The 144179-nt window shown below is 38.9% G+C and overlaps 2 long non-coding RNA genes across 2 annotated transcripts; both read right to left on the reverse strand.

Moving 5' to 3' along the window:
• Positions 1–28911: 28911 nt before the first annotated feature.
• LOC308186145 lies at positions 28912–90265 on the reverse strand. Its single transcript, XR_013943926.1, has 4 exons — positions 89107–90265; positions 59454–59514; positions 56015–56088; positions 28912–29252 (listed from the first exon to the last, which is right to left on the reverse strand). It is a non-coding gene; the product is annotated as an uncharacterized lncRNA (long non-coding RNA).
• Positions 90266–117546: 27281 nt separating this feature from the next.
• Positions 117547–125027, reverse strand: LOC308186149. Its single transcript, XR_013943930.1, has 3 exons — positions 124938–125027; positions 122939–123082; positions 117547–118406 (listed from the first exon to the last, which is right to left on the reverse strand). It is a non-coding gene; the product is annotated as an uncharacterized lncRNA (long non-coding RNA).
• Between the last annotated feature and the right edge of the window lie 19152 nt (positions 125028–144179).

Consider the following 144179-nt stretch of genomic DNA (forward strand, 5'->3'; position numbering starts at 1 on the left):
AGCACTTATTCTGCCTGCAGAAGTGCTGCCTCCACTCCTTTCTGCTTCTGTCCCTATGTTGGCAACAATGGTCAGGCAGCTAGACACTTGAACCACATACAGTAAGGTCCCAGCATCCATGTGGATATCTAGCTGGGGGAGTCCTGACTGAAAGATGCAAGTGTTTACCTGAGTAATCAGCGTGCTAGTATCATGTATCACTGAGAGCAGTGGATGAAATTTCTTGAGAGTACAAATGTCTTTGCAAAGTTGTGCTAATTTGATATGAACATATTGATGTTTTGAGTATGTTTTTGAATGCACTGACTTACTGAGAACAAACTCATTCTGTGTAATCCTTCACGAAAATAAACATCAGGACTAATCTGAGACTCAGGCATAGGTCTTAGGTTTAAGGCTATCAATTTTACTCTTCATGATGGGTTGTCTGTCCTTCGGGTACTGATATTTGACTGGTTTATTTACCTGCTCATTTTGTCTTTGAAGAAGCAAGTAGTAGGGACTGCTATGTAGCTTTTAATCCCTGCTCTGTAAACCTTCATATCTTTGTTTCTCCTTCCAATTTTCTGGCTTGATGCAGTGCTTTATGGTTAGTAGTTTAGATTAATTTGAATTACTGCTTGGGATAATGTATGATTCAGCACAAGTAAGAGGTCTGCCCCTAGGCTTTCAGTTCTAGAAGGATACTAGACATTCACGCTTCTTTCTCTGACTGCTTAAGCTTTGATCTTTCAGAACAGTGTGAGCCACAATGGGAAGGCTGGGTGGACAGATTTTGTGGATAACCCTTTCCAGGTTAGACTGAATTAAAGCTTTGCATGCTCAAAATATTAAGCAATGGATGTAGTCATAAAAAATTCAAAACCAGTCATAAATCTAAAGACTTATGTGACTTTTCACTTACTACCAGGGCACTATACTGTATTTGTGATGAGGTTCCTCATTCCACCTCATTCTCATGATCAGTGTTGACTGCAGATGTCTGAGATTTTGCTGTGTTTCACAGTTCAGGATTTCACAGAGCAGCCTATAAACAAGTTTGCTTCATGGGGTGAGAGGGCGTTGTTCCATTTATGTTAATGAAACATTAGGAATAGACTTGTTGCAGTCAAAGTTAATATATTGCCTCACTTGGATATCTTTACAGACCCTAATTTTGTAATTCCATCTTCTCAAAACAGCCACAACCAACAATGGCAACAGTGCATGCTGGGCATGTGCTGGTGCTCACTAAGTTATTATGTGCCCAAGTGGGTAATAAGGTAGCAGCCACATAGGAAAGGCTCCATTTTGGATGGTTGTGCATTCAAACTCTCTTGTTCTGCATGTACATAAATGCTGCTTCTCACTTCTGCTGGTCTGTCAGTAAGAGTTGTTTTATGTACAAGTTTATTTTCAAGTTCAAATGGATTTTCAGCTCTCTTTTAGGGCTTTGGCTGTTTCCTAGATGTTTCAAATTGAGTTACTATTGAAAAGGAAAAAACCATCTTGAGCCAAAAACTATTTTCGTGATGTATTTGCTTCTCAGTATTCTGATAGTTAATTTTATTGCAAGAGAGACATATGTCTCAATAAGATGTGAATTCTGAAGCCTTTGGAACATTAAGTGACCCACAGGGGAAAGGAATAATATGCTTCCACTTGCAGCAACCAGTCACAGAAATCCCAAGCATACTGAGGCTGAAGGAGGAGATGATGCAGACACAACTCCCTCTCCTGATTGCTATCTGTGGCTTTAAGGGATATGCAGAATGTTCTGCCTGTCATGTCACATCTCAGTGTTAATATTGATTATGACTTTTTTGTTTCAAAAAGGAAAGCATTCTTAACTCAGATTTCTTCAAATTTTAACAGTCCAGGAAAAAGAAAGACTGCCCAGCACATCTGGAATTGTCTACACCTCTGCCTGAGACTAGAATTGCAAAATGATTTAATCCTTTCTAGGTTAGCATCTCTTTCTTTTCCATGGCACCTACTCTGGCACATATATGTCTCTCGGGAGTCTAAGTCTGCTTAAGGAATAATTGAGGAAAAGTGTGTCTGCCTGCCTTTATAGCTCCACAGGCACTGGAAGAGTCTGCAGTGACAGAAATGCTTCTGAATGCATAACATGAACTATACATAATGCCTTGAATTACACTATTGTGGAACTAGGATGGCACCAGATGGATGTGAGAATTCTGATTTTTCTCCTAAATCCTTTTGAACTTTTCTAGCTTTGGCTGATAGCTTACTGCTTAGTTCCTGGGGCTGCAATCTGGAGAAGGGCACATAAAATGCTACTAAATGAAATTACAGTTTTGTGTATTCTGTTTACTCATACTTTGTACGTGAATTTTACGGATGCTTGGGTAGTGGCGTAGTGGGGAATATAAGCAGAACAAAAAGTTCATCAGTGGCATCCCTAGTTGAAAGCTGCAGAGCTTTAGGACTGTTTTCTACTCATATAACATACAAGTTTGGCTTTTTGGTCTTTTGGGATCTGTTAACATTACGACAGCACTTTGGATTCAATGGATTACCCTCAGGAAGCTTCGAATTCTGATGAAAGGTAAGCTCTTTTACATGGAAGGAATCTGAAATGTATTTTTAGTTAATCACCTAATTATAGTCTGTTGGGGGGAAGGAAAATGGGCTACAGGCTTTCAGCTGCTGGCAAACATATTTTATCTAAAATGTTTTTCATAAGTTTTTGATCATTAGGGTAGGCTGAGGGACAAACTGTGAAACTGGAAAAGCTTTCAGGCTTTCAAACTCTTAATGTGTAAGAGACTTTCACAGGGATTTAGGATAATCAACCCCACTTCCTCTCTCTAACTTACGCCTTTGTGTTAGGAACAGCTTCTCAAGAAACGAGGGTGGTTGATTTACCCAAAACGTGTGTAAATTGGAGAATCGTGTTGTCTTCAGCTATAAACAACAAGAAATCATTGCAAGAGACAGAGCTTTAGTTTTCTCTCAGGATGTCCTGCTGGGGCAATTCTGAATCTGCATTTCTGTCAGAGGGCAGAACAAATCCTCCCCATAAGAAACCCAGCTGTGTCCTGGAGAGCAGCCTGGTCCCAAAGCAGTGGCTGTGCTGTGCTAAGTGTGGGTATGAACACTTGGACTCACTGGGACCGAGTTCTCATTGGCTCCTGGGGATCATTAGTGGAATTAGGCATGTCTCAGAGCTGTTTCAGTTCCTTCTTCACCTGTGTATAACGACAGTTAAATTTATTGTAACTGAACTGGGAAATAGTTGTAGAACTTTTCAAAGTTTCTTCTTTTTCTGCCAACTGTCACTTCAGTTAAAGTAGCATATTTTACATTGTCTATTGTCCAGCTGGCTTGCTTTATGGTATTTTAACACTGCAGTGGAGCCTATAGCTGAAAAAGAAATTTTAAATGAAAGTAATGAAGGTATATACTGCTCTCCATCAGGCTGATGTTTAAGTGTTAGTAAGTCTTGCATGTGCATAGAAGAAGTTTGATTATAGTGTTTTATTAGTATTATTATTATTTTGGCATACAGGAAAAAAATATATATATTAACAATGCTTGGCAGTGAAATGTAGTTGTAAGTCTCACGTGCCATGGAAAAGTGCAAATACCTACTTTTAAGGCACTGAGTATTACCTTAAGGACCGTTGATTTAACCTACTTGATAACTTTGCTGTGCTGTTCTGTAGCTAAAGTGAAATTAAAAGACAATGTCCAAGTTACTTATGAAATGTCTGAAAACTATTAGGAAATAATGGGCTTAAATTGAAGCTGGAGTTTTCTGGCAGTTGTGCTGGCATTTATTGCATGTTTTCTGAGCTAGACATGAATTTTTATTTTGCAGGTCTTTTGAAATGCTTCATAACCTGACACAGTACAAGTTGTGTAAAAATACATAAAATATCAAAACATTGATTTAAGAAAGAAGATTGAACAGTTGAAGGAAAAGCCAGTAGACATGGGATGAAATGTGTCTATGAGCAAAGAAATCTGTCCCTCTCTATTTTTAAAAATGTCCTGATCTTAAGCGAAAGGATATCTAATGGTTCATACACTGTTTAGAGAATATCAAAACTGTTCTTCAGACACTGTTTGTCAGCAGAGACTTTCTTACAGACTCCAAAATTGACCTAGTCATGATTGTCAAGGCTTGCAGAATAATAAAGCACATCTGCCTCAAAATTCAGGATCTACACTTCAATGCAGAAAAATTAGCAGTTATCATTCTTGAAGAAGCAGCATGGTTAGGACAGTCCTTGCTGTATTTAGACTGCTAATTACAATTGTAATTGATTGTGAATGCCCAATGTAACATTTGGTAAGATAAATAGTAAAATAAAATATTTTTTACTAATCACTTTTCTTTAAACACTGTTGCTTTGCAAACTTTGGGTAGAAACGCTGCTTCTTTGGCAACAAAACACTGGATTTATTTGGAGAAATGGGAACTCTTGAGAGAACTGTATCTCCTACCTGCAACTGATTATATAAACCTAGTTGTTCATTCAGTTGTGGAAGATACTGAAACAGAAGTCAAAAGACTTTGAGTTCCTTCAGACTCCTGAAATCAGGGGATCAGCTTAGGTTTTATGATTCAATAACTAGGTCATCCAGGAAAAAGTATCGATCCTTGCAAGCTGAACAGACTAATGAATAAACTTTTTCTGACTGTGGAAAGTTAAATCAAAATCTCTGCCTTGCAGATGAAGGCCTGTCTTGCAGAATTTGTAATGTGTGTTTTGTGGCTTTATGGTATTAAGTAAAGTAGAAAATCTCACCTGTGGCCCCTATAGATGTCACGTTATTTTGCTTCAGCAATGTGATTATTTTGAGGCATATTGGTATTTGGGAGCAATGCTTTTATGGAAAGATGTTGGTTAGGATGAGGAATTTCTCTTTACATTTCTCTAAAGAATAGATAGAAATATCATACTGTTTTGCAAAGTGGGACCTGTATGTTTGTAATCAAAAATGGTGATGTGCAAATGATGTGTGGGAGAATGGTGGCAAGGGGTTTAGATTACTACGGAAGATCAAGGTAATACTGCTGCTGTTTTTCCCCATAGATTATGGTAAAACACAAACATTCTGGACATGATTCAAACAAGTGGAGAAAACTCTGTTGTAAAGCAAGATGTATGTGTATGTAAATGTATGTATATGTGGGGTGGTGACTGATTAAAAAAAAAAAGTACTGAGGAAGATAAAACACAGAAATAGAAGGAATGAACTATTGTTAGTCACATCCTATGTGAAACAATACCACACAAACTTTTTGTGCCTTAATTAGATATTTCCTTTTGAAATTAATTCCCTTCTGCACCCAGGAAAAAAAAATATATTAAAAAAAAAAAATATATGTATTCATTACTAATAAGGCAGTATGAATGGGACAAGGAGGCATGATAAAATCATAGAAATGTAGAACATTTAAAGTTGGAAAAGACCCTCGTGAACATCAAATCCAGCCATCAACCTAACCTACGAAGTCCATCACTAAACCAGGGCCCTGCATCCACACATCTCTTAAACACCTTCAGGGATGAGGATTCCACCACTTCCCTGGGCAGCCTGTTCCAATATCTAACCCCCCTTTCCATGAATGAAATATTTCTGACACCCAATCTAAACCTCTCCTGATGCAACCTGAGGTTGTTTCCTCATGTCCTATCACTTGTCACCGGAGAAAAGAGACTAGCACCCATCTTGCTAAAACCTCCTTTCACAAAGTTGTAGAAAGTGATGAGTTCTCCCCTCAGTCTCCTTTTCTCCAGACTAAACAACCTCAGTTCCCTCAGCTGCTCCTCATAACTCTTGTTTTCTAGTCCCTAAAGGTAACCTAAAGGTGCGACTTAGATGCAACTAAAGGTGCAACTGGCAGCTCTGTTACTGTGGGAAAGAGAATAAAAGACTGGTATAGAATAAAAGACTGGTATAAACTCAGAACAAAGTTAATTCCCTTATCTTCTGAGGTGACAGCCTGCTGAAAAAGATGTTATGTATTCTACAAAATATTGAATAAGCCTGCTCTCCAGTAAGCTCACTGTATCTGCTATATATGAGAGGAGGGAGAAGTAAACACCCTGATGATTTGCACTTGGTCTTATTAGCTCTTGTCTGATTACTATATGGGAGATCCTTCTCCAGGGTTTCTGGAAAGTTCCAGAGGTGCACTTGGTGATGGTATTCAGATCAAAAGGGTTTTTGTCTTTTCCTTTTGAATGCTATCTCAAGTCTACCACAGAAACTTTAAAGAATAAACCGATAAAATCATGGTGTAAATGTGGTTAAGCCAATCAGTCACGCTAAATCGCTCCAGATGTGTTTTAGATATTTTGTAAACAATGTACAGTTGTTTAAGACATGTACCAGCTGACACTGTGTTTAATAGAACGTGTGATTGTCATTTACATTATTGACACTGTACCTGTCACAAGGCAAAAAAGTAACTACAATAGCCAATGATAGGACTTCAGTGTAAGAGAGTCCATTTGGCAAGAAACTACAGTGAAGGAAAGTTCTCCACATCCATTCTCCTTAGACAGGGCTAGTCAGAGAAAAAATGCCCACATTTGAGCTGGTCCAGCAGAAGCTTCTTTCAGCCAGGGCTCAGTGGGATACACAAAATGTTTTTTTTTTCCCTTCCCTCCTTCCTCTAGCCTTTCTCCCTGTAATATGAATGCACTTCATCCTCTTCTGCTGTGGCTATGCTTAACCTTACTGCCACAAAAAGAGAGTTTGAATCTTGTCTTGGTTGCCCTGGGAAGCTCTATAGGCTAGAACAGGTGAACCTAGTTCTCACTGTAGGCACCAGAAGCCAGGAAGGATTAATGTTATCATTTTAGAGCTGGAGGAAGGAGAGACAGAAACGTAGAAATATCAAGGCCAAGAATGAGTCAGAGAAGAGATAAAAAGCCTGTGGAAGTCCCTATCCTCCTTAAAGTTAGAGGAAAATTTTTCAGCATGAAGTCTTCAAAGTGCCACATTTTTTCCTTTCTTCTAGGGTGAGGTGGTGGAATTTGCTGCAAGACCTTGATGTCTGCTGGCTGGCATGAGAAGGACCTACACATCTGGGATAATGAGGTCCAGGTTCAATTGCTCTCCACTTCTTTCAAGGCAAGATCCTGAACATTCCACATTGCTGACCTTGGATTTTCTTTTTTTTTTTTTCTTTTTCATTGTATATGACATTGTACCAGAGGTATGTTTGTCTGACTTCCCACTTTCACTGTCTCACTAGCTGAACTATTGACATGAGTTCATAACCCTTGTTTAGAACAAGTGTATTTGAGCTTTGAACAGAAATTCCTCACATACCAAGAGACTTCCCAGGTAAAGGTTTATTCTGCAGTGCAGCAAATTGCTTGTGAAAATAGTTTGAAAGAACTTTTGCTTTTATATAATGAACTGAGGAGGAGTTTCCAACCATTGGAGGAGTGGAGCTCTAGAAAAGCCTTCTGAGAGGACAGGTGGACCAAAGAGTTCATCAGTTTCAGAGTTTCATCCTTACACAACAACAAAAAAAATCCAATACTATGTTTTTATAAACACACTTTTTGAACCATACTTTATTTTGCATTTTGGCTTATTTCGGAAAAAAACAAACCAAACAAACAAAAAAACCCACTGCTGTCTCTTCCTAGCCTTTCTGACCACAAAGCATAAAAAGTCATTATGTTGTTTATTATTATTTTTTTTGAAAGCAGCTGTGCTGTGTCAATCATCTATTTTCTGATATGCTTATAAGCTTATTAATATATCTGCAGGGTTAATAGTTGCTTTGCAAGAGGTTTGATGTTGAATGTATTTAAACAGCAATTTAAGATGCTTTGAAATTTTGAAAAACTTTACTTGAAAGATTTTAGGGCTCTGTTTTGCACTTGCAGAAAGCAGAACTGCGTGGCTTTAACAGCCTGTTTCTCCCAGATGTTTCTTGCTGCAGGATGTGTTGGCACGATGGCTGTATTTCAAAGTGCCTTCCAGGGACATTTGTGAACAGGAACGGTACAGTGTCCCTCCAGAATGGTACAGAACTCCAATCAAAATAAACAAACAAACAACAACAACAAAAACACAACACACAAAACCCACCACCAACAAAACAACAGCAACAACAGAAGGGGATAAATTAGTGATGCTGCACTAATATGTCAAAGTACCAGAGTAACTCCACCAAAGCACCTGCATAAGTTAGAGGAGAATTTGACAATTGTGCAGGAGATATTATGGCAGCTAGGTGCCACAGAATTACTTGGATTGCCACTTTTGGAGTGGAGTGAAGGTTTGAGTTCAGACTAATGTATATATGGATCTGCTTAAATATGCTTGCTTTTCTCTGTACTCTTCACACAAGCAAGGAACACTTTATTACTCTATTTATGTTCAGTCATCTTTGTAACAATACTGGATGACTCTGTCTAATAGCTGCAGAACCACAGGATAGCTTAAGTGGATAAGGACTGCTGTACTTTGATCCTAAATCCAGCTCAAAGCAAGTCCAGCTAAATGAGAGCTCTGCTTTCCTTTTGTGAAAACATCTGCTTTCATTTTCTATTTCTTGTGTTCATGATGTCTCCTTGTGTGTTTTTATTTTTTCTGGAAAAAAATCTTGATGTGTGGACAAGGAGGGAGTTCTGCTCTGGCCCTGTGACCATCTCCAAGCCAAATGACCAGAGATTAAAGACTACACCTGCACGACTATGGATGCAGCTATAAAGAAAGAGGAAAAACATGACCCATGTGCACATTCAGAGCATGAGAAAGGCCCAAGATGCCTTAACTTCCTAAACGATCTTAATTTCCACAAAAATGTCTCACCTTGTTCCAAAAACACCCATTTCAACATGAACCAAAAGAATTCAACTGCCCTTCTGCTGTAGATTCAATTGGCTTAGAAGATGGTGTGTCTTTTGCATGGCCATAGCTGAGATTGTGCTTCAGTTCTCTGGCTATTTTTACACTGCCTGTCCTTCAGAAAAGAAGATCTAACACAGTACAGGATATATAAAAAAGAAGGGTAACATAGGATCCTGGAGTATTAAATAAATAAATACTCTTTGTAGGAGACATCAGATTTGCTTAGTTTGGAGCTAGCCCACAAAAATATTCAAACTATAAGCATTTTGTCCCAACTCCAATACAGCAAGCTTCTCTGTAGTCCAGAGCAGCTTTACGTGTCTTCTACATCTTGTTGTCTATCACTGAGCTCCCATAGCATGGAAGGATTGTCTTTCAGCAACAGCTGTAGAGGTATACAACTGTATCTATACCTATACCTAATATAGGTAGCAAAGTTTCAGTTTACAACTATGCATCACTTCTCAGTACACTAATTTCTGTGTTGTAAGGTCCTTAGTACTGCCCTAGCTCATACCAAGGCTGAGACAGGAAGCCATATTTGTTTATTTGCCAAAGTAACCAATATTTAAACAGCAATGAAACAACAACAAAACCAAAATCATTGATCAGCTACACAGTGTTCATGGTTTTGGTATGTGTATTTACCAACACCATTTGCATTTTGAGTATTCTATATTTTTTTAAAGCCAAAGTGAGAATCACCAACATTTCTGGTATAAGTATATCCGAAGTAAAATTTTAATATTTTCATATGGAACTCAGGAAAAAAGAAGGCACAAACTTTGAAGAGAAGTCTCTGAGAAATCAGTTTCTGTTTGACAAACTCTGTTTTCATATATTAGCTTTAATCCATACTGGCTAGCCAACAGGATTTAAAATTGCCTAATTAGATGAGAAATGAATGATTGAACTTCCCAAGAGGCTAGCTTGGACCACAGGTTGCGACAGCCTCCTCCTGGTTCCTAGGATTTTTCTTTAAAATGCCCTCAGCTAAACTGGATTAAAACCAACACTCAAGCAGCTGTTAACCAAAGTTACAGTAGAAACCATTAGCCCTTCACCAAAGTATGAAATTCAGAATCTCAGGAGTCAGTGAGTTAATATTTCCCCAACCTATTAACTGACCTCAAATCAAGAAGATTTTGTGTTCAGTGCCTCAAACAGATTTCTTGAAAGGCTGATAGTATTTGCCAATAGGTCACTTTTTTTCTTTTCTTTTTTCTTTTTTTCCCCTCATATAATTTATCACTACAAAAAGAGATTATAGTAGTGTCTCCATCCCCATGCTGTTTTTCCAGTGTTTGCATTGCATCCATTCACATATGGCTGTCTGGATGCTGAAAGAGGGGTTACCTAAACACTCACACTTTCACGGAGAGGCTTTGCAGTAAACTGCTGTATTTTTATTCACACCTGCTTTAATAAACTAAAATCTCAAGTAATCCCTTAAGGTAATAAACCAGATGGATACAATAATTTACATATCTCAGGAGAGCAACACACATGCTCTTCAGAGATAGAGAGAAGAAAACACAAAACATTATGCATAAATTACTGTATTTTTGCATGCAGTAGACATGCAATCATTTAATTGAATTTAGCTACCTATTTACTGCTTTCTATTGCAAATTACGTTAAAGTAGTACAGCAATTCAAAATATTTTAGAACCAATAGAAATATACTGATGTGAAGATCCATAATGTACTGAAATATATCCAGCTGTAGTTGCTTATTATATTTGAATTGGTATAACCTATAAATTATAAAAAGCAAAATAGTACCATTAAGTTTCCAAAATACATAATTATGAAAATTGGTAGCTGGTTCAACTACTCTTCTGTCCAATGCACACAATTATTAACATGTTCTGAGTTAAAGTATTTTGTGACTTGGGAAGCATTTCTCTCAGCAGAATATATGTATGTATGACGAAAGAATCTCACAGGTATTAATAAGGAGCATTTTAGATACAGATTTCACCAAGTAAAATCTAAACTGTTTGATCATAGGTATAGAGTTTGACATCAATTTGCTGATTTCAAAATGTGAAATTTCCCTCAGGAAGGACTTTGATTTGGTTTAAATATGTTTTGGGTAAGTGAAAACAGTCTGATGGTTAATTATTGGCTTTTAGAGTTTTTTGTCTAATCCAAATCTGACCAAGACTAATGGATAAAAATGTCTTAGCTGATGATTATTGAGAAGATTGTTTTGCTTTTGTCTTTGTTGGAAGATTGTTGTTTTTGTTGTTTTTGTTGTTTGTTTGTTTTTTAGTTTATTTTTCCCCCTAACCAGTATCAACCATCACAAAAGGCAATTACCATCTTAATTCAGCTACAAAAAGGAAAGTCAGGTGCCTGCATTGGCGCTTGTTCATATGCAGGAGGCCTGAGGTCAAATGAAGGAGCTAAATAACCTATTATCTATCTAAGCCATTCTAGCCTGGTGGGAGACACCTGGCAGTAGTGTAATACACCGACGCAGAGAAGGATAGTGGTATTTACTCTGCAAGGAAATAGTTTCCCAGCAGAAATGTTCCACTGTGTTCAAATAATTGTTTATGTGAGGATATAAACATGAGTCTTGTGATGCATATGGATGCTATAATGGTGAGACTGTTTGGGGATGCTTTCTGAGGGTTAGGAGGGCATCCTTGCAGGAGCTGGAGAGGCACACTCTTCTGTGAATGCCTTTGTGAGAGAAGCCTCTTACAAAGAGGCTTCTCTTGCAGAAGAGTTTTGGTAAATCAGTAGCGTTGGGTAAGTCCTTGAAAGATTTCCAGTCAATGTTGTTGTTTCTGACACTTTGTGCTTTTTCTTTACAATGCATCATTTCCTCGCCCTTTATCTCTGAGCAGGAAACAGATATTCTGTGACAAGATGCTGGTCCATCAGTGTCTTCTTTCTAATGAAGACTACAAGGAAGTATTGACATGGGTTAATTCCACAGGTTTTTGCCTGAGAAGCCCAAATTTGCCATTTAGCAGTACAATTAAATTAGGAATATCTAAAAAGAAGAAACAACATGTAGGAGCATTTCATAATTTATCTTCATTCAAGTCTTGATGCAGGCTGTTTCAGGACAATTTGGCCATTGTCTACTGTCAGACTAGCACTGGGAGTGTTTGTAATTTCTATGGCTGTAATTTATTTTGCAGTAGCCTCTGGGAGGACCACAGAATCATAGCAGCACAAACTCTCTCTTCCCTTGTCCCTGCATCACAACACTCTGTAAAGAAGGGACTGAATGTGCAGGCAGCAAAAGACTGGGCATCCTATCTGTCTTTTCCCTTGCTTGGAGGTCTTGTCTAAGCAGTACTTTCTAAGACAAGCTGAGAGCATTTGTGATATTGTGAAAGCACCTTCCAGTATTTTACACGGAGCTAAAGGGCACAACATCGAATGACCTGGAATCACATTGACATGACTGACTCTGGTGTATATGCATACTTATCTACTATTTTTTGTAGTACTAGCTGATCTTCTATCAGCACATTAAGCAATGTGAATATCCATAGATGTACGCTGTTGATTTTCTCATCTTCTCTCCAAAAGGCTTCCATATATGTACAGTATATTGTTTTGTGAAATTAGAATTTAAATTGACTGTCTTCATTTACCACTGCAGTAAAGTTGTCTTGAGCCTGAAGTTAACCTGAAGCTTTAACACCCCATTTCATGTTAAAGCTACTGGTAAAACTTGCACACTGCAGGTCATGACCATTAGTCACTTCCCCTAGGTACAGCTGTGAGAAACCTCTCCACGCATCCACAGCTGCAGACATGAACGCCACGGGGAGCAGAATGGTACTGAAGAGAAAGAAGGCTACATCTTTGATGCAGACATTTCCCAGAAATATTCCCTACACCCAGCTCAAGTTCCTGTTTTCTAGGAACCAAAAATTTTGTTGGGATGAATGCATGTATTGGTGCCAGCCATGATCATGTAAATCTCACAACATGATTTACTATCTTGTGCCGTTCATTGGCTGTGGGAAGGTGACAAGCCCATTTTCCCAGTATCAACACCAGCACAAGAGGTGGTACTAAGAGGATTTGCTATATCAATTATAACTGAATTAGTGCTACAGTATACAACCTTGACCGTGGGAAATTCCAGATAAAGACTGAATTTATTGCAGCGTTTACCAAACTATCAGTTTCCTCCTAAGTGTATATCTGGCGGTAGAAAGGCACAAGCTCTCCCTGGGGGTATTTAAGGAAAGGTTGGACATGGTGCTTAGGGACATGGTTTAGTGGGTGATATTGGTGGTAGGGGGATGGTTGGACCAGATGATCTTGGAGGTCTTTTCCAACCATAATGATTCTTTGATTCTCTGATTGTGAATTTGGAGCTGCCTGAGTCAACCAAATTAACTTTTTTTTAGAAGCAGATTTTTATGTGGGGCTTTCCTAGATGTTCAGTGAGGACTAAGTGTTAATCTGAGATGCGTGTAGCATATCTGAGTTGAGTAAGGCTCTTAATATCATGAAAAATTCTGTTTAAATTGAACCCCGAACGGGAAAAATATGAAGAAAACATAAAGGATTCATTATTATTATTATTATTAATAATAATTACTATTATTCTTATTATTCTTATATTTTTTAACAGGAGATAGTACTTGTACTGGGTCATTGGGAATTAACCCAGGCAAAATTAACTGTAATTCGTAGCAGGTGACACTTGTTTGTTTATGGGCTATGTTGTTTACATTTCAGATGTAATTCATGATCTTCCCATCATTCCCATATCACTTTTTTTTTTTTTTAATATATATGTGTATATATTTTTTTTTTTTCTGGGAATTATCCACGGTACAAAAACAAGTTCAGATTCCAACCCAGACATCAAGACATCACACAGAAGCAAACTGCCTTGCAGTGGGCTGATCAACCATTTCATTTCTTTTTTGCTAGTCAGTAACCAATGTTGTAAGGTTAAGGGTTCTGTCATTCAAAAGAGGCAAGGTAATTATAGCACCTATGCTAAGGTGAGTGCACATATGTGAGAAAGGGACATTATATTTTCCAGGGGAAAAAAGAAAGGAATGAATGCTTATCTAGCTGAGAAGATGAACATTTCATGCAGTGGGGTGATGCAAAGAACTCTTACACAGGCAATCTCAATTGCCTCACTATGTTAGTGTTTTTGAGTGCAAACTTGGTGCCTTAGGATTTGGCCTATTTACATCAACTGGAAGATAAAACTTGCATTTTGTCTCTAAGCAGCTTATTGCCAAAAAGGATTTTGTAGCTATGTCTGCAAATATGAGCAGTTTTGGAGCTCTCCTAGCTCACCTTTCTCCTGCTGTTGTGTTAAATGTGTTATTAAGAGAAAGCTCACACACCATGGGAACACGTGGTGCACAGAATACAGTAGATCATAGCTGCTGCAACACTTTCAGTACAGTATGACATCTATTACACTGTAGCAGATACACATCACACAATGTAATAGATGTGTAATGTGGCCTCTGATGCCTTGGCCTCAGGTGCTCAGCGAATCTGCAACTAATTGAAGATTGTGTTGATTCATTTCTTTTTCAGATATCTACCTGCTTCTCCCAACCTTTTGGATATACAGATGTTCAGTGATGAAATGAAGCCTACAAAGATTAGCACAATGCAAGATGTGCCATTATTATATGTAATTATATGTAAAACTAGGAAGCTAACTGAAATGCAGTGTTAGCTCTTTCTGACTTATCTTTCACTCCTCTCCCTTCCCTTCAGCCTCTGAAAAATAGTACCTTAGGGCTAGAGAAAAAACATCCACATAATCCTCCAGTGGTGTAATAACTTTTAGGCTCTTTAGAATTATGAGTTAAACCTTTTGCCTTTTTTCCCTCCCACTGTATGTAGCTGCACATGTAGTAGTTAGGATTATAAACTCTACAGTACTGACACAATGGGATGAATGAATGTTGGAACAGGAGACTTCGTTTTAGCATTTTAGATGTGATCTTTTTTTTTTTTTTTTTTTCACTTTAGTTAGTGCCTTAAAATATTTTATATAGGATTAAAGACAAAATAGAAAAGCAGCAGTCCTGTTGGGACTGTTTCTGCTGGGAATATCTGTCAGGCTCTCTAGATGAAGGTGCTTTTAAAAGGCAAAAAGAACCGTGATGAAAATCACTGTTTCACATTAGGCACAACATAACTAAAAGAAATAATACGGTCGATACAGTAAAAAAACAACTGTATTGGAAAATTAGGCTTAATTGTTAAAATTCCTTCTTTCCTTTTCTTGCTGTTGGTATGATTAACAGCCAAATAGATTGTTTGTGTTTTGTGCACACATTTTATTCTGTTGAGAAGGGGACAGGGAGTTAAGGATATTGTTTTCCTGGTCTGTTGGGCCCACTGCTCCTGAAGAAATAATTTATTTATTGTGGTTGTGGTGAAACTGATGGTAAAACTGATTGGGTTCAGTCGGACAGGACTGTGTTCAGAGTGTCGTTGTTTATGCTTCACTTAAGGGAGATTGTTGAAAGGTTTAATCCACTTCTTTGTTTTTCATAAGCCAGTGAATTTGAAACATGAAGCATTCAGCAGAGGGAATTTAATTTATGTGAAGGTTTAGTGGTCACAAGTGAGAGCATGATAGAATAGACTACCCGTTTTTGGTCTTTCTTACAGTTTATCTCCTCCACAAATTATTTTGAGAGTCTCCTTAGATGAGAAATCAGAGGACTGATGGGATTTATGGTAACCTGCCTTTGAAACTTCATTACTTTCTCTAGAAAAGGAAATTCCAGAGTCTTTGTTTTCTCTTGGAACTGAATGAAGTGTTCAAAGAGCATTACCATTCTCTCTAGAAAAGGAAATTCCGGAGTCTTTGTTTTCTCTTGGAACTGAATGAAGTGTTCAAAGAGCATTACCATTCTCTGAGTATCTCTAATGCCAGTTGTGTTGTACTCTAATATTTGGAAAACAGCCCCAAGACCTCTGATACTAATAACAGAAAAGTTTTAATTGGCTGTCTAACTATGAGGTAGATGAGCTCTGTAATTTGTCCCATAGTTTACTTCCCATTTTGCAGCAAGGTCTTATCCTGAAACACTGTGTGTGTGTTATGTCCCTTCTGAGATTTTCTGAAACTTTACTTCAGAAGGAGCTAAGGTTTTGGGGCCTGGGAGGGACTGGCAAGAAGCATCAGCAAGTCTGTGGTTTGGGGGGCTAGTCACCATAGCACAAGGGCATAAGATGCAAGTTGGCCTGTCTGCAGTGTACTGATGACAGAAGTAAAAGATGTGCTTGTGGCAAAACTCAAGGTTTCATTGATTTTTTTGCAGGTGGTTCTAATTTTCAACTTGTGAGCTGGAAACATTGTTTAGAAATAAGGAAAAAACTCTCTTGTTTGTGGAGACAGCTCATTGTTTCTTCCTTTGGCCTGCAAGAGAGGGGCACAGACATGCAAGGAGTTGGTCTGTTCAGTGCCTTTAATGTGAGTATGAGTCCTGGTGACTCCAAACTGGAAATTTCAGGTTCCTTGCTCCAGTTCTGCAAGTGTCAGTTGTCTCAGTAATGCCATTCAGGGAGGATGCAGCCTGGAGTGGGCAATGCCTCAGGCAAAACCCAGGCCCACTGGGTTGGTGCCATAGGCTGGCTGGGCTGCCAAGGCCTGGGCAAACAGGGCACAGGAATGGATGGTTCTAGGCCTCAGCTGCAGGGAAGAGGCCTGGAGGACCTATGGCTGAGGAGTCTCATGTCCTGGAATGGCATGACATAACACAGGCTTCTCAGAACAGTGCTTATTTCTGAGAAATGGGACCTCTCACATCATGGCATTGACAGGGCTCTGCAGAGGGATGTTCCTCCGAGCTCCATGGTAGAATGAAAGTATTTTAATGCAACACTTGCCTGAATTTTGCTATCCTTGTAGGTACTTCAGTTCATCGATGCGTATCAGCTTGTTCCTTTGTGTTGTTTTTAAGTAAACTTCCCTTCCATGCGAGGCACGTGGTGTTTGGATGTGTTCGGGTCAGTCAGCAGCCTCTGACTGATTCCTAGAGTGTTCCTAAAGTACTGCATGTTTTCTGTCCTGTTAGAGAAATTAAATTCTGTTTTCAATTTTAAAGCGGACAGTAGTGTCAAATTTATTTGTGTGGTATGGCTGACAAAAAAAAAGAAAAAAAAGAAAAAGAAAAAAAAGCTGAAATATTTAATTACAGTAAGTTCTTTCTCAGATCACTAAAAATTCCATGAATATTCCATTAAGCCTTGGACTATTTAATTTTCCAGACAGCTTTTTTGTATAGATACTGTGATTGTTATACACATTGTAGAGCTGTGTGAATGAAGTACTGCAGTTGTCTAAATTCTTGATAAAAGCACATGGAGTACAAAAATTTGTCTTCAGTTCCACAAACCAAACACTTCACTGAACTCCATACACTTTAAATTACCCCCTAAAATAATTCCTTTAAAGATGTTGAAGAGGAAGGCCTTTTAAGTCCAGACTCCTGAATTCATCTTGTGTCTGTACTGGATCCAGCTGAAGAAGATCTGTACTTTGAGTATGTATATATAACTATGCAATTTTTAGAAGCTATGTAGGCATGACTCTTGGCAGTTCAGGCAGCCTCCAAATCTGGCTGTCAAATCTGAGATGAATTGGATGCTGTCAGGGCTTCAACCCTATCCTCATAGCTGGACTAAACAACAGTATTTCTGTGGAATATATAATACAATGTAAATGTTGCTTTTTAAGAAAGGTTTACCACTTACTCAGTGCTAGCACTTTTTAAAAATACTGAAGTTAAAAACAGAAATCCACTTCTGTTTTTCTGATCAGGTTTAAGAAATGTGCTGATATAGAAAGATAGAACTCGATGGTAGCTGAAGTACAAGGTAAGAGAAATAGCTTAATGACGAATAATCAATAGTTTTGTTGTTGCATTTATATAAACAGAACAGTGTTGCAAACAACTGTAGAAGATTTAGAAAAAAATGAGAGATTTATGAACTGTCTCCTCTGTAAACTAATAAGTCGTTGGAGAAAGAAAGAGTAACTCTAGTGACAATTTCTAGTTCTGCACTGAAATTCTAAGAGATAAGTATTGTATAAAAAAATAACAACATTTGCTGAAATAGTTGATATATCCAGTAGTGGCACATGCTGAGCTCCATGCTTAGATAGGGACTGTTTTGCAGGAACTACATAATAGTTTTATATTCTTTTGTATAGTTAGTCAGTGAACTTGCTTTGAACAGTGATCATACAGTTTCTTTCTATTGATGTTGTAGAGTGGAGGCTTGCAGGCTCTTCAGCACATTTATTTAATCATGGTCTAGTAAGGAAAAAGAAAGTCGTTGTGTCCCTGTTGGAAAATCATTTCAAGTAAGGAAATGGTACATGCTCATTGGGCAGAGGCTATACAATAGGGAAATGATTAAGGTAGCTCTTGAGCCTAACCCATTAGTTCAGCCTTACACTGCAATGAAAAAAAGTAATGTTGGGTTTCTTTCTCCCCCTTAGCAAGTATCCACTAAAGTTCTCACTTCTGTGGACCAGGTGGGTAGTTTCATTGGATTCTTCTGTGATGAATAATTCCATTTGCACCCCTACCTATCAGCCGTCAAACTAAGAAAAGATAGATGGAAACTCTGTTGCTTATGTTTTAGGTGTTGGGTTCTGCCTACCTTGTCTAGTTATATATTATAACCCATCTGTGGAAAACAACAGATTTGTAGAAATGGAAGTGTGATTAGTCCTGAGCCAAAAGGTCTTAGGTGCAGATACCAATAGACAACTATCTTTTCCCTAGACAGAGCTGTCTGGACTGTATGATTCTCCACACTTAAGCCTAAACCTCATGTGAGTTATCTGTTGTGAAATTTGAGAAACACTCCCATTCATATCAAAAATATCACAGGAGCTTTTTTTTTTTTTTTTCTTTGTTTTCCACCATACTTTTGATATTTCCAATTCCACTTTTAATTAGAAAAGGAAAAAATACATGAATCAAAAAGCACTTCAAAGCTATAACTACATAGCTGCAAAGAGTCAGGATCTCTAGTGGGTTGACTAGATGAGTTCAACATAATTATGTAATAATAAGCAGATGCACTGATTTCTCCTGCATCTCCTCCTTTTGGAACACCCTCTCTTTCTCAGATATCTGCAGTACATCCCAGCTCCTGTACTCTCACCTCTTTGTGTACACAGATGTGAGTGATGAATAAGGGAATGAAGAGCAACTGTGCTGATCAAATTCTGAATTCTGTCCTTAGACTTCTGTGATATAGTGACAGATTTAATAAAAAGAAGGATAAAAGATATATGTATATATATACATATATATACTATATATGTATATATGTAGTATAGTACAATAGTACATATATAGTACATAATACATACGATAATATAGTACAATACATACATAATATAGTACAATATATAGACTATAGTATAGTATCTATATAGTATAGTGTAAGTATATATACTATATACATATATATGTATATAGTATATATATAGTATAGTATAAGTATATATATATAAATATATATGTGTATAGTATATATATAGTATAGTATAAGTATATATATATAAATATATATATGTGTATAGTATATATATAGTATAGTATAAGTATATATATATATACTATATAGTATATATATATGGGTAAAAGACCCACACTCAACTTATAGATCTTTTTGGTTCTGCAAGCACTGTCTCGAGAAATATTACTACAGTTGCTCAAATAGCTTCATTTCACACAATTTAAGGCACTTCATGTGCTGTTTTTTAGTAACATGATTTTGTTATTCAGGTTACTCATCCTGTGGGCTGTTCTAAAGTTACTTCTATCTGTTTGAAGCTTCAGCAAGAACTCAACAGGACAGGGGATATTGATAAAGGTGAGAGAACACTTTGGCATTACAACAAAAAGAAGGACCTATTCTTTAAAAACAAAACAAAACAAAACAAAACAAAAAAAACAACAGCACTCTTTACTAGAGCATTTATTTTGTCCCTTTCATTTATTTCCTATCATTTTAGCAGAGAGTCAGACTCCACAGCTGCTGCATTGAATCATTTGAAAATGGAAAAATCTCTCCACTGCTCTCTGGAAGAGTACATATGTGTTTTTCATAAAAAGAAATACAGGAATTAAATTAGAGGCCTCTCCTATCCCTCAAGCTTTTTGAAATTGAAGACTGGTGCCTACATATTGCCCATTATCTGATTCTGTTATGTGATTTTATAGTGCAAGTATGATGTGTCAGGATGTGAGCTGCAGCAGCCATGCTGAAATGCCAGAATAGGAAGACTAGAGTGTACTCCCTCTGATAAACAAGACGGGAGAACTGGTGACAGCAAACATGGAGAATTCTGAGATACTTTTTTTTTTTTGCCTCAATCATCATTGGTGATCACTCTTGCCACATCTCTCTTTTCTCAAGTACTTGTTCAGCCTGGAGAAGAGGAGGCTGAGGGGGGACCTCATTGCAGTCTACAACTTCCTCGTGAGGGGGAGTGGAGGGGCAGGTGACCTATTCTCCGTAATCACCAGTGATAGGACCTGAGGGAACGGTGTTAAGCTGAGGCAGGGGAGGTTTAGGCTGGACATCAGGAAGAGGTTCTTCACTGAAAGGGTGGTCGCACACTGGAACAGGCTCCCCAGTGAAGTAGTCACTGCACCAAGCCTGTCTGAATTTAAGAAGCGATTGGACTGTGCACTTAGTCACATGGTCTAAAATTTTGGGTAGACCTGTGCAGTGCCAGGAGTTGGACTTGATGATCCTTATGGGTCCCTTCCAACTCAGGATATTCTATGATTCTATGATTCTGTGATTCTACCTGAATCTCAAGGCAGGGACTTAGGGAGCTAAGTCCCTCCCACTGTGAGTGAAGGTCAAGCTAAAGACCACCTGGTGAAGCCAAACATACATAAGTCTATGGGGCCTGATGGGATGCATCCCAGGGTCCTGAGGGACCTGGTAAATGAAGTTGCCAGACCACTTTCCATCATATTTGAAAAGTCATGACAGTTGGGTGAAGTCCCCAGTGACTGGAAAAAAGAAAACATCATAATCAGTTTTTAGGGTAAAAAGGAAGGCACCGGGAAATATAGACTTGTGAGCCTCACCTCTGTATGTAGTAAGATCATGGAGCAGATCCTCCTGGATACAGTGTTTATGGCATATGGAATGCAGAAAGGTGACAGGAAACAACCAGCATGTCTTCACCAAAGGCTTGACCAATCTAGTGGAGTTCTATGGTGAAGTGGCTACATCAGTGGACAACGGAAAAATAATCATTCTATGATTGTATTATCTACCTGGATTTCTGTGAGGTCTTTTACACAGTCCTACACAAAATCCCTGTCTCCAAAATGGAGAGATATGGATTTGAAGGGTGGACTGTTTGGTGGATATGGGATCAGCTGGATGGCATCATCCAGAGAGTTGCGGTCAATGTCTCAATGTCCACACAGAGATCAATGACAAACGGTGACCGTCAGGGGTTTATGTTGTGATCAGTATTGTTTAATATCTTTATTAATAACATTAACAGTGGGACTGAATATACCCTCAGCAGGTTTGCCAACGACACCAAGCTGTCGGTGTGGTGCGGTGTGTGTGGTGTGTGTGGTGTGTGTGGTGTGAATGACATGCTGGAGGGAAGGGATGTCATCCAGAGGGACCTGGATAAGCTTGAGAAGTGGGCCCACATGAATATCATGAAGTTCAACAAGACAAAGTGCAAGGTTCTGCACCAGGATTGGGGCAATCCCAAACATTAGTACAGATTTTGTACAGTTATTAGTACAAACAAAATGCAATATACACAAATACAAATATAAAAATACAAACACAAAAATACAAACAAACAACAAGAACAACAAACAAGTGATGCACTTCCAATCATTCACAATCAGCTGACCAATGCCCAGCCAGTCCCTGAGTGACGGGAACCCTGCAAAACTGCCCCCTGTCCTTTCATTTCATTGTTGAACATAACATTTTATAGTATGGAATATCTCTCTGGCCTGTTGAGGTTAGCTGTGTCCCTTCCCAAATTCTTGCCCACTGCCACCGTACTTGTTGGGGTGGGAAAATTGTAAGAAACAGAAAGTGTTTGATGCTGTGCAGACACTCTTCAATAATATCTAAAACACCGGTGTGTTGCCAGTACTGCTTTGGTCACAAATCCATGATCACATAGCACCATATGAACGTCTATGAAGAAAATTAACTCCATTCCAGCCAGACCCTGTACATAATTAACATATTTCATCTAATTCCATCTGTTTGCTTAACTAAAGGATTTTTGGCTATTTCAGTTGCTAATGTTAGTGATATAAAATATTTTCCATTGCTTTGTTGTTTGTAGGACATAGAACTCAATTGAATGCAGAGCTGTCTGTCCAGTTATCATGACACAGCTCAACTAGGACAGAAGATTGCATATTATAGCAAGGACATCAAATGAACTTTCTCTGCGTGGCAGCCAGTACTAAGTGACTTGTTTTCACAAGAGTGGTTAGTTTCTCCTGCTGTTTCTTTACACACTGCTTTGGGGAACTTCTTATTGAGACCTATGTACATTTTCAAAGCAGTTTCAATACCATTTTGAACAAAGAAATATGTGCCATGCTGCTTGAAAGCATTTGAGTCCCAAGCAACATCCCACTGAAACCTGTGAGATTTTGGCACTTAGGTGTCTCTGAAGATTTGGGCTTTGGAAGCTTATTAAGCAAACTTTCAAAGGCTTCTGAAATGAATAGGAGTTGTGTTACATTTCAGTGCGATTTGAACTTCCAAGTCCACAAATTACTTCAAAAGTGGAACTGTGGGGCTTTTGAAAATGCTGTCCTGGGTTCACTGAAATGTAATTGATCTGATCTAGCTGAACTGTATCACTGTTTGAGGTTTTTGTCACTGGTATTGGTATTCTAGCTAGCATTAATTAATGGATTAAAAAAAAAAAAAAAGACTATTGCAAAAATTCCTGGTTGCTTAATCAAGTAGGTCAATGCCTAGAGAACTTTCTAAAGTACTAAGGCACATAGCTTGCATTTATTCCCAAAGCTAACCATGCAGACACTATCAAAAAGTCAAATAGATAAAGAATCTGTAGGTGGTTAAATATCCTTAGGTACTCATTTATTTGACTTGATAGTGCAATGCATATGGCTTTACTTGCTCTGTTTATAAAACTGATACTAATGATAATGATGTGCATTCCTGCCACACTACAGTTTTTGGAGACATGACCACAGAGTTAAAAATTAAGAAATTGCTTTTAAATTGCATATATTGCAAATGTCATGTTCCTTTTTGTGGTTTTAATTGCATAAACAGTAATTTTGAAAAAATAATTTTCCTAAAATAATATAGATATGTATCTATGTAACTATTGCCTTTCATTTCTCTAAACAGTGTATATTTCCGATAAAATTAAAAAAAAATCAAGGAAAAATTGAGGAAAAATCAAAGGTGTGAAATAACTCACAAGGGACAGAGATGCTTGACTTGACCCAGAAAGGTAAAAAGCCATTTCCTGTGCACCAAAAGGCATGTGCTAGTACAATGTACAGGCTCCACCTGTAGGAACACAAAAGTTTTTTACCTAAAATGTTTTGTACTTTGGACACTTCCTCCTGTCCAAAGAAGAGCTATGAAGCTGGTGAAGAGTCTAGAAAACAAGCCTTATGAGGAGCAGCAGAGAGAGCTGGGGTTGTTTAACGTGGAGAAAAGAAGGTTCAGGGGAGACCCTACTGTACTTTACAACTATCTGAAAGGAGTTTGTAGCAAACTGGGGATCAGGCTTTTCTCCCAGTCGCCAAGTGATATGGCAAGTGGAAATTTCATTGCTGAAAGGGTTGTGTGGCACTGGAATGGGCTGCCCATGGAAGTGGTTGAGTCATCATCCCTGAAGGACTTCAAGAAACGTGTAGATCTAGGTGGTTCAGTGTCTGACTTTAGTACTAAGTTAATGGTTGGACTAGATGATCTTGGAGGTCTTTTCCAACCTGGATGATTCTATTGTTCTAAAAAAGAACCAATGCTTCACACTAAACCTCTCATATAGGGAAAGCCTGAGGATTTATAGGATCAATCTCTCCATCAATATGCTTGTCCTTGATTTTAGGAGGATTGAGAGGCCTGGTACACTGAGGTCTATTCAGAAGAGATGTTCCAGAACTGAGTCTGCAGTAAACCCAAGACAGGCCAAGATGAGCCTGAGTGCTCTGACAAAAAATATTATTTCTCCCTTATTTTTTAACCTAGTAGGACAATTGGCTTATCCTTTTCTTTGGAGGTCTTACTTTATCTACTCTGTGCAACAACAAAAAGAAATGCATTTAGAAATTTTTTTTTTATAATAATGTTGCATTGGCCTAATGACGTGTAGTGCCCTGACATCTCTTGCTTGTTAAAGACAGCTAAAAGATCATCCTTAAAAATCACCTTCTTCATTTCATCTATATTGAGCACAGAAGTAAAGTGTCAAAAAGACCCTGGTTCCTTACATTTCTCTGCTTTCCTATTTAACGTTTCCATGAAAGAGAGGTACACAGTTTTTTACAATTTAATAGTATTGGGACGGTTGTGTGTATATGACTGGTGCTGAATTGAATTTTCATATGTGTAACATTCTCCACAGAAAAAAAGGGGATTGCAAAATCCACATACATCTTGCAGAGAATCAAATAACAATCCAAAATGTCACAAAAGATGGCAGATTTTAGTCATGATTTTTATTGACATAAGGAAGATATGCTCCAATACTTTTTTTTTTTTTAAATTTATTTATTTGGAAAAAGAAAAAGCATACTGATCACATGATGGTAAAAGCTTATTTAGGCATACAAGAAACTCATTGAGAAAAACTCATCAATATTGTGATGTAACTACCTGTTGGCTCACAATTTACAGCAAGTATGCCTGAGAATGTGGATCATGTGGACTATGTAAATTAGTAATCCTTATATGACTAGCTGCAGTTGCCCTATTGAAAAACAAGAGGGATGTGACCATAAGCCCCATTCACAAATCCAAAATGTGAGATCATGTCTGGAGTGCTGTGTTCAATTTTTCCCCCAGAGCATGCTTCCCACTACAAGGGGAATCAAGTTATTGACAAATTGGAGTGAGTCCCATAAACGGTCACCTAGATGATTAAGAGACACGAGCATCTGATATATGATGAGAGCCAGATGGGTTAGTTCAGTCTGGAGAGGAGAAGTGTAATGGGGAAATCTCATTGCAGTCTTCAAGACTGTAAAGGAAGAATACAGAGAAGATAGGATGAGACTCTTCTTGAGGGTACACAGTGGTAAGAGGAGAGGTCACAGACACAAACTGCAACAAGGGAAATTCTGATTAAACGTTGGGGAATTTTGCCCCATGATGGTGATCAGTGCTGAAAGGGCAGCCCCAAGGATTCTCCATCCATGGAAATACCCAGAACATGACTGGACGCAGCCCACCTAACTGGACTTGATCTGAGTGGGGTGGTTGGAGCAGAGAACCTCCAGTTGTCCCTTCCAACCTATTCTGTGGTTCTGTGATTACCTTAATGGACTTTTAAAAAATTCCTATTTTCTTCCTTCTGTTCTTTTACTGATTTAGGTAGACAGTAGTTGTTTTCCCAATACCCATGTTTTTCTATCCTCATTGTCTGTTTTTGCTTTGTTTATATATGTTTAGATGCTTTTTGTCTCAGGTTCACAGGAGGAGAAGCTTGTAAATAATCTGTGAAAGACTGCTAGCTTTTTCCTGACTCTTAAAATTTCTTGTTCTCAGAAAACAATTTATCCAGTAAATGTCATAAATAACTCTTTCTGAACAAATTCTGTAATAATTTTTTTTTTCTTCAGCTCAGCAATTGTCTAGAAGCAGATCATGATTTCTTCAATTCATTTGCTGCACTTCATTCAAAAATATTTGAACTTGGTATATGCTGTTTGTGATTTGATAGTCAGCAGGGGGCTACTGAATATTCTAAACTGGAAATTCAAGACATAAATTTGTTTATAACAGAAATAAAATATTGCACTGATCTGTATAGGATGAGTGTGAACTGGGAAATACAGAATTGGAAGTGTACGGATGCCTTTTAGAAAGATAGATATTTACCGTTCCAGTTACAAAGGTGAAGATTTCTGGTCCTAATGTAGCAGCATTGTAAGTCTCCACAGTCAGACCAAAGTAATTTAAAATAGATCTTTGTCAGAAAATCAACTTGTAAGTGATAAAAATCATAATGAATGGATGTACATGTAGGGCTGCATTTGCTTTTGGCCTGTGAAAATTCTTGTGATGGAAATAAATCAGAGTAATATATATCTAAATCCATGACATTTTAAGTACAACAAAATCACTATTAGACAATCTAACCGTGTTCTGATGATGCGTGACAAGCATTTTGAATGGTCTGTCTCCCAGCTGTGCTTAAAAGTGCACTGTTTTTTGTATTAAAGGCATATTTCCCTGCTAATTGTTCATCTGAAAAACATAGCTACTTCTGTTCGGCACTTACGTGTGAGGTTAAGACCTGCAGAGTGGTCTCTTCATTTCATAGAATCATGGAATCATAGAATCAGAGAATCATAGAATAGTTTGGGTTGAAAGGGACCTTAAAGATCACCTAGTTCCAACCCCCTGCCATGGGCAGGGACACCTCCCACTAGACCAGGTTGCTCAAAGCATCATCCAGTCTGGCCTTGATCACTTGCAGGGACAGGACATCCACAGCTTCTCGGGGCAACCTGTTCCAGTGCCTCACTCCCTGTTTGAGTAAATAATTTCTTCCTTACATCTAATCTAAATCTACCCTCTTTCAGTTTAAAGCCATTACCCCTTGTCCTGTCACTGCACTTCCTGATAAAGAGTCCCTCTCCTTCTTTTCTGTAGGCCCCCTTTAGATGCTGCATGGCCACTCAAAGGTCTCCCCAGAACTTCCTCTTCTCCAGGCTGAACAACCCCAAATCCATCAGCCTATCTTCGTAGGAGAGGTGCTCCGTCCCCTTGATCAGCTTTGTGGCCTCCTCTGGATTTGTTCTAATCCTTCAGTGTCCTTCTTGTGCTGGGGGCCCCAGAGCTGAACTCAGTGCCCAGGTGGGATCTGTCCCCCTTGCAGAGCAGAAGGGGAGAATCACTTCCCTCGATCTGCTGGCCATGCTGCTTTTGTCGCAGCCCAGGATACGGTTAGCTTTCTGGGCTGCAAGCACACATTGCTGGCTCACGTCGAGCTTCTCATCAACCAACACCCCCAGGTCCTTCTCCTCAGGGCTGCTCAATCCATTCTCCACCCAGCCTGTATTTGTGCTTGGGATTGCCTTGGCCCAGATGCAGGACCTTGCACTTGGCCTTGTTGAACCTCCTGAGGTTCACACAGTCCTACCTCTCCAGACTGTCCAGGTCCCAGGATGGCATCCCTTCCCTCCAGCATGTTGACCACACCATGCAGCTCGGTGTCATCAGCAAATGTACTGAGTGTTCACTCGATCCCACTGTCCATGTCACCGACAAAGGTGTTAAACAGGACTGGTCCCAGTAGTTACCACCAAGGAATACCACAGCTCTTTCAGTGCGACCACCCAGCCAATTCCTTACCAACCGAGTGGTCCATACATCAAGTCCACATCTCTCCAGTTTAGAGACAAGGATATCATGGGGGGCAGTGATAAATGCTTTGCACAAGTCCAGGTAGATGATGTTAGTTGCTCTTCCCCTACCCACCAATGCTGCAGTCCCACTGTAGAAGGCTGTCAGATTTGTCAGGCACAATCTGCCCTTAGTGAAGCCATGTTGGCTATCACCAATCACCTCTTCATTTTCAATGTGCCTTAGCCTAGTTTCCAGGAGGATCTGCTCCATGATCTTGCCAGGCACAGAGGTGAGACTGACTGGCCTGTAGTTCCCTGGGTCTTTCTAGTTTCCCTTTTTAAAAGTGGGGATTGTTTTCCCTCTTCCAGTCAGTGGGAATTTCACCGCACTGCCATGACTTCTCAACTATGATGGACAGTGACTTAGCAACTGCATACACCAGTTCCCTCAGGACCCACAGATGCATCTCATTAGGTCCCATGGACTTGTATTCCTTTAGGTTCCTTAGCTCATCTCAGACCTGATCTTGTCCTACACTGGGTAGTTCTTCATTCTCCCAGTCCCTGTCTTTGCCTTCCTGGGCTTGGGCTATGTGGCTAGAGCTCTTGCCAGTGCAGACTGAGGCCAAAAAGTAATTGAGTACCTCAGCCTTCTCATCCTTGACCTGCAAAGGACACCAGTTTATGTCCAAAAGAAGAAGAGGAAAGGAAGATGATAGGTCAGAAGATGTCACTTCTGTGGAAAAAAAAATAAAATAAAATAAAAATCTTTGTTCCTGCTGTATTTGAGGTGACTGAGACAAAACCATGGTGAAGATTTAAGAAGGTTTACAGAACAGAATCACTGTGTACAGCCAGTGATCACCTTCCCTTGTGGGAGCAGAAAGAGCTCAAATGGTTTTGATAAAAAAATCCCATCAGTTACTTGGCTTTCACAGGGACAGATTATGAGAAGCAGATTAGCTTTCATTATGTAAGTTTTTGTATTTTTATAGAGTTTACCATGATAGGATGCTGGTCTGAGAAGAAATGGATATGGTCAGTGGATATGGTCGAAAATTATATTTTATAGTGGCCAATATACAGACTAGGCAACAACAGCTCCAGCCTCTGTTGGAAGCAACAAAGATCCTGAGAAAGATAACACCTCTATTTTTGTACTTCAGTGCAGAAGCTAGAGTGACAAATCTGATACTACTTGCTGAAAAATAAACCTATCTTGCCAAACCCAAACCAAACCAAACCAAACCAACCAACCAACCAACCAAAAAACAAACAAACAGACAAACAAAAATGACCACCAAACCATAAAGGAATAGAGATTTGTTTTCAGTTATAAAATGTTTCAGTGTATTCCTACTTTCAAAGATATAATGGAATGGATATTTTGTAAGGTAACTGCAGACATTTTGGTGAGAACTGTTACTTCATTGCTAGATGATAAACTGAAATATTTCAATGAAGTCACATCATAGTTTTCTTGGGTGGGAAGTGAAGAAAGCAGCAGCAAGGGTGAAAGAAGGCAGTAAAGTTTGATATAAAAAGTCAGTGTACAACAGCATATTTGAAGAAAAGCTTTAACTCAACAAATCTTAAATGTTTAATTGATTGTATTGAATTTATTTGTGTACATCAAACACTTTTAAGGTTACCTTTGTATAAGTCAAATGAGTGACAAATTAAATTAGATATGGTTGGAAGGATTTAATGCACAAATAACAAATCTCATTTTGCAAATCCTTCAAGCGTGAAACTCTCTTCAGGTCAGAGTATGTTGTATATGGCAAGGGTGTTGAACATATACAGTGCTTCTACCACTCTGTCGCAAGAAGCCTGATGGGAGAAAGTTCAAGTCAGGAACTATACCATAAAGCAGAAAGAAACAGAATAATAAGGTAACTGAAAAGATAGATTTCCACTTTTTTTTTTAAATTTTTTTCTGTTCCTGTCCTCCCCCTCCCCCCCCCCCAAAAAAAAGAATTACTTTGATAGAATCAATCTAACAACAATCTTTTAACAGCTGATCCAAATAAAATTATAGGTTAATTATGTGGACTTCATATGTAAATATTACAGGTTTATCACATAAAATTCACATGTAATGATAAATTCTGCATACTTTTCAACTCAATTCTGAAATAATGAGAGTAAGGCCACCACCTATGACATACATTTTGCCTAAACACAAATTTGATCTGAGAGTTTTTTGTTACTGTGACACTAAATCTAGAATGTAGACCCTATAACCAAATAATGCTTAAACCTTACATGAAAATTAAATGAACAATATAGTAAACACTCTCTTTTTGATAAATTAATGAACTATTTTTATGCTTCATAATATTCTTGTCAAGGATGAAGAGACATTAACTTCAGAAGCATAGTTATCTTACCTAAAGCATCTGTGAGTTTTTTTTTTTAAATATATAGTCTCAATTTTTATTATAGAGGTGTATTTTGAACACATTCTTACGTTTATAAACAGCCTTTGCTACAAAGGAAAAGTTCAAGCTTTTCTTAAAGCATTTCTATTACACAGTTTTAATTCTAAAGAGTTACATCCCACTAGCTTTAGAAAACGCAATGGAGTGGATGAATGAAGCAGCTCTGCCTTGCAAAAAAGTCATGTGTATGGATGGTAGAGGTAAGAGTGAAAAAGTCATTCTGACCATTGGATGGTACATGAAGCATCCATGCTGACAATATATTAAAGCTTTTGATGGAAATTAATCTATGCAGAGAAAAGAAGCTTAATGGAGCAGAAAAGAAATCTTTTAAAAATGTCCTCTTTAGGTATTGCTAGACATTTAACAACTCTCTCTAATCTTTTCTTGGAACATTGTTATTTTACCACAGGCATAGAAATCTGCTGCTGTTGCAGAAGCTTATTTTTGTTGATGTGGAAAGAAACCAAGTCCAAAGAATCTGAAACAAATTTTCATATTATCTTCAACAGTTAGCACTAGTATTAAATCCATTGAAGATCATCAGTCTTTCCTGTATCTGTTCGGTTTGGTTTAAGACTGAGAAAGGCTGGTTCTCCGTGGAGCCAGGAGTTGGACTCTATGATACTTGTGGGTCCCTCCAACTCGGGGTATTCTGTCATTTTGTGGTTCTAGGTTCAGTCCCCTCTCTGCAACTCCCTGAGGAGGGGAAGTGCAGAGGGAGGTGCTGGCCTCTGCTCCCTGGGAACCTATGTCAGCACACACAAGAGTGGCACAAAGCTGTACCAGGGGAGGTTCCAACAGTAGGAAAAATTTATTTAGCATGAGAGTGGTCAAACACTGGAACAGCCTTCCTAGATTGGTGCCCCCTGCCTGTCAGTGTTCAAGAGGCATTTGGATAATGACCTTATTAATATGCTTTAATTTTTGGTTAGCCATGAAGTGGTCAGGCAGTTAGATGTAACGGTCTCTGAAGGTCCCTTCCAAATTTCCTCCCCTGCACTCCCCTCCTCTTCTCTCCCCTCTCCTCGTCCTGCTCTGCCCTGCCCTGCCATGCCCAGGAAGACCCTCTCACATTTTGTTTTGCTTTGTTTTTACCAGTGATGTTTGAATGCTTTATTGCTTTATTTTTCCAAACAGTGCTGATAGAGCAACATCTGTAGTGTTCTTCTCTAAACAACAGTACTGAAGACTGTCCCAGGTAATAGATGATATTTTTCTTTCCAAGTCTTGACAGCCATTCTGCTTAAGGGAGCACCCTAACTCTGAGACTGAGGTTTTCATAGCCATATTTGTGTCTAATCTGAAAGGCTAATGAAACAAAAATTGGAGACTAATGACACTTGATGCTGAGTCTGTAAGTCAGGGAACATTTCTAGTATGTTGAAAATAACAACCATGTTTCTTTCAGTGGGTGATACCTTGGCTTTCTAATGCCTATTAATTTTTAACAGAGATGTGGTTTTGCTCTATTTAGGAAGGGAAAATAGAAACTTTATTAGTCTGTTTGATCTTCCAACTGCAAACAGAATGTTTTTCTTGTTTGATGCCATAGTTATAAGTGCTTCTCCTTTTGGTGCTTTTCATTTTCTGCATCCATCCCCAACTCACTTGTATATTGTGCTATACAAATTCACTACTGCTGTGATGGTACAGACTGACAGCACAAAGCATGATGCTACCCGCATGTGAATACTTGCTTAGTGTTTTGATTAGAGTCTAGCGAAGGCTGGAGATCCTAAGGCTACAACAAGCTCTTCCACTGTGTGTGTATTTGTGTGTGTGTTTGTGTGTAGAACCAAAATCTGATATTTTTCCTTTTTTGATTTTGAAGATAGGAGCTGAAAAAGTGCCTGTCTGAATGTTATTTACAATCCAAATGAATTGTATAACCATTTTATTAAATAAGGGAGGAATATTCTGGTAAGTTTTGGGGAAAAAACATAGTTCAGATGTTAGATCTGGGAAATAAAATTAAAAAGAAAACTGGAAGAGAAGCAGCATTCACTAAAGGGCTTAGATTAGCTTCTGAAGGGGAGTATTGCCCCAACACAGGCCATGACACTGGGGATGACATTTCACAGATAAGACACAAAGCAGTAACACAGCTCTTTTGCAGAGTGGATCTACACCCTGCAGTCCCTATTCAGTGACTCTTCATGTTTAACCTACAAACTATCTGAATAAATTAGTTGTTTAAAACATGATGTCTGTTATCTGACCTTTCTGCTGAACTATCTTAACCTGATTTCTGCTTTTCCTGTTCAACTGAAGCAGTTCTCACTAAGGTCACTAATGAGACCTTCTTGCAAGAATGAGGTGCCCTTTTCTGCACTCTTCCCCACAGATGTCCCTGCTTTGTCTTCTAGTTGGGTTTTCCTTTGCTTTATCTTGCCAGGAATGTTGTCCTGCTAACTGTGCTAACATCACTGACAGCAAAGTCTTTCCTTGCTTTGTCCTCCTTTATGATATTCTCCAGATCTCTCAGTTCTTTCTTTTCCTTTTCTATGATCATCCCCTGGGATTTCCGCATCTGTTCCAGAGTTTCAATTGCTACATACTTTAACATTTACAAGTAACAGAGCAGTGTCTTATATGGAAAACCGATTAATTCTATTGTTTATCTTGAGTTATATACCAATGCTGGCAGTGCCAGGGCTAATTAAAACAAAATTACCCATAATTTTTAACTCAGAAGAAAAGTTTTGTTACTCTGCCTCTACTGCCTCTAGCTACAGTTTGATTCTACTTTTTTTTTTTTTTTTTCTTTTTTCTTTTCCCTCTTTCCAGGACTAATTATGAGTTAATGACTTCTCATAAGCTCAGTATTTGCTAGAATTGCAACTGAAGCATTTTTTTAACAACTAAAACAACCATTATTTCAGAAAACTCTATTTAAAGGCTTCTCTAATATAATCTTATATATAATGCAAACCATTATTTTCGTTAATCATAAAGTCATAGAATCATAGAATGGTTTGGGTTGGAAGGGATCCTTAAGTATCATCTAGCTCCAACACCCCCTGCTATGTGCAGGGACACTGCCCACCAGACCAGGTTGCTCAAAGCCCCACCCAGCCTGGCCTTAAACAATCCCAGGGATGGGGCATCTGCAGCTTCTCTGGGCAACCTGTTCCTGTGCTTCAACCCCCAACTGAGTGAAGAAGTTCCTCCTAATACCTAATTTAAATCTTCTCTGTTTTAGAGGAGCCTTTTGCCTTTGCCTTATCACTATCTGCCAATGTAAAAAGTTGCTCTCCAAAATTAAATGCTTGTTTTATGGGAAATGGGCACTACATTTTAACCCTTAAGTTTTAAATACTTCTTCAGGCAATGTTTACATTGTTTAAAAATAGTCTGTCCAAATTTCTATTACTGGCACCAGAAACACTTTCCAGTGAATAAAGATATTCTAGTAGATAAAAATAATAATTTCAATTGTAGAAAAATGTGCAAGTTTATTTTCAGAACATGATCTGATTGATACGAAAAGCACAGTATATCATCCAATATACATCTAAAGTAATGTGGCAATAATATCTCATGCAGTTTAAGTCACTTGTTGCATTTTAAAAACAGATGGTGACTCACAGATAACCCTGTCCTTCAAAGCACCAGCAAGGAATTCATTAGTCAAAAGCCATCCTTGTAATTGCCAAGCTGCTTTAAACTTCCCAGTGTGATGCTGACCCTACTTTATTTCTCCAATTATTATTTTTCAGATAACTTTGACATTTTCCCTCCTTTACAGCTGAGTATAAAAATAAACTGATGTAAAGCAGTACTCACGCATATGAATTAAGCATCTTGACACTGGCAACTTTTTTTAGAAAGGTTAGATCTGATCCATGTAGATGATTGAAACCCTTTGTGAACCTCATTTCTAGTCTTATCCTGAGCAGCAGTAATCCCAGATGTGTAATTTCCATTTTTTTCATTTTATCCTCTTCTTCTTGTCATCATATAAATGCTAGATCTCTTCTTCACCACAGGAATCACTCAACAACTTTTACTTTAAAATTGATCATCATAAAAATAACCCAGAGGTTACGTGCAGAATTTGTCTGCCTGAGTACATTTAGCTAGTAACACAAATGATGTGAATGGCAGTGTCTCTCAAAGGAGAAATCGGATGGAGTCTCAGACAGAAATTATTTGCTGAATTATTTTTGAAATGACAGTGTAGGTGGGTCAAAAGTGTCAATATCTGAAAAGTGGACCCACGCTGCAGGCAATTGAAGAAATCAGAATGGTCAAGTTATATGCAGGTGTGGTTTCTCACTGTGAAATCAAATTATATGATAATCCATGAGTTTTGAAGCCTCATAAACTTCTTTTATTTGTTTGTTTGTTTTTAATTTGAATTTTTAAATCTTCTTATTGCCTTCCTTCAGTGAAAGGAAATCCTTTTTTTCTAGATAATGCAGTTATGAATGTCTTTTTGAGACCTCCTTCCTCTCCCCCCCCCCTTTTTTTTTTTTAATTAAATTAAGCAAATCTCTGCCTTATCTAGCATAGCTAGACCCGAGACCATAGGATCAAGTAGCTATGACAACACAAGTGTTAACTGACCACAAGTGAAAGAAGGGGTGGTCTGTAGCCTCTTTCAGTTAATACTGTTTACTTGGACTTCAGCAAAGCATTCAGCGCTGTTTCCCAAAGGCTTCTCCTCCTAGACAAACTGGCAAGATAGAGATTGTATGGGTGGTCTGTGAGATGGGTGAAAAATTGGATAACAGGCTGCACTCGGTGGTGATCAACGGTTTTTACTCAGGCTGGCAGCCTGTCACAAGTGGGGTCCCCCAGGGATGGGCCCCATGCTCTTCAATATCCTTATTAATGATCTGGATGGGATTGAAAGCACCTTCACTAAGTTTGATGATGGCACTAAACTAGGTGGTGAAGTGGACACATCAAAAGGAAGATCCATCTTGGAGACACCTAGACAGGCTGGAAGATTGGGAAAGCAAGAACTGTATGAAGTTTAACTAAGACAAATGCAAGGCCCTGCACCTGGTACAGCACAACCACAGGGCACAGTACAAATTAGAAACTGTGTAGCTGGGGAGCAGCCTTGCTCAAAGAGCCTGGAGGTCCCAGTAGACAACAAGCTGAACAAAAGTCATCAGTGTGCCACTGCATTAATGAAGGTAAATCAGATCTGGGGCTGCAACCACAGGGGCATTCTTCTACCAGAGATAGAGAAGCAATCATTGCACTCAGTACTTGCCAGGCCACATCTGCAGTACTGTGTCCAGTTCTAGTTCCTACAATTCAAAAAAAGGCATAGAGAAACTGGAGAGGCTTCAAAGAAAGGCTGTCAAGACAATCGAAGGACTGAATGACTTGCTCTGTGAGGAAAGACTAACATAATTAGATCTTTTCACCTGAGAGAAGAGAAGGCTCAGGGGGACCACATCACAGCATTCCTGTATTTAAAGAGTGGCTACAAAGAGGACAGAGACTCTCTTCACAGTGAGTCACATGGAGAAGACAAGGCACAACAGGTATAAGCTGCACCAGGAGAGATTTTGTCTTGGTATGAGAAAGACATTTTTCTTAGTGAGAGCAATGAATCACTGTAACAACCTTCCCAGGAACATGGTAGAAACCTCATCACTGGACATTTTCAACGTGTTTGGAAAGAATGTTAGATAATCTCATCTAGGTTCCCTTTTCCCATAAAAGACTGGACCAAATGATTTTTCAAGGTGTTTTCCAACCTGGGCTGTACTATGGTTCTGTGACTGATTCTCTCAAGGCTAAACTGTCAGTACTCTGCGTGGGCTTGAGAGAGACGGCTAACCTTTATAAAGTTATGTTAACTGTTGAAAGAATTGTGGATAAAATAATTTAATTTAGAGGAGAGTGCTGCATTTTATCAAAATATTTCAGCTAAATAGGGAAAGGAGATGTTATAACTGAAAAAAAAATTATAACTTCAAGTGATAAATTTCTTTGAATTTTTATGGGGTCATAGCTACAACTTATTTTGTGCTACTGAATACTTACACCTCTCCTCCCCCTGCCTCCCTCCCCCCCTCGCCCCTTCATTGTGAATAACAGGAACTGTTACTTTCCTGCAATGACAAGAATTTCCTGAGGAGAGCTTATCTTGTATAGTCCTTAGCATTTACTAAGATAGGAATATTTAGATACTTGCTGATATCTTGAAATGCTCTTAAACCTCTTTTTAAACTTATCACCAAAATATTAATCTGTATTATAACATCATTGACTCCAAACTTGAATCTCAGTGGTTACTTGGCTTGAATTTCAAGCTTAAACATAGTCTAAACTGTGTGAAACGAGCTAGTGCTCTACAGGATGCAAATTATATGCCTTAATACCATGGATGTGGAAGTAATTGGGATGTGAAAATTGCCACCTACGTTTTAATAAATGTCATTGCCAGTTTTAAGGAAAAGCAGATGGTCTAATTACATTAAAGAGACTGGTGGACCAAGACAGAGAAAATCAAGGATAGTGAGAGTAGTCAGAATAGTGGGATTCTCTGAGTGGCCTTTATGTCCAGGCCAGGTCAAGCAGTGTCCACTGTTTAGACTCATAAGATGATTAGAGCAGTCTCTGAAGTAGGCCAGGTGCTAAACAGCCATAAGGAATCTACCCTACATCAGAGGACTGCAAAAATAGAAATCATACGCAATCCCAGCTCCAGCATGTCCTCATTTTAATTGGGTGAAGGTTGTGTGAGAGAAGGAACAAGACAGTACGGCAGTTAGATGCAACCACATCACCTTCCTGATGTGCTATCAAATGAGTATTTATGAGGGTGTGAAGATGGAAGACTGAAGTAAAAGGCAGCTGTATGAATCTTGCATCCACATTATGAAGCTCCACAAGTTGCTGCTCTCTTTCCTTGCTAATAACAGAGGTCAACAGCAGACAAATCTCAGGCTACCTGTCATGTGCCTTCTTCTGCAATTTGGGACCACCATTGTGAAGTAGAATATGTGATCATGACAGCAAATTGTGATTTACCTGGCTGTAAATTATTTACAGAAATCAATATTTCTTTTAAATCTTTGCAGGTCTTGCTTTTATTTTCATGTAAGATCTTTCAACAAGTGTTTTGGACTTAGTGGGTTTATCATAGAATCATCATAGAATCATAGAATGGCTCAGGTTGGGAGAGACCTTAAAGATCACCTAGTTTCAACCACCATGCCATAGGCTGGGATGCCACCCACTAGATCAGGTTGGCCAAGGCCCCATTCAACCTGGCCTTCAACAGTTCCAGGGATGGGGCATCCACAACCTCCCTGGGCAACCTGTTCCAGTGCCTCACCCGCCGTGGAGTAAAGAATTTCCTCCTAACCTCTAATCTAAATCTCCACTCTTTTAGTTTAAAACCATTCCCCCTTGTCCTTGATCATCAGATGATGATCTGATTGAGCAAAGAGTCACTCTTCGTCTTTTTTATAATTCCCTTTTAACTACTGAAAAGCCGCAATGAGGTCACCCTGGAGCCTTTTCTTCTTAAGGCTGAACAGCCCCAGCTCTTGAACAGCCCCAGCAATTATTATCATTTGGATCAGATATTTAGAAGTCCAGGGGATGCATGGACTGATTCATGTAGTAGTTTGTTATGACTGAGACAGCTACTTTAGAATTTTTAAGTAAGAATCAGACCATGATTGGATTTTTTTTTTTCCCTGTAGTAGTCTGCTACATTTACTATGCATTCTATCAGGGTATTTAGGAGAAAAGATAAATAAAGACAAGTTCTGTGATTTCCAAACGCAAAACCAAGATTTGCTGTGCTTTCCTTGTAACGATATATGTGCATTTTTTGCTCATTATCAGTATGGCTTTAGCCACATAAACTTCAGCTAGTGTTCACAGAACTCCTGTTCTTTGTGCAGTTAGAGTGTTATCCTTTCTTTTGAAGAGATATGGTATGGTATGCCAGAACAACCAAGAAAAAGTAGAAACGACTTGAGGATCACGATATTTGGCATTTGAATGCTCAGAACATGAAGGTGAGAGTGAATAGTATTCCCTTGGGTTCGAGAAATTGCAGATTCAGATGATAGTTCAGCAGTGAGACAATTCCTACCATAAAACATGACTGTGATTTCCATGACAACAGGCTCTGGCCAGGGAGGGTGACTCAGAGACAGAGATGATCCCACAGGACTAGCATTTACTGATGACTGCTATTTTCACTCTCTTGAAGCCAGACTTTGGCATCTATGAAGAGGAGGAGGAGGACAAGCTTATGTGAAAGCTGAATCAGTAGAAGGAGAAGCCATAATGGGCTGAATTCCTTCAGGCTGGGAAAAGTCATTGCAGAATCAAAATGGTCAGCCTTTTTCAGTGAGGATCAGGAGAGAATTGCTGCGTTCCACGGTATGTTGCCCTCAGAATTAGTGGACTTTTAACCATTAAACCAAGCAAAAGCATAAAACCAAGAAATTATTGCTGTCTGTGCAACTGAAGCACTTTTGTATGATTAGATGAGGATTTAGCTCTTGTAAGGGGTATCCAGGCAGGCTACTGGATGAGATGGAGTTGGGGTCAATATGTTGATATATTTCACTGCTGTAACAATATTCAGCGACCTTTGAAAAAGTCATAGGTGGTTCATCTATGAAGGAAAAAGACTATTCTGGACTTCTCCCATATTTTTTATATGGATAAGTACATACTTGTTCCAAGAGTGAAGGTTCAGGAGGTCTTCTTGTGATTTTCAGACTGGTTCTCTGTAAAATTAACCGTTTATCTTATTACGCACCAAGATTCTGCATCTGCAATTTGAAATTGAATGTGATTATTGAACTGGATGAAGAGAATAGTTATTCATGCCATCACCAAGCTGTAGGCTCTCTACAGCTGGGAGAGCCATGCATCCTCATGTGTGGTGGTGCATGCCTGTGTGCATATGTTTACATGCCATGTGTATACAGTGCTTGGCACAGCAGTAACCTGGCTTAAGGCAAACTTCTATGTACTGTACACACAAAAACTTATGGAGTGATAACGAAAATAGAAGTTAAGGCAACTACACATGAAGCGGCAGGTTGCATTGATAATTGGTATTTTTTGTGCTCTATTACCTGACATTCATTTTCATCCTAGACCTTTCATTTAGGTGTACAGATTAATGCATGTCTTTGAGTATGTAATTTCAAGCCTGTACTTTGAGAAATAACTCCAAAATGAGAACTAAACATAAAATCTTAATATTTACTATCTATCTGTAAATGACACAAAGTTGCTGTTTAGGGAAATAAATCTTTCAGAAGCACTCAGAAAAAAATTGAATAGGCTTTGTTATCAGTCATGTCTGCATGACAAGAGGGAAAATGTGTCCTTTGTCAGTTTTAACCTTCATGTAGAACACAGAACCTACCCTATTGAAACATCCGCACTTCAATTATTGTAAGGAGTCTTCGCACTAATTATAATTTTTCCTGCTGCTGTAAAGCTACATTTTTAAGAGGGTAGACATACTTATGCCTGCTGTTTATACAGATTTATGTAATAAATTATGTGATGAGTAAATGAAGTATGTCTCAGGAAACTTTTGGGTGTGTAATGAATTTTAAGAGAGTTTGGTGTGAAATGCTATATAATTGAACAGACAAACTATATAAATGGAATATATAGATGAACATATAAAGCTATATAAAATAAACAGACAAATGTTTCTATACATAGGATTGCCTTTCCAAAAGATAATGGTCTTTTTTTTTTTTTTTTTTTTTTTTTTTGTGCAAAAACACCCCTCCAAATGTGATGATTGCACCTGGTAGGGACAGAAATCAGAGTGGCTAGTAACTCATTTACCATCTGAATACTTGTAATACCAGTGGAAACTGGCAATTTGTGTATCAGGAAAATATGGTTGCTTTCATAAGGTTTAAAGGTAGTCTCCTGAGGAGTGTTGGGGAAGAGCTTTTGGGTTCAAAAAAAAGAGGAGACTCGAGGAGAGGAGACTCGAGGAGACTCGAGGAGACTCAAGGAGACTCGAGGAGAGGAGACTCGAGGAGAGGAGACTCGAGGAGAGGAGAGGAGACTCAAGGAGAGGAGACTCGAGGAGAGGAGACTCAGGAGACTCGAGGAGAGGAGACTCAGGAGAGGAGACTCAGGAGACTCAGGAGACTCAGGAGAGGAGACTCAGGAGAGGAGAGGAGACTCAGGAGAGGAGAGGAGACTCAGGAGAGGAGACTCAGGAGAGGAGACTCAGGAGAGGAGGGGAGGGGAGGGGGGGAGGGGAGGGGAGGGGAGGGGAGGGGAGGGGAGGGGAGGGGAGGGGAGGGGAGGGGAGGGGAGGGGAGGGGAGGGGAGGGGAGGGGAGGGGAGGGGAGGGAAGGGAAGGGAAGGGAAGGGAAGGGAAGGGAAGGGAAGGGAAGGGAAGGGAAGGGAAGGGAAGGGAAGGGAAGGGAAGGGAAGGGAAGGGAAGGGAAGGGAAGGGAAGGGAAGGGAAGGGAAGGGAAGGGAAGGGAAGGGAAGGGAAGGGAAGGGAAGGGAAGGGAAGGGAAGGGAAGGGAAGGGAAGGGAAGGGAAGGGAAGGGAAGGGAAGGGAAGGGAAGGGAAGGGAAGGGAAGGGAAGGGAAGGGAAGGGAAGGGAAGGGAAGGGAAGGGAAGGGAAGGGAAGGGAAGGGAAGGAAAGGAAAGGAAAGGAAAGGAAAGGAAAGGAAAGGAAAGGAAAGGAAAGGAAAGGAAAGGAAAGGAAAGGAAAGGAAAGGAAAGGAAAGGAAAGGAAAGGAAAGGAAAGGAAAGGAAAGGAAAGGAAAGGAAAGGAAAGGAAAGGAAAGGAAAGGAAAGGAAAGGAAAGGAAAGGAAAGGAAAGGAAAGGAAAGGAAAGGAAAAGGGGTAAATTGTAAGTTATAAAAGAAATCCCAGGACATCATACATAGCGAAATGTTTCCTGGTCCTGCCAGAGATCCTCATCCTGAACAATGAACAGAAATAAATTGTTTTCTTTCAAAATGTTGTAATGGCAGGGAGTTCTTCACCAGTTTAATGAGGTACATGTGTTGTTCAGAAGTTATTTCCCTCTTTGTTTTATTTCATGAGCAGAATTAAAATACTAAGTTCCACTGGTACACAGTTGCAAAGAATATAGTTTTTTCAGAGGACAGAAAGTAAAACAAAACAAAACAAAACAAAACAAAACAAAAAACTCCATCAAGAATAAATTAATTGGAAAAATTATTTTGCCATGGTATCCCTTAGTAAATAGATACCAAGAGAACAGGTTCCCTCAGTTGTACTCGCTGTTAAAAAAAAGCACACAGTAACTTCATAAAACACTTCAATGTGTCTGTGCTGCTATTAGTATGGGACAGTAAATCTTTGGATCACGTTTTTAGTGCAAATATTGGTGACCGGATACTCACTTTCTGATAGTATTTATCACCTAGTCAGAATATTTTTGAATGAGGAAATATATGCATGAACATATTCCACTGGAGGAAAGAAGGATCCTTTAGCAGCTTTTAATTAAAATTTATTTTTCACAGTGCCTGAGTGGAAAAAGAAGTGACCAAAGGAAGTGTTGTGGCAGAAATAGTAGAAAAATACATTGTATTTGTACTAATTTGCAGAGCTACTCTTGGAGGTTCTTGCCCAAAAGTATCACTCATACAGAGGTGTCTATGCAATTTGACTCATAAATAGGCATCAGCATTTTTGTTTTCTCAAACTTTGGCATGTACACTTGTGCAGGCATTACATAGAAACTGCTGTTGCATGAAAATTTTAAATACAGAATTTCACTTCGTCAAATTGCATTCTTAAGGTTTCTTTATTTATTAGCTGGTTTCTATTGCTTATATGCAGCAGAAACACACACACATTCCTGGCTTTACTAGAAAGAATTAACTTACTGAGGACTTACTCACATGGCATGTTAAATTCAAATCAGAAGAGTCTGTTTATATCCCAGCTCCTCTTGTGTTTAAATTGCTGTAGACCTAAACCCGACCTTGGCTCTGCCTCTCCTTGTTCAGATGTGTCTCTGGACCTACCTGCATATGCATGTGAAGTAAATCAAATGGTTTAAACTCAGACTAGTCTATTTAAAGCACATCACTCCTGGGCTACCACAGTCATTTTCTGAAGCTTTTTTGAGTCTGTTGCTGCCACCCACATTTAACCTTGGACAACAGGATTTTTCAGCTGCACCAGTATTCAGCTCCCACTTCTCAAGTTGTCAAATAAAGATTCAAGCAGTCAAAACCCTGAAAATGTTAGCAGAGTTTTTGCTTTCAAGTTGTTGTCAGGTAGCTAAAAATTAGTTTTGCAAAAGATTAGAAGAAATGATGAGAATTTGTTCTTTATTGATAGAAGTAGGCAAATCCCAGTAAATTAGATGTAAGTAGTAATTAAAAAGATGTGGGGAGAGGCAGCATAACCTCCTTTTTGTCGCCTTCTCTTCTGCTTTAGTGACTTTGGTAGAGCTTAGTGGCTGCCAGACTGTCTCTTCTACTCTGCTCACTGCATACCTGTTAACCTTTCAAACTGCTTTTCAGTCTGCATCCAGACATCACAGCAGAACTCCATTTGCAGGCTTTGGATACCTGCGAGTAGCTTTACAAACATTCACAGTGCATTTGGTAGATATTTTTCTGCTTGTATGCAGAGAACCAAAGACTGTAAAAACATTTCCAGATTATGTAATGCCATTTGTGGTATCCTGTTCTAGTTCTTGTATGCAATATGGTCCCTTCCAACCCAAGCCATTCTGTGAATATATAAAGATTTTGAGATGGTTTATACTTCAGCATTTTCAATCTTTCTGTGTCGTTATACTACTTTATCTTGGGAATTGCATAAAATTTTGAAGCATTCTTCCTCTTTTGTAAGATGGCCCCTCTTAATGACAGAAAATATCGTAACTGACTTTCTGTTTTTCCACCTGGGCAGTTAATTACACGAGTCTCCTAAGGCAAGCAAATACCTGCAATGGAAACAAAAGAAATCCCAGGCAGTATAGTTAAAACACAGAGAACAGGTGTTAATGTCTCAGGGCAATTCTAATGTTAGGCATTTTCTCTGCTTTCCTTAACCTGATTATCAATGCTTACAGTAGGCTTGCAATGACTGTGCTGTAATTCTTTTTACAGTTTCAACCCATAGACACTTTGGACATTGCACAGACACTTGAGACATGCCAGTCTGTGGTCAACTGGGACCTCTGCAGTTAGCCAGAACTGCAGTTAAATTATTGAAAGTGTTTTGGCAAGCATTTTTCCCAGCTCCTTCAGCTCCCTTCAGTGGATCCCATCTGGCCCCATAGATCTATGGGTGTCCAAGTGGTATAGTAGGTCTCTAACCGTTTCCCCTTGGTTCATAAGGGCTTCATTCTGCTCCCTGCCTCTGCCTTTCAGCTCATCAGGTTGGGTACCTGGAGAAGAATTAGTCTTACTAATAGACTGAGGCAAAGAAGGCATTAAGCATCCCGGCTTTATCTTTGTCTCTTGTCACTGTGTTTCTCCTCACATTCAGTAAAAGATGGAGATTCTCTTTAGTCCTCCTTTTCTTGTTTATGTACTTATAAATTTTTTTTATTGTCTGTTACTGCAGTGGCCAAGTTAAGCTCTCGCTGGGTTTTGGCCCTTCTAATTTCCTCCTACATAATCTCACAATGTCTTTGTAGTCCTCCTGTTACCTGTTCTTTCTTACAAAGGTCATAAACTCTCTTTTTTTTTTTTTTTTTTTAATCCTGAGTTCATGAGATCAGTTGGATAAATGACCTGAAGTGGCAGAAGCTTACTCTCAGTGGGAAGATGAAAAAAGAAAAGATTGATCGGCCTTGCTGCCAAGCCTCATGAACCTGAGAGTAGATGTGAGAAAGACAACAGGAATGTGTAGAACACAGCAGTGGGCAAGACAGAACTGGTAGTCAGCTGAAGTTCACCAAGAAATAGCACCCTGAAATGTTCTCCCTAATACAGACTGCATGCTCTGAGCTGCTGTGTAGTATTATTTCTGGCCTCATAATTTCGCTCAGTGGTTAGGGATGCATTGCCATGAAACTGACACTGAGTCAAAGAAAGATCACCAAAGAAGCAATTAAACAAAAATGCAGAGAGTGTCTCCCAAACTCTGGAGGAGATTCCTTATGCTGTATTTTTGTTGGGCATTAATACAGCAATGGATAGGAAAAGTGGTCACAGCAGAATTTCCTTTATTCTTGCAAATGCTGGGGACAAACAATTAGTTTGTTGTTACTGTTGTTATTGTTTTCTCTTTAAAGTAGTGCTATATTAGAACTAGTATTGCAGAATTTTGTTATGTGAAGCTGCATATCCTCCTGTTTTGGCTGTAAATTGTTGTTCAGGTGGGTCTTGCAGGAAAAATGAAAAAGAGAAGAATGCTTTCAGGTCCTTTATGAGACAGTCTATTCTTTATTCTAAGAATAACATATTTTAGTAAAGTAAACCAATTAGAAAGCATAATATATGTGTGTGTTGTGATAGTGATTCTAGGTCACTGCATGTTTATGAATACACATATTATATATGTGCAACAGGTATTTTGCCAGGAAGACCCTATTTGTTCTTATGCACAGGTAGAAAGAGGTTTGTGACAAGCTCATGTGCAGGATGTAGTGAAAGATCTACTGATCTGGTAGATAAAGAGATGTGCCTTTTCTGTTTCTGCTGTTAGAATACTAATGTTCTTTCTGAACATGATTATCACTAGAAGCTCTTACTGGCATTAACACACCCCGAGAATATGAACAGGTTTTTGTTTCTGATCCTTTTCTGCGGGAACCAAGTGTTGGGTGAGATGTATGCAAGAGCATGAAGCTCTGGCTTTAATTATGAGGCCTCCCGGATGTGGCTATGTGGTGAAAATGCATGCTGTGCTTCTTGGTATATCATGAGCTATCATGAGTCAATTATGAGACTGGGTACTTTAAGAATTAAGAGATATTTTTGCATCAAGAAGGGATATATCTGATTGAGACATATTGTGACAAAAATGACAATGGGTAGGGGAGAAGTACCACTTTAAAATATGTAAATCTATTTCAATAGAATTTAGCTAAGGACCACCATACTTGATAACTAGGAAGAAAAAAAAAAAGCATCCTACTCTCCTCAAAAATGAAATACTTTTTATTTCTTGCCTAGGAAAACAGGCTTAAAGGATAAAACAAGAACAGAAACCCACATGCATTATATTTTGAGCTTTATTTCTGAAGAACAGTATAGGGGGGTTGGTTTAGGGCTGTGTATAGAAATAGCTTTTCTCATATGTGTGTTGCTAGGATTTGATGTCAAAATTAAGGGGTATACAAAAATGTTTTTTTCTTACTTCTTTGTCCTTACTACAACTTAGAAGAAAGTTGAAATTCTGCCTCAGAATATGCTGCTTTTTCCTAGATTTCTTTTTGCACAGACCCTGCTCTATATGGTTTTATTCATGCAAAAACTGTATTAATTTTAGTTGTTTCACCAAAAAATGATAAAACTTGATCTTTAACTTTGGAGAAGGTCAAGACTAATGCTTCTTTTCAGATGTTTCTGCTTTTTCTTAGGAAATTCCTTTCTGTTGGACTGAAGCAGCTTGATCACATAATCTGATAAATTTAAGAGGATAGTATGTAACGTGGATTACATACAGATGTAGATAAAACTGGAAGAAGAGTTGGCATTTGTGGCTTGGTTCTATCAAACAATCGCCATTACAAGTAGCAAGTATACTGGCAACTGTTATCACATGGAAGTGTTTTACACTTCTCAGATTTTCTGGCTATGGTGACCATTCAAAATAAATAAATAAAATTACAAAAAGAATACATAACAGATGCTACTTGTGTTTCATTGGAGAGCAGTATATCCACACCCTTTAATAATGGAAAATTGTATTTTCACCTTACCAGTTCTACAAGTCAGAGCACCTATGACAGATAAAGCTATAGTCTACTTTTGCTGCATTTCATCAGAATTCCTAGTCAATCTGCAATTACCATAGCTGTTATGTGAATAGAAGACAAAATTTAACTTTTTCTGATAATAATGAGTGTACCAGAAAAAACAAAAAACAACAACAAAAAACACCCCACAACATATTAAAACCTGTAATTTTTAAGCAATGCTAATTTTTGATGTTGTTGTTCAAAAATGCCAGTGTAGTTTCCATCTGTCTGTCTGTCTCTCTGTTTATCTATCATCTGTCTATCTACCCATCCGTATATTTTTATAAGCTTAGTAAATATGTTGTGGAAGTTGCAGGGACACCTAAAAGGTAATGTCAAGGTACTAAATTTACAGGTAATTTTATTCAGCTTAATTTAGTCTAGCTTCCAGCTAGTACAATATTAAAATCAGTAGATGAACTTGTATAATTTCAGCCTCTCCTTGGGGGATTTGACTTGTTTGGAGCAAGAGAAGCACTTTAAAATCTTAAAAATACATTTTAGGTCTATGTGACTATGCTTCAGTGAAAAAGCTATCATCTTTCAAGAGAAGAGATTTGATAAATTATTTATTTGAATAGTGATTTGACTAGTGAACATGAGAAGCGTGTCTGGCATATAAGACATACTCAGATCAGTGTGTGTTAATTGTTAACTAAGTAAATGGCAATTTTCCCTTAGAATTTAATAGAAAGCTTATCTGTATTTTTTTCAGTTATGTTTAAATAAGATGATATTAATGACATTTAGGTAAACTGCTATTACAGAATGAAAAAATTCATGTAAGTATAGTGTATGATCATAGGTATTTTCCTGCTAAAACCTACAACTGCTAAGCTGTTTTCAGTTAACTCAATTTACATCCCAAGTGACTCCAACAAAAGTAAGTACAGGCACTTTAGGTGCCTCTCTGAAGATCCCTATAGTCAATAAAAGTTTGGCAATTGATTTTTAATGTGGCAAGGATTCACTTTAAGAATTTACTGCAGCTAAATGAAATCTGAATTTGACCTAGTAGAATTATATAAGCATGTCAAGTGTTGTGGAAATCCCTAGGGAAAGGAATCATGACAGTAACATTAAAAGAAGGTTAAAGTCAGGAAAATTACAATTTTTTCAACCCTTTTCTTCTTCTGGGATTTTGAGACATCACAAGAAAATAATAAAATTAACTTGTTTTAAAGTAAATTGAGACTGACTTATACTTTTAAAATATCCTGCTATACTAGTGCTTTCATATCGTAATCAGACATTTTTATCAACCTAAAAGATGCAATGGCATCTGTGAAATCTAGATGAGCTGGAGGTTTTCAGGAGTAGGTTCCTGTATCCATAGCCATGCTAAGTGATAACAATTCCATTACATCATTCATAAAACCACTGCATTCTGCATAAGAGCCGATAGATAAAGACCATGTATGTATGTATGCCTGTATTGTTTTGTTTTTTTTCCCCTTGAGTATTAGCATGTCTACATGATTTATTCAATAATGAGTTATTTCACTTAAATTTATTATATAATCCACTAGAAAGAAACATGAATATGCTGGGGAAATCAGCCTGTATAAATTTCCCCCTTCTCTTCCCTGGATTTAGTATTTCTGGTGGAATATATGTGTTGTGTTGGAGCTCTCCCTCCATTCTCAAAGTCTGCCTACACAGAAAAACAGTAGACTACAAGCAACCAGTAGGCTAGTTACTCTACAGATATGAGACCCCAGGCAGTCTGCAGCAGTTAGCTCTGTGGTTCATGGGACCCAACAACAGTTACTTTTTAGAAATTACCTCCCTGGCACACAGTGTAGACATGAGTTTGCTCAAAATTCTTTTCTAAAACCCATTTCTTCTGGGTCTTATTACTTGTTATTATAGCTCAGTTGAGGGGTTCTATCCTTTTTGATGGACAAGCAGAACTGGAAAACACCTATGTCTTCTTGCATCTTCAGTGGGATAGCTGAGTCAGTTTGTACAAATTAAAGATTTCTCTTTCCTTTCTATAAAATACAGTTTTGCAAATAAATCCTATGCTCTGTTTCTGTATCCAGCTTTGATGATACAGTGTTTTTAATGCAGATTTCTTTTGGTGTGTAGAAGCTAGTAGTGAAAGAAAGCTGGGCAGGGTTGTTATGATTTTTACCGTATTTCTCAACATTACACTCCCCCTCCTGCCATGAGTACCTGATTCTCCTATAGCTGTGGTCCTCCTGTTTCTATGGCTTTGAACTTAACCCGATGTCAATGAGAATGGACTTTAGGCTACAATGTCAAGTTTGTTACTGCCTCTGTAAATGTCAAATTATATCCTGTACTGCCCTGTTATTATTAAGCTAAAAAACAAAAAAGGAAACAAACAAATAAAAGACAAAATAAATTGCAGATGTAATATATTTTATCAATGAGCAATATGATGTGCTTGCCCTCTATAGCCTCACTGATAAGACTGTCTTTACTTCTCTGCTCCTATTTTTCTGCCAGTCAAGTTAATGGGATCTACAGAGATATGAAAAATGGGGATTTTAATGTATGAATACCAAAAACAACAACAACAAAAAAAATAAAATTTCCCTTTCATTAAACTTCATAAAACAATCTTCCACCAGGAATATTTTTATATGCTATTGCTTTTCTAAGATAGGGAGACTATCCACTTTTTTATTTACATCTAGTTTTATACTGTACTTTTCTCTGTCCTGAATTAACCACCTTTCAGGTTACAATGGAGTTTACAAAAACATTCACTACATCATTTTATCTTGTGCCATTACTGCAACTAGTTTATTTTTGCAATGAAAACCAAGAATTTATCTACTAAACTGAGAATAATGGCTTCAAGAAGCCATTGGACAGCCTTTATGGCTAAGTGCATTAACAGTAATAAAGGAAGTTTGGTTCCCAAGCTAAATAACCCATTGCCAATACTATGTAAAAACAGACGCATGCATTTTCTATAGGAAGTTGCATTCAAACATATAACAATGTATTTGAATGAGATTTGCAGAGCTGTGAATACAAGGCATTAGTAGTTTTTACTTTTTATTTTTTACCATTCCATCCTCTAATTTGTATAATCTGAGTGCATTAAATAAATAAATAAATAAAAATCAATTATTGCTGCTGGAATTAAATTTTCAATTACTTTAGGTTAAATCTTTGAAAACTGTGTTTCTAATAAGCCCCCAAAAATCCTTTACAAAAAGGTCTAAAATATTATCAGACAACAGTTGAAAGCATTTGAAATTTCCCATTGCTGGTGGTAAATCTATTTAATCATTGGCCAGGTTTTCCTTTGTTGCAATTTGCACCAGACAGGAAAAAAAAAGATTGCTATATATTGTTGATGAAATGCTTGGCACAGTAAAATGCAGTTAGTAACAGAGTTACTATAACTCAGCCAAGTGACATTAATGACCCAGACTGCCCACATGTAGTCATTGGGAGAATGTGCCTCTGGGAAGGTTGCTTGGCCTCAACTAATGGTACTGCAGAACGTCCCAATGTTTCCTGCTTTCTAATAGTGCTGAACACATAAAATAATAAGAAAATCCTAGCCTCTGGGGTACAGTGGTTGCTTTTATGCTGTCATTTGTTCCATTGCAGGCTTTCCCAATAGCTGAAATTGTTTGCAAAAATTTATTATCTTGTTTTCTCAACTGACATGAAATCCTGTCTGCACTGGGATTCCATGGCAAAGTTCTTGTAGTAGAGGGGCACAGGAGTCTGCAAAGGTGGCCTCTGTGAGCAGAGCCCAGCAGCTGCCCCATGTCAGAGCAGAGCCAGCTCCAGCTGCTCCAAAAGGGACCCAGTGCTGTCCAGAGACAAGCCAGGGAGCGATGGTGGATGGGCCTCTGGGAGAGTAGATTTAAGAAAGGGGAAAAAAACAACAACAACAAAAAATTGGCTGTGCAGCAGCAGCTGGGAGAGAGGAGTGAGAAGCAGCCCTGCAGCCCCCCAGGTGAGTGCAGCAGGAGGGCAGGAGGTGCTCCAGGCAGGCAGCAGCAGTTCCCCCGCGGCCCGTGCAGGGAGAGGCCCCTGGTGGAGCAGGCTGTCCCCCTGCAGCCCACGGGTCCCACACGGAGCAGATCTCCACGCTGCAGCCCCCCCGTGGAGGAGCCCCCGGTGGAGCAGGTGGCTGTGGCCTGGAGGAGGCTGCGGCCCATGGAGAGCCCCCGCAGGAGCAGGCCCCGGGCCGGAGCTGCAGCCCGTGGAGAGGAGCCCACGCAGGAGCAGGGGGTCTGGGGGGAGCTGCCGCCCACCCGTGGGGGACCCGTGCTGGAGCAGTTTGCTCCTGGGGGATGGATGGACCCCGTGGTACGGAGCCGTGTGGGAGCTGTTCTTGAAGAGCTGCTGCCTGCGGGCAGCCCCCGCAGGCTCAGTTCGGGAAGGACGGCATCCCGTGGGAGGGACCCCACGGGGAGCAGGGGCAGGGAGGGACCGTGAGGGAGCGGCGGAGACAAAGCATCAGGGACTGACCGCAGCCCCCATTCCCTGTTCCCCTGCGCTGCTTGGGGGGAGGAGGTAGAAAAGTGTGGATGGGGAGAAGATGTTTTTAATTTTAGTTGTCACTTCTCCATTCTGTTATCAATAAGCAATAAATTTAACTTTAATCTCTTATGTTGAGTCTATTTTGCCCAGGAATGTGACTGGTGAGTGATCTTCCTTTCCTTACCTCAACCCACAAACTGTTTATTTTTTTGGTTAGTTGGTTGGTTGGTTGCTTTTTTTTGTTTGTTTGTTTCTTTGTTTTGTTTTGTTTTGTCTTTTTTTTTGTTGTTGTTTTTCAGGTGGGGAGGTTGGCAGGGTGGGGACACATTGTGTTTTCTCTCCTTGCCCTTCTGAGAAGTGGGAGTGAAAGAACATCATGGTGGTGATTCAGCTGCCCATTGTGTTAAACCAGAACATTTTCCTACTAAATATGATTTTGCCTCAGTCTTAGATGCATGCACAAATGAGCATGTCTGCAGATGTTGGTGGATCCTCTCTGCAGAAAAGCAACACAGTGAAGATTTTGGTCAGATCAAAATTTCCTAATATGAAGTATCACAGAGCCAATCCAAATATTCATTGGTCTAAAGAGGCTGTTGACTGCAAGAGAAGTATATAGGGCTAAACATACAGACACACAAGTTCAGCACAGATATGGATGGACACAGTTGTACTTTCATTCAGATGTTTTTTTTTTGTGTGTGTGTGAAGGAAATAATTTGTCTTTGCCGCAGTAAATGAGTTTTTTTTTGTTCTGTTTTTGTTTGGTGCCAAAAGTGAATTTCCTTTCTCTCTCTTTTAAACCTCCTTTAGTGAAATGACTCTACTGGTTTTATTAGCTTCATAACCAGTCCCTTTATTTCTTGTGTATCTAGGATTCTGATAAAGCTAGAAGTGTTGGAACAGCTTTTTAGTAATATAGCTCCAAGCTGCTACAAGTGAAAAAAAAAAAAAAAAAGATTCTGGTTTGGCTGATTGTGGTAACAAAGGCTCATTTCAAATCTCTGATCCTCTTTTTTTTTAAATTCTTTTTTTCCTCCCCTATTCTCCCCCAAATCAAAAACCAGTCAATATGTTGGATATTTTTGTCTCATTTCAATTTGATTGCTTTGAGGCTATGCACTGACAGGAACTATGAATTCATCAAGTCTTATTTCAATATTTTGCATCATTCATCATTTTGAATCCATGTCGATATTTCTTTACTTGGGGTTTAACAATCAATTCTCTAACTCCTCTAGCTCCCTAGGAACTTGTATACTTGTTCTTTTTTCTTTTCTCAGCCCACCTATGTACACTTAGTTATGTTTCTTTTAAAAGTCACTTGTCATTATGTCATATAACTAAAGGATTTAGTAGACAATACCTTGCTTGTTATTTATCCCAGCAATACTGATTAATCAAATAGTCCAATAGCACTCACATTTTCTGATGGTACTGATCTAGTGTATGTTATTTAACAGTTATAATTCCTTTTTTTATGTGGCTGTTGTTTGACCAAGGTCCATAGTTACCTGTATTGATGCTTTTTCATTTCATGTAAGGACCTTCTATTTCATACAGTCAAGTATGTAATGTAAATACATACTAATGTATCTGTCATCTCATGTCATCTGTCTAGACATAAAGTATGTGCAAAAAGTCCTCTAGGAAGAGTTTCCCTGTGAATGTCAGGAAATGCTTCACTATGCAGATGACTGAACACTGGCACAAGATGCTCAGAGAGTCTGACAGCAGACTGGTAGAGTCTCTATCCTTGGAGCTCTTTGAGAAACATCTGGACGTGGTCCCAAGAAGCCTGTTTTATGTGATCTACTGGAGCAGGGGGGGTTGGCCAAGATGATTTCTAGAGGTGCCATCCAACCTCAACTATTCTGTGATTCTTTGAGTTCACTCTACAATTAATGAATCACTAGGAAAGCACATTTCTGTGGGTTGACCAACCTGTATAATGATTGTTTTTCTTTACAGTGATAAAAATAATTAATCCTCCAGGATAGCCTATTCTGGTTGTCTTCTGACACATTAAATGTTAAGAGCGCATATGTAATGGCATAAAAATGTCTCCATTCATGAGAGCTAGTCTCCCAAATACTGTTTCAATGCCAGCTGTTCAACATACCAAGCATATGTGTGTTTTTAAGCAGTCACAAAGGCTCTTTTTGGTCTTGAGTGCAATCTCTAAGTTTGAATAAAAATACTACTGTGATGAGTTTACCCACAGTGCTGCCCAGTAGTTGAGACAGATGTTCTGAACTAAAGAAAGAGCTGAAGTACAGATCTCCAGACTGTGTTAACTGAGAAGTTCCTTGAGGTTGCTTGATTTAGAACAATTTAAAACCACACCAGATTATCAAAAGTTGAGTTATCACTTTATTTCAGCAATTACTTTGAGGCAATCTCATCCAGACCACAGAGCAATGAACCTATAAAACTAGAGAGTTTATTATTATTATTATTATTATTTATTTATTTATTTATTTATTTATTTTCTGGAACTAAGATAATTTTAAAGTAGGAATGGAAACCAAGAACTTTACTGCCCTAATACAGTGCTGCTCTGTTTACTCTGAAGGCATTATCTCTTCTACTTTTTTTATACATAATTGTTCTAAACTTTAAAATTTGCTATCAAATTTTAACTTGGTTAAATGTTATCTCTATTCTTAGTTGAAACAGAAGAGAAAGAAAGCAGGGTGAACAGTTCTGGTTATAACAGATGTCTTTATGGTCTCTGCCAAGGTTTGGTGATATAGGTGTTTTGGTGTTTGGATATTTGGCGTTTTGTGCAAGCACTTAATTTATTGCCATATTTTTAATAAAATGCTACTGATTTACTCTGAATGAGACCTAAGCTGGCAGGAAAGGAATAGGAAGTCAACAAAACTGGTGGAAAAGCTTAAGAGAGGTGATGAAATGGAAAGCACCTGGAAAGAATTATTGGAAGAAAAAAGCACAGAAATAAAGTAGAGAAATATAGAGAAAATAGAGAATCAAAGAAGAAATAACCAAAATAAAATGAAGGCAACTGATATGGCAATTTTAGGGTGTGCTCCTCAGAAATATAAAGTGCTCTATCAGTGTGTCTATACATCCAAACCTCACCAGTGGCACAAAATCTAAGATGATTTGACTATGATCCTACAGAAGGTTAGCAAATGAAGCAAAAGAGAGGGGAAATTTGTAGCACTAACAAATAAAATACATGAGAAGGAGAGAATATTCCAATTCTTGTAACTAGCCCTCCCCAACTAAAGGGACTAAAATATTAGAGAGTAAAACAGAACCTTCTCATTTTAGAGAGGGTTAAAAATCTTGATGTAAGGGTTGAGAAAGGATTAACGCTAGATTTGCATCAGAACACTATATAATTGATGAAAACTGATGGGAAACAGAATAAGAAGTGACATTGTGCCCATAAAAAGGCAGTTCCAGAGTGTCTGAACTGACTGCAGTGAACTTCACCCTGCAAATTTACTGAATGTTTCTTTTCATTTGGCTGTAATGGGAGCATGGTAACTAGTTTCAATGTCTTAAAATAAATTAAAATATCTAAACTTCAACAAAAGTAATTCCACCACAAATCTTTGTGAGTTTTCAATACTGCTTTACATATGAGCCTGTTAGTCCATTTACAAAATATATAGTGAACTCTAAATTAGAAGTTTCTTGAACCTCTTTGAAGATTATTAGAGCCACTTTATTCCACAGTGTATTAGTCATGTGTTACAGCCACAGTTCACACACTTTTAGAATATCCTTAGGCACAACATTTAGATTTCTTTTTGAGTAAGTGAAGTTTGTGAGACAGAAATTAGCTCTTTGTTCCCTTGACTTGCTGTGGATTTCTCAACTCAGCTATGTATCATTTTAATACATTTACGGATCCCATGTCTATTAAAGAGTCCCTTCAAGTGAAGCATTCACACTTTATGGTCATAATTTCAGAATATATTACACTATTTCATATTAATATATTTGATACAAAAGAAGATAGAATCATAGAATCTATAAGGTTGGAAAAGACCTTCAGGATCATCTGGTCCAATCATCACCCTACTATCAATATCACCCACTAGACCATGTCCCTAAGGACAATGTCCAACCTTTCCTTGGACACCCCCAGGGACGGTGAGTCCACCACTTCCCTGAGCAACCTATTCCAATGCCTGACCACTCTTTCTGAGAAGAAATTTCTCCTAATTTCCAACCTAAACCTCCTCTGATGCAACTTGAGGCCATTCCCTCTAGTCCTAGCACTAGTTATCTGCAAGAAGAGGCCAACCCCAAGCTCCCCACAACTTCCTTTTGGGTAGTTGTAGAGAGCAATAAGGTCTCCCCCGAACCTCCTCTTCCCCAGGCTACACAACCCCACTTCCCTCAGCTGTTCCTCATAGGGCTTGTGTTCCAGGCCCTTCACCAGCTTTGTGGCCCTTCTTTGGACACACTCCAGGGCCTTGATGTCCTTCTTGTAGTGAGGGGCCCAAAACTGAACACAGTACTCAAGGTACAGCCTCACCAGAGCAGAGTGCAAGGGAATGATCACCTTCCTGGTCCTGCTGGTTACACTATTCCTGATACAAGCCAGGATGCCATTGAGCTTCTTGGCCACCTGGGCATACTGCCTGCTCGTATTCAGGCAAGCATTGACAAACACACCCAGTGCCTTTTCAGCTTTTCAACCATTCTGCCCCAAGCCTGTAGTGCTGCATGGAGTTGTTGTGACTAAAGTGCAGGACCTGGCACTTAGCCATGTTGAACCTCATCCCACTGGCCTCTGCCCATCAATCCAACCATTCCAGGTCCGTCTGCAGGGCCTTCCTACCTCCTGGCAGATTGACACTTTCTCCCCAACTTGGTATTGTCTGCAAACTTTCTGAGGGTGCACTCAATTCCCTCGTCCAAATCACCAGTAAAGTATTAAAGAGAATGGGTCCCAACACCAACCCCTGGGGAACACCACTGGTGACTGATCTCCAGCTGGATTCACCACTACTCTCAGGCCCATCCAGACAGTTTTTAACCCTGCAAAGGGTGTAAAATAGAATCATAGAATAAAGCAAGAGCCTGCTTCAAACATAAGAAGGGTTTCTTTTTATCCCTTTGCTTACAGTGGAAGAACATTATTATAAGTATGGTGTTGATATGAGTATGAAAGATTCTTCTCAGAAGATGCATGGTGGTTACGACATGTTTTCCAAAATCATATCATAGTTTTGTCAAGATGATATCATACATCTTAATCTCTTTACTTGCAATTCAAGCTATTCATGAGATTTCTGGCTGTTCCCTGGTCTCCTTCTTCCAAATTTTACTTTTCTGAAGTCAGAGAATGATAATTGAGTGGTTATTTGGCTGTGACTCTGTGATTTACTATTAAGATAAACACTATTCTTCCAGATAACTAGAAGTTGAGAGGACTGTATTGGACCCAGGGCAAGAGAAAAGTGTGCCTATTGACACCATTCTGCATTTTGGACAGAGAAGTCCCTCTACAAAGCCAAGAGATTTCTTGGAGATTAAATCTGTTCTGTGAGCTCCTTAAAAACTGGTATTCTTCTGGTGGTTCCTTAAAAACTGGTGTTCTTTTGATACCAAGAATTCAAATGTGATACAAATAATGTTTTGGAGATGGAATATGGAATAAAAATGGAAAAGAACAGGAGGCATCAATAAAGGGAACGAAAAATTACCTTGTGCTTCCTCCCTCCCTCACCAAAGTACTCTTTATGCAAAACAAAGGTTAACAAACAAGAAGAAATCTTTACCCTTCCTCTGGTTGTTCTTCACTGTACTTCAGGCACTTGGTGTGCTCCTTACACAGTCTTCTTGATGTTGTAAGCTATGAAGAACCAAAATAAAGGTTAGTAAAACCTAGAAACAATCTTTATATTGTTCCATGTAGAAAATCTATATTGGTATATGTTTCTGACTTCAACCAATGTTTGTCTAGGAGCTCAGGGATCTTTAGTATACATTTTAAGAGACTGACAGCCCTCATTGCCCCTTAATAAGGTCTTTGAGAACTTCCTGAGAAATTTTATCCTTCCCCCATCCTTAAATTCTGTGACTACATAATTGTGTGTGTCTGGTACCTAAAGGCTTGTAAGCAAGAAAAGGAGATGGGATAGATGCTCTCAGAAGTATCTAAACAAAAAGAAGCAGAGCCAGAAGAAAAGAGCCATGAAAGAGAAAGAATAAAGACTACAAGAACTGGATTATAAATACAGGTGAAAGATTTGATGCAAATCCAGCACAGGAATGCCTAGCAGATACATGTATTTTTATTATTTTATTTTATTTTGTTTTATTTTGTTTTGTTTTGTTTTATTTTGTTTTATTTTATTTTATTTTATTTTATATCAGACTGTGAAGTTCTTTGTACAGTGATAAATATATTGCAAAGACTTTTTATGTTAATGCTATTGTGATATGCCATGAAATGTAAAGATTGTCAGACAAATTCTAGTTGGCGAAAGTGTCAACATAAGAGGATAAATAAGTCTAATTTCTATCTTGAAGCTAGGGGACAAATAAAATGGTTAAATAAAGAATAGCGGTAATGAGCATCTGTCTGAAAAATGATGTAAGTCCTGATGCAAATATATCAAGGTACATTATTCCAAAAGGTGGGGATGGCATCTTAGAGGTCTGTATCTCTAGTGTAGTGTAGTGTAGTGTCTAGTATCTGACATCATGCTTGTGCTTTAGCAGCTATGTAAGGCTGCTATATAAGGCTACCCATTAGGAATTGTGCTGACAGAAAACTTTGATCAGAACAGTTGCAGGGAATATCTGATAAGCACAAAAATCATCTAATATGTTCTTGGTTGTCTTTTAATAATAATAATCTGATCTGAACAGAAACAATGAATTTAACAGTTATATAAAAAAAAAGGCACAGTGGACAGAATCAGGAAAGAAGTTTTCTAGTAGAGCTGATATCCTTTATCAATTTTAGTTATCACAAGTATTGAAATTCTATCAAATCAAGGCATATAAAAGACAAATGTTTTCAGTGGTTCTTGATAAGTTTTTGAATAAAACATTTATTTCAGAAGTAGTTTGTATAAAAAATAAATATAGTACTATTTTTTTAATTATTATTATTTGTAGTATTTCAGCATGATGGAAATGTTTAATTAAAAAACACTGAGCCTACTTTTTTAACAATCTTAGAATAGCGATGTGTAATACAGTAGTATATTTACTATTTTTCAAGTCAGATGTTTATAGACAATGTTTCTAGGAAATTTCTAACTAGATTAAACTATTGAAATCTGCAATAATCTTTCAAATACAATTTTGAGGTATAAATGTAATGGTTTGTAGGAGGATTTACATAGTATTGAATCCTGAGGGAAGACAAATGTTTCTTTCAGGTGCAGATGGAGATTCTGCATCTGCAAATTTGTTTAAAATGGATTTTAATTACATTGGGGAAATTTAGATGTAATGATAGGTCTTTGTGTTGTGGTGTCCCATTTCTTACAGTAGAACCAGGAGGTCAGATACAAATACAATCTTTTTAACCTGTTCTATGGTTTTTGTTTTTTTTTTTTTTTTCCTAGAGGTGAAATTCTTCTTTTTAAAGTGTTAATGGCAGAAATGAAACCATAATTCTTGACAAATGATTCCAGACATCCATTTCTACTATCATCTACCTCTTTGAAACCTCTGCTGGTGGTGGTTGTTTTCATCTGTAAAGCTTTTATTGGAAAACTATTTGATATTAAGACAAGATTATTGTTCTGGTACATCTTAAATATTGCAGAGTCAAATTATCTATCTTGTTAATTTCTTTGATTCTTTTCACTTAACTGACTATGTAATTCCTTGCTTGCCCAGTACATATATTTTGGCAGTGTAATTTTTGTTTCCTGCTGATTGAGCTCAAAGTTTCTCTTCTTGTGAATATACTCATGTGATGCTTGGCATGGTATGGTGAAAAAGAGAAAAGAGAGAGAGAGGAAAACACTGTGATAATGAAATATAAGCAGTGGGAGGGAGATAATTCAAATAATTCAGAAACAATATTTTTGTGAATTTCATTAGGTTCTTTATCTTTGATAGAATTAAATTTGAAAAAAAATAAAAAGGAAGGAAAAAGGAAAAAGAAAGGGAAAGAGAAAAGAAGGGAAAGGGAAAGAGAAAGGGAAAGAGAAAGGGAAAGGGAAAGGGAAAGGGAAAGGGAAAGGGAAAGGGAAAGGGAAAGGGAAAGGGAAAGGGAAAGGGAAAGGGAAAGGGAAAGGGAAAGGGAAAGGGAAAAAGTTTTATCTAGTAGAGCATTAGGTGAATTTGCTACAATTAGCTGTAGTTGTTCCAGTCCTGAGAAAGGCCATGGTAAGCTGAGTACTGTGAACATACTGGACATTATTGGTAGTCATTCACTTTGTTTTTCCTCTGAAGGGATTCACTGTTTTTCCTCCCCTAAGTGTGTGTGACTATAACCATTTACTGAGCAGCCTTTTGGAGAAGTTGGCTTTGGAAAGGCATGTTAATTTTTGACTCATGCTGTGACGTGGCTGACCTTTTGAGTCAGTAATGGAGTTTGCTCCTAGACAGACCACTTGGCATTTCAAACCTGTGGGAATTTGGAGAGGAGCCTAACAATCACAGAAGGGGTGTTGAGCTGTTTCTCCAGTGCATGGCCATCTCTGCCTCTAACATGAGCTGAGCTGGGACTTTCTCATGTGATCTTTCTGTTTACAGGCAGAAATGACCAGGAATGTCTGTTTGGGAGAGGACTTAGAAATGCTTTTCCTAACTTTGTTTCATATGTAAGTTTTTGTAAAGAAAGTATTTTTCTATGTCTGTTTGTCTAATACACTATTTCTTTACAATGGGCATATCAAAGCAAAGTGCCTTTCACAGTTGTAGCTGGATACTGGGTCTTCCAGAAATTGCTGCTTTCTGTACTTTTTATGAAGCTGTGTCAAAACCAATTTATAGGTCAAAGATGTCAGGAAACAGCAAAATGCAGAGCTCTGAGACTTGACTAGAGGCAAGAAAGGTTAAATGCTGGTGTTCTGTCACAGCTCTAAAGCCAGCTGACAACTCTTTCTGAATAAGCAGCCCCTGATCAGTCAGTTCAGCTCTGAGATGGGGTCTCAATCTCACGCAGTCTCACACAGAGAATTCCTTCATGCTGCACTGGCTGCTCCTGTTCCAGGACCTGACTGCTAGAGGAACTGATGTGACACTTACCCCTTTGTGTGCAGTTTTCTCTTCTTTCCAAAGATTTCTAAATACAGAGAAACAGCATCTGCTGCAAAGAAAGAACAAACAAGGTAGTAATACTTTTTTGCTGTTCTCTGCTAGGAGAATGTGTCTATTGTCACACGTTTGTGCATCGAATTAAAAAAAATGGTAATCATAGAATCATAGAATATCCTGAGTTGGAAGGGACCCATAAGGATCATCAAGTCCAACTCCTGGCACTGCACAGGTCTGCCCAAACGTTTAGACTATGTGACTAAGTGCACAGTCAAATCTCTTCTTAAATTCAGACAGGCTTGGTGCAGTGACTACTTCACTGGGGAGCCTGTTCCAGTGTGCGACCACCCTTTTGGTGAAGAGCCTCTTCCTGATGTCCAGCCTAAACTTTCCCTGCCTCAGCTTAACACTGTTCTCGCAGGTCCTATCACTGGTGATAACGGAGAATAGGTCACCTGCCCCTCCACTCCCCCTCACGAGGAAGTTGTAGACTGCAATGAGGTCCTTCCTCAGCCTCCTCTTCTCCAGGCTGAACAGGCCCAGTGACCTCAGCCGCTCCTCATATGTCTTCCCCTCTAGGCCCTTCACCGCCTTTGTTGCCCTCCTCTGGACACCCTCCAACAGTTTCATGTCCTTTTTGTACTGTGGTGCCCAGAACTGCACACAGTACTCGAGGTGAGGCCACACCAGTGCAGAGTAGAGTGGGACAATCACTTCCCTCGAATGCTCTGCCACTATGACTATTTAAATAGTAAAAGTGAACAAATGGGCATAGTGTGTATATATACCAGTGTGACCTAAGACTCAACCTACAGGCAAAGTGTAGAAAAACTACAAGCTAACAATGGCAAAAAGTCATGAGTTCAGCAGTTTGTGTCAGTCCAGATATGCATCTAAATGCAGGAGAGATAGCAGGGCTTTTCTGAATCTGTGTGCTTAGGCTACAAATCTTTTAATGTGAGATGCTTTCTTTTGCTACAAGAGAGTTACTTGCTTGCTAACACTGTGGTAAAACGTGGCTTCATGAGAAGGTGTGCATCAAGTTCTGAGCTATACTTGGCCTTTTGCATTTGTGGTACCATGATTAAGAGAAACAGGGAGCGGAAAACACAGATGACTTAAAATGAAATAATTTAAAAAGAACATTATATGTGTGTAGGAACTATAAGGCTTATTTGCCACATGCTATAAACACTTAATAAGAAAATTCATATCTATCTCTCATATATTATGGAAAAAACAGGCTGTTCTCTTGCATTTTTTTGGCTTATCACTGCTCCATATTTTTTATTATTATTTTTATTATTATTGTTGTTGTTGTTGTTGTTGTTGTTGTTGTTGTTGTTATTGTTATTACTATTTCTGTTTGGTTGTCTTTTCAAACAGACTAGTCACAAGTTTGTTTAAATCAGACACAGAGAACACAGCTGAAATAATGGACTTTTTTGTTTTAACCCCCTCTGATGACATATTTTACACCGTCCTAGGGTTAAAAAACTTTCTTAAGATATAAAATGAAAACACTTCTCATAGAATCATAGAATGGTCTGGGTTGGAGGGGACCTTAAAGATCACCTAGTTCCAACCCCCCTGCCATGGGCAGGGACACCACCCTCCCAGGAGATCAGGTTGTTCAGGGCCCCATCCAATGTGGCCTTGAACACTTCCAGGTATGGGGCATCCACAGCTTCTCTGGGCAACCTGTTCCAGTGCCACACCTGCTTCTGAGTAAAGAATTTCCTCCTAAAATCTGATCTGAATCTACCCTCTTTTAGTTTAAATCCATTCCTCCTTGTCCTATCGTTATCTGCCCAAGTAAAAAACAATCCAGAACAGTACGTGTTTATTTGTGGCAATCTCCACAGCTTATTATGAAAAAGAGAAACTTTGAACCGTACTGAAGGCTATGGAAGAGCCCTGATTCCCACTCCCTTTCTCTACTGCTCTGATTCATTCTGTGCACTCCTTCTGACACTGAATATTTCTACTGATGATTAAAGTATTCAGTTGACTCTTTTCACATGTTAGGTTGCTTTACCACTTCCTTTCCAGGCTTGAAATCCATGGAGAACTGAGGTTGTGTATAGCAGTTTTATTCTTAGCCTAAACCAGATGAATTATTTGTACTTGACCAACTAATTTCACACAGAACATGTCAACTACCCTTTTGATTCAACGCATCTGGTCTTAGAGACAAAACACACCATTTTGTCTAGATCTAACCAAAAAATGAATGTTTAATATTAGGATTAAAATGTAAAATTGTATGAAGTAGATCTGAAAACACATTCATAAGAAGTTACAGCACTTGATTGCCAGATCACAAAAATCTTGTACTCAATATACAGTCTTAATGCAGCTAGCAACTGGGAATGCTAAGTGTTTTGTTAGTGGGCCTTAAAGAATTAAAGCTGTGACACTTCTAACAGTGAAAATTATAAACAATTCTCATTTTGCATGTATATATTATGTGCTCTCTTTGTAAGAAAAGTCATTTGATCATATGCACATATTTTAGCCCTAGGAAACTAGTCTTAACTTCTATTTTATTGGCTTGTTACAGTAATATAAGTTATATTGATCGGATTGTTTTCCTAACTGTATTTTGCAGTTCAATTGTTTCCAAATTATACCTTTAGCAACATCTGCGCATAAATGTCTGGTATTTGTGTGCAAAAGAGACCATCAGGTTATCCATAACGCATAGGTAAGCAGATTGTTCAGTTCAAATTCTGGCAGCCACAGAGATGCTCAGCACCATGAGTCCATTTGCTTGGGCTCAGCGGAGCACCTGTTGAAGAAGAATGCTTGCTCCTGATCTGAACTCAGAAATCACTGCTATTCTTGATATGTTCTTCTGATTGGCACACAGTTTTGTTGACTGTCTCTTTTGGGTTAGTCCTGCCTTCAGTCACACTGCATCTTGCCAATCCTGGATGGATACACTCAGACCCCATCTTGGCTGCACATCAGTATGAGCTTTCTCCTGCAAGAAAAGGACCCTTCCAGAGGCAGGAGACCAGGACTGCAAATGCCCCCAGGCTTTCCATTTCTACGGGGCTTAAACACAGTTGCTGGAGATACTATTTATTATTGTATTTTATCTAAATAGTGTATTTGTTTGTATAAAAGAGCTTCTACCTTGTGACCAACTCATCTATCATCTTGCTTGAGAGACTGAATAGTTCAAGATTCTTAAATCTGTGTAAGGCTTTTTCTTCATCCTTTGATTCATTTTTTATGGCCCTTCTGCATTATTTCCAGTTTTTCTGTGTATCTTTTTTAAAAATGAAGGATCAAAAATATCTGCAGAATTCTAAGCTTGACATAGTAATGTCATATAGAGAAATAAAAATCATTCTGCTACTTCCATCCCCTGTACCTATCAATACACCAAATGACTGTATTGGCTTTTGTAGTTAGAACATTGCAAAGGAATCTTTAATTTTGTGGGTTCCTTCTCCCAGTTCTGAATTCCTTTTATGCTTGTACCTTTGCACTTAGCCATATTAAAATGCTTTTTACTTGAATTAGTCCAGCTTGCAAAAGCAAATCACATTGCCCTGTCTCCAAGTCAGCAGAAATAGTCCCGGAAGACTGCAAATATTTGTGCCAGATCATCCCATTTTGTGCATCCTAAATATGGTCATGCCCCAGGGATTTTCTATTACTAGAGCCATTACTTCCAATGGTCCTATTGATCAGAATAAATTAAACAAACTTTGCAGTGCTCCTTTCCCCTCCCCCCCCCCCCCCCCGTTACCACAGAAATAACAATTACAAAAAGCCATGGTGCTTCTCAATGTTGTTAATATTATCATACCTTGATTAAGTAGTAAGTCAAATACAATGTCTTGTAGGAGTGTTGCAAATGCTATTTTCTTTTCCTGAAGCTTAGACTATCCAGAACATGACATGAAACGTGGTTTATCAGTGAAGCTTTATAATGTTCTCCTGCTTTAAGTGCAAGTTTACATTTAATGAACTACCTAGTATTTAAGATTCTATCCATTAAGTCTGGCGTGCTATAAAAGCTAGTAAGAAATAAGTTGAACTTCATGAATGCACTCTTATTTCCCTTAAGAAGGCATATATTTCTCTTGTAAACTCATGTTATTCCAGCATTAAAACACAATATCCACTTTAACTGTTACTGAATTTTTCCTTCTATAACTTTGTGAACTTTATCACTGTGGATGAATCTGAATTCTTATTCCACTTGATGTTTTTTTATTTTCAGTTTTCATGCAAGTCTTATATTAAAGTCGTATAACAATCCCTTTTTCTCATTTAAGTGAGTTGACTTTCCTTAGCTCTAGATGTTTTTCATTTTTGATTGATTGATTCACTGTCTCTGATGATTTCTCTCAAGTTCTTTGGTATTTTTTTGGGGGGAAGGGGTGTCTCAGGAGGACAGGTAGGAAGGGATGGGAGAGCATGCAGTTTACCCTGACCTTTGAAACACACTTTACTACAGAATTTATTATATAGGCACAGCAGCAGATATCTTCCTGAGGAAAAGCATTATATGTAAGTGATGAAATGTTGGTAAAAATACCAGTTTCCTAGAATACACTCATTCTGCTTCCAAAGGATAACATGTAATTCTTTGTGATCCTTTTTTGATGGCGTCAGATGGTCTCTTTGATAGATTATTTGAAGATAGTTTGTGTATAACCAGTTATACGTCCCCCGCAGCTTTGTGATGAAAAAGCTGAAATAGTTCTGTCTCAGGAGTCCATGGCCAATTATTCATTTTCTGTTGGACCTTTTGGTATTTTAAGACTATAATCAATAATATACAAGCATAGTAACTTTATGATTTTCTCTGGCTTTATAACACTGAAATTAATCTAATGCTTTACAGAATAAATAAATAACTAAATAAAACTACTTGACCAAAAGCCACAAGTTTTGTTTATAACATTTGCTAGAGTTACTAAATATTTTATTTTTGTCTCAAGCAAAAATTTTGTTCTTAACCAAAGTGAAAAGCTCCATCAGCATATGGGAGAGGCCAGAAAAAGTGTTGAAAACACAATGTTCTCATCTACATGAATGTTGTTCTAGTACAGAAGTCTGTAAATAAAGGTATTTCCAAAGTAGTGTTCGTACTAACCTGGGTGCCCAGTAATCATACATAACAAGCATAACATACATGTTTAATTGATAAAATATTGATGCCACAAATGATACTCAGTGTGAGGTTTTTTATTATGGTCAACACAATGAAGAGGTTCATTTTCTAGAATGCTCTGAAAAAGCTCAGTAAGACCCTACTTTACTGTATCTCCCCTGGAATTATTAATGAACTGTTGTCTGAATAAAAGAAGACTTTGCTACCTGAGGCAAAGCTGACCAAAAAAGGAGATTTTGATCTGATGAATATTATTGTGAATGTAAAGACATTTTCTCAAGTGTTAGCTTTGGTTCATTATTTAATTTGAACCCACCCTACCCTACACTGCTTTGGTACTAGGATTTGCCTTGTGAAGGACCTCATGAATTTGGCTCTTTAAATGCAGACTCTTCCTCTCACTTGCAGTCATGGTATAACTAAGCTTTGAATTTTTTTTTTTTTTTGGGGGGGGGGGTTATATGTTCCTTTATTATGTTTATTTATATCTTTATATCTACATTTATATCTACATTTTCAACTAGTGTTCTTAAACTTTGAGGTATGCTTATTCTCTACTCTTCATGTAGGCCCTGTAGTCCTTCAGCAACTGTTGATTTTCTGTTTACTGCAGTGAAAAAACAATGATTTACTTCAACACAATAGATTATATATTTCTCTAAGGTGACACCATGTCTATTTAACTTGGTCACAGAGCTAGAAATAAGAACATTGCCTATGCTCTTTCTGGTGGTCCGGTAAGCCCCGACCTCAGCGAACAAAACTGAGGAGAAACACTGCTACCCTTGCCCTTCCTCCTGGGGCCATGTGCTAGCAGAAAGCACAAAAGCTTTCCTGAGCTTGCTGAAAAGAGGCATGCAGGAAAAGAATAGAGAAACTTTCTCCTTAAGCCACAGTATACCAAATGGTATATTTCAAAAAGACAGTAAAAGGTGAAATTTATGAGTTACAGGGTCACTCTACCATGAAGTTCTATGCTCTAAGTACTTTGTTTTTGGCTTCCACAGTTTTTTTTTTTTTCTTTTTTCCCTATATGTAGGTCATTAGGTCTGTTTGAACAAATTTTCTACTCTGGAACCAACTTCAAGTGTACTTTCTCATAGAGTAAAAGTTTGCTGCTTCATACATTTACTTCTCCTTGGACTTGAACTTCTGAACCAAAAATCCCATATAAATCAAATAGAGGCCAAGGGACTAAAAAGGAAATAAAACCACCACCAATCCCTACTTTCAGAATTTCAAGCAGTTTGAAGCTCAGAGAATAGAGATGCTGACTAAACTGTCATATGGCTGGTTTTGTCTGACCTAAGGTTTGTAGCTTTGATTCCTACCGAAGGCAGAAATTCATATTTACTCATTAGGAAAAGACGAATGTCTTTTCAGATCTAACAGATTTTCCAGGTGAATTGGTTTTAGAAATGCAGGTGTGTTTGATAACAAATTCATTGCTGACAGAATCTCGCTGTACCTACAGCCATATAATACATAGAATGAATCAATATGGTATTTATTATTTATCACAAATTCTCCTAAAAACAAAAAACAAAAAAACAAACCAACAACCGAAAAAAAAAAAGAAAAAAAAAAAACAGGAAGGGGTCTTCTGTCTTGTAGAGTCCTCTGAATAGCAAAAGGATCTGCAGGACTGTTAGAACAGTCCTAACACAGTTCATTTTCTCTTCTTCCCATGGAAGGTCACACTGAAAAAGACAGACCAGAAATGCCTAGCATAGTCCATACATCAGCCACATAATGTAGCACAAGTTGTCATTATAACTGAGTATCCCACTGCAAAACAATCCTCCTTCCCGTTTCATTTTTCAGTGTGAGAGTGATGTGCGCCTTTCCAGTGAATGCTGTGCAGCTGGAATGCTATTCTTTGGAAGATGGTTGTGATCTCAAATCGATGCTTCTTGGCCAATTATGTCATATGTCAGTATGAACCACCGCTGCCATACCTTCTCACAGACATGCTTAGGAAGCTTCCTAGGCAATACAGTTCAAATAGTCGTGTTTACATGGCCTGCAAGCACAATCCCAATTGCACAAAGAAAGAACGTAGGAAGCAAGCAAATCTTAGCCAGTACAAACTGGCTTTCAGAGGGGCTTTCACCATCTAAGAATCTACCCCAGGACACTTAAAATCCAGATGTGCCCAGCAATAAGCAGAATAACTTTTTTTTTTTTTTTGATGAGTAATTATTTATTCAGCTGCACCCATTATTTAGAATTCAAGTGAATGATACAGGTTTGAGGCAATGAACACCTATGAAATGCATGGTGCAATCAATGAGATATGTGGAGCGCTGTACAAATTCCTAATGGCATGTTTACTTTCTCTCTTGGTAAAAACAATTAAAAAACAATCTCATTTCTAATGTTCTTAGATAAAACAAACAAACAACAACAACAACAAATCCACCATACTGTTCAGTTTCCAGATCCTACAGGTACTCTTTCTCCATGCACATATGCATAAGGACATTCACAAGGACAAAATAGATATGTGTGATGAAATTACCTCCTTGAATTTTTGATTTGCACCTAAACAAGGAAGAGGTTCTGTCTGCTGATTTTCTACCTCCTTCCCATTATTTAACTTCCTAATTACAATGCTTTTGACAACCAATAAACCAAATTGAAGATAGCAATAGGAGATAGCAAAAAAAAAATAAATCAATAACAACATAAAAAAACAATCCTTTATTTACGTAATTATTTTCAGATCATTCTTAGGTAACCTATTCTACATCAAGAATGAATTCTGAAACATGGCAAGGAATGCAGAGTAAAATATCAAGCTTTTAAATAACAAAATATTAATACCCACACCTTACTAAAAATCCATTTTACAGTAATGCAGTAGTACTATTTGCAGCATACTAAAAAGTTTAGCATTTTTAAAGAGAGAAAAAATATTTAAAAGAAACCAAACTTGTGTCAAGCTACGTGAGGTTTTCACCAACTATATATAAAGAAAAGCTAAGTCACAGCATGTGCAGGGATGTAGCAAATGGAAGTGTCAGTCTGAGGGCTTTAATTCCAGCTCTGTTTTTATCTCGTGCTCTTAATTGGTGTGCTTTTCGTATCTTTTATTAGAAAGTTGGTTGCCATAGTGGATTTTTTCTTCCAGTCATTCCTTTGTTATAAAAAATTTCTAACATATTTTTCTACAATGGGTAGTATTTAAAAGGCAAGAAGCTGAGCAATGACAGCTTTTTTCATTATGCACAAGGGTATAACTGAAGCCTTGTAGTTTTCTTTAAATTCTTCATAGGAGGAATGTAGTTGAGCACACCCTTGAAGTTAAAAAAAAAAAAAAAAGCCAGTTGGTTCTAAGTTTCTACAATTTCAATGCATGTTCTTTTTGTCATATCTTCATGAGTATTATTAATAATATACCTCAGAATATCAAATATTATTATATTATTTTTAATCAGTAGAAAAGTATATAGAATAATTTACATGGCTGCACAATAAGCATTTTCTGTGTAACATAGTGAAAGTCTGAACTCAAAAAGACTGCAGAAGAACAGATAAATTAGGGTTAGGATGGGACTTTGATTAAACAGTTTTGTACATTGCATCACATCTGCAGGAACAGCACTGACACTGACAGCATTTAATAGTGGCACTAGAGCACAGATGATACATCTTTAATCTCTGCTATTTGAGTTCATTTGCAGAGAGTTATCACAATAAATTCAGTTGTTTCCAGTATGATTGCAGTAATGGCTAGGACACTTGTGCTTTGACTGTGAGAAAGGAGAGATGGAAGAACGTGCAACATCTACAGGTGTTTTGTGAAAATGTATGGACATTATGTATAGTGTTACAAAAACAAGAGTAACATGGGGAACTGAATCCTGTTCACTAAATCAGTGCTTCAAAAAAGAGTGAGAAAAATTATTTCCATTTTACAAACCTGGGAACTGAGACAGAACCAAAGCATGTGTTTTGAACAAAATGCCAAACAATCCATAGAATCTCCAACAGACACCGAAGACATATTCAATGACTATTACCTCAACATTTTTTCATATGGCTTTTGGGAGAGAAAGAAATAAAAGTTATGATTTCAGGTAGATTGAGATCCCAAGGAGGAGTTCAGTACCTTTTTTTTTAATGTGATAACAATAATAACAGCCACTTTTTTGAAGCTTTTTCTCACATTTCCTGTTTAAGTTTTCTCTGCAAACCTGTGTAACACTGAAACTATTTGAGTTGGTAGCAACAGCCTGGATGGAGGGAGAAAGGGATCACTAAAACTCGATCTGAGAGAATACATCTCCTGAGTGATGGTACCTCTGCTTCAGCTGATGCAGGGCCCATGCAGAAGTTGTTTCCCTGATAAGGGATCAGCAAATCATTAAACATTTCATTGTTTTATGGAGTGAAGCTGGAGGATTCTATTCTGCAGAGCTGTTTGTTCAGAACAGATAGCATACTTTCTGAAAGCTTGCTGGTTATTGATTAACCCTGCTACTGCATCAAATGAGAGCTGAGAAAGACATGATACGGACTTTGGTAGAAAATCAGACTTGTGTAAAAATTAAAAAAGACTTGGAGGATACGATTATGCAGAAGGAAGGGAGAAGCAAGCTGCTAACTAGCAACCTTAAGGGAAGAAATTACAAGACACCCAAGGGACACGTAATGTGTGAGATGGGGATACAGACGGCTTTGTTTATTTCTACTCATGCAGAGATATCTCTTTGTAACCTGCAGCTACTGAACTGAAAACCAAGGGCACTAAAGAGGCACCCAGTCCCCTTGCAGCTGGTGATTGGAACAATGAGCTGAATAAAGACAGGCAGAAGCCACCAGTCCTTTGCTCTTTTTGGTTCCAGCCCTGCCACCAATATCACCGAGGTCCCACCTCATCTCTTTCCCTTGAAATCACCTTTCAGGAAACTTGTGTACACACACTTTCCCTGCCAGACATAGTTAAAAAGCACAGCTGCATCAGCCTGCACAGAAAGCACATTCTTCTTCATTTTAAAACCCTTCCCAGGGAATGTGTTTTCAATCCAAAACATACTGCTGCTGATTTTCCCAGCAGAATAGGATTGCTTTCAGCATTTGGAGGTGAAATCCACCTTAGACGTCTAAGGGGAGCCTGAAAGCTCTGACACTCAGGCTTAGAGATTTACACATTATGATTACTATCACGTCAGTGGTCAAGGGCCAATTCATTACAATATAAACTACTGGATTTGTAACTGTCAAGTGATCAGGGCTTTCCACACTTGGCAGGGCACTTTGGATTCTTTTCCATTTCTTCTACTGATCTTAAAACACTGATTTTAACATAATCTCTAAAGAAATAAGTGGATACATTGCCCCCTTAAATATATCCCAGTGTTAGTCTCCACAGAGTGTTTCTCTTCAATTGGTGCTAAAAGACAAATTGACCTAGAAGGCTATATGAGGATCTCTAAAGAAATTTATCCTAAACTACTTCTGGGAATTGAATTTGTAGCTCAGCTCAAACAGTAGCAGTCTCTATTTAAAGTGACGTAAAGAGACATCCGCTTGCCTTGTGATATATGCTCTTCTGGATGACCTTTGGCAGGCTTCACTGCATCATGTGACAGTGTTGCAAAGACAATGTGGCCCTAAACAAAGGGATCTTTTAAAAATTATTATTTTCTGCAATTTAGCACAGTTGTTACTACAGATACATCTATGAATTATTCTTTACGAACTGTACAGCATCTGTGCCATGATAAGAAAATTACTTTTCATCTCTTGCAAGGAGTCTATTAGAATTTCCCTTTTTTTTTTTTTTTTGTCATGAATGAGGAAAGGAAATGCACCAAATACTTCTTGGTCAACCTGTGAAATATTTTTGTCAATCATTCCATTTTACAGGAAAACCATTTCACAAGCTGTCTGCATTTGTTTTTTTTTTTTTTTTATGTCTTCCAGACTACACTGAAACATCAGCTTGCAGTTTTGCTGAACATTTGTTGGAGTTTATTGATCTTCTGTAATTGTTTCAAACCCAGAAGTAGCTAACAGTCTCAACAACACAGACACATACAGATTAAAACCTGAAGAGCTATATTCACCTTGCAATGATTTTTACTTTAATAAGTGTTAAGTATCATTCTAACAAACATTATCTAGTTATTCTAAGATCCTAATTGCATGAGTCAAAAATAGAATGAAGGAAACATGTATTTGATTTAGGGTTTGATTTTGACTGAATTTAGCAACTTTTGTTCAGGAACAGCTGAAATAATTTGAACTGACACTTCAAAAAATCCCATGTAAAACTCTTCTGATTTATTTTTACTCCTTGCATAAAAGGGTACAAAACTGTCTTGCATTTTTGATACAGACAGACACCTTTGTAGTTTTTACATGTGTTTGCAAATGGTTTTATTACAACTAGTACTGATATTCACTAATTAGAGATTCACATGGAGAATACGGGAATTTATACTTCCATTGCAGCATTAGCAAAGCCTCAATACTGTACACAAATGCTGCAGGGCTGAGAAGAGCCTAACAGACTGCCTCCCTCTTCTTCACTACTCAAGTAACAGCTTGGGTTTTCTGCATAACATTTGAAAGTGCTGGGAATAGTTCATTCTTCTATCCTAAAAACCATCACTAATTGCAGTCGAGGAATACAGAATAGTGCCTCAACCATGGAGCAAGTGTGCTGCAGTCATAGCCAGCACACTGTTATTTATTCCTGCCCTTATCTGAATGCATTCTATAAGAAAGAAAAAAAAGTATCATTTTCAAAATACTGTATTGATAACTTTCACTTTATCACAGTAAATCACAAAGGAGGTAAAGAAACTAGTTGAAATCATCCCTAAACTTTTTGGTTTCTCTCTCTCACACTTCATCTCTCTCTATTTGAAGTTATCAGCTTCACGAATTCCACCAGTGAAAGACAAGTCACTCTCTTTTCGTGCCAAGGGAAGCAATGGAATCCATCGAGGTGGCTTTAACTCAATTGGATACATTCTTTTTTTTATTTATTTTGGAAATACATCTTAGTGAAAAACATTAGAAAGCTTGCTAATAAGGTCTAATGTTCACTTCTAACTTGAAAAAAAAATCTATGATTCTAAATAATGTTGAATTATAAAATAACATTTTGAAGGTACAATTGGTCATTCCACATCCCAAACTTTTAAAAGAAGTAAACTTTCAGATTACTATAATTTTAAATTCCTATTCCTGCCATTACCACAAAAGAAGAAAACTTGAAGAAAGGAGAATGCTTTGGCAAGAATATCAGGCAATATTTTCCGTGTTGCATAGTTAGGCTGCAAAACACAATTCCAAGAAATATGTGAAGTGGTCTATATAAGAATTTGATTGAAGCAAAAATGCTAAACATACTTTTAAATTTCCAATGCAAATTGGGAGAAATGAATGAAATAATTAATTCTTTTAGTGAAGAAGTTAATCTGTTTCACTTCTAATTCCTGTAGCCAATGTTATAATATGTTCGTCTGAATATAGGTGTGTTATGCTGAGAGCTGTGGGTTATCTACTACATCACTTGCACTGGACACAGAGGTTCCTTAGAAGATCCCTCACAAAGAAAGATGCAAACCAAGCAGTAGTGAGGAGACCAGGAGAAACAGTTTCCTTTTTATTATCTCAAGAAGATCAACACATAAGTGAACCAGGATTCCATTCTTGCTAGTAACCCCAAATCTGCCCAAGACCCTCAGCTGAGTACAGGGTTATCAAATGACAGGTACAAAATAAGCTCAGCAGAGAAATGGAGATGTCTTCCTCTCCTTTGTGAGGTGCAAAGACCATCCGTTGGCATACACAGGAAAATTCATAGTGATAATATCTCAAAATTCTTATTTCTCCTTATAAAGCTCTGTCATTGGAAAACTAATTCTGCTGTGATACACAAAACTACAAGACCTTTGAGCTAGTGTCTGAGTGTTCCACTTTTTCAATAGTGCAAAGCACAACATCAGCAATAACTAAACAAGAGTAATATCTGCACTGAATCAGTTTAGGTTTTCCTCAGACATATGGTAGATCAAAGCACTTTGTTGCCTTTTTTTTTTTTTTTAAACTGCTGAGCAATCTTCGTTGATTTACTGTTCATGGAAACATACTTCCCAGTAATTTATTGAATCACCTTATTCTGCTTTACAGCAATATTATCTGAAAGAGTACAGCAGGAACAACAACGCTGTATTTGCAAGACAGGACAAAATTTTTAAGATGCATCCCCTTAAAAGGATACTGTTTATGTTTGCAAAACTGAATAAACCACATTTTAAATATAGGCTGCATACAGATGGACTCTATTTTATTTTCTGAGAGTTTTATGGACTTATTTAGCATCCTTTAATTTGAGGGACAGAATACTAACTCTAAATTTGAAGTGAATTTCTATATCCACATTTCTCTGGACAGCCTTTATACACAGAATCCTGGTGTAAGTTTCTTATATGGCCAATATCATATGAATATGTATACATCTTACTCATAGAAGAGCAAGTTAAGTGAAGTTTATAATAGCAAAAATCAACAAGATTTTTTGAAGGGGACTGTCTTTCTCTTTCTTAAGAATTTGGATTTCTGACATATTCATACATCAGTGTTAAGAAGTGATCAGATAGCTGCTGTGGGGTGAAAAAGTCAAGAAAATTTTATCCACCTGAAGAAGCTAGGTATCTTAACTACCTTATTTTCTGATGAATTCCACAAGTAGACTTTAGCTCTTGACAAATGTACATGATATATTAAGAATTCAAATCTGTCCGGTTACACGTTGTCATGAAGTGAAGGGATAGTCCCTTTGAGACAGGAAAGACTAATGGCTGATGAAACTACAGATTTGATAAAAACAATAAATCGTCTTTTGAAATTGTTGCATTGCTTTTAACATGGCTGTATCTTTAGTATATTTATACATCAATGTTCTCGCTAAATGAAGGAGGCTATGTCTGCAATATTCTGTGGTTCCCACCTTTCCAGATGACTTTCAGAAACACTGTAGCACTTTTTGCTTGCTAAAAAACATGCATATTGAAAAACTCAGGAAACAAATCAGACTTAAGATAGATTTCATTTCATGTACAGCAGCCAAAAAATACAGAAAGATCAAATATATATGGGAAAATTCTGAGTGGGAGGAAGGGAGATGGGGGCATGAAATATTTCAGTGCTGCTATAGAAGGTAAACAAGTGAGCAAACCTGCTCTTGTATCTGTATAACTATGTTACAGTTGTAGCACTCATGATCTGAATGTATGCTGAATAGTTATGTCTCTGTGTGTGTGAAGCATCATTATGCAATGGAGGTATTGAGGACATGGAATATTAATTCAGTTATACAGAGGGAAAAAAAAGACATTAGAAATTCTATTAACTGCCTAATGACTTTGATTGTGAAGAAGAATAATGGGGACCTACAAACATTATGAAGAGAAGGCTCTACGAAGCCCTGACTGCACAGATTAAAACAAAACAAACAAAAAAACCCACAACACCCAATATATTTAATAGAGGTAGGAAGGAAACAGCAACTGCTGGCTGTTTGCATAACTGTACAGTATCTACCGTACTTGCCTAAAATATGGGATATTTACTGTCTGGGGGCTTCTGATTATAGTTTGAACTCAGCCCTCTAACTTCACAGGACATGCTTTAGTCATTGGGCATGCTGTACCAGAGCTGTTCTTCCTTCTGTTGCACAGTGGAATCACTACGCAAAAGGAGTGCAAAAGGAATGCAAAATTCATATTCCCCCCAAAAGAACTGGCTTGAGTGTTTCAGCCCATTGCTGAGCACAGAGCTCCACACATTGTTCTCTACTTCTGTTTTATCTAATAACTCTGGAAGAAACAGAATTTTGGAATCCTTGACCACCCTTTTTCCCCGCGGAAGACTTCTTGTCATTGTGAACAGAACAAAATTCTCTCTTGCTTACTTTGTTCCTGACTCCAATTAGACTTTCTGTTCTTGTATTTCCCAGTGGTTTGAAAAGATTAAGACATTGCTAGGAAATAAGAGCTTTCTGTTCAAGTATTCTCAGGATCCCATTAATCTTACCAATTTCTTGACAAGATTATTTGACCAAATCAGACACAGTCCACTTAACCTGTACTTGCTTTTGAAGAGTAGCTTATATGGGATGCCTAAGGATCAGTGGAAAAGCAGGGTGAACATAAGACAGCATTTCACTCTGGCATACCTGTAGTATTACAAAAGGGAAGATTGGGGTGGTCAGGGGAAGGCAATAGCTCTGCTTTGAGCCGAATTTATTACATATGTTAGGTAAGATTTGAGGTCCTGCCTGAAGGACCAGTGTCTGAGGCAGGAAGACTTCAGGATGTCCTCCCCAGAAAAACAGATCTTAGGCACTTTCCCAGTCACAGAGAAACAAATAACACAGACTACATGCAGAATAACCACTGAAATCTCCTCTCCAAAATCACAGAATCATAGAATAATTTAGTTTGGAAAAGACCCTTAAGATCATCAAGTCCAGCCGTCAACCTAATACTACCAGGTCCACTGCCAAACCATGTCCCTAAGCACCACATCCACACATCTCTTAAATAACTCCAGGGATTTAAATACCTCCACCGCTTCCATGGACAGCCTGTTCCAATGTCTAACTAACCTTTCTGTAAAGATTTTTTTTCCTAATATTCATTCTAAACCTCCCTTAGCACAAATTAAGGCTGTTTGGAGGTACTGTTTTACTTTGAGATGTACATGAGGACAGGCAATCTTTCACAGCAGTGGTGGAAACATCCTTTTGAATCCAGGCAATATTAAGGCATTACACTGACTTAGATACTGCATTTGCCTGTCCTAAAGAAAGACCTCAGGCTGCATATGCACCTTAGAAAGAAACATAAGCTGATATAATAAATTCAGATTTTAGAGAGTGGGATTTCAGCCCTCCATATGTCCTTACATCCTCAGCATTTCCTGGTGAATAACTGCAATAATCATAGAATCAAAGAATTACAGAATATCCTGAGTTGGAAGGGACCCACAACAATCATTGAGTCCAACTCCTGGCTCCACACAGGACCACCCAAAAAACAAACCATGACTCTGAGAGCACTGTCCAAACACTTGAACTCCGGCAGGCTCAGTGCCATGTTCACTTCCCTGGGGAGCCTGTCCCAGTGCCCGATCCCTCTCTGGGTGCAGAATCTTTCCCTAACACCCAGCCTGACCCTCCCCTGTCCCAGCTCCATGCCGTTCCCTCGGGTCCTGTCGCTGTCCCCAGAGAGCAGAGCTCAGCGCCTGCCCCTCCGCTCCCCTCGTGAGGGAGCTGCAGGCCGCCACGAGGCCTACCGTCAGCCTGCTCTGCTCTGGACGGAGCAAGCTAAGGGACCCCAGCTTCTCCTCATACATCTTGAAGTCTAGAGCCCTCACCACCTTTGCATAACTCCTCTGGATGCTCTCTAATAGTTTTATCACCTTTTTATATTGTGGTGCCCAAAATGGCACACTGTGCTCGAGGTGAGGCTGCACAAGCACAGAGCAGAGTGGGACAATCTGTTCACTCAACAAGCTAGCAATGCCATGCTTGATGCACCCCAGGATAAAGTTGGCCCTCCTGGCTACCAGGGCACACTGCTGACTCATATTTGCCTTGCTATCAACCAAAACCTCCAGATCCCTTTTTGCTGGGCTTCTCTCCAGCATCTCATCCCTCAGTCTGTACGTATAGCCAGGGTTGCCCTGTCACAGGTACAGAACCCAGCACTTGTTCTCATTAAACTTCATGCAATTGGTGATTACCCAGCTCTCCACAGATCAGTCTGTCTGATCTCTCTGCAAGACCTCTCCCCCCTCAAGGGAGTCAACAGCTCCTCCTAATTTAGTATAATCTGCAAACTTATTTAGTACGCATTTGATTCTGATCTTTTACATAAACATTGAAAATTGGCCCTAAAATCGAGTTCCCTGGAACTATACTAGTGATTTGTCACCAGTTTGCTATAACCCCATTTGCTACATTCCTTCGTGCCTGACCAGTTAGCCAGTTGTTCACCCATTGCATTATGTACTTGTCTATCTTCTGGACGTTTAGTCCACAAGTTACTGTGAGAAACAGTATCAAAAGCTTTGCTAAAGCCCCAAAATATTACATCTGCAGTATTCCCAGGTCAGCTAGGTGGGCAACCTTGTTTTAAAAGGAAATTAAGTCAGAGGACATTCCCCTTGTGAACCAGTGTTGGCTGTGACCAAAGGCTGTCTTGTCTTTCAAGTGATTTTCAATAACTCCCTGAATAATCTCCATATTTTTACCAGGCACTGAAGTGAGACTGCCAGGATTGTAGTTACAAGCGTCTTTTTTCTTACCTTTCTTGAATACTGGGACAATATTTACCAGCTTCACATCAACTGGGACCTCTCCAGATTCCCAAAGCTGTGGGAATATAATTGAGAGAGGTCTTGTGATGACATTAGCCATCTCTCTAAGTACCCTGGGATGAATCCCTTCAAGCCCCATAGACTTATACGTATCCAGCTGGAGAAGCAAATCCTGCACAAGTTTGGAGTTGGCTGGGAGTTTATCATTCCCACAGTCATGGTCCTCCAGCTCAAGGCTCCAGGGGTCCTAGGACCCATCATCGTTTTTGAAAACAGAATTGAAGAAGGCAGTAGACATCTCTGCTTCCTCTACATACTTATTTGTGAGGTGACCATCCCCATCAAGTAATGGACCTATGTTTTCGCTGGTCCTTTTTTGCTGTTAAAATATTTTTAAAAGCCCTTTTCATTGTTCCCCACAGTGCTGTCTAGCTTCTACTCTAATACAGCTTCGGCCACACAAAATATCTCCAATTATAAAAAATAAAAATAAAAAGAATCCTCATATATTATTGCTTCTGACTTGCGATACTCCATCCTTTCTCAGTGGTTCTTTGTCCTACACTTCATTTTTTTCTAGAATATTTTTAAGAAACTATTCAGTTACATTCCTGTCTTAATGGAGTTCTGATGGGTTGTAACAGTTACTTCAAAACGTTATACATACATACTTTTTTTTTTTTTTTTTTCTGGCGAGGCTCACCATAGCTGTAAACATGTGGTACCTAAAAGAGGTGGCCAAGATGCCTGTATATTCCAGACCAGAATAGGCTCTCAAGCTTCACATTAATTGCATGATGAACTCTGTCTCCATGGAAGATGTATTTAGCCCATGGCTGGTCTAGCAAATATTGAAATTGATCTATAAATTGATCTATAAAAGCATTTTGAATAGTACTGGAATTCCTCAGACTATTGGCCAGAACAGAGACCATTAGCAGGGTCTGTGTTCTCAAACACTTCTTCAAAAACTCTAACAAGAACCTCTGTTCAAATACCTGATTTGCAGATATTTTAATTCTGATCAAATATATCATAGGACCAAACATAAAATAGATCCCCAGGAAGGGATAAAGTACTGTGGAAGAGCCTTGTGTGGAAGCATGGTGCCTCTGCTAGATAGACAGAAGTCCACATCTACTCTAAAGGGAAACTTACTGTGGAAAACCCCACAATTTCAATCTAAAAAAATGTCCATGTGTTGATCCAAGGAATGTCAGGACAAGCTATATTACATATGCTCCATAATCAGCTTTCTAGTCAGTTGTTCCAGTTCTCACTTCTACTGAACACAGCCATATGAGGCAGGGAAAAGTGGATGAAAAACAGTTAAATTGTTGTTATCAGTGTGCAAGATGCTGGGCAATTGCCTAAGCTGGAGGAAAATAATTTAATATTGAAAAACAGTTTGGGGTGGGGGGTGGGGGGTGAGGAGGAGAGAGCAGAGAGGAGAGACAGGAGAGGGAGGGAAACAAAGAAAGTCCTAGAAGGACTAACAAGGATCTTCAATAGATAAAACTAAAAGTAATTATAACTATGTATTTAGTAAAGGACCAAGAATTCCAGTGATATTAATGAAGTTACATTGTGCCTATATTTGTTTCTTAACAATGAAAGAGGAAGTTCACGTTCAACTCTGGGAGAAGAAATTTGCTAGAACCTTAACTCTGTCACTAAACCTTTGCAGTAGAACTCTTATCATTCTAAGTTATTACAGAGTATTGAGAATTACTCATCAGTAGTGACTTAAAAAACTGCTACCTATTAAAAGGACGTATTGCATGCTAAGTGCTTTAGAATGTTGAATTCAAGATTCAAAGCACAGAGTATGTGCTTTGGTCATTTAAGTTGTTCAATCAGATAACTAATACATTTGTGGAATAATCAGAGCTTCAGGGAGGTTAGAGGCATCCAGGATGCTGATCCATTTCCCCTTACTATATTCTGCAACCCCCTTTAAGCCACTTCTGTCTATGCATGCTACTTACTCTGCCACAGTAGATGCAGCAGTAACATCTGTGCTTTCACTTTGTCTGAGTGTCCCTCAGCCCAATCTTTCTTTCACCCTGGCAAGGAAAATGTTTCCTGACTATTTGATGTTTGAACACTTGGGGCCAGTTTCTCATTTACTTTTATCTTCTTGGTTTGTGGCAAGAAATAAGACAACTTCTGAATATGACTGTCCATCATCTAAAGGTGCATTTGGTAAATAAGGAGTTGTTATTGCTCTAAGGCTGAGGTTTATTCTTGTAGGGGTGGAAATGTGTAAGGAAGGGCTATGCATTATGACCTCTGTGGTCAGCACTGTGACAGCAACTCAGAAACCATTCTAATCCATTCTGGTGATCAGGAAAGAATAGCTATACTGAAATATATGTCCTATGTCCTGAAAAGCTATGTCCTGAAAGCTATGTCCTGAAAGCAAAAGGCTTTAAAACACTTTTTTTTTTTTTAATGCCCTTTCTCTTCTACATTAGACTGCATCTCAACACAGCAGAGCATCTGAGTTACAGTCAGTAAGTGCCAAATGTTCCTGTTTTCCCCTCTATGCCACTTTTTTTTTAAAAACCACTGACATCCTTAAAACCCTCATAAAGGTGCTGCTAAACTGTTAAATCATATTTTGTGCCAGCATGCTTAAGCCTAAGTGCTAATGCCATCCCACAGGTAATGAGTTGCTGAGAGCTGTGTCAGAATAGTGGGACTCCAGGAGGACTAGGTCCTGGAGTTTAGTACCTAAGTCTGATGCAGGCCAAACAAAAAAGAGAGATGCCTTCAAAAATCATAAGTATACCTCAGTTCCCAAGGTGTTCTGTTCACTTGGTTGAAATTGTAATATTTCAAGTACATTCAAAGATCCATGTGTAGAATGGGCCTAGTAAAAGTTCAAAAGAGCCCCAGAGACTACATTCATGAAGTTTATGTTGTAATGATGATTAGTTAAAGTTACATCTCAGTACAGTTAGAGAGATATCTGATTTTCTGGAGTGTACTCCCTAAGCAAGGTAACTTTCACAAACTCTTGTGTTTTAAAGACAGACCAAGGTTTTCCTGCTCTTTGCATACCTGATAAAATTGAAGAAGGAAGGAACAGCTGTGATCTGACATATACGTAATTAAATCAATTACAGATTTTGCAATTCAGCCATTATAGTTTTTCTACAATGTATATCACTAAACCCAAGAAAAACATGGGATCATGTGTAATGGTACATTAACCAATACTTGTTTTAAGATTAATCCTAATGATGTTGAGTGTGAACATCAAATAAATTTGTTTTTGTTTGTTTGCTTGCTTGTTTCACTGTGAATAAGATAAAATGATGATGTAACACGTAGAAGATGGTCAGTGGTTGTCAATATATGTGATTATATTGACAATATAGAAAAAAAATACTTCAAGTAAAAGGTAAGCTAGCAGTTGACTTCCTCTGAGAAGAGCAAAGTAGTATTAAGGTCAACTCATCACTCCTCTCTTGTCTCTGCAAGGTGGCTTTTTTGGGACAGGGAGAAAAAGGGGAGGAAGAGGAAGGTTTTGGATGGGTTACTTTACCTTTCTTTCTCAGACAAAAGGATAAATTAGAAACATATTAAAGGCATACTATCCCCAGGAAACTGCACTTCTCTGAGATGCTGGAAAAATGTCTGATTCCTATTTTCAGGATTGTGTTTTATCTCAAATACGTGATACAGTTGGTGGAAGTGACCAATACTGGATAGTCGTGTAGGCTGCCCAGTAAGAAGAGATCTCAGAAATGCTGCATCTGAACCTAATTATTTAAAAACCAGGTAGGAATGCCAGATGAGGGTCAACATAGTTCAGTGTCAAGAGGAATTCAGCCTCTTGGCCCTGGATATGACACACTTGGCAAACTGTGCCACAGCTTGAGCTGCTTAGGGTGAGCATGCAGTTTTCCACTAGTGGGGTTGCCCAGGGTTCCATTTAAGGGCCAGTTCTCTTAAATGTTTTCGTAAATGACTTGGATGTAAGAATTGAAGGTGTACTGAGGAAGGGCGGAGCGCTCACACCCGCCCATAGGGACAACTCCTCCAACGGCACTCTCCCGTCAGCTGGGCTGCGATGGTCTCCACCAGGCACGGTGCTTTCTCTAGGAAGTCAGTACACACCCAGACCGACTGCCCGCCCAAACATGCGGCAGTTCAGGTCTCCGGATGCGGGGAGTGTCTGAGCCTCTTGCTGCCATCGGCGGGGGGCAGAGAGACTGCTTGCGTGAGGTGTGAGCAGGTGGACGACCTGGTCCGCATGGTGGCGGAGCTCAAGGAGGAGGTGCAGAGGTTGAGGGATATCAGGGAGTGCGAGCGGGAGATAGACTGGTGGAGCGACTCCCTGCAGGACCGGAGGGAGAGGGACCAGGGTGAGACGCTCCAAAGGGGGGTGGGCCCCCTGCCCTGTCGCCATCGGGCAGAGGGAGGGGACCTGCGAGTTGAGGAGGAATGGAGACAGGTCCCTGCTCGACCTCGCAGGAGATGCCCTCCCCTTCCGGTGCCGCCTTCCCAGGTGCCCTTGAACAATAGGTTTGAGGCCCTGGAGCTGGAGAGACCGGCGGGTGAGGATGAGGTAGGAAGCCTACCCAGGAGGATGCCTGAGGTGAGGAAGTTGACTCCACGCCTCAGGACTGCCTCCACCAAGAAAGAAAGAAGGGTGATTGTTGTGGGCGACTCCCTCCTCAGGGGAATGGAGGGCCCTATTTGTCGGCCCGACCCCACACATAGGGAAGTCTGCTGCCTCCCTGGGGCCAGGGTCAGAGACATTACCAGGAAGCTTCCAAACCTGGTTCGCCCCTCTGATTATTACCCGCTTTTGATAGTCCAGGCTGGCAGTGACGATGTTGAAAAGAGAAGCCTCAAGGCTATCAAACAGGACTATGGGGGGCTGGGACGATTGGTGGAGGGAGCGGGAGTGCAGGTGGTGTTTTCGTCCATCCCTACGGGGGAAGGGAGAGGCACGGAGAGGACATGGAAAGCTCGCGTGGTTAATAGGTGGCTCAGAGGCTGGTGCCAGCACAAAAATTTTGGGTTTTTTCACCATGGGGAGCTTTACTCGGCACCCGGCCTGATGGCCCCAGACGGGTCCCTATCTCCAAGGGGAAAACGGATCCTAGGCCAGGAGCTGGCGGGACTCATAGAGAGCGCTTTAAGCTAGGTAAGAAGGGGGACGGGGCTCAAACAAGGCTTGTTGGAGCTGTGCCGGGGGAAACAATGGCTAGGCCGGGGAAGAAGGCGATGGCCCAGCTGAAGTGCATCTACACTAATGCACGCAGCATGGCTAACAAACAGGAGGAGCTGGAAGCCATTGTGCAGCAGGCAGGCTACGACTTGGTTGCCATCACGGAGACGTGGTGGGACCGCTCCCACGACTGGAGTGCTGCAATGCCTGGCTATCGGCTCTTCAGGAGGGACAGGCAGCACAGAGGGGGTGGTGGCGTGGCTCTCTACATCAGAGAATCTTTCGATGTTGTGGAACTCCAGGCTGGGAATGATAAGGTTGAATCCCTGTGGGTTAGGATCCGCGGGAAGGCCGGCAAGGCTAACTTTCTGGTTGGGGTCTGTTATAGACCGCCGAACCAGGATGAGGAGATGGATGAGGAGTTTTATAGGCAACTGACAGAAGTTGCAAAATCGTTGGCGCTTGTCCTCGTGGGGGACTTCAACTTCCCGGACATATCCTGGAAACACAACACGGCACAGAGAAAGCAGTCTAGGAGGTTTCTGGAGAGCGTGGGAGATAGCTTCCTGATGCAGCTGGTCAGCGAACCTACCAGGGGTGGTGCCCCGCTAGACCTTCTCTTCACAAACAGAGAAGGACTGGTGGGAGATGTGGTGGTCAGAAAGTGTCTTGGGCAGAGTGACCACGAAATGGTAGAGTTCTCTATTCTTGGCGAGGCCAGGAAGGGGACCAGTAAAACTGCTGTATTGGACTTCCGGAGGGCTGACTTTGAGCTGCTCAGGACGCTGGTTGGCCGAGTCCCTTGGGAGGCGGTTCTGAAGGGCAGAGGAGTCCAGGAAGGCTGGGCGCTCCTCAAGAAGGAAATCGTGATGGCACAGGAGCGGTCCGTCCCCACGTGTCCAAAGACTAGCCGGCGTGGAAGAAGACCGGCCTGGCTCAACAGAGAGTTGCGGCTTGTGCTTAGCAGAAAAAAGAGGGTTTATAATCTTTGGAAAAAAGGGCGGGCCACTGAGGAGGACTACAAGGATGTAGCGAGGCTGTGCAGGGAGAAAATTAGAAAGGCCAAAGCTCATCTGGAGCTCAACCTGGCTACTGCCGTTAAAGACAACAAAAAATCCTGTTACAAATATATCAACGCGAAACGGAGGACTAAGGAGAATCTCCATCCTTTACTGGATGCGAAGGGAAACCTAGTTACTAAGGATGAGGAAAAGGCTGAGGTGCTTAATGCCGCCTTTGCCTCAGTCTTTAGCGGCAATACCGGTTGTTCTCTGGATACCCAGTGCCTTGAGCTGGTGGAAGGGGATGGGGAGCAGGACGTGGCCTTCGCTATCCATGAGGAAATGGTTGGTGACCTGCTATGGAGCTTGGATGTGCGCAAGTCGATGGGCCTGATGGGATGCACCCGAGGGTACTGAAAGAACTGGCAGAGGAGCTGGCCGAGCCGCTTTCCATCATTTATCGGCAGTCCTGGCTATCGGGGGAGGTCCCAGTTGACTGGCGGCTAGCCAATGTGACGCCCATCTATAAGAAGGGCCGGAGGGCAGACCCGGGGAACTATAGGCCTGTCAGTTTGACCTCAGTGCCAGGAAAGCTCATGGAGCAGATCATCTTGAGGGTCATCACGCGGCACTTGCAGGGCAAGCAGGCGATCAGGCTCAGTCAGCATGGGTTTATGAAAGGCAGGTCCTACTTGACGAACCTGATCTCCTTCTATGACCAAGTGACGCGCTTGGTGGATGAGGGAAAGGCTGTGGATGTGGTTTACCTTGACCTCAGTAAGGCTTTTGACACAGTTCCCCACAACATTCTCCTCAAGAAACTGGCTGCTCGGGGCTTGGACTGGCGTACGCTTCGCTGGGTTAGAAACTGGCTGGATGGCCGGGCCCAGAGAGTTGTGGTGAAAGGAGTCAAATCTGGTTGGAGGCCGGTCACTAGTGGTGTCCCCCAGGGCTCGGTACTGGGGCCGGTCCTCTTTAATATCTTTATCGATGATCTGGATGAGGGCGTCCAGTGCACCCTCAGTAAGTTTGCAAATGACACCAAGCTAAGTGCGTGTGTTGATCTGCTCGAGGGCAGGAAGGCTCTGCAGGAGGATCTGGATAGGCTGGAGCGATGGGCTGAGGTCAACTGTATGAAGTTCAACAAGGCCAAGTGCCGGGTCCTGCACCTGGGGTGCAACAACCCCAAGCAGAGCTACAGGCTGGGAGATGAGTGGTTGGAAAGCTGCCTGGCCGAGAGGGACCTGGGAGTATTGGTTGATAGTCGGCTGAATATGAGCCAGCAGTGTGCCCAGGTGGCCAAGAAGGCCAACGGCATCCTGGCCTGCATAAGAAGCAGTGTGGCCAGCAGGTCTAGGGAAGTGATTGTGCCCCTGTACTCGGCTCTGGTGAGGCCGCACCTCGAGTACTGTGTTCAGTTTTGGGCCCCTCGCTACAGAAAGGACATGGACGTGCTCGAGCGAGTCCAGAGAAGGGCGACCAAGCTGGTGAGGGGTCTGGAGAACAAGTCTTACGAGGAGCGGCTGAGGGAGCTGGGCTTGTTCAGCCTGGAGAAGAGGAGGCTCAGGGGCAACCTTATCGCTCTCTACAGTTACCTTAAAGGAGGCTGTAAAGAGGTGGGGGTTGGTCTGTTCTCCTACGTGCCTGGTGACAGGACGAGGGGGAATGGGCGAAAGTTGCGACAGGGGAGTTTTAGGTTGGATGTTAGGAAGTACTTCTTTACCGAAAGGGTTATTAAGCATTGGAATGGGCTGCCCAGGGAGGTGGTGGAGTCACCATCCCTGGAGGTCTTTAAAAGACGTTTAGATGTAGAGCTTAGCGATATGGTTTAGTGGAGTACTTAGTGTTAGGTCGGAGGTTGGACTCGATGATCTTGAGGTCTCTTCCAACCTAGAAATCTGTGATACTGTGATACTGTGAGTGAATTTGCAGATTATACTAAATTAGAGGAACTGTTGACTCCCTTGAGGGGGGAGAGGTCTTGCAGAGAGATCAGACAGACTGATCTGTGGAGGGCTGGGTAATCACCAATTGCATGAAGTTTAATGAGAACAAGTGCTGGGTTCTGTACCTGTGACAGGGCAACCCTGGCTATACGTACAGACTGAGGGATGAGATGCTGGAGAGAAGCCCAGCAAAAAGGGATCTGGAGGTTTTGGTTGATAGCAAGGCAAATATGAGTCAGCAGTGTGCCCTGGTAGCCAGGAGGGCCAACTTTATCCTGGGGTGCATCAAGCATGGCATTGCTAGCTTGTTGAGTGAACAGATTGTCCCACTCTGCTCTGTGCTTGTGCAGCCTCACCTCGAGCACTGTGTGCCATTTTGGGCACCACAATATAAAAAGGTGATAAAACTATTAGAGAGCATCCAGAGGAGTTATGCAAAGGTGGTGAGGGCTCTAGACTTCAAGATGTATGAGGAGAAGCTGGGGTCCCTTAGCTTGCTCCGTCCAGAGCAGAGCAGGCTGACGGTAGGCCTCGTGGCGGCCTGCAGCTCCCTCACGAGGGGAGCGGAGGGGCAGGCGCTGAGCTCTGCTCTCTGGGGACAGCGACAGGACCCGAGGGAACGGCATGGAGCTGGGACAGGGGAGGGTCAGGCTGGGTGTTAGGGAAAGATTCTGCACCCAGAGAGGGATCGGGCACTGGGACAGGCTCCCCAGGGAAGTGAACATGGCACTGAGCCTGCCGGAGTTCAAGTGTTTGGACAGTGCTCTCAGAGTCATGGTTTGTTTTTTGGGTGGTCCTGTGTGGAGCCAGGAGTTGGACTCAATGATTGTTGTGGGTCCCTTCCAACTCAGGTTATTCCGTTCCTATTCTGTGATTCTAAGGCAACACTAAATACTGAAGTTCAGACAGTCCACCATGGGCTCTTTTGCTAGATCATTCAAATGACCATCAGAACTCTCTGCTGGCAAGGACTGACCACCTTAATTTATCTTAACAAGACGGGGTCAAAGGACACAGCCCAGTGTGCTTGACTTGCAACAGCAAATAAGTGGACCAGCTCAATGCAGTATCAGTGCAATCAGCTAATGGAGGAGGGTGAGAAAATTGCTAAATTTAAAGGTACTAAATCTGGTCACATTAAAGGCTGTTAAAGCCAGTGGAAAAAAATATATATACTTCTTTAACAACTTTATAATGAATTCTTGACTAGGTCAGCTGTCCTTTGCCTCCTATCCTATCTTGATCTATCCTATGACCTGTTTTAATTAGCAGCCCCAAACATATTCTGTTTAAAAAATAATGAATAAAGTGACTTACACTAACACTCAGGAGTTTGGCCCACAAAATTTATCATGGAAGATTCCTGTTTTAGCAGTTTGTAGTAGCTGCTGCAATATCTCCTCTTTCCAGCCACAGATCTGTATCCAAACAAGTTGACAAGGTATGTTGGGAGACATCCATCTACCCTCTAGATTCATCTCTTTTGACCACTGCCACACTCAGACAAATTAAGATGCTAATCTCTATTGTCCCCTGTTGTTGCTCTTCACAGTCTATTATCCTTTTTGGCTTGTGTGGAAAAAATCATTCTCCAGGTAAAAAGCTTTGAAAAAGTAATTAGCCAAAAGTTGTCTTTGTTTTGCCTTCTGTACACCTGCAGAGGTGTACACCTGCTCAGTTTCTTGCAACTGATTTTTTTTTTTTTCCTTTTCTCCCCCCTAGGTGCCCTGGTCATATGGCAGGAGATGTCTGCAGCATACAAACCGTGTCAGGTACTCAGTTAGCAGAAGTGATTCATATTTTAAGGATGTCAAACATATTCCCAATGTCAATTCTCAGAGTGAGGTGTGCTGTACAGCAGCATCCTCCCACAGGTGCCAATGGCATTGACACTTCATTAACCAAGATAAGTAAACATATGCAAAGTAAAAAAACAAGCAGTGTGCCCTAGGTGATCAGTGCAAGCAAATTCTAGAAGGCATTTGGGATGACCCACTTAGAGAATGACAGAAAGCAAGTACTCTATGAGACAACCAGTTGTGCGTAAATTGTGAGATATTATACAATAACAGAAGATTGTTCAAACATTCTTAGTTCCCACATATCCTGCATGCATTATAAATATCTGATATATGAAAGTTATTCAATAACTGCAAGTAATAATCATGACTGCATTCCCTACAAAATGGAACTGTCTTCTTAAGAAAATATTTGCACTAGTATGGCCTATTTTTAAAAATAGTCCATTTTATCTTCTTTTTCTTCCATTTTATTATTTTCTGTGGGAGTATGTATTTTTATTTATCTCTTTCCCTTTGATAGTCAATTTTGCTTGAGTTTACATGATTAGTTTATCAATACAAGTGCACACAGCTGTAGCTGAAGAACATCTGAAAGGCATGTCTGTGTCAATGCATGAAAAGGAGAATAAAATATGGTTTTAAAAGGCAAAACCACTGGAGCTGCCAAGACTTTGGCTGTTCAAGCTTTAATTTTCAACTCTTAGTAGCAGACAAAGCTGACAGGATCAGAGCACTTCTCAAGTTTGTTTTCAATCAGGGGAGAAGAGAATGAGGACAGATCACACAAGGCACGTTGGAGATAAATGACAAGTTTAAGAGTAAAGTGTGCATCTATGACCAAATTTTAAAAATAAGGTAATGTAAGTGCCATTCAAAACATTTAGAATAGCAGAAGGCCTTTAAAGGTGAATTCATCGTTAAAGATGGAAAATAATTTTATTCTCAGCACCAATGGAAATTTCTTATTACTATTATGTGTAGGTAAGTGTAAGCCACTTTCTCTTCTGTCTGTACCCAGGATAAATGAGCAGTAACTCACTGGACTGCAGAGCCTTTCTATTTCCAAAGCCTGTTTCCTCAGCTGTGAAACTGAATTACAGTACCTACCTACCTACCTACCATAAAGCCTGTTTGCTCTGCTGTGGAGCCTTCCAGACAAGGTATGATGGCTGTGCATGGCATTGCATGGAACACTGAGCTGTTACATCTAGCCACAAAAAGTCCTCAGCAGGCAGACAGCATAGGCTGGATGTTACAACCTTCTATCAACTTGAATTGCCATTTTTTTTCATGTGGGATCATTCCCTTTCCCATGAAATTCAGGTATCTGACTGTTCATCCAGCTGTGTTCATGCAGACTGCACACTGAAGCTGGAAAACTCTTTGCTGAATTTTTAGAGGGCTTCTTTCTGCCAAAAACATGTATTGCAGTTAGAAGTGAGAATCTCTCTGAAACAACAATCAATTTTAGACACACCTATCCGATTGTGTGCCTCCATATGGGCTGGTGGCTTTCCGGGGTATAATTTCCTTTTCCAGCAGGATTAACAATGGAATGATAAACTCACTAGTCCATTGCATGAGCCCGCTTATCTAGAAGTAATTCAAAAGTGTTCCAGCAACTGAGTAATACTGAAAAGTTAATCTTTTTTATGTTCTGCAAGTAGCATACCGCACCATGTCAAGCAAGCACTTGCTAAACAGACATGTACAAGCAGCCCCAAATATATGTTTATTACTCACTGTGCATGCTGAAATGTACAGTGGAACAATGGAAATGATCCATTTATTGTTGGTTCTCGTATTCTGTTGGCAGCAGCAATATATCCTGATGAATGTGACTTAAAGTGATGGTTAGAAAAACATTGCTCGTTTGTTAAACTGAGTCTAACACCTTACTGCTAGAATTTCTATGGCATTTCCTTCTCCCCATAAGAGAATTTCAGGTCGAAATTCTGTACTTTATTACTCCCCAAACATAAATTTGATAGCCATTGCTCATTATGCCATTTCCCTTGACATTGCTTCTTAGCAAAGACCAAGTAAGTAGAATTGTGCAAACCGCATTTCAAGAATTTAAAGTGAATGAATTCAGGCCGAAAGTGCAACACAGAAATTACTGAAGCACCACTCTGCTATCAGTGCTGCAGATCATAAACCTTCACTTTTGCTATTGTGCATAAAGAAAGCCTGCTATCCAAAGATGCACATAACCGTAGACTCACCTTCACCTATATCATTCCATGACACCAATGAAAAAGATTTCTGTCTTTGACCACAGTTACTTCTCATCTGAAAAAGCACACGAAGAAGTTCTAAAATAAAAATCATTAGAATATATTTAGAGAGAGATAGTAATAAAATGCAGACTTTGAAATAATTGCTCAAATATTAAGTACTTTGTTTTACATCTTCCTTTACTGAGTTACTGAAATAAATCTGACCTCGTTTGCCTTACAGCGGTATTTGTAGGTACTATTTACCCATCAAGACTAATATCTATAATGAAAAGCAGCAGTCATACTATAACTAGTACAGACCAGCTTCATTTTTTTACCTTAGAATTAGTGCTTAATTTGACAATATGAGCTTGATTTTTTTTCCCAGTAGAGTTTTTTTCTTATAATTTGGTCTGTTCATTTTTTTTTGTTGTTGTTGCTGTTGTTTAGACAAGTACAGCTTCAGTGTTTTATGCAATTATTTTACTATATTTCAGAGTATAACATTTCCATGTCAGCTCTTGGACTAAAACTTGTGTATACTAAGAGAAATTATGCTAAAATAGGTACCTAATGATCAGATGATCAATGCCATGATACATTATTGCACCATAGGCTTAAACTCTCACAGTTTCTGTGTTTGGAATTTTGATAATAACAATTAAGTGTCCTGTCTTACCCAGTAGATTTTAGTTACAGAGACTACTGTTTCAATCTAATACAACTGGAAATGTTTCCTATTATTGTCAGAATTTAATTCTCTTGCCTTTTTCTATAGACGTTAGTCAGGCATGTCCTTAAATTTTTTTGCTTCATTGTCTATTAAATAATACCAGTCATGACTTACATTACCAGATGAAAACCCACTGTCTTCTTCTCTTTGCCATAGAATTCTCGAAATAGCATAACTTTGGTATTGGAATTGCATAATTTCAATCAGTTTGATAATGACTGATATGAAATTCCAATCCAAATAGGTTTAATAGTTTTAAAAATCCCACTATAAATCTTTAAATGAAATTCAGATAAGGACACACAGATTGCCAGAATCACTAGAAGCTGAAATCCAGGCCTTACACATTTTACTAATGGTACATTAAAAAGAATGTATAAGAGCTAGTTCCACTATATATATACAAAAAAAATATTTTCTTAGTATCACCAAAATAATTATTGTAAATGCAATATATTTCTTTAGAAATATTGCAATACAGAATATTTTACCTAAATGCAAGTTAGTCTGAAAGCCAATAGTCAAAAAGACAAAGTTGTTACCTATGTATATACAAGTACATAAATAAATCAGAATATATCTTGTGCTACTTACCATACAGAGATTCTGATAAGAATGACTGATATCTTGCTTGATGTTCAGATGATTAATAGTAAGCATGATTAATAAAACAGAATAGAGTAGAGCAGATGTGCAGTCAACAAAAAACACTGTTTGTTGGTAATTTGCCATTTGGGCTGCATTTATCAGATACTGTGCTTCACAAGAATATTAAAAGAGCCAATACTACTAGACTCTAGACTAGGAATTATGAAGTAGAAATAAAGACAGCAAGAAGCAGTGCATCTCCTAGCTCAAAACTCATGACCATATCTCTACCCCAACAAGCAAGGGATAGAAAGAATTGCCCAGAAAATAGCCAGCTATGCAAAGAAAATATTATCAATGTAATTGTGCATATAAACATGTGAAAACCATTGGGAAGATATATCCAATGGACATAAGATTTAATTCTAAATAAAATGCTTAAAGAAGTTGAACATTTTACTAGAAAGGTCCCCAGATGTTAAAACATGAGGGTATGATGTACACAAGATGCATGCAAGAAAGATATTGGCATAATTATTTTAAAAGAACATGGCCAAAATTGGGCTCTTATACATCGTGGTACTAGTAAAAGCCTAGCAAAAGTACTCCTGAATAAAGGAAAATGGAGGGTCTTTAAATATAGAGGCAGAGAGTTTTGTTTACTTGCTTTATTTATTTATGTATTTATTTGTTTATATAAGCAATAAACCATGTTTAGATAAAACAAAAGTTTATTTTCATTTCTAAGGAAGACCAAATTACCAACATTGCCATGCCCAAGAATAAAATAATTAGAAACATCCAAATTACAAACTGAATTAAAACTCACATATATATATATATATTTAAATATTTGATAAACTTGTACAGTAAGCAGAGTAAGGTCCTGAATCATCACACCAGAGAAGCAGAAAACTACCTAAGCAAAAACCTGTGCAGTATCAGGGGATATCAGAGACTTTGCTAAAGATGAGTCTTTCTAACAGCCACCGGGACTTTTAAAGTAGTGGGCATGTGCTGTTTGTCTCACACTACTTTAAAAGTCCCGGTGGCTGTTAGAAAGACTCATCTGCCAATTAAGAGAGGAAGTTTTCAATCATGATGAGATTTTTTTAAAATAAGATATTCAGAACGGCTACTCCTCAGCTAGACATGAAATAAAATATCTTTTTTTTTTTTTTTTTTTGGTTTAAAAATCCTTCTGGGATCTAAAAATAAATAAATAAGGAAGGAATATTTTTCTACCTTCAAATGAATATAGACATTGAGGAATGCATATGGACCAAAAGAAGCCAAGGCAAGCACAGTAGATGACATTGCTGACACTAAAAATATATCTCTTGGAAGAGGCAGAGGTTCTTGCTGGAAGAGAAGATTAACTACCTGTTAAATTCCCTGAGACAGCATTAGTAAAACACAAGCAGGTAAGAAAATATACACATCAATTTTTTCATTTTTAGATGAAGTATCTATTGTGAAAATATGTCAAAAACCTCACATTTCAACAAAATACAGGTGAAATACTACTTCATGTTATTCCCATGCAAAATAGCTTGATGGAAAACAGTAGCAAAATAATAAAATATCTCCTACAAACATGATGTACTCAGGACTTAATCCCTATTTAGGTATGTTAAATGACAGAACATCACTGGAGAATCATAGCTTGTCACTGCTGACCTCTTTTATTTCTTCAGAAGAACTGTAAAGTCTGCATTAGAAATTAACATCAGAGTAGTTAGGGACTTACTGGTGTATAAAGACAAAGAAGGCAATACAATATAGTCAGAACATGGAGTTTTGGGAATTAATTAATTCTATGAAAAACAGTGCTGTGTCAATCTCTGATGGGAAATAGCTGTCACACACAGCAGAGATCAGTATCAGCCAGACACAGAAGTGCACCTACAACAGCAAAGTGGTATCTCCACATGGCTGGACATAGATGGGCACCTACAACAGCTAAGTGACATCTGCACATGCCAGCAGGAAGGAAATTAAGCTGTTGAGATGTTTGTTCAATAAATTGTCATAGAAGCAATGATTACATCAGGTTGTATTGCAATGTCCCAGGGACATAGCACAGCTAAAAGTAATGGATTAAACAGGGCTAAACAATGTGCTGAGACCTACAGAGCACTTCCTAAATAGCTATTCATTCTTAGTCACTGGCTGTAAATTTGAAATTCATTATGTTGATGATTATTAGCTGTTTGTTATATTTGGCTAAGAGGAGAAGGGATGAAGAACTGCAGTTTTTAAGAGTATGCAGCCTGTGCCAGATTAATTGTTTATCATTAACAACAAAAAATGTTGATCAGCAAGACTGCTAATGAGCCAAGGGCATTTGAGTTTCCAAGATTTAGAGCAGCTTCTCACACTGAGACAACTGCTACATTGCAAAGACATGGCTTCCTCAAACTCTGTTTTTCTCCTCCTCCAGAAAAGTGTCCAGACAAACATCAACCTTACAGGGAAAAGACATGTTCTCTCTTCACCTCAATTTCCATTTTCAGAGTTTCCAAAACACAGGAGGGATGGGGGAGAAGGAAAAAAAAAAAAAATGGTGAAGGAAGTGGTTCCTCTCTGTTCTTAGCACACCACCAGTGCATCCCCACCCACAAAAAGTACATCTTGAACATTACCCCTTGGATGCAGCCAGAACATACACTACAGAAAACAAACAGGCTTCATGCAATATATGTTGTTTATGTTTTGATTCCTGACTGCAGTCAGAGTGCTCCAAGAACAGGCAGTTTATTGCTAACCCACCACTGCATTGTGGGTTTCTTGGCTCTGCTGTACTTAGCACAGTGTCACAAGGCTGAACTGGTGAGGTATCTGACTCGTTCTCATAACACTGCTCTCTCTATATCCATGTTCTTGGAGCTGGATTATTCTCTGCCTTCATATGCTTTCCCATCAGAGCCTTTCATCATACTGACAGAAACATACCTGTGTCAGAATCAATGGAGACAACTGATAGCAGGCATGGTAACAGGTTTGTCTGAATGCCATTTTCTACTTCCCTTCACAAGTTCTGCTATGAACAAAAGAACAAGAGCAGGATCTAGGACACCACAGCATCCAGGGTTTTCAGCATACAACACCTTTGCTTCATTAACACATTTTCTGTTATTGAAGAAAGAGAGAAAGAGAGAGAGAGAGAGAGGGAGAGAGAGAGAGAGAGAGAAAGAGAGAGAGAGAGAAAGAAAGAAAGAAAGAAAGAAAGAAAGAAAGAAAGAAAGAAAGAAAGAAAGAAAGAAAGAAAGAAAAAGAAGAAGAAAGAAAGAAAGAAAGAAAGAAAGAAAGAAAGAAAGAAAGAAAGAAAGAAAGAAAGAAAGAAAGAAAGAAGAAAAAGAAAAAGAAAGAAGGAAGGAAGGAAGGAAGGAAGGAAGGAAGGAAGGAAGGAAGGAAGGAAGGAAGGAAGGAAGGAAGGAAAGAAAGAAAGAAAGAAAGAAAGAAAGAAAGAAAGAAAGAAAGAAAGAAAGAAAGAAAGAAAGAAAGAAAGAAAGAAAGAAAGAAAGAAAAAGAAAAATTCTCATCTGTGAGCTTGCGCTCTCTCAGTAACATTCCATCCACTGGCATATACTTTATTTCTACATCCAGTGTTAAAAGATTAGCTCCAGTAAAGCCACATAACATCTGAAGGACTCTCATGAAGCCATGCTTACTGTCTTCACCCTGCTGTCTTGTCTTCTACATAGTATTCTGATCCACTGTTTTGATCTTAAATGATCTTAAAAACATATCAAATACTAAAAAAAATGGGAGAAGCTCATGACCAAAAAGTCTTGTTGGACTTTGAGAGCTTCCTTGTAGATGATTACTATGGGGTTGATGATGACCATGCTATTCTGCACTAGAGCTGTTCTTGATATGAACAAAGAAAAAGAAAAGCAAAGGGAATGCCTATTCACTCGAATGTTCTTCCCTTCACTATTTTATTACTTTGTCAAGTCTCATATATAGATGCATGGTAGTTCAAGATTCAGAACCTGTATTGTATCACCAGAGGAGTTCCCTGATGTCAAGAAAACTTTCTACAAGGCATCTGCAGCTATTTTGTCCATATGTCTTTTTCACATGGTTATGGTTATTTTTATAGGATTTACAAGTAATTCTGTTCCACAGATCTGTGTGGAAGAGAATGTCTGCATATATTCTGGCTTACAAAAGACAGTTTACCAATCCAGGATGCTAACTTGTATGAACATTGTGGGTTTTTCTCACAACTGAGTTGTTCAGATTATATATTCTGACACATGGTGATTTTATGCAACAGAACCAAAAATAGGCTTATCAATATTAAAACATGCAAATAATATCTTTTTAATAAAACATTCTCATTTGACTTTACAATGCACATCCAACCCTGCTTTCTAGGAAGAGAGAAAGATTCTTTAGTCAAAATCTTGTTTAGTAATGAACTATGCAAATCCTAGCCCGTATTTTTCCAAGTAGAAGACTACAGCTTTCTATTTCCATGACTAAAGAAGCCTTATCAGTTTTACAATTAAATTTATTGCTCGTATGAATAGCTCTGATGGAAAAGCAACACTACCCAGCAATTTTCTAAATAGGTATAGAATAAGTGTTTATTATTAGATCTCTGTATCCATCATTCTTAATGAGAGTGATATTGTAGGATTATTATTATTCTTTTAAACAAAGCAAAAAGATTCTCTTTGCATGTTTTTCTTTTGCAGAGAGACCCATCGTATGCTGAACTGCATAATGTTTTAACAAACAGTATGGGAAAAGGAGAAGAAGCCGTGCTTGAGGAGCAAAACAGCTTAAAAGCTGTTTTAACCCTGATGTCTAGAACAAAGCATCTTCAAAGAAATGAGCTTTTATTAAATCAAGTAGTCTGATGCTGGAGAGGTTGCTGCAGTTCTATGCTCCCAGTTTTAACCAGGTGTGAGACTGAGCATGTATCCACAGTAGACGCACACCCCCAAACATACATGTACAACACAGATACGTGCATATATGCGTGTGTGTGTGTGTAAATACACAGCTGGCCACAAAGATCAACACACTCAGGCACACTCAGTGCTTGTACAAACAAAACCAGCACCAACAGCCTTATCCTGTTTTTCCTTGCTGTCTGGTCAGAATGAATGTTACTTAAGTACAAATGTTCAAAAAACCCTCAGAATAAATATTTTTTTTAAATATAATTATTGTAGTTTCATTGTTTTTTTCTTGCTACAAATAAATCTCACCTTCTGACAAACTTCTTCACAGGGATAATCTCAAGCTTCTTTCACCTTGCTAAATGTCATTTTATATGATAAACCTGTCTGTCTTCTTGGCACAATATATTTCAACATATATGTGATTTTAAGTGTTTTGTTTTTTCACACTGAACAGGAGGAAACACAAATGGATGGGAGTTATAATAAATATATATAAAATTTATTTCAGTGCTATATTTGCAGCATACACACAAGTGAATCATACACATATTTTTAATGAAAAGCAACATTATTATTATTATTTTCCTTACTAAGCAACTCTTCCCTTCCTTACTTTATGAATGGCAATGTGATCATTTCTAGAAAAGTGGAATGCAAAACCCTGAGCCATGAAACAGCTTTGAGAAAGAATAGATTCAAAACGAAACTGTTGCAGATACACAATCAGTTTTAATATTCAGCAGACCTATATCGACATATTCTTCATACAGAGGTAATGATAATAATATTCTCTCCTGCAGGGTGCAGTTTTAATCTAATTTGATGATGGCTTGGTAGCTATTTACTGACTCTAAAACGTATAGCCATGTTCTTCCAAAGAACCATATTGCTCCATGAGCTACATATGCTATTAGCACTGTTAAATTGGCAAAGCAAAAAGTCTTTTTTTCACATGAAATGCAGACAAAAAATATCCTCTGATATGTTCCTGTGAAATACTCAATCTAAAAGTAGTCCAAATTTTTCATTTTTATTTCCTCCCTGTCTCTTAAATTAAATTTTAGAGAAATGTTCTTCTGATAAACATCAACTGGTTGATTATTTTATTTTATTTTTTAACAAAGCAGTTTAACAAGAAAGTTAGCACTTCCAGAATTTAAGAGTTTTACAGTTAGATACTACTAAGAAGTGGCCAAAGAACAACAATAACAAGACAAACAAACAAACAGAATAAGGAAATGAAACACTGCATTTGAAGAGCAATGAAAAGAAAGTTTTAGATTTGTGGTTTTTGGGTTCCATGGAGAAAGTTTTCTACGTGCTCGTCATTGCTTGATGGTTTTAGAGAAAAAGAAAGCCTAATCTCTCAGAGTGCTCACATGGATTTACCAGATAGCAGAAGGTGGGATGAAGAGGTGATGGACCTCTTGTTACCAAAGTCTTAGAAATAGTAACTGTGAAGGGCAAATTGAGCTGAAAATAATTTTGTCTGCTCAAAGATATTTTGCCAAGGTAGAAAAGCCAAGGACATCCAAAGACACCATCACCAAGTTGTCCTAATCTACATGATACTGGTTCTATCATGAGCAGTCCACAACATCCATTCACAGGGATAGGATCAGCCTTATATCCAAGGACATAGATATAGCAACCTAAGTGAGCACCTTTACCTAGCTGAAGTTCTGAGGAGCCCAGAACCATCGCAGTGATCTCTAAAATTGCTTGTACTGCTTTCCTTGAGCTTTACCTATTTATATGCCCCCATTCTTAAAAGCTAGTTCAGGAAAATACCATTTGTAGCAGGATAGAAGAGATGTACCAGCTGGAGAAGTGGTCTGTTTCTGTCTCTCTCTCCAGCAGGATCTGGCAGTAGCTGCTTCAAGATGTCCAAGAATCTTTGCTGCGGATAACGTAACTAAATGAGTAGGGAAAATGTTTCCTAATTCATCTTTGAAGTTCATCTTTGAAGATATCTCTCTAACATCTCTCTCTCTCTCTTTTTTTTTTTTCCCTTCTATAAATGTCAGTGTTTTCTACTGAGAGTAGTGCGTATATCTCCATTCACATTTAGGCAGATTTTGGTAAGAATTTATGAGAAATTTAATCAGCAGTACTCAGTACTTAAATTTTATAGTCCTTGGTGGAAACAGTGCTTTGGTCCATTCTGCCCACAACATTATAAAAATAAAATCCAACTTTAAAATCTGAGATTTAGACTACCTATTATTATGCAGACCCTCAAAACTGCATGTCACAAACTCTTCACCTTTTCGTTCACCTTATCTCTCTGACCTCAGTTCCACACTTTATCATCGTCCTTGTAAGAGTCTCAAAAGCATCAATAAACTGTTTTTTCACAGAATCGGAGACTCATGGAATGGTTCAAGTTGAAAGAGATCTTAAAGACCATCTAGTTCATAACCCCTGCCAAGGACAAGGATGTTTTCCACTAAGACCAAATTGCTCAAAGCCCCACCCAAACTGGCCTTGAAAACTTTAATAGAGAGGGCATCCACAGCTTCTCTGGGCAAACTGTTCCAGTGCCTCATAACCCTCAGAGTAGACTTTCTTCTTAATATCTAACCTAAATCTACCCTCTTTTAGTTTAAAGTCATTACTTCTTGTCCTGTCACTACACTTTCTGACAGAGTGCATCCCCTGCCCTCCTGTAGGCTCCCTTTAGGTACTGGAAGGCTGCTCTAAGGTCTCCCCAGAGCCTTCTCTTCTCCTGGCTGAGCAACCCAAACTCACTCAGCCTGTCTTCGTAGCAGAAGTGCTCCAGGCCTTTGAGCATCTTCACTCCCCTCTTGATTCAGGTGGAGTCTGACAAGAACAGAGTAGAGGGAGAGAACCACCTCCCTTGACCTGCTGGCCACATTTTATTTTTTATTTATTTTTTGGATGCAGGATACAATTGGCTTTCTGGGCTGAAGACACAAATTGCTGGCTCATGCTGAGCTTTTCATCCACCAGTACCCCTAAACCCTTCTCTGCAAGATTGCTCTCAATCCACGCATCACCCAGTGCCTACTGATATTTGGGGTTACCCCAACCCAGGTTAAAGCCCTTGCACTTGGTTTTATTGAACTTCATGAGAATTTCCTGGGCCTTCTCAAGCCTATCAAGTTCCCTCTAGGTCATATCCCTTCCATCTAGTTTATCAATAGCCCCACTCTGTTTTCTGTCATCCACAAGCACGCTGAGGGTACCCTCTGTCCCACTGTCCCTGTCACCAGTGAAGATATGAAACCATACTGGTCCAAGTATGGTAAGTATGGATAAGTATATCCAAGTATGGATAACCAGTATGGTTATCACTGGTCTCCACCTAGATGTTAAACCATTGACGGCTATTCTTTGGATATGGCCATCCAGTCAATTTCTTATCCACCAAACAGTCCATCCATCAAATCCATGTCTTTCCATTTTAGAGATAAGTATATTGTACAGAATAGTATCAAATGCTTTGCACAAGTTCAGGTAAATGACAATAATTGCTCTTCCCTCATCCACCAATTCTGTCACTGTTGTAGAAGGCCAATAAGTTAATCAAGCATGACTTGCACTTTTGTGAACCAATGTTGTCTGTCTCCAATCATCTTCCTGTCTTCCATATGCCTTAACGTGGTACCCAGGAGGATGTGCTCCATGATTTAACTAAGTACAGAAGTGAGGCTGACTGGTCTATAGTTCCATGGGTCTTTTTAAAAATGGGTATGTTATTGTATTGTTTCCCCTTTTACAGTCACTGGGGACTTCACCTGACTGCCACAGCTTTTAAAATGAGATAGATAGTGGCTTAGCCACTTCATCTGCCAGTTCCCCCAAGACACTGGGATGCATCTGATTGGTCCCATGAACTTGTGCACACTCAGTTTCCTGAGATGATCTTCAACATGATCTTCTACAGTGTGTGTGACTTCTTTTTACCAGTCTCTGCCTTGAGGTTCTGTGGCTTGGCAGGTATGGCAAGAGCAATTGCCAATGAAAACTGAGGAAAAACAGTTGAATACCTCAGTCTTCTCTGTGTAAATTGTATCCACTTCCCTGGTCTCGCTCATCCTGGGGCAGTAGCATTTTCTTTTATCTTTTTTTGCTGTGTCATGCACATATTTAAACCCTTCTTGTTATTCTTCACACCCCTAACCAAGTTTAGCTCTAGCTGTGTCTTGGTTTTCCTGGTCCCATCCCTACATTCCTGAGTCACATTCTTATAATATTCCAGGGTGCGTGACCCTGTCTCCATTGCATTTCTTTTTTGTATTTTAGTTTGTTTAAGAAGCCCTGGCAGCCATGCTGCTCTCCTACCTTCCTCAGGTGATTTCTTCCATGTTGGAATTGAGAGCACTTGTGACCTAAGAAAAATCTCTTTAAATGTCTCCCAGCTCTCTTTTGTTCCTTTATCTCTGAGGGAAGAGTCCCAGAAGATCCCATCCCATAGTCTCTTGAATGAAATTTTGTCTTCCTGAAGTTCACAGTCTTACTATGCTTTTTGCCCAGCCTATATCCCTCAAGATCATGAATTCTATTAGGGCATGATCACTGCAGCCCAAACTACCTTCAATCTTGACCTCCCCAATACATTCATCTGCACTGGTGAGTATCAGGTCCAGTAACACAGTTTATGTATGTGCATATTTATGTAGGAAGGGACGGTCAGTAGAATAATAGAATTTATTATTTTCTCGCTACAACAGAATCCCCAACTTCATGCAAACATACCAAGGTGGTTTTTTTGTTCTTATTGAGGGGCAGGTGTGAATACAGAGGCCAGAGGTATAAAAAGGCAGACAGACATTTGAAGACCTTACACAACACAAATTAGACATAATGAAGTCCTCAAAAAATTTCAGTGAGTTCTAATACAATGCAATCAACTATTCTTACGAATGTGTCTGATCTTGAATATTTGCCACATTCCTCCTCAGTTTAAATACATTTAGTCTTTTGCTCTATTTTGAAATAATGTTTGTCCCATTTCTGGACTGATATTAACATTTTCATTAGGTTTGATACCAGTATCCATCACTCTGACCTTTGCACCACATACAAACAATTCAGCACTGTGTTTACCATCCTTTGAGATATCCAATTATTATTACACATTTTACTTGCAAAACCTATAGTTTATTAAGAGCTGAAATACAATCATCCCATCTTAAAAAAAAAAAAAATCTCAGGAGAAAATGAAATCACTTTGGACTTTTTAAATGCAATCTTCTGATCAAACATATCTGCTATATTTATCAAAAGCAATGTTTTGTATTGCTTTATTGTGGACTGAAACACAGAATAGAGGAGAAGCTGTCATAAAATGTTGGAAAGCACCAGGCTTGGGCTTTGCAGTGTCTGCTGAGGGACAATTGAGAAGACAGTGAGACGAGTAGAGGAGTAGAGAATTGGCATGGAGATGGATGTCAGTGGCAGAGCAATTCTTCAGTGTGCTTCCTCTCCCCAACAGCACACAGGGTCTTTTGTAAACAGCACATACTGCACAATCTCTCTTCCTCACTACATACAGACAAACTGTACAATTCCTCTGAGCCAACCAGGACAACCGTTATTTTTTTCCATGAATAGAGTCCTTATTCAACAATCTTTCTGGATGAATTCACCTAGTTCTGGAAACCTTATTCTAGCCTAGCAAACATCACTTTCATAAAGTCCCTTTATAAGTCTTGGCTAAAATTATGTAATAATGAGTTTAGATCCAGCAGCTAAAAGGACTGATTTTTACAATGAGGTCAGTAAGAAGGAGAAGATGATGATGTATGGTTTGGTGGCTGCAGTCCAGTCCAAACAGTCAGCAAGCTAAAGTAAATAGTTTTAGTCTGGCTTTGGTCTGCTCTTCCTACCTGCACCTGCTGTAAGACTAATTGAGGTACAGTATGTGAAATTTATAGTACCCAGTGTGCACTATTAACATGTTCTGCAGTCACCATGAGGTTATAAAATATTAACACATTCATTAAGAAACAAATGACTCATTCTTGTCACTGGAGATGTTTATATGTTTCCATTGTGCAGGTTGCACATACATACCATCTTAAACCATAAAAAGCTAAAAACAAGACTCTAGATATTGTAAAAATCAACTATGCTAAAAGAAAATTAAGAAAACTGTATATATCTTCATGAGAATTTTTCCTTTTACTTGCTAATCAGGCTCCTAAATAGAATTTTACATAGCCACATTATACTCAAAGTTCCTAACAAGAGAGCAAGAGCTTGATGAACGAGGACTAATGCTCCAGACAGGTTTCACTGTTTTTTTAATGTCTTTACAGCCACAGCCACATCACTCAGTTCATGGTTCCTAAAGCAACTTGAAGCTGATATTTTGAATTAGTCTCTCCTGAAAAACAAAACAAAACAAAAAAAAAAACAACCAACCAACCAACCAACCAGCCAATGCATAAGATTACAACACTTAAGTTTTAAATACATAGCAAATATAGCATCGCCACATGGGCAGTTCCTTCAGTCCATAAGTTTCTTTTTTTTTTTTTTTTTGTCCATAGGATGGCAATGATCAGAGACTAATTAATACTTTGCATTCTTAAAAAATAAATAAATAAAAATAAAGGAAATTCACAGTTTTCTACCAAGTTATTGGACTAGATGATCTTTCAACGTCCCTTCCAATCCCTATCATTCTGTGATTCTGTGAATACACCTTTACGTAGAATTATCATGGTCTGAAATTAAAGTAAGTTGGAAATACAGATCTTCTAGCAGTTTGTAGTGTGAACAAGGTCATTTTTCTCTGAATAATTCTTCCTCTCACACCACATTTCTGATGTAGCCCTACTGCCATTGCAAATCCATCACAAAGTTGCAGAAACTGGATAATTTAGCTTTTCTTCCAAATATTCTGCATGTTCTGATTTTGTGAAGAAGGGTGTCAACTCCAGGCTGGAAGATAAGTTTGTCATATCTGCTTACTCCACATGTTCTGATTGGTGCATATCTTGATAGTATTACTCATTTCATAGTTCTCCTTGCCAGACATTTCTTCTGGAGTGAGAAGGTGTGGGTAGCAGTCAAACACCATTTTAAAATTTAGAGGGTTATTTTCATGTGAGGGTTGAGAAGCAGAGAAATTCAGAAATAATTTTTAAGAAACTAATAACTTTGAGGATCATTTTGAAATTATTCTTGACATTTAAGGACTGTGATACTTCTTACTAAATTCAATAGTGTGGGCTGGGAGGATGTTGCTGCCTGTGCATTTCCATGATTATTTTCTCATAATTAATATCCTGGGCCTCTTTGGGCCACAAAGTTTTTGCAAAGAAGTTGACCTCACTATTGTAGAAGTGTCAAGTGGAGATATTTGCAAAACAATTCCACATATCAGTAACTGTATCACATATTACATTAGGTGTGAACAATTGTCTCAAAGGATCTTTGTTATAAGAGTAAAGCTCTTTAATATCTCTCAGAAAATGATTATTTTACTAAATAGTAGAGTTGTGATGTAAAGTTTCACTCCAAATTGTAATAGGTTAAACTTTGAATAATTTCTCTTTAAAAGATGTCCAATGTCTTGGCTTCTGTGGTGTACCTGAGAGTTTAGTTAAGTTATATTTACATATTATGAAACAGGGATCACAAATGCCCTGCCAGTTCACACCTTAGTTATAATGTCACTAACAATAAAGTATTCATCATGTTGTCTCTAGCTACAGACAACTTTATGTTGAATGCAATTTTATAAAGTCATTGTCATGAACTATCAACATTTTCAAAGACTACTGCATTCAGTGAGAAAGCAGCCCTTTTGTCTCATTAACATCTTTTTTTTTCCCTTATAAGTATTAATTGCAAATGCAACTAAGATCTCAGTTGTTCCCACATGAGTGAAGCTGAGCCATTATGTGATACTTTATCTAATCAGACAAGATAGAGGAAGAACAGAACACAGTTATATATTGTTGCTTAGCTTACATTTAACCTTAAGCTCTTTGGAACACTGTCTGTTAATTTGCCGTTTTGTGCTTTACCTAGTATTGTAGGTCTGGGACCTAAACCAAGCCTCCTAAACAATTTTATTTATTTATTTTTAATATTGTGTAAGTTTGTTTTTCATAGTACTTTTTACTATCTGCTTCCAATATATCACTGAATAGGAAGCCATAAAAACAGCAATACAAACTTTTTTTTCCCTGTCCAATTTTTGCTGGGATTTGTACATGTTGGAAAGCCACGTTGAAACCACAGCTTTAATAGCTCTGTCCATTGAAGTTGTAATGCCTCACATTCAGTCCTCTCAGACAAGTAGACAGCACATGCTTAAAAGTTGAATACAGATATGCGTAATGAATTTGATATATCCACAATGTGAACTGACCATCATGTGAACAGAAAGTTCAAGAGCAAAGTTGGTGAGTGCTCCCACTGGTTTGACACTTTGCTTGACACTTGCATCTCCTAAAATATTTCTTTGCAAGTATTTGGCACAAGAAATCTCTTTAGGCCCACTTACTAAAGACGTGACTGAAGCATCCCTGTGCCAAGCTAATTCTAAAAGAAGTACCTAGGAAAATAAGAGAGATATTTGATACTTGTTTCCCCTTCTCAAAATAAGCATTTCAAAGGAGAAGGCACAGAGCAGAACCAAGTGCTTCTAGCATCCTGTTTAGCAACTGGAAACAGTTTTTAATCATGACCATGGGGCATGGGACTAATCAGACCTTTTCACTAGATTGAAAAGGAAATTCCATGAAAGACTGTGGGAAGGAAAAAAACATGTAGATGCTGCTGGAAAATTGGACTTCCAGTCTCATATTTTGTTTAATTGAACTAAGAAGATCCAAACAATTAAGAAAACAAAATGCCTCAGTGAGACATAAAAACATGTTGATGTGTTAAAAACCTTTTGCATTTTCTTCTTGTCATTGATTTTCCATAAGATTTTGTTTGAGGAGGATGACTGCAGTTCTAATCCAGAAAAATATACAGATGACAAATCAAATCAGGATGCTTGAATAAGAGTTATTTCTTAGGGTGCATATAGGACCACTCTGGGTGGAAAAAGTCAAGAAATAGTACCCAGAAAGAAATCAAAGCTCAGTCTTTCAAGGGAAAACAGAGGGACTGGAGAAAAATTACTTCTTTAATGACAACAGCCAGCAGATCATCATTTAAACATCCAAGTGGAAATAATTACAGATATCTAAGGAGAGAAGAGACAAAGCATAAAGATCTCTGCAACACAGCGGCTTTTGAAACTTTAAGCAACTCTGGGGCCTTGCACAATATTCAGAACAATCTTATCTAAACAACCTACACTAACTTTCACTCAAATTTGTGATGATTTCAGAAAAAAAAAAAAAAAAGAATAATAAATTAAATGAAGCATATCTAGGTAATACACAGAGCTGGTATTAAAGTTACCTTCTTTAGGTGTTACCTATTTCACCTGTACAGCTTTCCAGGATCCACAAAATACTTGGTCAGGAAAATTTATACCTTATGAAATAACTCAAGATCAAGCCTATTGCAATACAAATATAAGGATAAAATTGATTACTATCGCAATACAGACATAGGGATAAAATTGGTTGCATAGTGTTTACTCTTTAAGTCAGACTGATCATCCCAGTAAGTTATGAACAGCGCAGCATTTATTCTGACAAATGAGACATGAACCCAGAAGCAAATTCTCTATTATGCAAGGGTAAAACAAGTCCCTTTAGGCATCTCAATTTCAAAGTAAGTCAATCAGAAATTGAATGACTGACAAATTTGGAAGCCGTAATATTGTAGATCTGCAACTGTGCAGCACTAAGAAATGTAACATTCTCTGTTCTTTACAAGTTATATTTAATTTTGTGTGAACAAATACGCTGTAGGCATCCAGGGGCAAAAGTGACCACTGAGATATGTCTCTTGGAAGTTAATTTTTGATCCACACTGCTGTCAGTCTCTGAATACAAAGATTGCTAAAAGCTGAACTCTCTAAACTAAATCTCATCAGTTCAATAGAGAAGAATAATACTCAGACCCTGCTGGATTTCCTGCAGAATAAAGGCAGATAAACTTCAAGTTATCTGGTCTGGTAAACTTTTAAGATTTTTATTTTTCATTTTTTTTTCCCTTTTCTTCCCAATGTTAAACTGACAAAAACAAACAAACAAACAAACAACAACAAAAACAAAAGTAGGAAGAAAAAGTGGATGAGGCCTTCTATGAACAGATAGGAGCAGCCTCACTTTCAGAGACCCTGGTACTCGTGGGGGATTTGAACCACCATGTCTGTTGGAGAAGAAACACAACAGACATAAGCAGTCCACCTGGGGAGCACAGATAAGAACTTCCTGAAAGGGAATCCAACAAGGACAGGTGCTCTTCTGGACCTCATACTAACGAGCAAGGTTAGTATGGCTAACCGAGAATGTGAATGCCAAAGGCAGCCTTGGCTGCAGTGACTATGAGGCAGTGAAGTTCACAACCCATAGAGAAGGGAATAGTGCAAAAAGTAGTTCTGGACTTCCAGAGAGCAGACTTTGGCTTCTTCAAATATGTGCTTGCAAAAAGTCCCATGGGATGAGGCCCTTGAGGAAAGAGGGGCACAAAAATGCTGGTTAATATTCAAGGATCCCTTCCTCTTAACTGAAGAGCAATCCAACCCAGTGAGTAGGAAGTTAGGCCAAAATGCTGAGGGGCCTGTGTGAATGAACATGATCTTGGCTAAGCTCTAATATAAGAAGGAAACAGGGGGCCAGTCACCTGGAAGGAATATGGAAACAATATTCAAGCACACTATGGTTGTTTGACAACCAATGGGCAGCTCAGCTCCACCACGCCACTCCCTCACCCTTCCTCAGAAGAGTAGGGGGAGAAAATATGATGAAAAACAAAGAAAAGCTCAAGTGCAAATAACAATAATAATAGCACAGGCCCTGATGGGATGTAACCACAACTGCTAAGGAAGCTGGCCGACCTCATTGCAAGGCCATTCTCAGTAATCCTTGATCGACCACAGTGATCGGGAGAAGTGCTTGAGGACTGAAGGAAAGAAAATATCACTCGTGTCTTCAGGAAGGGCAAGAAGGAGGAACCAGGGAACTAAAGGCTGATCCTTCAGAAGGTGATGCAGCAGCTAATTTTGGAGACCATTTATTTCCAGCACGTGAAGCACAATAAGGTGATCATGAGTAATCAGCGTGGATTCATTGAGGGGAAGTCATGCTACGCCAACCTGATAAGAATTTATGATGAAATGACTGGTTTGGTAGATGAGGGGAGTACAGTGGATATTGAATCCTTGGACCTCACTAAGGCTTTTTCAACTGTCTTCTATAGGAGCCCCATCTGAAGAAGTGTTGCCCATATGAGCAGACAGTGAGGGATGCTGAAAACTGGTGGAAAAGCTGGGCACAGCGGGTGGTGATCAGTGGTACAAAATCTATCTGCAAGCAAGTAAGAGGTGGTGTACCCCAGGGATGAATGCTGGGTCTGTTTCTGTTCAACATTTCATTAATGATCTGAATGGTGGGGCAGAGTGTGCCCTCAGCAAGTCTGCTGATGGTTTCAAATCTTGAGGAGTTGCCCATACACCAGAAGGTTGTGCTGACACCCAAAGGGACCTGGACAGGCTGAAGAAATGGGTTGACAGGAACCTGATGAAGTTCAGTAAGAGGAAGGGCAATGTCCTGCCCCTGAGGTGCAACAACCCCAGGCACCAGTACATGCTGTTTGCCAACTGAACGGACAGCAGCCTGGCAGAAAAGGCCCTGGGGCTCCTTGGGACACCAAGCCGAACATGACCCAGCAATGAGCCCTTGCCACAAACTATGCTAACAGTATCCTTGGTTGCAGTAAGCATAATATTGCCAGCAGACAGAGAGAGAGAGGTGAGGTAATTCTTCTCTGCTCAGCTCTGCTGAGGCCATACTTGGAGTACTGTGTCCAGCTGTGGGTTCCCCAGTACGAGAGAGATACAGACATAGAACAGAGACTCCAGCAAAGGAAAGCGAAGATGATAAAGGGTCTGGATCGTATGTCATATGAAAGGAAACCCTGAAAGATCTGGGACTATTCAGCCTGGAGGAGAGAAGGCGTTGGGGGGAGGGGAGTGGGTCTCTTCAACATATAGAAATATTTGAAGGCAACGTGCTAAGATGATGTAGCCAGGCTCTTTTCAGTGGTGCCCAGTGACAAGATGAGGCAGTGGGCAAAAAACAGAAACACAGGAGTTTCCTCCTGAACATCAGAAAACAGTTTTCTGGAGAGTCTGTGATCTTCTAGGAAGAGACTTCCAAAACAAATCTTGTGTGAAAATGGCCACATCCCACCCCTACCAGGTGATGTATTTGAAAGGAATTCTGTTTATCAGTGGAGATAAAAATTCTGAGAGATAATAAATAAATTAAGGAGACAAAGGAGACAAGCAGAAAAATGAGGAGGTTAAAAAAAATGCTTTTAAAGATTTAGATGATTAGAAATACACCCAAAATCTTTCAGCTGAGTGCTGATGTTTGAAATGGGATAAAAACAAGCCCATTCTGTCTTTACCACCATATTTATTTACAAGGAAAGGAACATGAGCCTTCCATAGACTATCTCCAATAATACAGGAGATTGCTTATGATGAAGACAAGGCAGTCTTTGGGTGAATTTTACCCATGGTACTGAAAAAGTAACTTTAAATTTAGTTTACCTAAGGCTGGAAACAAAGCCACTCTGACACAGAAAAAGAAGAGAAAAGGAAAAAGGGATCCTCTCTCATAAAGCTAAAACAGATTCATATGACTTCACTTAAAAATATTGCCAGCACTCTGGCAGGAATGACACTGAGTTCTCCTAAAGGCTCCTAGTAACATTAACTAACTGTAGTAGGTGGATAGGTTTAAACCATTTCAGCTTTGCTTCAATACTGTTTGCATAAATTAGACACCATAATGTGTTGTGCTACCTGTTGTTTTTTTCTGAGGATCTGTTATAGATGTAGAAACCTGCTCTGCCACTGTCTATAAGTGTGTTTAAAACAACTACAGGATTTTACCTTTTGTACTATCAAACTGACACATGGGAACTGTAAATTCACCTAGAATAAGCAGAGTACAAAGTAGGAAAGTTTAGGAAAGTTTTACTTTTAGTAATAATGGCATTAACTTGATGAGATATGTCAAACTGCAATATCATTTTCAAAACTTTAACAAAGGGAAAAACACAATAGTGATTACTATTATTCCAATTCATAAAATCAGCTTACAACTGACCAAATTACTACAATAGGGTAACCGTCTAAATGCTGTCATCTTCTCCCTTAGCCTGTTTTAATTTTTTTGCTTAAATTTAAATCTGCTTTTGCTTAAATTCAGGAACATCTGAACAGGAAGAGAACTCAAAGTTTCCTACAAGGAGAGCAAATTCAGTGTATTAAACAAAGAATGTACAGCCCAAGTAATAGTACTGAAAATGGAAGGATTAAAATTGGACATGAGAGTACCAATGTATTTGGGATTATGAATAGAATTGATGTAGTTTCCATTATGAAGATTAAGATTCTTAACATCACACGAATACCTAGTATCAGGAAAAAAACCTACATCTGCTAGGAAATGGACTGTGCTTAGTGTTCTCAGCCCATTCTACTATTACTGTAATTTTCCAATGTATACACAAAATCTTCATGTGTCTTATTATTACTTCTGCCTCTGACCTGTACATTCAGTGACAAGAATACGTTAATGCAGGAAAAGAACTGTTCTTGAAGCTATCCCTCTGCTGTTACTTAAACAGAGGCTTTGTTTTGCTTTTAAAGTTTTTGAAAGAAAGTTTGTTTTTTCCCCATTCTCTCCTTGGATTAGCTTGCAAAACACAGGAATGGATTCCTCTTTTAAAAGTACCATACACAGTTTTCGAGCATTGTCAGTTCTGCACCTGTGCAGAAATGGCCAGGAACACTTGAAAGAGCGGATGCTATTATTATAGATACTGCTGAGCAGAAACAGGAGTATAAATGGAGACACAAAGAGGGAACGGAGGTCCTTTTGGCTAGGTTAAAAATTGCTTTGCCATCCTAGTGTTCTATTGAACAAGGAATGTTTAAATTGGCCTCTGTTTAGGGGAAGGTTAAGGAGAGAGAAGGCAAACCCTAGGAACAAGCTTTTGAACTTCAGTTCTGAAGTTTCTCAAACTTTAAATTCAAATCCAGTGTTTGGAATAAGCCCACTACGGAGTTTGTTAGAAAGTACTGAAGAATAGATGGAAGCTGAGATCCTGACCTAGAGTTTGAGTACTGGTTTTTTTTTTTTTTTTTTGGACTTGTTGAATTGAATGTCATATCTGTTCTTTACATTTGCAAAGGAACATTTGGTGTCAGATAAGTTGGCTTTCATTCTTAATCATGAATTATTTCAATGCCTTGAAAGTGTTTGATATGCAATTATTCATACTCTTCAGTATATTGATAATTTGCACAGTTCAGCTATTAGAATCTAAGCTTATATCTTTTCTTTTTTTTTTTTTTTTTTATTTGTACAAAACCACTATCATGTCTAGTAACACCTAACACAATTAAATACATCTTATGGTTTGTAGCTTGGGTGCTTTATAAGGATACTGCAGGATGTGAATATTCCTGTTGTAAACTATTTCAAACCTTCTCTTTTCATAGTTTCTTTTTATTACTTTAGGCAGGAATAAGAGCATCCTACAGACAGCTGGACAAGCTGTAGCTGAAAGCACTTTCACCCATTCAGATGTTGCCAAACTATATGCATTCTGGCTGATGTTTTCCATCAGACTAATCATATGAACATTATTTTATTGGTTGACTATATAAAGAGGAAATGCCACATTTCTAGGGGTTGCAAGAGATATATTTTTTAAGTTTGAGAGTAGCGGCATTATACTTCACAAGAATGTTTTCCATTTATTAGTTGTGTGCATTTTGCTAGAAGTCTTGCCCAAATATAACTAAATTAAGAACTTTGATTCAAAAAATAAATAATTCAGGAGAAACTTCATAAAAATGGAATGTCACATTAGAGAAGATCTAGACTTTGAAGGCAGCAGAGATAGCAGAACTGTATAAGCCAGTCTATCCATGGTTCTGGAATGGGTCTCACCACTTCCATTTATTTTTCTCTTACTTATATGTAGATTTTTAAGGCCTTTTACTAGAACTTTCAAAATTGGCTTATAGTACAAGCTGTTAAATCAAATATCCTTTCCTAAAGAAGTTTGGAAAACTACCCTCCATTTCTGGTTTCTACATGTATAGCTTCAGTTATGATATACAACATATTTTTCAAATGAGTCTGGGCTACTCAAGAAATCTAGATCCTCCTTTAAAACAACCTGTTCTTAAGCATAACTTTACATTTTCTTAGTAAGCTAAACATCTGATCAAGTTGAACCAACAAGCCTGGGATGACAAATACCTGAAATAATCTTCTAATGATTGGTTTGCAGAACAAGATCATTTAGTGTTTTTTTCAGCATGGAATTATAAATAACAATAGACAACTACACTATAAACTCCTCCTGAGCACTTTGCAAACGGAAAGAGATGCTGAACCTCACAGCATAAATTACTTACTTAAAGTACATGACAGTCAGTAAGCACAATGTAACTGCAAGACTAATATTAAAGTCAACTACCTGCTCACCAGCTGTCACCAACACTGCATTTGGAGGCAAGTGCTCCTTCCCAAGAGCTGCACAGTGCCAGTTTGAAACAGCTGGCATAATGTCTTTTCTCACATTCCTTTTGAACTACAGTACTTCACTGGTAAATGTTTTCCTGAACAACTTGCAGAGCTCACAGTGTAGGTCGTTATAATTAGGATGATTTTGCAACACTGCTGACAGCACTGTACCTGCATTTTACCAAAATGATCCCACTCATCTCTGAAATAAATAGATTAAATGAAGTTGTTAAATTCAAGTGCATGTCAGAAAAGTTATTCACCTATCCTGAAATACATGACTACTTGTTCCAGTAAAAAGGCTGAAAAAATTATTTCCATTGCCCCATTACATTTATTGCAGCTAAATATATATTTTACCTAATGGAGGTGGTTCCTTCAGATGTCACTTTTTACCCACAGTGGAGTAACTCTTCACCAAGGGTTAATTTCCAGAAGTACACTGATTCAGAAAAACAGTTTAACTTATGGTTCTTTCTGGCCATCACGCAGTATAGGTTGCCACCTAAATTATTTAGAAATTGCAGAGAATCAAAGTTGTTATGCTTGGTATTTCTGAGCAATTATTTCACAGAATCACAGGATCATCTAGGTTGGAAGAGACCTCCAAGATCACCCAGTCTAGACCCAACACTAACAAGTCCTCCAATAAACCATATCACTAAGCTCTACATCTAAATAACTCTTAAAGACCTCCAGGGATGGTGACTCAACCACTTCCCTGGGCAGCCCATCCCAATGCCTAACAACCCTTTCAGTAAAGAAGTTCTTCCTAATATCCAACCTAAACCTCCCCTGGCACAACTTTAGCCCATTCCCCCTCGTCCTGTCACCAGGCACGTGGGAGAATAGACCAACCCCTATCTTGGTACAGCCTCCTTTAAGATACCTATAGAGAGCAATAAGGTCATTCCTGGGCCTCCTCTTCTCCAGGCTGAACAATTCCAGCTCCCTCAGCCGCTCCTCGTAAGACTTGTTCTCCAGACCCCTCACCAGCTTCGGTGCCCTTCTCTGGACTCTCTCGAGCACCTCGATGTCCTTCTTGTAGTGAGGGGCCCAAAGCTGAACACAGTACTCGAGGTGCGGCCTCACCAGAGCCAAGTAAAGCCTAGCCCTACTGGCCACACTGTTTCTTATACAAGCCAGGATGCTGTTGGCCTTCTTGGCCACCTGAGCACACTGCTGGCTCATATTCAGCCGACTATCAACCAGTATTCCCAGGTCCTTCTCTGCCAGGCAGCTTTCCAACCACTCATCTCCCAGCCTGTAGCTCTGCTTGGGGTTGTTATGCCCCAGGTGCAGGACCCGGCACTTGGCCTTGCTGAACCTCATACAGTTGGCCTCAGCCCATCGGTCCAGCCTATCCAGGTCCTCCTGCAGAGCCTTCCTACCCTCGAGCAGATCGACACACACACCTAACTTGGTGTCATCTGCAAACTTACTGAGGGTGCACTCAATCCCCTCATCCAAATCACCGATAACGATATTAAAGAGGACTGGCCCCAGTACTGAGCCCTGGGGGACTCCACTAGTGACCGGCCTCCAACTGGATTTGACTCCATTCACCACGACTCTTTGGGCCCAGCTATCCAGCCAGTTTCTAACCCAACAAAGCGTATGCCAGTCCAAGCCAAGAGCAGCCAGTTTTTTGAGGAGAATGCTGTGGGAAATGGTGTCAAAAGCCTTACTGAAGTCAAGGTAGACCACATCCACAGCCTTTCCCTCATCCACTAAGCGCGTCACTTTGTCATAGAAGGAGATCAGGTTCGTCAAGCAGGACCTGCCTTTCATAAACCCATGCTGACTGGGCCTGATCGCCTGGTTGCTCTGCAAGTGCCGCGTGATGACACTCAGGATAATCTGCTCCATGAGCTTCCCTGGCACTGAAGTGAAACTAACAGGCCTATAGTTTCCCGGGTCTACCCTCCAGCCCTTCTTGTAGATGGGTGTCATGTTTGCTAGCCGCCAGTTGACTGGGACCTCCCCTGATAGCCATGGTCAATTTCAAAGAATTGACTCTTGTTGTTGTATTTTTTTTGTTTGTTTGTTTGTTGGTAAGAGGTGATAAAATAGCAAGCAAGTGGTCTAAAAATCTGCAATGGCCAATTAATTTTTTTTTTAATGCATCTTTTCAATAACATATAGAGATCTCATTTAGCAGATTATGGATTACTAAGAATGAACCTTAAAGATGTTCCTATTGTTCTTGATCTTACTGTGAAAGCTTCAAAGAACTGTGCACCTACATAGAAGTAGTATTGCATCAACACTCCTTTTCCATTCACCCATGATGCAGCATTTTAAAAATCCTCAGGAAACAATATAATGAAACTATTTTCTAGACATGTACAGCAACCCTAATTTAGGAATTTAGGAGTAACTCAATTCAGGTCATATCTATTATGCCGAATACAGAACTGCAAAAGTTCTTTTAATGAAAGTTCATTCTTATGATCAGTTCAGGTGAATCCACTCGAAACTTTTACGATAGAAAATCTACATTACAGTCTATATGCAAATAGAATGCTCATGAACCAAAATGGCAAACAAGTAAGGTTGGAGTAACAGCAATTCTGATAACCTTCAGTCAGTTCTTAACCTATCTGCTTTCCCCTATTAGGTTTGCAATAGCATTTTTTTCTTTTTTTTTTTTTTTTAATTAGATCTTATAACATAGCATTTTATAACATAGCATTCAAAAATTTTCTAAGGTACAGAGTGACATCACATCTTCTTACTCCTGTATGAAGAAACATTTTAATGTCTTGTAAAACATTGGAAGATTTTATTCTATTCTTAATTGAATTTAAGTAGGTGTATTTGATATAACTGATGGTACTTTTGGAAAGCTGCAAACATAATGGCTTGGATCCAACTTCCACTGAAGTCAGTGGAAGCACTTCAATTGATTTAATGGTTCTTGGATTTGATCCAACATGCACTTTGATTTAATTGGACAATTCCTTGGTGTAAATGCAATACTTACTTGAGTACTCACATGCAATAAGCTTTTGTAAGATCTGGCCGACAGAAGTGAACAACTGAGAGACAAGAAGAGACACTTGCATGGCACAACTAGTTGAAAATCACAAGAAACTGAACATTTTGTGAATGTGAGAGTAGTTTTATACTTGTATGGCAGAACAACAGATCAGAAATTTACTCCACCTTACATATTCCTGTGAAACATCAATACAAATCTATAGTTTTCAGAGGTCATTACAAACCAAACTCCCAAGGGGTTAAAGAAATGGATGAAGAACTTGTTCTTATAAACCTGGCCTTATAGCTAACTATAGCAATTTCTTGGCATAGTTATTTGATATGGGGGAAAAAAAATCATTAAACACACTTTCTCACCTGTGATAATAACTATAGATAAAATACAGAAAATATGTCTGACTATAATTGTAATCATAATGTATTAGACTATATTCATCTGAAGCTGTTTCTACAAAACAATGACTATCTCAATTCCCTGCCCACTGCAGATTTGATACGGCATCAAAATGATTCATTTTAAGCCATCTCCATTTGGTCTTAAAAAAAAAATAATTAAAGAGCTTAAAAATTCCAATATATATCCAGTTCTTACTTTTGAAATGATGCAGTTCCACCATCAAAGCTTAAGTTTGTTTCACAAAAGTATTAAACAAGATTGAAAACTGTTTCACAGTTTCTAAGATAATCAGAGATTTCTGATCTTCTCTTCTATGATTTCACAGGTCTTAACTAGTGTTCCAAAAAGCTGTTAAAAGTGCTACATTTTCTGCCATGACATGACAAAATAAACAAACAAAAAACAAACAAAACCTCAGTCACCAGCTACAGTTAAGAAGAACTCATACTGAACATTGAATCAACTGCATTTCCAAATCAGTCTGCCTAGGCCACAATGGGCTACATGCTTCATTAGAATGAAAACATCAGCTTGCTGAAAGTACAACAGGCTGTCAGCCTGGGGCTGAAACCTGCCTGCTTCTAGGTGGCACAGTGTCCTGTCCATCCCTTTGTCATACCCTCTGCCCAAGTACCTTGTTCACCTCTGCTCAGGAAGCTCCATAACACTGCTAGTCCATTGGATTGCTGTCACAGCAGCCATACAGGTGCACATTTCTTCTGATCATGACCTCTCCCTGACCTGCATCAGCCTCTAAATGCCATTGCATGAGAAGCCCAGCACAACTTCTCTAGAAAGCCATTGTTAAAGCCTCTCTTCTCTGAGGCACTTTGGCAACCTTTCAGCACTAGGCAGGTACATGAAAATCCACAGCATGGGACACAGGGTGACCTGTTGTCTCCAGATATATCCAAATAACTGTCCATGGAAGCTAAACATGAATAGAACTGCAAACAGTGGCAACAAAGCAACTGAACTCAGCAGTATAAAGGTGGAAAAATGTACAAGGAGAAATTATATCTGTTTGAGATGTAAAGAGAAGAACTACAGTTCAGTCCAAAGTGTGTCCTAGTCCTGGGATTACAGTTTGCTTATTTTTGTGATCTTCTTCTACCCAGTTCTTTCTTCCATACAGTCTAGCCTTCAATCCTTTAATTCTTTTCATTCCTTTTCAATTTAAAAGGATCTCCTGGTTCCATCTCACTAATGCTTCTTCATACGCCAAGATATTTTCTACACACTTCTGGTGGCTCTCCACTTATTTCTCCTTGTATATTTTGTCTCTTAGGATTTTGGAAGAGCTATGATAAAAGAAAGCACTGAAGAGGAGGGAGGATCTCCTCCCCCCTCTAGAAGCATCATGTGGAAACTGAATACTGTAGCTATGGCCATAGAATATACAGACAAAAAGTCTGTTATTACTGAGTTAACTTAGCTCTGCACAGCACTGAACCGAAGTACCTAGGTGCAGAAGAAATCTATATACTTTCCCTACACAGCCAGTGATCTCTGCAGCCCCCCCATAACCAGCTATCCAAACTAACCAAATAACAGTATTTGGCATGCTATGGATACATTGCCTCCCATACACACAAATTCAGTTGGAAAACTCTCCTGAGAAAATGCAAAGCTACAATGCACTGTTGTAATAGTTTTACATCCCTTTTCAATAAGTTCAGTGTTTCTTACAAATCATACAGTATAGGTCTAACGGCTGTCCAGCTCTCCTCTGCCAAATATATCAGTGTAGTGTGCATTTCAAAGCATTTACATTTATTATTTTTCCAAATTTTATGCATTGGATTGAGTTCTCTAGAAAAGCCTCTAATTTAACAGTATTAACAATGTAGTAAATGGACCACTTTGTTTTTCTTTAAGATTTTTTTCCAGCTGTACTCTAAGGTCTAGTAATTAACAGATTGTAAGGATAATTGCAATAGTCTGGTAAAATCAGAATTAGCTGCCAAAGATTACATCAGTAAGAGAGAGCACAGATGCAAATTAGAAACTGCAAATTGCAGTGACCTGTGATTACAACTGGCTTAAATATACATTGAGCAAAACTAACCTTAGTTGTATTATAGCTGAACTGTACTTTGTTAATGTCATACAGGCATTGACACATGAACAAGCAGGTAAACCAACACGACAAGAATTAAATAAAAGACAAAATCACTGGGCTGCTAAACATGTGTCTTTTAGTGCTGTACTGTTATACACATAACAAGCTTACAGTAATGCTGTTCTTTTTATACTTCTTTCTGTCTAGAGAATACAATCTTCCATTATTCAGCTGTATAACAACTACCAGCCATTTAAGCTTTCTGCTCATAATTTTCATGTTGACCTTGCACATATTAACAAGCTTGGTATTCAAAAGCCCTTGAACAAGGTCACTGTATGCCTTCTGAAACCTTGCTTCTGTTGCTATGTTTCTCACTACAGAAATAAATATGTAACATAGTCAGAATTTTAATACTAGGAACTTACGAAAACTGAGAATCTCCTACCCCCTCTAGAAACATCATGTAGAAGTTGAATACTATAGCTATGGCCATACAGTATACAGACAAAAAGTCTGTTAAAATCATCAGACTTAGGCTCCTGGATATGTCGGGCTAATAAATTTACTGAGACAGAGTATTTCAGTTATGCTATATCACTACAATAGTTTAGAGACTTAAAAATGCAATCTGAAGGGAAATAAAAAAATGCAATCTGAAGGGAAATAACAGGACCTACCAAGTGTCACCAATGTACTGCCTTCAGGAAACAAACCTAAACTGTCTGTCACCACAAGTCCAGCTACTGATCCTCAGCACTGCAAAAGGAATTAAACTTGTTAGATAACTGTCTCTCTACATAGGGAGAAAGCCTTTCCAGAATTCAGTGCATCTACCAGATTTACCTGGACAAGACAAAACACCCAAGCAGTTAAGAAAGTAAAATGGCTGCACTGTCACTAGCTTTGCACTTGAGTTAAGAACACTTAAACCACAGAAACTCAAGAAAGGCAACCATCCCAAAATTTAGGCCATATTGTCTTAAGTGGAGTTCTGACCTCAACAACATAGTTTATCCCTTGGAAACCCATCCACAGCTCTGCCTAAAGTGCTCTAAATACTTGTAGGTGGATTATGCCAAGCTTTCTGGACTTGCTTATATTATCCTGATATTCAGATGCCATAGTTTTCAAAACTGAACAGATCTTCTAAAGGTTACAGAGATTCAACATTCATTCAAGGAGGAGAAAAAAAAAAAGCCACAACACAGCATAACATTCTCTACAATAGACAGTAGTTGAATTTATTGCAGCAGCCCTTTTACATTTACTTCATACCAACATTTACTTTTACTAATATCTTTTTTTTTTTTTTTCTGGCAGCAAGTCATGATGTTACTGCTTTATATTCCTAGTCAATGTTAACCCAGCTGTAAAATAAATGATATGAGCTATTTTAGAAACACTGAAGTGGCAAAATGCTACAGTAGAAAATATAGTAAAATCTCCCCTTTTTAATCATGCAAATCAGACTTGCCAGAAGGTATAGCTAGAGCACAATTACTGTTGCATACAGGAGTCACTCTCAGAAAAAGAAAAGGCAATGTTTGTATTCTGAAGTACTAAATAAGCTATAAAACTTTATCATTCTGTATTTAAACTTATTCTCTGACAAGCAAACTACCTTTCTCTCTGGGGGAAAAAAAAAAAAAGCCCCAAAGAGCCACAAGTTTCTGTAAGAAAAACTCAATTATACTTCACCAGATTTTTTCAGAAAGTAAAATGGTGATTTCCTGTTTTCTGCTCTGCGCTCCCCTTCTTTGTTTCGAAGAGAAAGATTACTTTATCTTAAACAGACCATGGTAATCTGTAACAGATTTCAGCTCTCAAGCCACCATCTTGCAGTAAGACATCATTAAGGAGCACGGAGCTTCACAAACTGGAAAAAATTTGCTTTCTTTCTGGAATCCAATCCACCTTCACCATGCAGCAAGGTCTGTGAAAAGGCAGTAAGATAGACAAGGGCTTTATTTGTACAACTGTAGTGAATCCAAAGATATTATTTTACAGCTGTCTGAACCATGTACTTAAGTAAGCCGGAACTGAGAACAAGAAACCAAAGGAAACACTAATTACAGCCCTCTTAGCATAGCACATGTATTTATTTTAAAGTCATATGTGATCAGTTAATTTACTCTGTACACATAAAGCTCAGTAAAGCTAGTGACAATTTCAAGAGTAATCCTAAACCACTGAATTCATGATAACCATATATATATATATCATTTATGTTTTGTGAACCACAAACATAGAAAAAGAAAGCCTATCTCTTCGACTGATGGAAACTTTTTCTAACCGCAAAGAAGAAAGTTTAGATAGTCCATCCTATTTAAAATAATAACTGAGAATTTCACAGTTTAAAAATTATCTAGTTGAGCATCCTTAGCTTTCCTATCTGTTTAAGTATTTCTTTTGTCTCAAGAAGAGCCTGAATAAACGTTTACCCTAGCAGGGATTTTGGCAGCTCCCTTTAGGTTTTGCTATTGCATTTCATAAACCAGTGGTTTTCTTCTTGTTGATAAGATAGCAACAGAGTCAGATGTGAACAGTGGAAACCAAAAGACCAGATTGCTCATTTAACACAAATGAGTGCTTTGATCACTGAATAATCATTTAGCATTGTGTATTAAGTATCTTACCCCACTGTTATTTACAAGATGTGTTTCCTCATGGCTATTGAGGGAAGAAGACATCTTTTCCCCCTTTCTAACTGTTAAAGAAAAGAGAAAGCCAAGCAGACTCTCATTTTGTGGTTGGCAATATGTTTCTAACACTCCTTTCCCCAAGGAGACTAGGGACAGCAAGTTCTTTCATTTTTACCAGTTGCAAGAGAGAAACATATCACAGGTGGCCACTCTCTTGAACATATGCCATTAGCTCTGCTCATTTGTATATTCACTAGAACAAATGACACACACAAGTATCCTCATGTACATACCCAGGGAGTTAGTGCCACCAGCCTGAGAAAATCATACACATGGCTAGAAAAGAAACATAAAAATATCTATTGCATTGAGATAAGACCTTGTGGGGCTCTGCCTCAGTTCATGGTACACTCAGCTGTGTGCTGAGCAGTTTATATTTCTGTAACTGATGTGATGTTCCAACTGACTTAAAAATCTAAATTTATTTTACTAGGCTACCAAACTACCAGAACTGATGAATTGGAAACAATTTTCACTTGTTTAGCTATTTTAGAAAGCACCATAAAGAACAGCACTGCGGGATGAAAATTTATGCACTCAGGAAAGCAGAGAATGACATACCACTATTTTGATTCCAAGTGTCTCAAGGTAATTTAGAAAACATATTGCACTGTTTTTTTGGAAGAAGCATAAAGATTACACTGTGTGTGTGTGTGTATGTGTGTGCATGTTATAGTCTAACAGACTTTCCACCTTACCATAGGGCACTATACAGAAAGAGCAGACTGGTATGCTCAAGCAACAAGAAATATAACTAAAACAGGAATTCAAACCACCTTTATGTTTTTTTTTGTTTTGTTTTTTGTTTGTTTGTTTAAGTCTTGGAAAAGAAGGAACCAAAGCTACCAAAGCTGGTGTTCTCCATACAGGCTCTGTAGCTTTGAACAAAGGGTAAGGCACAGTTTTGCCTTTGTTTTACTTGATCTTTGCTTTGCAGTAAAAATTAGTATTTTTATGTTGTGGTAGTCACTTACTGGAGTGGAGGAGAAGAAATTTTCTTTAACATAGAGTGACCTAATTCCTAGGGTGTGCTTGGTAATACATACTGAAAGGACCACCTACCTTCCTTGGAAAGAAAAGCACCAAGACAAGAAAACAAAAGGGCTCACAAGGAAAAGTCTGAGGTGAAAATGCAGTTACAGCACTTCTGGTCTTCCAAAGGCAAGATGAAATCCCAAGCCTGACTGAAGACCTTGCTTGACCTGGAATACTACAGACCTACTTGTAGGTTTCCAATTCTGCCAGAGCACTTGGCTGAGCCATGCAAACCATTCAGGCATAAACAGTACAGACCGCCTCATAATACTTTTATCCCACATCAGGAAACTTTTGAGGACCAAGCCTGCAATATAGGTTATTAACAGTCTAAGTCTGTTCAAAATGAGCAGTGTCTGCCTGCCAGCCTAGCTTCAGGTGCAACTAAATAGCCAGTATTATCCCAAAAGTCATCTCAGCAGTACCAAAACCCATTTTAAATGTTAGATTATTTGTCCCTACCAAGCAGTACATAAATCTGATGCCTGTCCTTACCAGCAGCCCCTAATAGGTGAGAGTTACAGGTAGCAATATTGCCACATTTCAAACTTTGCTTTGTTGTCCTTTCCAAACCACAGCTTAGTTTACCTGAATTTATTGACTTACTACCCTATCACAGGACCCTTTAATCATTAGCTCTGCCCTTATAAAGGTTAGACCTTAACCTGTCTGGTGTTCCTTCTACATCTCATTTAATCTAAAGCCGATAGCCTCTGTTCTGAACCCTAACTCCATTTTAAGTTTGTCATTTATTACAAACATGTCTTAGATACAGCTACAAAGCCTGTGTTGATGCTAAGCTGTCTTCTTACTGGAGTGTAGATAAATGATTTGCATCTGTGCCTCCTTTTCTAAATTTGGTCAGTGGGGCTTTGCTGATGTAGATGAGCTGAGATTCATCTCGTTAATGATGCAACTCATTTGTTGTGAGCAATATGGAATAAGAGAAAGCTTTAAAGAAAACGCTTAAAAATAATTGCTCTTATTACAAGGTGCCTGGGTCCTTTCTGTAAAACAGATAAAGAATAAAGCAATGTCATCTCTGAGTTAAACTAATTGATGCAGCACCTGGAAGAAAGGAACACAAAGGCAGTTTGAGAAATGTTGTTAGGCAAAGGTGGGACAGTATGCTGGAGGAGCTCCATATACAGCTCTCTGTTTTGATTACTTCTGTGTTGTCCCCTCCTTGAGTTGTGAGCTACCCTCCTGAGGATTCAAACTCTTCATGTGTACAGTACAAGAAGCCAACCTATTATGCAAAATGATTTAGAGTGATGATTTAGACCTGGTTAAATATCATGCCTGTTTGCTCTTTGGCTGTGTAATGGCTTAATTCTTTAATGTATAAAAACAAAAGGATTTAGTGTGTTATGTGTAATGATAAACTGTTACCAGGTTACAGCTGATAGGACCCTTAAAAATCTCTGATCAAATATTCAAAAACTTGTGGAGGGTTACAGAAATATGTCCCTGGATCACACTTGTGCATGGGTATTTGTGCAACTAAATGGATTTGTTAAATTTCCTAGATTTCTGTGGTACTTCACATGGTAAAAAAATCAGACAGCATTATCTTTACAGGTCTAGATATTGCAAGCCTTCTATAAGAGTTCTTCACCACACTGAAGAACATCAGTTGCAGCCATGTTATTACTGGCATAGCTATAGGGAGACTCCTTTGGCTCATGGACTATACGCAGGAATTATTCCCTACAACAGATCAAATCTGGAAAAATTCTGTCCAAGTTACACCTAGGCTACTCTTCTGACCTACTTATTCCAGACACTGGTTATCCCATGAGTCTGCTCAAGTGTCTGGCCAGCAGCTGGCAAACACAATAGCACTGCTATACTTCACTGAGGTACAGCCAGAGAGTACTGGAAGGATGTTCTTACACACTGACAGACATCAGCTTTTCTGCACCTTATCCTCACTCTACTCTCAATGCATTAGTTTGCATGTCCCTATGTCATGGGGAACACAAGTTAAGGAGAAACATTGTTCATGGTCTAGTAAATAACATTAAGAAAATGTCTCAGGACATAGTGGTCTTTCTTACATATCTGAATATCTTAAGATTTTTTTTCAAATGTCACCTGAATAGACCATATATGTATGCACCTTACTGTACCTCCAGGGAATCCTGTAAACTTCATTAGCAGTTACAAGATGCAAGGAGAAAAAAAAAAAAAAAGCACAATTTTTCACAATTTTATTTGAATGTTAAGTGATTTCGAAACCCCAAATTTCAAAATGGTATGTTTTGAGTGATTACAGAGATAGAGCAACAAAACTGTGTAGACATATTTCTAAGCCATGAAAAAGACAATTATGTAGGATGTTTGGAGTAAAACTATGAACTCTGTAGCTATTTTTCTTCAACATATGAGTATATGGATAATCCTGAGCCATGACAAAATAATTTAATATTTTTAGCTTTCATATTAGCTATTATATTCATATTTATTATTAGCTTTCACATATTGTCACTCTGTAGCTGTCTGTTGAATTTGTTCTGAGCTGATCCTGTGTGAACAATGAGTACAGTATTTTTCATATCCAGACAAAAGGCAGCATACCAGATTTTCTGAGTTTGGAAAACACAGCTAAAAGGTCTTTGCTATGTAATTTGCCCACCCTCATGGAACGACCTCCCATCCCACTCCCCGAAATCATCTGACTTCAGAGCAGTTCAGTTCCTGGCAGCCATGGATACTTCTATGGTACCTGCTGTGTCTGAAGGTTTATTCCTGACTTCTTCAATCAATCAATGTCAAGACTGAAAGCACAATGACATGCAGCTCTCTTTGGGCATCCAATCACTCTGAAATGGTGTGTTTGTGAAACAAGCAAAGCTCTTCAATGTGAGGACTAGAAAGACAGGAACACATACAGAGTGTCATCAATCAATGAATTTTCCTGCAGGTGCAACATTATCTGTCAGAGAGCCTGTTTTCCTGAAAGCCAGGGTTTAAAAATGAAACTAAACTATTTTTGAAAACAAAATTACTTATGCCAATTTGTCTCTCTTTTCAAAACAAGATATTCATATTTCAGATCTGTATCACTATTCTAATATCATAAACTGGTTTAATTCTTCCTAGACAGTGGGGGAAGAGATACGCATCTGAGTTATCCAAACCAGGCTAAGGTCTCTTCCTGCATTCAGGGTTTCACAACACATATCAGTAAGGATGAAAGCTTTTATCATTGGCACTTTTAAGAAGTCTTTTATGTTGTACAGATAGTTAGTTTGCAATGACCTCCTTCTTCTAGATTCTCATTTATGAACAAAATCCTGAGCATTTAACGAGCCATTGAAGAGAGCCTTACCAGGCTAGCTCTTGCTATTATTCACGTCTGCTTTCACCCACCTTAGGAGAAAACACATGTGAATTAAAGCAGATGCATTAGGCTGTGGTTTGCATTGTCTGCCAACAGCTGCCTCAGACTCATTCCTGTGAGTACATGTATAGAAAGATTGCATGGAGTCCTTTACAGGCACCCGACTTCCATGTAAAGTGCAGCTGAGATCTGTGCAGCTAAAATGGAAATGAGGATCTGCTACCTCTTTACACAAAGGACTAGTGTTTTTCTATAAGAGACTTTCCTTTCTCCTTTTTTCCATCCTCTGGCTGAGAAGAGAAGAGCAGCTTTTCTTTCCCGGCTGCCTGCAATGTTACTTTGAGGTACCAGAAAATAGCAATTAGATCTTGTCTACATGGAAACTTCTGATTGGTCTGAAAACGTGTCAAAAAATAATACTTGTACTCCGCAACAGCCCTTCTTCTTCAAAGCTGATAAGCAAATTTGGTTTTTATTTCTTTCCTGCTAAAATCAACATCTAAAATATTGAGTGTGTGGTACCATATTAAACTGTGCATTGCACAGCCACTTTATGTTCAGGACAACAGGTCAGCTGAGGAGAAAAAAAAGGCAACAAAGGCAACTTTTTTTTTTTTTTTAAATCTGCTCACATTGTTGAATTCCCAAATTCAGTGCAGCAGATTTCCAAACTCTTGGGAAAAGCAGAGCAGTACAAGTCAGCATGCTATACCGTATAAGCTTCCAGCACAAATGCCAGTAGCCTGGTTACAGCCACTTATTCCACTACACTCTCGTTCGTGTGACAGCAGAGGTCACACTAACAGAAGTCACGACAGATCACATCTGCTCTGCTCAGTGAAAAAGCAAACATGCCAGTCACCTGGTCCGAGCTGATCATGCCAGCCCATCTGGGAAGGGGCAGCCTGGGTAAGCTCTGATAATGAAAGCCTTTGGACTGGCCAAAGCAGGCAGTGAGAGAGGGATACTGCAGCCAGGTAACTTACTGAGAAGAGTAGTGATTAAAAATATATATTTGTATTTTCTCTTGAGGAACAGAAGCAGCTGGGACCTGGATATAGTGAGAATCATTTTAAGATCTTTTTGTTTTGGTTTAGACCTAAAGCAAAAGATGCATTACTGCAGAAGTGTGTTTGTCTAGCTTCATCTCCTAATGCCTCTGATCCTTAGAGATCACTTTACACAGCTTGGTGTGCGATGACAGCGCAGGACTGCCACTGCAACGTTTCACAGCTCTTTCTGAGCCACACCAGCCTTATTCATCACCACAGGTTTTCTCTGTCATGTTGGCTTTTGCTCTCAAGTTATGTTAAAATACATTAATTTTACATGCCAAAATGCGCAAATCCATCTGGACAAAGCTGTAGGAAAACAATCTTACCAAACAGCAGCGTACAGGTGTAAGCCCAACACCTTGGTCAGATTTCTCTTGGATGTAACAACAGCAGCGGGGCCCCAGCTAAAAGACGTCATTCAGAGCTGATTGGGACCAAATCATCTTGCCAGTTTAATCATTGTCCTCTTGTGCTGGTTATTTCCCACTTACCCAGCAAGTTAAGTGGGAAAATTGCTTTCAGTGGATTTTGGATTGGGTCCATAGGCTTTGGTTTTTGAGGCCTGCTGTGAGGGAGAAACTTTTTCTGTTGTTTATTCCACATAAAAGGACAACGGTCTAACAGGTTCTGCAAGTTTTAAAAATAATACCTAAGATGAAGAAATGATTGAAATGTTAATCGGATGCAAATTGTAGACATTAAGTGCTAAATTCGCCACTGCTTAGGGTGTTTTTTAATCTGCGACTTGCATGAACATGTGAGTAATTTCAGCTCTTTGTTAATGCCATGGCACCCACCTGGCCAGGCTGTTCTTCCCCTTCCATGTGAAGTCAATGCCAGAAAGGATGGTTTTTTTTCAGAGCAGTCTTATCAAATCATTACATTTAGCTTTTTCTTAACTGTCCTTGCAATACAGTTTCCTAGATAATCAGCAAGAAAATAATAGTGCTCCAGATCTGAAGGAAGGTAAGGACCATGCTCCAATTAGGTTGGATGTTTATTAATTTAACTCACTGAGGAATTACTGACTACATCTAAGTCAATGTGGCCACAACTCTACTTCAATGACTTCTGCCAGGCAAAGGATTTTTACAACTTCAAGCCTTGTCACAGCTGGCTCTGAGCAAACCCTGAGGAAACATACAGCCTTCATATACAGGGCCTGATATAGAGTGTTATTTTCCAGCAGAACCAGTTGTTAGGAGACCTAATTCTATTTCACAAACTCCTGGGGGTTGCTTCCTTTTGAATCACAATCTGTTTTTCCAAGAGACTGGATCATCATTACATATGGCAATATCACAACAACCACGTCATCCTCCTAGCTGCTGCCTGCCCGTGGAAGAGGCTGGATGGCATTGCTATGTCTAAAAGGAAACATTCCTTTCCACTCACTTCCCTTTGTGGCACATTAGGGAAGGAAGATCAAAAGCTGTCCATCTGGACATGCAAAGAAGCCCAAGCTGGAGACACGGAGCTTTCACCCTCCTCTCTACCACACTCTGTGTGCTGGGGTAATGGTCACCAGTAGAGTGATTGCCACAGGCCTGTCCATACCAATGCAATGTTTCCAACCAGCTCTTGAAGGGGACAGTCCACAAGAGAAGAAAGTAGCTCTTTTCTTGACAGTATAGAAACACCTTCTCATTGTATTACAAAGGATTCAGGGATCATACTATAACCAAAACCAAAGTGAAGTGTTTTAGTGTCTGACAAACATGCTGATTTCTGCTATATGAGGAATGGTTCAGATAAACAAGAAACCTACCTCTGTTGTTTCCATACCACTTTCAAATACTTCATGCACGTACATGAAATAAGGGAGATTTCTGATTTACCACATACCACTGTCTACTCTTGTTATGAATTCGTGGCTTCAGTTCCTGTGTGTTATCTTCTCCTGCAAAAATCCTGACTGTTGTCAGGGTAGGGTAATGACAGAAACACAAGTCCAAATCATCAGTAGCATTGCATTACTCTTTAACACAGAAAAGCAGACATTCTTCAGCTGTGCCAGTTCCTATACGGGCATGGAGATTTACTGCAGCATACTCCACCTACTGTGGTACTATCCAGTTGAAGTCTGGAATATTCTTTTTAAGAGGGGATCTTTTTAGGCACAAATGTTATTACTCTCAAGTCCATCAAATTCCAGCAGAAAATTTACAGCACACTGTAGGAGCCAGGATGACACACTGTCCTAGTTTAAGAAGAATATAAATGGGACAGCATAACAGGGAGATAGCTAGAACAATGCTCTTCCTCAAACTGCTATGGTACTAATCATTATAACAACTAGGAACTAACACTAAATTGAGAGGGAGACAAATCTCTTGTTTATCTGACATATATAATTTGTCTCTCTGATAGGACAATATGTGGCAATTTTGTAGTGGCATTTTTTTAAAATCTTAACTTCCCTGGCAATCAGAGTTTGCTGTATGACTATTGGTGGTAGTTTAAAATAAAGCTCAGTTGTCGTGATTCTGTTTTTGAAGTACTTAGAATGTCAGTTCCTAGGAAACTTAGTGAAAATAAAGAGCTGCATGTAATAGAAAGATACTGCAACATCTGAATGGCTTCTGGCTAGATGGAAAAGTAATGTAGTAAGAACAAAACTGAAGGCTTAGTTACTTATATGAGGTGTAATTATCTTGCTAAAATCTGTAAGCAATTTAAAAAACATTTTTTCAAGGTCAGAAGGAGCAGCAGAGCACGGGAAAGATGAAAATAGTGGGTAAAATGAAAAAATGTAACCTGGAAGTCGAGAAGAATATTTTTGTATGCAGAACTAGAAATTCCAGTTTATAATTATGTAGTTTTATTTCACCCATTACTGACATCTTGAAGTTCATGAATTTCAATGTAGTCTGCTTTTTTGAAGAGTATTGCAATAGAAATGGTATTTGATTTGAAATTTGTTTTTCTCTGCCAGGGCATAATCTGCAGGGGATTCGGCTGGATCTGAAAACAAAAACTGTTGCTGCATTTTATCATCATGCTGACAATGACACTGACAACATGTACAAATCAGCTAGGTAATGAAGAAATTAAGCTTATAATAATTTATAGCTTGCCTCCTAAGAAAGCATGCACAGATTCTTCAAACATTAGTTGTCCATAACTCTATACTCTATCCTCAAAAATCAGAAAAGGGCCTTTAGCACTGTGAAAAGAGTACTGGTTTACTAAAAGAATGAGAATGAGAAAAGCAAGAGGGAAGACTGTAAAATAAAAATGGAGAAAAAAAGCTTGAAAAAGTAGGTGGAAATACTGATTAAGAAATAAGGCAGGAAATAGTGGTGTGGTTTGGGGAATGAGGACAGAAACACTGAGAAGTGAGAAGATATGAAAGGGAGGATTAAAGTCAGGACTTGGAAGGAAACAAAAAGGACAGTGGAAGCAGTGAGGAAAACACACTCAATGTTTGTTCCAAAGAATCATATCCTAAAGAGGTACCATTCATCCCACAACAAGGGCTTAACCATGTTGTAGAATAATTTTACTTCCCTGCCAAAAAAGCATGAGCTATAAGTAGTCAAAGAAAAGAAAATTTGAAAGAAAAAAAGAATTAATATCAAACTAAAAATTCACTACAGACTCACATAGAATGTACCTGAAGCTCAATGCATGCACATCTCAAAGGAAACATGAATCAATAAAAACTTACTACTTGCTGTTATATTAGCAGTTTTATTACTATTTAAGAATTACATTAGATTAAAAACTAGAAACTCCATAGAGTATGTAGATTCCATAGAGTTTCTCTTTGTTCAGAGATGGTCTGTGCTCCATACACTTTGGAATTGTGGCATGCAGAGATACTTACACTTTTATTTCTTTCATTTTTTAGGGGAGAAAAGGATGAACCAATTACCTATTTCTACAGAAAGCAGGGCTAGAAACATTTATAAGCACCATCCAACACCCTAAGTTAAAAAGACCACAGTCTGCTGTCAAATACTTTTTTTTTTTTTTTTTTTCCAGAATAAAGCAAAATACAATACTCAGAGATAATCCATAGAGCCTCCCGGCAAACATGTAGAAACTGCTCCAGAAGTCAGTGAATTTCCTTCATGCCATTGGCTAAATTGCTTCAAACAGATTTATCTTCTCATTTATTCCCATTTTTGCATTTGGTGACTTGTTACAGCTCCAATTTGCTAATGATTTTCTTCAGTGACCATTTAAGGTTTCCTTATTATTCATCTGTTATGAAAAGAAGAAGCTGTCACTCCTTCCAAGTGCAATACTTTGCCATAAGAGTATAAAAAATGTATGAGAGAAGCCAAAGCATGTACAATGCTTTCATAAGTGACATGAAATTTTTTCTACTAACCTCAAAAAGGAGTAGTTGCCTAAAGAAGGTCATAAACTAATTTCTTACCTTATTGTGCATTGCAGAAATTAGAAGAGCCACAGCAGAAAGAATACTGGATGATTACTTCAATATTCAATGATAAAATCATAGCAGAGTAACAGAGGACTTTCATCTGTTTTCAGTGATTCATTAATTTTATGCATTTTTTTCAGGGAATGAATAAAAATGATGGCCTTGGTGATACATAATTCAATGACTTTAAGTAACTAAAATAGAACCACATATGAAGAAGGAGAAGAAGAGTAAAATAACTGATAAAATTAATAAATTTAAATTGTCCAAGTCAATTTTCAAATCTGAGTAGTGTTCCAGGATGCCTCAAAATTTTGGGCACTAAAAAACAGATGCTTTTAAGGTCTGCTTTAAATGTGGGTGTCAGTCAGACAAAGGATGTAAGAAATAGAGCCTTTCAAATTATTACTCATATTTAAAAATTATTCTAGTTAAAATTAAATTTGAGGCATGTCTAAAAATAGTTAAATGTTTCTCAGAAAAAAAAAGGAAGGTTATAATGGCATGTAAGGTAGGTTTCTGCACTGACAGTGTGTGAAGGAAAACATCATAGGTAAATGGTCATCCCTAAACTATTATCTATAGGTTCTAGCAATTATGAATTTAAATAATGCTTAAAAGACATTTGAATATGTTGGTTTACAAACTTACAGTGAAATAAAGGCTGTTATGTTCTACAGTAGTGCTGTAGCATTTGTGATCTCCAAGATTTAGTTCACAATCATTATAAGTGGGATCAAATTATCAAAATTTGATTGATTAACCACTGAATGACTTCTTTAGAATCAACAACATAATAATTTGTTATCAATGAAACATGCCTGTATCCATATTGAGAACAGCAGGAATCTGAATAACCAGTCAAACTTAACCAGAACTTGATGCACTAAGTGGGTATTCTGCAGTAGCTGGAGCTCCAGTTGCTCACCAGAATTGCAAACTCTTGTTTGCAGAAACAGAAAGCCAAGACAAACCTTTGCTCCTGAAGACAACTATAACATTCATTGGCTGGTAGGTATTTCAGATAAAAATTTTGAAGCATATGTCTATGTGAACATGTTAATGAATAACTATTATTAGAACAGTGTTTTATAAAGCAGAAATAGCAAAGGCTGTTCATTTTCAAGATAGCAAGGTGAGAGTTTTTAGTTGTTATATGCAGGAAGCAAATTTTTCTTCACTTTAAAAAGAACCTTGGATCTGCCTCCTATGCAACATTTAGTGATCGGCCCATATTGACAAATCTACCCTTGAGCCTGGGGATAGCCAACAAGCCCCCCATTAAGGGGGTTGCACACTCTGCTTGCACACAATTGCCATGGAAATCAGTAACACATAGAAGAACTACTTAGGAAAAAGTCTATCAGTGGACACCTGCCCATACCCCCAAGGAACCCGGGTCTGCAAAAAGATCATGTAATTTCATAAGAACTGCATACATTTCCAACTCTCTCCTTTGTCTTAGTATCCACAGAACCCCCTTTTAAAAATCATATCTGTATAAACACGGAATCACAGAATGGTACAGGTTGATAGGGACTTCCAGAGGCCATCTTTTCCAACCCCTCTGATTTGCTCAAAAGCTGAGCCCATTCAACAATGCTGGCTGAGCCTTTGCGAGACCAGATTAAAAAATAATAATAATAAAAAAAATGCTGTGCTTCAGCAGCTTGGAGAGAGAAGTGAGAAAATTTGAGAGAAACAACCCTGAAGACACCAAGGTCAATGAAGGAGGAGGAGGAAGTGCTCCAAGCACAAGAGCAGAAGTTCTGCAGCGTGTGGAGGCTGTCTCCCTGCAGCTCATAGTGTACTACTTCATAGCAGATACCCACTCTGCAGCCCATGGAGAGGTCCACAGTAGAGCAGCTGGATCTGGCCTGAGAGAGGCCGTTGCCCATGGAGAGCCCCTGCAGGAGACCATGGAGAACCTACACATGTGCAGAATCTGGGCAGGAGAGGAGGCCATGGTGGAACAGGAAGTCGGGCTCGGAGCTGCCACTCATGGGGTAACCCAGCTGGAATAGCGATGGTCCATGGTACGGACCCACACTGGAACTGTTCTTGAAGAACTGCAGCCTGTGAGAATTCCGCATTGGATCAGTTTGGGAAGGTTGGCATCCCATGGGAGAGACCACACTCTGGAACAGAGGAAGAATGTAAAGATGATGGAGCGATATAAATGAAGTGGTAAAGACTGACTGTGTACCCCATTCCCTGTGCTGCTTGGGGGGGAGGATGCTTGGGGCATGGATGTGGGGGAAGGGAGTTTTAGCTTGCTTTTAGCTCTCACCGCTCTAGTAAGTTATCAATAGTTAGTAAATAATATGAATATCCCTTATGATAAGTCTGTTTTGCTTGTAATCTCATAGAATCATAGAATGGTTTGGATTAGAAGGGACCTTAAAGATCACCTAGTTCCAAGCCCTCTGCCAAGGGCAGAGACACCTTGACTAGACCAGATTGCTCAAAGCCCCATCCAACCTGGCCAGGGATGGGACATCCACAGCTTCTCTGTAATAGGCAACCTGTGTCTCACCACCCTCATTGTAAAGGATTTCTTTCAAATATCTAATCTAAATCTACACTTTTTTTTTTTTTTTTTTTTAGAACCATTACTCCTTGATCTATCACTACACTCCCTGAAAAAATGTCCCTCCCCAGCTTTCCTGTAGGCCCCATTTAGGTACTGGAAGGCTGCTATAAGGTCTCCCCAGAGCCTTCTCTTTTCCAGGGTGAACAACACCAATTCTCTCAGCTGTCTTCATAGGCGAGGTTCACCACCCTTTGATCACCTTTGTGGCCCTCCTTTGGACTCATTCTAATACATCCATATCTTTCTCGTGCAGGGGCTCCAAAGCTGAATACAGTGCTCCAGGTGGGGTCTAACAAGATGTAGTGGGTTATGTGGCAAGGTTTTGGTAACAAGGGGGTGCAGGCATAGCCTCTTGTGGGAATAATCCAGAAGCTGCCCCATGTTAGATAAAGGCTAGTTTCAGCTGGCTGCAAAGGTACCTGCCACTAGCCAGAGCCAAGCCAATAAGTGATGCTGTTTGTGCCTCTGTGAGAGCTGATTTAAGAAGGGAAAAATCAGCTGTGCAACAGCAGCCGAGAGTGCAAGGAGTGAGAGCCAGCCCTGCAGACACCCAGGTCAGTGCAGAAGGAGGGCAGGAGGTGCTCCAGGCACGCAGCAGCAGTTCCCCTGCGGCTTGTGGAGAGGCCCCTGGTGGAGCAGGCTGTCCCCCTGCAGCCCATGGGTCCCACGTGGAGCAGATCTCCACTCTGCAGCCTGTGGAGGAGCCCCGGGTGGAGCAGGTGGATGTGGCCTGGAGGAGGCTGCAGCCCATGGAAAGGAGCCCACGCAGGAGCAGGGGCTCAGTGAGATTGACATCATCCCTTTCAAGTAAACATGAATCTGCAAATAGGGTCCCATGGTTGCAGAGTCCAAAACACTGTCCCTAACACTTGCTCCACAGACAGTTATTGACCTGCATTATCAATGCCCTCCTCCTCACACCCTCAAAACCTGCAGTACTGAAATCACCACATGGGCCCCCATGCCCTTGACTTCCACTCCTGGAACTCTTAGTCACTTCTGATACTTTCCAGGATTCCCCTAATAGTATCATTTTTTCCCGCATGGAAAAAAATCAGAGGACAAGTAGTCAGAGGTTCAGAGGAGCTTCAGCAGTCCTTCCACATAATCCAAGTCCCCTGCATGCAGCAAAGCATGGTTTAGAGTCTGGCAGCCCAGTTCTTTGCTTGAAGAAACATCTGGCTACTCTTCAAATTTGAGGGTAGTCAACCTATTTTTTATTGTAAGCTCTTAGGTGGGGCAGGACCCTTCCTCCTGGTGAAATCACCACCTTCCATCCTTCACCTCTTCCAGAGGTTGTACTTAACCTTAGTACTAGGAGTGGATACTGCCTATGTCTCTACTGCAGTTGAGGGTCCAGAGATCTTCAAGTTGTGTATCACAAAGAAGTTCCTGTCAATTTCCCTTTCATCTTTTATGTTGCTGCACAGACCATTCACTTCCTCTTGTAACTCCTCCACTTGGTACCCAGTTCCTCCAAGATAGCACACCTCCTGCAGGACAGAGGGACATCTCTCCCAGCATCAGAGGACCCAGAAACTCCCTGCAACCTGGAATTTGGAGGGCTGCATCCTCAAGCTGAACCTCTGGAATGGGAATCTACTCCAACACCTGCTGGGGAAACTGTTCTGTGACATGTAGCCACCACACCTGTAGCTGTTTATACCAGTACAGTTTCATTTGAAGTCTCCATTGCACCCTACTTTACAAACTGCTGTAGCTGTTGGATGCTTCCATTAGCTGTGCTGTAAGCCTGAGTCCTTTATAGGCACCATCTGAAAGGGTGCTTAACCCTCTTTAATCAGCAGGCCAGGGCAGCTGACCACACTCAATAGAAACTACTAGAGTTTCCTCAGACCCAAACATGAGTCATTTTTTCATTAACTGGTAGCAGAGAAAACACAGACCCAAACTAAAGCATACCAGTCATTGTTGCTTGGTGTTACATAAAAATGTCTGACTGTACATGCTCAGACCCACAGACCAGACATAAATAAAATAACTCTTACTTGCTAGGGAGACAGTCTATTGTGGGGAGAATTCCAAATATGAATGTGCGATGGAAAAAACAACATCTTATCTCCATTCCATAGACCTCTCTATTTAGCTGTTCCGTGTTTATTTATAACATCTAGAACTGGGCAATCAGAGTGCAAGGGCTGAATACAACCACTTTATAAAAGAAAATCATGTTACATTTCTATGGTAGCAGCACTAATCCATCCCAGAACGTGTAAAATTTTTACGCTAGTTGTTCCATGTAAAAATAGTCCAGAGTATCGGGGAAAATCTTTGTAATGTGAGGAGTACTAGTAAAAGTAATATTCCCATGATATTTTCAGGTAGTCTAAAGAATACTTATATCGTAAGAAGCATCACTGTTTATTTTTTGTGTGTGTTTGTTCAGTCAAAGACTGAAAGACTGTACAGCAACTCCAAAATTTAGGAAGTGGAAAAGAGAGAAAACATGCTTTTTAGATGTTGCAAAATCCGTAGGGTATGAGATATATTAAGAATAGCATACATAAGATGTGGAAGTATATGACTTTGTATGGTAACATCATACAGAATTATACGCTGTGTTAACAGCCCTTAAATGGTATAAATTATCTTGTAACTATATAGGAAAAAAAAATCATTTGATTAGCTTACAGAGTATTCACAAATTTGGGCTGATTAAGCTGTTGAGCAAGCAGCAATTAGTAAAAACATTCCATACACTATTTGCTTTCCACAACCAACAACTAAATTGGTGTTATGAATACTTTCAACTATAGCTGCATTTATGGTATACAAATTCTAGTTTCTAAAGGGATGTACTAAACTACCATATAATTATCAATTATCAAATTATCAATTGACATGTGTCTTCCATAATAAAATCCATAAGACATATCTAGCAAGTTATAAGAGAATTTCAATATTTCCTTGAGTTAGAATTCTGTAATGTTTTATACCTGTCTTGATACTGTAAAATTTTAAGAGAGCTGCAGTACTACCTTTCTTTCAGAGGTAATCAAAAGTTCAGTTTTTATCTTTGTTTAATCTCCTGTGTTCAAGTGCAGGAAAGAGTGGAGCAAGATGCCGTAAAAACATTTGTGTATTTTAAATAGTGGTTCTTTATGAGAGCTCTTAACTTCAAAATTATTATTTAGGACTGATAATTATACTTTGGAAGAGTTGCTGCTTGATGTTTAATCCAAGACTGATGTGTGAATGCTAGTAACAAAGCAATCCTTCACTACAGCTTAAAAAAAAAGAAAAATAATAATAATGTGGCTCTTATAAAGTTTGATATTTAATATTAATTCATATAATATAAAATTGTTCTATGGCATGTGGTATTTAGGACAGCATTAACTAATTTAATTAAATACTCTACTGCTAGAACTTCTTGAGAAATATGATCTCAATTCACATATGTAGTAAAGGAGAATATAGATTAGTGGGAAACCAATGAGGTGAATAGTAAGAGTCAAGAATGTAGTAAGAGTTATATAGGTAACTGCACACACAGAGAGGTAAATAGCTGAGATGAAGTTAAATGCTCACTGTCAACTTGTTATTTGATCCCTAGATTACAACTTCTTCTAAAACCTCACTCCTGAGAATGGTAGTAATTACCAAAAATCTGTGCTGATTGTATTTCATCCCAGACTGTCAGCTTCCAAGAGGTATGAAAAATATATTTAATTTAGCATGATTAGATTATCAAATTATATAAATTGCCACAGTTCCTGTCATTAAAGACAACAGGAGAATTTACACAAGTCAAGAATTCATTGTTTCCACTGAACTCTAGAGTGTCTTCAAATTATTTGAAGGCTTTAAGTTCACCATATCTCTAAAGTACATCTTCAGGCATATACAATATACATTTTCAATTCCTAAATTTGCTTATATTGTAAATTAAATTCCAACACCTCTTTAAAATGTTTCATTGAATAATATCAGTGGGTAACAAAGCTTAGAATTGACACTGAAACTTTTTTTTTTTTAAATGAATATTTCTGAAGAATTCATGTGAGAAGTAGAGACCTAGTCTGAAGATGTACTCAGATGTTTGAAATTGTTATTCATGGAAAAAGTTAATTATAGGTTGATGCTGCAAATAGGGATTCTGGGTTGGCACCAGAGTTGTTATTCAATCTTTTTTTTTAATTTTCCTTGTGCTTACTTTCCTCTTAGTCTGTCTGCTCGCTGAAACATCACAGCAAATTACTAAGAGATCAATTTTTTTACCTACACTTATTTCTTATTGCTTTTTATTCTTTAATTTTAGCTGTAACAAAGTTGTAGCAAGATTGCCTCCCCCAATTTCACAGTTGTCATCACCATTTAGTTGCAAACCTTACTGAATCAATGTTTGCTCTACAAGACAGTACCATTTGATCTCCTATAGCTGAGCTTTTTTTCCAGTCCTACAAACTGAGAAGGTTACTACAAGGTCTGTGAAAATAAAACACCATTAAGTGGAAGATGGAACTTTACAGCTCTATAATACCAGTAGGATGATTTAGCAACACCTATTGACCTAACCTTGAGAATGAAAAACAGCTCCTTTGAAAGAGAGAACTATATATACACATGCACATTTATGTGGATGTTTGTCTTCTCCACCAACTCACATTATGGCAAACTACAAAATTGCCCACTGAGAGGGAAAGAGCATTTATAAAAAGGTATTACACATATACTTCAAAACCTAATTTTTGCTGCTTGAAATATATCTTTTATATTACACACTGTCTTTGTTTTTTTTTAAGAAGAAACTTGATTTTTTAATTCTTTAGTATAAGGAAATCATTTAATATTAGACATTCTTAAAAAAATAGTCAGGATTTCTGAACCTTTTTTCAAAAGTATATTAGAAAATAGCTCAAATATTTTATGACAGGCAAGCAATACACACTTGGGCCATCAATGCTGTTAAACAATCATATAAGTTGCAATATCAGGGGATTGATTATTCATGATATTATGGAGCCTATACTCCATAAGTGTAATAATTCCTAGTTACTCAAGTGGAATAGCACACATTGGAAACCAGAGTGAAAACATCTAAACATATTTTTGCATAGCATAGAAAAGTTTAGGTTTGAAAAGACCCTTAAGATCAAGTTCAACCATCAACCTATCACTATTATCACCACTAAAACATATCCCTAAGTGCTATATCCACACATCTCTTAAATACCTCTAGAGATAGGGACTCCACTGTTTTCCTTGACAGCCTGATCCAATGCCTAACCACCCTTTTCATGAAGAAGTTCTTCCCGATATCCAATCTAAACCTCCCCTGGTGCAGTTTGAGTCCATTGCCTCACGCCCTAGGACTTGTCACCTGAGAAAAAGAGATCCCACGTCTCCACAACCTCCCTTCACATAACTAGTTTTGCTTCCATTTCAAAAAGGCAGTTTTAACCCTCCATGCCCCCCAGATGCCGTAATGTCTTCTAAGCTGGCTCCTATCACTCTGGAGGAAATAAAAATACAATAGTAAGAATTAAGAGGAAAATACCAGAGAACATTCGCCCATAAAATGTCTGGGTGACCCCGTTTGAGTTTGTGAGGAACCCTTGGGATGGGTGTGGGCCCAGGTGGGCCTGATCATGGCCATTTAGGGTCCTTTAGTGCCTCTAGAGCCCTGAGGCACCGTGAAAAAGTGACTGAAAGTGAAGCCCACTCATACCTAATAGAGTGAGAAAGTCTAGGCCAAGGAAAAGAAAGAAGTAGAGAAAGGAAAAAAAAGATAAACATGACTTATTTGAAGAGCAATGTCAACTCAACATGCCTGGCTGGAATTAGAGAAGTTATTGGTTTTGGTGCTGAGCAACACTGGACAAAACCTAGACTGCAATGTCCTGTATTTGTAATAAAAACATGTGATCACCTTGTGTTAGATAGTAAGTCTTGCTCAGCAGTGCTTAAATCATTTAACAAGTGCTCTAAGCATTGTTTTGTTGTTGTTGTTTTTTCCTATTTTTTTCCATAGTTAAAGCAAGTTAAAAGAAATGAAATGACTGGATTTTGACCACTCACTGTGAAGACTGAGCACAAAAACATTCTTGAGTTGCAAACAGAGAAATATTATGTGTACTCTTGGTCATCAGTTTAGAAAATGACCTAGAAATAAAATATTGTCAGCTTACATCTTGCTGACTAAAATTCAAGAAAAATGAAAAAAAAAATTGTAATGTAAGTTACTTGTCAAAAACTGCAATGGAGTCCAACTGGAATCACAAGTGCTACTTACAGCATTCACAAGGGCGAGAGGTCCAGTATCACTGTGAAGTATGACTGGTTTTCAGAAGTCACTTTTGGCAGTACAAGTCTCACAAGGAGAGGAAGTTTTAAACTGATGAATACATTTGGCAGCAGAGGGAAAATATTCTAAAACAAAGCATTAAAATATGAACAGGGAAGTTTTACAAAAAATAAATAAAAAAAAAAAATGCAAATTTCATCCATAGAAATGTAGATAGGTTCTTAACTCGTCTGAAGAAACATCATATTAGTTAGGCTGGAGAGCTACCCTACAACATGATTTAGCAATGAGACTGATGCACATTTATTTATTTATTTATTTATTTATTTTTACTTTCTTGTAGATGTACTTTGTTTACTTTTTTGTACTTTCTTTTAGCATTCTTACCAGCACGTAAAATTAGATGCATTTATGGAGCAACTTTCCCATCTTTTTGTTGTTATCCAAGAATGAAAAGTGAACACCACAGGAAGAAAATATCAAGTCTCTTCAAAGCTTTGTTTTCCTCCATAAAGGAGTTCTTCAAAGACAAATGGCCCGTCAGATGAGAATGGTAGAGAGATCATTTTTGCACTGATTGCTTCAACCCTCTGAGAGTCTAAACTTCTATTAACAAACTGACTTCATCCTGGAAATTAATAAGGGGTTGTAAAGTAGTTAGATAATTATAGCTATTTGAGTTCTTTGACTCACAGGAAGATCAGGTAACAAATTGGCACTTCTTAAATTATGTCTATCAGTCATTCATAAGTGCAGGTAGACTGGTAATGAGCAGTGCACAAGAACTGTTGAGCTTTCTCTTATTCTGATGCCATTTGAAAATCTGAATTAAAAGTGTGGTTTTAGAGGAATTATTCCTGTAAAAACTGTAGATACCCTTGGAAAAAAACTTGAAGTTTAAAAAGACTGGCCAGCAGAAACAAACATAAAAACATGTCTTATATGTCAAGGCACATGCAAGACAAAGAGGTGATCCAAGACAACCAGCATGGCTTCACCAAGGGTAATTCAAGCCTGACCAACCCGGTGGCTTTTTATGACAGAGTGACTGCCTCAACTGACAAAGGAAGACAGACTGATGTCATCTACCTGGACTTCTGCAAGGCCTTTGGCATGGTCCCACATGACATCCTGCTCCCCAAATTGAAGAAATATGGAATTGATGGGTGGCATATTCAATGGATAAGGAGTTGGCTCAAAGGTTGCACTCAGAGAGTGGTGGTCAATGGCTCTATGTCCAAGTGGAGGCCAGTGATGAGTGGTGTACCTCAGGGGTCTGTCCTTTGACTGGTACTGTTAAATATCTTTATCAATGACATAGACAGTGGGATTGAGTGCACCCTCAGCAAATTTGCAGATGACACCAAGCTGAGTGGTGTGATTGATACTATAGAAGGAAGAGATGCCATTCAAAGGGACCTGGAAAAGCTTGAATATTTGTCTCATGTGAACCTAATGAGGGTCAACAAGTCCAAGTGACAGGTGCTGCACCTGGGCTGGGGCAATCCCAGACATGAGTACAGACTGGGAGAACTCATTGAGAGCAGCCCTGCAGGGAAGGACTTGGGGGTTCTGGTGGACAAAAAGTTTGACATGAGGCAGCAGTGTGCACTTGCAACCCAGAAGGCCAACTGCATCCTGGGCTGCATCAAAAGAGGAATGGCCAGGAGGTTGAGGGAGGGGATTGTCCCCCCTTTTTGTGAGCCCCCCTTGGACTACTGCTTCCAAGTCTGGATCCCCCAGCACAAGAAGGATGTTGATCTGTTAGAATGGGTCCAGAGAAAGGTCACAAGGATGATCAAGGGGCTGGAGCACCTCTCCTATGAACAAAGGCTGGGAGAGCAGAGGGCTCCGGGGGGACCTCATTGCAACATTTCAGTAAGCAACTTTCTACTCAGGCAGATAATGACAGGACAGGGAGGAACGTTTTCAAACTAAAAGAGGGGAGATTTAGATTAGAGGTTATGAGGAAATTCTTCACTCAGAGGGTTTGTTCTGAAGCCAAGAGGTTGTAGATGCCCCATCCCTGGAGGTGTTCAAGACCAGGTTAGATGAGGCCCTGAGCCACCTGATCTAGTGGGTGTGTCCCTATGTTAGGGGGCTTGGAACTAGATGATCTTTAAGGTCCCTTCCAACCCAAGCCATTCTATCATTCTAAGATTCTATGAGAAACAAAAACAAAAACAAGCAAATAAACAAACAAAAACAAAGCAACAAACCAGAACAAAACAAAACAAAACAAAATCACATACACATTGACAACAAATAAACTTTAAGTCAGGTCTGTCTGCCCTGTCTTACCTATTGAACTCTCTCTTGTCTGATCCTGGTAGGTTCCCCACCTCCACTCTCCCCTGATTTCTTTAGTTTTCTCAGATTCATCTAGTCCATGATAATCACTCCTTTGTGTGCTGTTACTGGAAATCACATAGAAATCTACAGTCCTGGGCTCTAAAACCTTAAAGTATCTTCTGCCAAGCTCCCACTACACTTCGGGGTCCTATAAAACACTACTGTCACTAGCAAAAAGAACATTTAGAAAAAACTTAGAGCATGGCAACAATAATATTTATTGTGATCATCACTAATATCCAGTAACTGCAGAGTTTTTCATCTCTTTTAATTCATTTTTCAATACATCTTTCCATTCAATACCCTATTGTTTGAACTCAAAAGTAATATCACTGAATCAACTTCAGCCTCACAAGAGGAGGATGAACAAATTCAAATTGCAAGGAAAGGTAGTTACACAAATTGATAAACCTCATTGTCTTCTCAATGTCTGTGTCCACATGACAAAGCACTACTCAATAGTATTTTTTAAAATTGAGGCTCTGAACTACTTCAATAGAAACTACAAACAGGATCTGTAAATCACATATTCCACAGTTTGTTTATTTATTTCTTCATTCATTCTTCCTTTCTAATTGTTGTTAAAAATATAGCATTAAAAAAATGTCATTCACAGGTTGGAGAAGTAAATGACCAAATGCTTTAAAAACATACTGATTTTTAATGTGCTGCACTTGGGAGCTGTCAATAGGAAGCTGATTTCTTTTGAAGATCATCCCATTTTATTACAGCTTTGGGCCTCAAGGATTTTTGAAGATTGTTCTTGTCAGCCACTTGCCACACATGAAGTTTTGTGCATTGAAAACAGTTTTTAATTAGGTATCAGAGGTGAGTTTTGCATTAGAGTTTTAAATACGTGTATTGATCCCCTTTATGTCAAAGAGGCCTTAACTTCTGAGAGACTCTGAGCATTTACACAAGGCTAATGAAAAAAATCCTTATTATAATTCATTTGAAGAAGAGGAGTCATAGTACCACTGGTGCAACTGATCAGCATCTGCAGTCTCAATTTCTTTAAATGTTGCTATTTAACATGGGAAGAGAAGTAAAAAGCCTTGCAGATGACTTGTCTATGGTTTGGATGATACTTGCAGGTCCATGTTAATAACTCCCAGAATTCTTCAGCAAATACAATTTCCGAAGGTGCTTGGCCAAGAAAGCTACCTTGATTGCTGCATTTTCCTCATTCTGAAAATAACCTGAATCCTTTTAAGAGCCTAGGGAAATCTTTGATGAATAATTCTAGTTTTCTGTTTGAAAACTCTACAGTCTCCCTGCAAAAGCTGTGCAAACTGTTGCACCAAACTTCTGACAAAGTGATAACATGGAACACCTCTAGTTGTAGGTCACTTCTCTCCAGGATTTATTTTCTTCCTAAAAAGATCAGCTAGCCTGTTCACACTTGTCTCAGCAGGAAAAGGTTTATTCCCCCCATATCAAACAACTTTTAGAAAAAGTACATGCACAATTTACCCCCCCACTCCAAAGGTGCTGATATTATGCTTAATTTAGTGGCATGGCTAATTAATTTCTGTGCTGTGCTTCTATCCCTGAATTCTTTTTAATCTCCCAGGCACATATAATTTGAGATTTCATGCTGTTTTTGAAAGCCTGTGACAGATCTCATCATTTGGAACAAATGTTCTAAGAATGCTATCCAGGAAAGTGAGGCAGGTCTTTATTGGCAAAGCCCAGCAGGGAAACACAAGGATTCCATAGATACTAACTTCTGGTAGATAAAACACATATGTATTAACTCCCCTGTTCTTTGCCTAGGCCAGAGGCTATCTATTACAACCACTTGCACTGACTAATTTTCAGTAGCTCATAATATCTTGACCCTTTAAATGTGATTTAGTTTTCAAGATAATAATCCAAATTTGTTAGTGTTTTTAGAATGTGAAGAGAAAACACATATGACAAGAAAGCAGTAGTGGGGCTGAAGGGTTCTTTCAACAACTTACTAAAATCAAATTAATTAAGGATTTGGGATCAGAAATTTCATTTCTAGCTCTCTCATTATTTAGATTTTGTGGTAGGTAAGTACTTAGACGATGGTAACAAGCAGCAGCAAAGAAGTCATTTACTGTTTTGTATTCATAGAAACGTAGAATGATAGAATGGCTTGGGTTGGAAGGGACCTTAGAAATCATCTAAATCCAAAGCCCCTGCCTTAGGCAGGGATGCCACCCACAAGATCAGGTTGGCCAAGGCCCTATTCAGCCTGGCCTTGAACACATCCAGGGATGGGGAATCCACAACTTCTTTTGGCAACATGTTCCAGTTCCTAACTACCCTTACAGTGAAGAATTTCCTCCAAATGTCTAATGTAAATTTATCCTTTTTCCCCCCATTTTTCCTGTAGACCTCTTTTAAGTATTGTAAGGCCACTATAAGGTCTCCTCTCCACACTGAACAATATCAACTTTCTCAGCCTTCATCTTGAGGAAATCTGTTCTGTGGCTTACCTAAGAAATGTTAGGATGGATGTTCTTTTTGTTTATTTTTTTGTTTGATCTGAACATGTAAAATAAGCTCTAATAGATGTAGTTGAATTGCTTGGAAGGTCTTCAGGACCATATTGAGTTGGTGGTTTATAGAAATGAAGATACGGAGCATGTGAGTTGACTATGTTTTCTGAACATAAAGTTACACTGATGTCCACTTAGGTATATTTTGTTTGAAGCTAAGAGTCAGTAATAGCTGTTCAAATGGATACCTTTATGGTAAGGTGAACTGAAAAATAGGAAGTCCATTCGTGTTATGTATTTCATTTTTCCTCAAATATGAACAAACTAAACTTTAGAAATTCAGAGGATGGGTCTTTTTTCTTAGTTTGCAAAGGCAATAACAAAGACATTTTAAAAGGAAAGGTAATCATTTTCACAGATTTATAGACACAGTCAATGAATCTTGACTGATCTGCATCTTAATTTGAAATGAGTAATTTAAGCAGTTAAATTTTTTATCTTGGTGGATAGTGATTTTTACAGACTCTGGCAGAACAATCAACAAGAGCCACATTGCAATCACTTCCTCTGGATTGTAGCTACTACAAGGAACTTGAGAAAGATTCATCATTTTGTTGTGGTTTAACCCAGCCGGTATCTAAGCACCACACAGCCATTCACTCACCCTCCACCCAGTGGGGATGGGGGAGAGAATTGGAAGAAAAATAAAAGCTTGCGGATTGAGGTAAAGCAGTTTATTAGGACAGAAAAGAAATATTATTATTATTATTATTATTATTATTTTATTTTTATAATAATTATAATTATTTACTAATAAATAATAATAATAATAATAATGACAAAGGGTGTCAAGGACAACAAGAAGGGCTTCTTCAAATACATCAGTAGAAAAAGGAAGACCAGGGAAAATGTCAGCCTGCTGCTGAATGGGGTATTGACAAAGGATACAGAGAAGGCAGAGTTACTGAATGCCACCTCTGCTTCAGTCTTCTCTGCTAAGACCTACCATCAGGAATCCCAGACCCTGGAGACAAGAAAGAAAGTCTAGATAAAGGAAGATTTTCAAGGAGGATCAGGTCAGAGATCATTTAGGCAAACTTGACACGTACAAATCCGTGGGCCCGGATGGGATGCACTCCCGTGTGATGAGGGAGCTGGTGGAAGTTCTTGCTAGATCGCTCCATCATCTTTGAAAGTTCATGGAGAACAGGAGAGGTGCCTGAGAACTGGAAGAAGGTCAGTGTCACTCCTATTTTCAAAAAGGGCAAGAAGGAGGACCCAGAAAACTACAGGCCAGTCAGTCTCAACTCCATCCCTGAAAGGGTGATTCACCAAGGAGAAATCATGCTTAACCAATCTGATAGCCTTCTATGATGAGATGACTAGCTGGGTAGACGAGGGGAAAGTGGTGGATGTGGTGTACCTTGACTCCAGCAAGGCTTTTGACACTGCCTCCCATACCTTCATAGACAAGATCAGGAAGTGCAGGCT

This window comes from Anser brachyrhynchus, assembly GCF_964034855.1.
Source record: "Anser brachyrhynchus genome assembly, chromosome: Z".
NCBI lineage: Eukaryota > Metazoa > Chordata > Aves > Anseriformes > Anatidae > Anser > Anser brachyrhynchus.